This window comes from Apodemus sylvaticus, chromosome 3 (assembly GCF_947179515.1).
Source record: "Apodemus sylvaticus chromosome 3, mApoSyl1.1, whole genome shotgun sequence".
Taxonomy (NCBI): Eukaryota; Metazoa; Chordata; class Mammalia; order Rodentia; family Muridae; genus Apodemus; species Apodemus sylvaticus.
This window is the reverse complement of record NC_067474.1, coordinates 159,524,175-159,631,418: the sequence shown is the minus strand read 5'-3', so window position 1 is coordinate 159,631,418 and position 107,244 is coordinate 159,524,175. Positions and strand designations below refer to the sequence as shown.

Below are 107,244 nucleotides of genomic sequence, written 5' to 3'. Positions count from 1 at the left end.
CGGTGGAGCGGCTGGTGGTGTTTCTCGGAAGAGAGGACCTCTTCCCTCATGTTACAGCCCTTTATCACAGAATCTCCCAGACGGCAGAGTAATCCTCATACACCCTTTATTAAACTATAGGATTCAGGATAGGATTTATATACGATTTGGGGGTGCTCCCGGGTTTGGCAGCTGGTACTTCTCATTGGCTTGGATTGAGAGCTTGGGGAAACCTTGTTTACATGTGGGGAAAGCTTGGTGCTGCAACTATGTGATTGACAGCCACCTGTCTCTCCTGCAGGGGGTTGTGGGAGCTGCAACTGCCTCAGGGGCGGTGGGGGGGCGGTGGGGGGGGCGGTGGGGGGGCAGGGGGCAGTGACTGAACTTCCATCCCATGCAGGTAGAAGCTCCACCCACAAGGTCATAGGAGGAAGCCGCCCCCCACCGGGTCTCCGGGGTTCAAAGTCGTTGCTCTAACTGAAACCAGGCTGCCTATGCACAGATGACCTCCTGACAACTCCCCCTTTTTCTTTTTTTATAAGGGAGAGGTGTCATCAGGATGACTGTCTCCTATGCTAGGAACAGTTTGATCCTGAACCAAGACCTGATTGGCAGTGATTTTTGCAATGCTATTCATCTGCTGCTTTAGAAACTGAATGAGACAAGGTGCCGAGAGAAGCAAGGCTCCAATGGCGAGTATGGGGCCAAGGAGGGGAAGAACCCAGGCTACCAATGGGTTAGAGTACCAAGGGGAAGGGGTGCTGGGAGTATAGCGTGCCTGGAGGTTTCCCCGGAGTTCTTTGAGGGTTTGCATATCTTGTTCCACCAGCCCAGATTCGTTGGCATAAAAGCAATATTCCTCCCCCAGCAAAACACAAGTCCCTCCCTGGTCAGCAGTCAGTAAGTCCAGAGCTCTCCCGTTTTGGAGAGCGATTCCTGCTAAGGAGGTTATCTGGCATTGAAGAGATGCAAGACTGTCTGTAGTGGAAGCCATTGCCTGGTCAAGCGACAAGCCAGATGTTGCGCTTGAGCAAGGACTGCTTCTCCAGCAGTTCCTGCCGCGCCCAGTGAGACGGCAAGGCCTAGTCCAATGAGCAGAGCGATGAAGATCTCTCTCTTCTTTTGGCTTCCTCCCATCAGCAAGGCGAGTTCTTCAGGTTTGCAAAGATAAACATGGGGGACAATTATTATAGGGGTGCAGGGGCCTTGAAGAGGGGGGTCAATACAGGCACCTGTAGTGCCCTTGCACCAGAGGAGGGCAGGAGGGTTAACACATATTGATTTGGTGATGGTGATGTCATGGTCACATGTTAAGATGGGGTTTTGAGGAGGGCCCTACAAGGCAAAGGGGGGGTAGGCCAAAGAGAGGGATGTCTCGTGCTTTCCTCGTGGGTAGGGATCCATGGAGGTCGTGAAGGGAAATGTTAATGGGATCAGCTGCTAATAAAGGTCGGGAGAGAGAAGCACAGAAGAAGCATTGGGAGGAGTTGGAGTGGGTTGTTACGGGAAGGAGGTCAGCTGCTTATTGGATGTGTTGTAGCCAGGAGAGGGTAGCTTGTAGCTCCTTCCGAGACTGATTTTCCTGTTGGACAATATCAGTGTGGGTAAAGGCTGACTTGGGGCCAGGAACAAGCTCACAGGAGAGGAGCAGGTCAGCAAGTGGGTATCTGGCATAGCCATTAGGGTAAAGTTTACCCATGACGCCAGTCCACCAGCGTTCATTCCACGGGTCGCTGAAGGAAAACTGAAAATGGGTGTTAAGGCTGGTGAGCATGGTGGTGCCGCCACGACTGGTGGATTCCATTCTGCAGCTCCAGCGTCTGCAGCCTCCATATGTGGAGACCTGGAGACATTCACCTGTGTTTCGGTAAGGCAAGCAGAGAAAAGGGCTGGGGGAAAGTAAAGATGGAATCTGGGTGTAGAGGGATCTCAATCCTGGTTCGACATCCTTCAAGTGGGCAGTCCTGCGTCCCTATAACCTTGTTGTGTCCATTTTAAGTTTCTCCATTGGTAGGTGTTAGGAAGGCTAAGGAGGGGCTGAGCAGTAGCAGAGTTAGCATGTAGAATAACAAAAACAGCCAAGAGAATAGAGGAGAAGCGGGCTTGTGGAGGGCACATGGCTTGGGCAGCAGTCACCAGGTCATGGGTGTCCTTCCTGGAGATCTTGCTGTCCCTCTGGGTGTGGTGTTTCCTCTGTCTCCGCCTCCGATTCTCCTGTCCCTGATCTGTCAATGAGAGGCGGGCCATCTTCTTGGCCTGTGGGGTGGTGTCAGACATTTCTAGCAGGAGCCCTGATAGGCTTAGGCTAATCGTGTGGGAAGACATAAGCGAAACCCCTCCCAGTCGTAAGGAGGGGTCTGGACCCTTCCAAATTCCATCCTCGTCCATCGTACTAGGATAGGGGTGTTAATTTTGGTGTGTGCCAATGGAGGCTTCCCTAGCATAGATTCTTCATTGGTAAGTGTTGAGGAGGATGTTTGGCGTTTTTGAAGATGTTAAATATGTTTAGGGTAGCCGGAGCCATCTTTAATTGTATATTAGGGGGATAGGTGGTTGCCTTTTGTTTTAGGAGCTGGGTCTTTAGGGTTTGATGTGCTCTTTCTACTATCCCTTGGCCCTGGGGGTTGTGGGGAATTCCTGTATGATAGGCAATTTCCCAGTGTGTGCAAAAGGTTTGAACTGAGCGCTAGTAAAGGCGGGGCCATTGTCAGTTTTTATCTGTGAAGAATGCCCACGATGGCAAAGGTAGAGAGCACACGGTGAATCAGCCTTTTTGACTTTCTGCCAGTTTGGACTGTAGCCCATATGAAATGCAAGTGTGTATCTATGGTGACAAAAGCATATTTCTGTCTGCTGAATTGGGGAATATGGGTAACATCAATATGCATTGGACTCAAGGCCTCGGGGATTGATGCCCATCGTTTGCAAAGCTGGGGTGGTAATGAGGGGCGCAACAAGAGGAGCGTGTCTTTGTTATCCTCTGGAGGTCAGCAAGAGGTCATGTGAGGGAAGCGGGCATGAAGCCCCGTTAGGGCCTCTTTGTGGGGAGCCCCAGACTCGCATCATTTTGCTAATTGCCCTTGGATCTTGCAATAATCTCCATCCCCCTGAGGTCTTTTTTTTATAGCAAACACAGGGGTATTGCATGGACTGCGGAAGGGGCGGACATGTTGTAGCAACAGCTGTTCTTCTACCAGCTGTGTGAGGGCTCTAAGCGTCTCCCTTGATAGAGGCCACTGTGGGACCCAGATGACGTCGTCAGAGAGCCAATCAAGGCTGGGAATATTAAATCTGACGGTGGCCCCTGGAATTGGGAGTGATTTGGAGGGTTTTTCGGGGTCTTTTGGGGTGTTATTCTCTTTATAGGTACTGTCTTCTATTGTAATGCGGTCCCCTTTTATTTGGGTGGTGAGAACCACCTCTAAAGCTCGTAGGATAACTCTTCCTAGAAGATTGGTAACTGCTTGAGCCACCAGGGGGCAGTATAAGGCTGGTAGCCCCATTTGGGTCTTCCCACTTGTAAGCCTGTTTAGGCAAGGTATTTTTCCTTCTCTGGAGTCTCTGTTTTTGATGATGGAAGCTACTCTGATCTCTGAGGCTGGGCTATAAATATTATTATTGGCCATGCCCGGTGCTATCTGAAGAACTTCCTCCCAAAACAAGGAGGCTTGCTTTTTTACTATTATTATATCACGGTGTTTTAGTAGAGCACGAATTTCCCTGGCCTGGGGCGATTTTTTATGTGATGGTGAATTACCCATGATAGAAAAGAGGAGAAGCGTTTGTCCAGTGGGAACGTTCCCTCAGCCTATCTGGCTTGGGGGATTCCACAGAGGTCCAAAACATTGAGCCTTCCTGCAGATTTAAGAACTGGCAGCCGCCGGGTGGTTTTTAAGTGGCCGCTGCGTTACCTTTTCGTGTTTGGAAGCTACATAGAGTCTTTGCCAATGCCCCTTGCGGGCTGTCGGGATTTAGACAGAGGCCAGAAGGGCCTTCAGCCAACACCAAAGAGTAGCTCTGGCCGGAAGGCTTCAGTTGCCATTTTGGTTTGCCTAAATCCACGCGATGGGGCTGACTGAAAGCATAGTAGGGAAAAACAGTTTGGTTGTTTCCAGATGTGGGGGAGGGGCTCACCTTCCTGTAGTTTCCGTTCCGGTGTAGTCGTGAGTCTTCACGCCCCACGTTGATCACCAGCTGTGGGCCTGCATGCAGAGGCTCTGCCGGGTGCGGGTGCGAGGGTTCTGGCAGAGGGGGAGGGCAGGGGAGCTGCTTCCACCGTCTTGGCACTGCCAATGTCGCCGTCACCATCCCTGCTACCTCCTGGTTACCCGCGCTGCTCTGCACCCAGTCCGGTCTGGGTCTGACAAAGGCCGCCTAGCCAGGGAGGATTGCAGCGGAGAGGCTGGTGGTGTTTTGGGAGAGAGGACCTCTTCCCTCCTGTTACAGCTCTTTATGACAGAAACTCCTAGAGGACGGAGTAATGCTAATACACCCTGTATTAAACTATAGGATTCAGGATAGGATTTATATACGATTTGGGGGTGCGCCAGGGTTTGGCAGCAGGTGCTTCTCACTGGCTTGGATTGAGAGCTTGGGGAAACCTTATTTACATGTGGGGAAAACTTGGTGCTGCAGCTATGTGATTGACAGCCACCTGTCTCTCCTGCAGGGGGTTATGGGGGCTGCTACTGCCTCAGGGGCGGGGCCAGGGGGGCGGTGACTGAACTCCTCCCATCTCATGCAGGTGGAAGCTCCGCCCACAAGGTCGTAGATGGAAGCCGCCCCCCCCCCCCCCCCCCGGGTCTCTGGGGTTCAAAGTCGTTGCTCTACCTGAAACCAGGCTGCCTGTGCACAGATGACCTCCCAACAGACCCAGATGTGAAGCACTGCTGCTGACCCCTGTTCCCTGTGACGCCACCATCTCCTCCTTCTCTTCCCCTTTCCATTTTGGGAATTCTGTCGGTGAGGACTTAGTTACTTGTTTTGATTCATGTGCCTTGAGCACTAGAGCATAGAATTCTGGAGGAAAAAAAAATGTTTATTTCATCTTGACTTTTGTGTTTTGAGATATTTTTTATATTTTCCTGTAAATATTTTGTAATATTTTCCTTGCAGTGAATTTCCTAATTCAAAACCAGATATGTGGGGGAAATATACAATTCTGGGATTAAAGTTATTTCCCACAAGGTAAACCTCTTTGAGTGTTTCATGGACAAATAAAATGACCCATACCAAAAAAAAAAAAAAATTAAAAACACAGAGTAGGTGGCAACTCAGTCTTGGTAGCTGAGCTCAGGTATGAGACTCTCCATCCTGGCTAGCCTGGGCTAGATAGGGACACTTATGTCTAAATATAATGTAAGCATGGTAGTGGGTGTACAGCTTTCAATCCCAGCACTCCTGGGGGGAAGTAAGCAGATCTATCTTAGCTGATCTACATAGCAAGTGTCGGGCCAGACAATGCTGCTTAGTGAGACCCTATCTAAAATGACAATAATACACAAATTAAAGAAACCCAAGAGGGAAAAGACCTACAGTTAAAACTCACACTAGAGTTTCGTTAATCACACACGTCTTCACATGTATTACATGCAACATGAAGGTCCTCTTGGGGTCAGACCTCAGCCTCTCTAGCTGTTCCTAATGCTGGAGTTCGCTTTGCACCAGTACTGTTTAAAAGCTATTCTTAGTTTCAGTTCTGTTCCTGTGCTTATGCTGGACAAGATCCTTACCCCGTGGTTAGCATCACATTCTCCTCAACACCGGCATAAGACTCAGGGTATTCACGTGTCTTTCTGCAGATTCTGAAAACAAGAGTAACTACAACCAACTCACAGATTGGTCCCAGCCGGTCCCCATCAACGGAAGACAGACGGTGGGAAGGTTTCTTGGGAAAACTTTCACTTTGCTTTGAAAGTCTTTATGAAGAGACCGTTCAACATTGAAGGAGGAAGGTCCACGGTCTCCACCATTCCCACTCCCTAGTAGAGTGGGATTCAGAGCAGCAGGGTTAAGGTGGGCAGGGTAATTGTAAGACACACTCCACGTGGATGATTCATGTCCATGCTGCCTTGAGGAGCCGTGGCTGTGAGACCAGCACATAAAGGTCAAATTTGAAAATCAGCTTTCTACTAAGTGGATAGTGACCCTGACCCTGAGCTGCTCCTTGTAAAGGGAGCAGGAAAAACCATCCTAAGCTTGGTTCTGACAAGATATGCTTCTGGATGCTTCCACAAGATGGCTTTACCTGAATCCTTCAGAATGAGCTTCCGGGCTTTTCACACAATGCAACAGCTGGTGGCGCAGGGGCCCCTGAGTAATGAAGACATGACACCCTGGAACTTGCTCTGAAGACCAGGCTGGCCTAGAACTCAGAGATCCATGTCCTCCCTCCAGCTCTGGAGTGGTGGGATCAAAGTCATGTGCCATCACTTCAGCCCTGACTTAGTATCTTTTTAGTATCGTGTGTGTGTGTGTGTGTGTGTGTGTGTGTGTGTGTGTGAAATTCCCTAAGTAGAATAGCCTCCTTGAACACACAGAGATCCCCCAAGCAGCTCTGCCTCCCAACTGCTAGACTTGTAAGTATTTCACTCCACTTAGAAAAATTTAGTCACCAAAATATATAAAATGAAATGCAATTTTAAAGAGTATCTCAATCCCACATCAATAATCAAGGTCCTGGTTTCTACCCCCATCCTCAGTGCTGCCCCTCTTCGTATCTCTGTAAATGGCAGCCTCATGAACCTAATAAGTCAGGGTATGTCTTGGATTACAGTCTTGAATCTGCTTCCCTTTTACATATTCCATATTCTCAGAGAGGGAACCTTGTCAAGCCTACCACTTTTTATCCAGACAATAAGTATTCAGGCTAGCCTGGGCTACCTTGTTTCTAAAAGAAAGTAAGCATGGAGCATGGGCCTTTAGTCTCAGAGCTTAAGAAGGAGACCCAGTTCGCTGACATCATTACTATCTCTAAAATAAATAGTGCCAGGAGCCATTCTCACATAGATCTCAAAACCTCCTCCTCTCAGCCATTTCAAGCCTGCTTTTAGAAGGAAAAATACTAGCTTTCAAGATTAGCCAAGTAGCAAGGTGGTCAGTACATACAGAGCTCACCTGAGTGGGCTCGAACAAACAGAGCTCACCTGTGGTTAGGTTACCATAGCAACTCCTTTCCACTTCACCTCTTCATTATTAATTTATTGTGCCAAACTCCTGCAGCAATAGTCAGCTTTTTTCATGAGATTCTGAGAGACAATTCTGAGAAACTGTTCTTGCCCCCTGATATTGTTCCCCCAAAACAATGTCTTGCCCCCTTTACCCCTCCCTATACCTTACTTGCTTTCTTTTATATTGCAATGTGTAAAACAATAAATTTGACAGCTTGATCAGAATACTGTCTTGCTGTCCATCTCGTGCATCTCTTATCCTCACATTCTCTCCTACGTGGTTCAGGGACCCTGTTGACTGTCCTGTGTGTCAGGACAAAATAGTGTGCAGCTCCTGTTAAGGCTCTGTGGGTGGACTGTCTGTGGACAGCTGACTATAACAACAGGCCAGAGCACAAACAGAGCTGGCGGTAACAGTGGATGAAGAGTCTGCGGGGGCAAGGTGCTTCAACTCACCCACTGCTGCTTTGCCTGCCTCAGGATCCTTGCACAGTAGCTCTCTGGTCATTAGTGAACCTGAGGTCTTCCCCATGCTGCAGCGGTTTCAAGAACCTAATAAAGAGGTGGTGTTTGCAGCTCCCCCGAGTAGTCATGGGTTCATGGGGCCTGTCCAGTGCGGTTGGGGAACTTCCTCACTCCTCCTGCTGTTCTCTCCCCAATCCCAGAGCTGTGTTCCCAAGACTGTATGAGAGCAGTGGTGTGGAGAAGGACCACGAGTGTGAGTGTACACTTCCACCAGGTCACTCTGAACTGGGGTCTCAGGGATGGCATCCTAGTGTCTAAGCCTTGCAGAATGTATCCTGGACTAGAGCATTGACTGGCTTTGGTCCTGCCCTTTATAATTATCTCTCTCCAGAAGCTGCCCCTGGGAGGACATTTCTCCCTGAACTTAGGTGTGGACCCAAGACTATGGGAGGAAATTGGCTGGGGAAAAAAAGTGGCCCATCCACAGGTGGTAAGACTTGTCTAACTAGGGACAGCCCTGGAAAAAATTACCCTAGCTTAGGGAAAACCATGGTGGGGGTGGGGGATTATGGGCCTCACAGGTGTGTACTGTTACCATATCAACCCCAGCCTGTTTCTGATGAGCATGTGGATCCCAGAGGCCCTTGCAGTCTGTGTGGGACCTCCCAGGACCAGCATGTCCCTGAGAGTCTGGTGGAGCTGGTGCAAGTCAGATGAGCACTGAGATTTCTGAGGGACAGTTGCAGCTAGGGTGATATGTAGTATGTGACCCCCGTTGATTTGGGTGCTGTTCTCTCTTAAACAGGGTGAGTATTCTCCTATCCATCCTGAACCCTCCACACCTTTATCAAATTCACAGACAGAAGAACTTTGATGCATCTGTTTCTCTGCCTCTGCCTCAGGAAAGGTCCCTGCCCTTAGAGGCTAGAGGCAGCCAAGGCCAGGATCCTGACCTAGTCTTAGGAATAGAGGTTGCTCTGAGGTTATTGAATGCTACCAGGCTTTGGCTGGTGAAGTCCTCGGTCCAGGGCAGATGTGTTGCCTGTCTGCCACATGATGTCTAAGATGGGTATCTACATGAGCCCTATTCACTAAGCTCTTGGCTACCACATTCACAGCTCTCAGGAGTGCTGTTCTCCAGAGCAATGGCAGCCACTGTTTTACCTCACCCCTCACAGGACATGGAGGCAGAGGAGAGCTGATGGCAGAGATGAATTTGAACCCAGACCTTTATGTTCCTGTCATACATCCCATATCCTAGTCAAGATGAGAGTCTTTTGTTTTTGTTTTTTGTTTTTTTGAGTCGGGGTTTCTCTGTGGAGCCCTGGCTGTCCTGGAACTCACTCTGTAGACCAGGCCGGCCTCGAACTCAGAAATCCGCCTACCTCTGCCTCCTAAGTGCTGGGATTACAGGCGTGCGCCACCACGCCCGGCTTTTTTGTTTGTTTGTTTTTTGTTTCAAGATGAGAGTCAAAGGGTGCCCTGCTTAAGCCTGGTGGAGGACAAAGTAGCTGCAATTGGGAAAAGAGAAGAGGAGAAAGACCCTTTGCTTCCCCCATAAAGTGGGTAAAAAGGGACCACCGTCAGTATTGGGTTCTCAAGGGAGGCTTAGTGAAGTCATTGTAACATAGGTATTCAAAGCCAAGTCCGGCATGGAAAGGATCCCATTAATATCCATTTCCTCTCTTCCATCTTGGGGAGGGTTGTGGTGGCCAGGTCAACATGGACTGAGTTTGGGGTGATCTAGGGTAAACCAGTGGGTAGACAGAGCGCTGCCCCAGGGATTGTAGCTGCTCAGGAGGCTTTTCCATAGTTGTATAAGACAGATGCGATTAACCTTTGCCTTCCACAGCACTGTCTGCTGGGCTAGGACATCCTGGCGGTGCCAACGTCCTGAAAATGCTATTTGACAAAGTTCCAGTGCTTAAATAACCTAGACTGACCCTTCACTGCCCTTGGTGGGAATTTGCTACATATCTTTTGCTTATATTTCTCACTGTTAAAGACCCGTCTCTGAAAGCTAGAACTGGGATGACAAAAAGCTGGTGCAAACAAGAATGAAATTAAAGTTTGGGGGAGGGAGCACTTATGCAGAAAATTGAGTCTTTCTTAGAATTTATTACTTAGATATGGATTTAGATCACTAATGAATAAGTAAGCATGAGACAAAATATTTGAGAAAAGTTATTAAAGAAGAAAAAACTCAGGGAAATTCTAGAAGCTGAAAAAGTAATTAGATCACTAGGTTCCTATGTTTAGCTTCAGAAATAAGGAACTAGTATGAACAAGAAGAGATTTTGATCAGACGGTTAATGACAAACCTTGGTACCTTCCTGAAGGTAAAAGCAAGCTGTTTTAGGAATCCTGATGTTCTTTTATTCTTTATAGAACTGTAATAAAGATAGGAACCATATTGAAACAAGGGTTCATGACAGAGACACAGAGGAAAGCATTTTGGCTTAGTGAACTGCTTGTCTTCCTGAACAGACTTGTCACAGCAGAACTTTTCTGATATTATAAAGGAACAAAGAATAGACAGCCTTTCCTTAAGCAAGGGGCTGCACAGTATTTTAAAATTTAAAAAGAGATGGTGGTCTTATGCCAAAAATAGAGAAAGGAAGGGAAGGAGTCAGAGAAGCTGAACTTTTGTAGAAAGCCAAGCTTGATACAACAGGTAGTAGGAAATAACTTTTACTACATTAATTCTGTGCCAAACTGAAACAATAAAACTCAGAGTAATCCTGCCTAGACTTTAGGTAAACTGCAAGGCTTTAGAACAACGATCTTAAGGGAGAAAATACTGAGTTAAAAGAAATTCGATTTTATCACATTGTTGATGTATCTCTTCTCCTCCTGCTCTGGCTCCCAAGCCCAGGAATCCTAAAATCCCGCCTCTGTCTGTCCTCCCCAGCTATTGGCTGCTGGCCATCTTTATTTACCAATCAGAACCAAGTGGGGGCAGGTTCCCGGAAGCTACTTGCAGACTCTCAAGAGTATATACTATTTGTGGTGGTTTGAAAAAGAACCTTTTTCTGTAGACTCTGGGATGTGAATACTTGCTCTCTAAGGAGGTGTGGCCTTAGAGAAAGAATGTCGTTGAAGGGGGCTTTGAGAGCTTAAAGTCTCATTATTTTAAGTTCCTTTTCTCTGTGTCCTCTTTGGGGTTCGGGATATAACCACTCTGCTCTCAGTTTCTAGCTGCAGCTGCCCCGCTGCCCCGCTGGCCCCTTTATCATGGACTCTAACCTTCTGGAACCATAAGCCCCCCAAAAAACTTTCTGTCAGTTGCCTTGGTCATGCTGTTTTACTGTAGCAGTGGAAAAAACAACTAAGACATTGCTCTGTCAGACCTCTGACTTTGGATCACCAATATCGAGTGGTACACAGATGTCTTTAACTCCAGCTGCTAGAACCCAATATCCCTCTTGCTTCTGTAGACACTGGTGCACATGTATGCACATACACATATGTTTTTGTTTGTTTGTTTTTAAAGTTCCAGTTTCAGGCTGGAGAAAAGGCTCAGCAATTGGCATTGGCTGCTCATTGAGAGGTCCCAAGTTCAATTCCCAGCAGCCACATGGTGATTCATAACCTTCTGTAACTCTAGTTCCAGGAATTTTTTTTTTTTTTTTTTTTTTTTTGGTCTTTTCTGGCCTTCATGGGCAAAACACCCATATCTTTAAAACAAGACAAATCAAAACAAAAACACTTTTTTCTTTTCCGATGCCAGATTCATACACAAAACCACAGCAAACAGGAACTAGAACGATTCAGAGGCATTTGCTTCTTGTGTGTTCTGTTTTAGTTTTCTGAGATGAAAATAGCCTGGATCTTAGCAGGTTGGCTTCTAAGTCATAGCGATCTTCAAACCCAAGCCTCTGGGTACAAAGAAGGCAGGTATGTACCGCTTTGCTCTGCTAAGCATGCAGTTTTGGTTTTTTTGGTTTTTGTTTGTTTGTTTGTTTTTCTTTAGCTTAGAGGATTGTATTATCCTGTGACTTCTACTCATGAAGCTGGAAAAATGCTTTTCCTAACTTTCATGTCCCATGTGTTAGTCAGGGTGAGTCAGATCATGCTGCAGTAACAAGTTAATGCCCCAATTCTCTAATGGAAAGACTTATTCCACTTATTTTTAAATTTTTCTATTTGTTTATTTGTATACAATGTTGTACAGTTTCCTTAAGAAACACTTTTTTCTCACTTGGGCCTGGAAAGGTAGCTAGGCTGTTAAGAGTGCTTGCTGCTCTTAGAGGACCAGCACACACCTACATGGAGGCTCACGATCATTCATAATCCAGGTTCTGAGGAATCCAGAGCCTTCTTCAGATCCATGCACTGGCACACATACATATATACAGGTGGTAGGCCATGTACCGATGATGCACATACATACATACATGTGGTAGGCCATTTACCAGTGCACATACATACATACAGGTGGTAGGCCATGTACCAGTGCACATACATACATACAGGTGGTAGGCCATGTACCAGTGCACATACATACATACAGGTGGTAGGCCATGTACCAGTGCACATACATACATATAGGTGGTAGGCCATGTACCGATGATGCACATACATACATACAGGTGGTAGGCCATGTACCAGTGCACATACATACATACAGGTGGTAGGCCATGTACAAATACACATACATACATACAGGTGGTAGGCCATGTACCAGTGCACATGCATACATACAGGTGGTAGGCCATGTACCGGTGCACATACATACATACAGGTGGTAGGCCATGTACCAGTGCACATACATACATACAGGTGGTAGGCCATGTACCAGTGGTAGTCAGAAGACAACCCTGAGGAGTCAGTTCTCTTCTCTATGTCAGTCCTGGCATCAAACCTACTTGAACCATGTTGCCAGTACAAGAATTCTTATCCAACTTCCCTCACTTCATCTGGGGGAACTCTGTCCCTATTAAACTTACCTCCCAACGTCCATCTGCTCTTGTTTCTGGCATCCATCATTCTTTTTGCATCTATGAATTTAACTAGCCTAGGAACTTTATGTAACTGTTATCAAGCAACATCTGTCCTTCACTGACTGGCTTATTTTACTGTGTATAATGTCCTTAAGTTTCATCCACGGTGTAATATGTCAGCATTTCCTTAATAATTTTATTTTTTGGAAGAAGACATGTTTATTAAATATGCTGTCATGGGTAGTAGGCACCAATGACCATCTTTGGCATCCATCTGGTGGGTAAACTGAGGCAGGCAGGCAGTCGGGGGATCAGTGCTTAGAGCAGCTGACAGGGTGGATCCAGAGGCCTACAAAGGCAGCCAACCGTTAGAGAAGTTACTCAGCAGACTTTTCTCTGAGGGAACAAAGCTTAATTTCCTGGGGCTGGCACTCCCTGTGACTAGCAGAAAAACTAGGACCTCCTTTAGCTCCTTGTGGCTGGCAAGAAAGAGAAGGAAAGAAAAAAAATTCACATACACACACACACACACACTCACATACACATACACGCACACAGAGTGATAGAACAAAAGGCAGAGTCCAATAACTTTATATACACCAACATACATGTATACATACATACACACAAACATACATGTATATATACATACATCATATACATACATCATATACATATACATATACATACATGCATACAGACATGCATCTACACATTCACGTAGAATGATTAGAACTAAGCTCCAGCAAACAGGCTCCAAACATTTCATACATACACGTACAGACATAAATACACACAACCGGTAGCAAGCTCCAACACACCCAGACAAGCCTTACATTTATACATACATATACATAGCTGATGGATGGAAGGAACAGTGCTCCAAACCTCCACTCACACAAACCTTACGTATATACATACGGGTACATAGTTGATGGATGGAAAGAATGATGTTCCAGCCCTCCCCTCACACAAACCCTACACATACATATAGTTGATGGATGCTCCAACCCTCATAGTTTATTCTTTCTTCTATACCTTAGAAAAATCTTTCAAGCAGTATAAAATTACAATGTGATTACATTTTAGTTTTCTTCTAGTGAATGATTATGAAAAACAATGTGCTCTCCAATACCTTTACAAGAAGTAACATTATAGCCGGGTGGTGGTGGCGGCGGCTGTAGTGTGTTGCACGCCTGTAATCCCAGCACTCTGGGAGGCAGAGGCAGGCGGATTTCTGAGTTCAAGGCCAGCCTGGACTACAGAGTAAGTTCCAGGACAGCCAGGGCTACACAGAGAAACCCTGTCTCGAGAAAAACAAATCCAAAAAATCAAAAAAAACAAAAACAAAAACAAAAACAAAAAAAAAAAACCTCAGCCTAGTTTCACTAACAATTTCATTTTTCCAAATGTTTTCTAAGGGAGGTGGTTATAGCTGACAATCTACGTCTCTGAGTTCTTTCCTAGGGTGGTGACTGAATTGTTAATCTGCCAGCAACACCTGAAAGAGATCAAGCATTGTTGTTAGTGCCAGAGAGGCTGCCCATCGAGGGGCTGGACGCCCCCCCCCAAAGTTTCCATATAATTCTTAGAAGGCTATGAAGGCAGCAAGCAGAACAGAACTCCATCACAGCATGAAATCAAGATGCATGGTTCTTGGGCTGTACCACGTGGAGGCTCACCCATGTGGCTGTGGTAACACACGGCTGCATTCCATGAGTTCAAAAGCCATCCGTCGCGGCCTTCCGCAGGTAGGCTGGATAATAATAAGAGAACACCACACATTTTTCTTTCAGAATTTCTTTTGTTCTTGAAGACTGAATAATATTCCATTGTATAACTATTGCATATTTTGTTTAACCATCTTTTTCTTTCTTTTTCCTTCCTTTTTATTTGTTTGTTTAGTGAAGTCAGCATTGTCCTTGATATACCGAGCCTCCTGCTTCTACTTCTCCAGTGCAGTGGTTACCAGAGTAGGTATGTGCCACTTCATCAGATTTCTTCTAAATTTTTCTTGTTTGTTTGTTTTTCCTGTCCCTTCTGAGTTCACCATGTAGCATGAATGGCAACGTTATTTTCTTCTTCTAAAACAAGTGTTCTGTGGTGTTTTGATCTTCTAGGAATTCACATTTTGGTCCAACCCATGGTCCTCCTCTGCGTGACTCTTGGCTTGTTCTGGATATTTCAGCACCAAACAGGGAGAGCAGAGTGTGGCTTCAGAAAGGCTCTTCCCAACATTGTGACCTTGTGTATATTCTGTGACCTCCGGAGCTGGCATTTGTCAGCTATGACAATGCCTTTGAGAGCTGCAGGGGACGACAGAGCCACTGCCTGATGACCAGGAATTCAAATCGATGGCCACAGCCACACAGAGTGCTACAGACTTTACTGCTGCAGATCTACAGGGTTTGTCCTCATGATCTCATGGCTGGGACCTGAGTTGGGGCATCTGTCCAGCATCAAGAAAGACGATCTGAAACTGGATGTGATGTCACAGAGGAATGAGGATCTCTTGAGTTAGAGGCCAACCTTGTCTACAGAGCAAATGCCAGGACAGCCAGGGCTACACAAAGAAAGTAGGAAAGAAGGAAAGGAAGGGGAAGGAAGAAAGGAAGAAAGGAAGGATGGAGGGAGGAAAAGAAGGAGGGAAGGAAGGATCTGGCCATGTAGCACCAACCCCTGGAAGAGTCAAAGCAAGATCAAGGTGTGGATGATTTTATTGACTTCCTGTGAGAGCATGGTAGTCACGTGGAATGTTATAAATTGGACATCATAAGTAGGAGATGTCTGCACCCAGGGAGACATGGAGACTTTCCTCAGCTCTTCCTGACCTCCACTCTAGTATGTTCTAACATCAAGATCATCCCCAAAGGCACTGAATTCACTCTTGGTCACTCCTTCCCCAGGCCTTTCCACTTTGTCTCTCTGTGAACAGATAAGGGATACATCTTACCTCATTTGGACTCAGAGTTCTGTCTATAGAGAGGAAGAAAGGCTGTGGGTGACTAGGGATTTCCCTGTGGCCAGCACCTGAGGGCTAAAGATGGCCGCCTAGGATGGCTGCGGTGTACAGGAGAGCAGAAGGGGAAACCCAGACTAATGTGGCCAGTGAGAGTGGCCTGGGGTTGGGTCCACAGCAGCAGAGTTCCTGTGGTGGAATGGAGCCAGTCTGGCAGGAACAAGGCTACTCCTTATCTAGGAAACCTTTGCAGCAGCGAGCCAATAACCTGGAATTGACCCAGGAATCTCAAACTGGGAGCAGAAATCAGTATCACACAGTTCTGAATTGTCAGACCACGTGGCAGGAGAGACTGGATTTAAAGAGATGGGCCAGTTTAGCAGGGTGTGATGGGGCACACCTTTAATTGCAGCACTAGGAAGCAGAGGCAGGCAGATCACTGACTTTGAGGCCAGCCTGGTCTAGAGAACTAATGCTAAGACCACCAGGGTTGCAAAGGGGAAACCTGTCTAAACAAATGAACAACAACAACAACATTGATGGGCAGAAATGGGCAGCAGCACACCTTGACCAGGACTGCTTAGCTACACATACCTCTTATCTTCTGTCCAGAAGATGGACTGGGAGGGTGGGGGCTGAGGGAGACTCACTGGACTTTTTATTCTCCCCAATGTGGCCACATTGAATACATTTCCTTTTCCCCCCTACTTTTCACTGTGGTTTAAAATTGAGTGTTGAAAGGAGGCTGAATCTGGCTTATTAGGGCTGCCAGGGCCTGCACTTTGACCCCAATTACTCCTGTAAAACTTTTGGTGAGCCAGGCGATGGTGGCGCACGCCTATAATCCCAGCACTTGGGAGGCAGAGGCAGGCAGATTTCTGAGTTCAAGGCCAGCCTGGTCTACAGAGTGAGTTCCAGGACAGCCAGGGCTACACAGAGAAACCCTGTCTCGGAAAAACCAAAAGCAAAAAAGCAAAACAAAACTTTTGGTGAACCAGCCAAGAACTGAACCCGAGATCTTCAGGCTAGCACTCAAACAAACATTCCCAGCACAGCACAAATCTTTCTGACCACAGAGTATTTCAGGTCCTCTTCCCGACCCAGCAGCCCCTAAGACCACACAAACTGCTTGGTTTTCCCAGCCCCTGTTGTTGGGACAGGCACCTGCATCATATTGAGGACGTTTAGTCCTGCTTGGTAGCAGTGGGAACAAATGAAGTCTCAGCCTAGGGAGGGAGATAAGAGAATAGGATGGGAGAGGAGTGTCCAAAGATTAACATATGAAAGGCTATGGCCCTGCTTGTTTGGAAGACGTCCTGCTGTTGTCCAAGTGTCAGGAAACAAAGCTTATATGTATGTGTGTATGTATGTATCTATGCATAATGTACAAATAACCTATAAATAAAGACCCAAAGTTCCCCTCTCTTTCATCCTTGTCCTCAGAATCAGGACCCTAGCATGATCATTTGTTTCTCTCCTTTGATAAGTCATTTCCTTTCCATCTACCCATGTGTCTGTACCATTAGTGTTATCACCAACTGTTCGCATTCTGTCTAAACTCCAGCACCACAGTTACCTAGCAATAGCCAGGAATGCTCCTCCCCACGATTACCTGGCAAAAGCCAGGTAGGCCTGGCCCACTATAACAGGGGCCGCTTGCCCCTCCTCACTCTCTTGATCTCTTGCTTCTCTCTTGCTCTCCCCTTCTTCAATCCCTTCCCTTCCCCCTCTTTCCACGTGCTCATAGCCATGGCCGGCCTCTACTTCTCTATTCTCTCTCTCTGCTTTTCTCTGCCTGAACTACCCTCTTCACTCCCCTCCTCAAGTCCTGAATAAACTCTATTCTATACTATACTGTCGTGTGGCTGGTTAGGGTTAGGATGCCTCGGCATGGGCCCCCATACCTCACCACACTTCCATAGAACATATCTCCCCTTTTTTTCTCCTTATCTTTTTATGAACACATCAGCAACACTAGCTAGCTCTTCCTCCTCCTGGCAGGTTTCTGTCCACAGAGTGAGAGGCAGCAGGGCACAAGGCTCCTCCCTGTTCTCATAGGAGTCAAGGACAGCTGGGGGTAGATGCTGAACCAGGGACTCAGCAGCCACTCCCACCCTTGGGAAAGTCGGTCCAGACACTCTGAGCCTCCTGAGCCTGTTTTCTTGCCTGTCCAGTGGGGTCCAGCACTGCCTGCATGGGCTTTTTGGAGAATGGAGTGATATTATTGGTGAGACACAAGAGCTTAAGGTCCCCACCTGGCCATGTGGACTCCTGTCAGCCTTTGGATCACATCGGTCTTTTCTCTACCATCTCCTGACCCACACTGGGTGGGTTCTCCAGGTCCTCCTACCCTGCTGGGCTGGGATTCCTGAGGGTGAGGCCTCCAGATCTGGACTTTCCCCAGCCTCTGACTCTCAAAAGCTCCATGGTCACTGACATAAGAAAAGTTTACCACATTTTGAGCCCATGAAAGAGATTTAGGGGTAGCCACCTGGGACCCCAGAGTGTGACCCTGTGTGCATCCATTGCAAATGTTTTGAGATGAGATGGTCCTGTGTTAGGGATGCTCACTTCCAACCTGTCCCACTTGAGTGACAGGTGCTACAAGTGGTAGCATGTACCTATCATCTCAGCTTCTCACATTCCCTTCTGTGAATGAAAACTCCTGGAAAGCAGCTGTGTCTGCAGAGACTCATTGACTGATTAGAACTGCAGTTCTGTGGAGAGTTTAGAATATTGCCTGTCCAAAGACTATAGTGACTTCACCTTAGGGTAGCCCCGCAGAAGAGCCATTCCTTATGACCTGCCCCCATGTGGCATCATGCCACTAATAGATAAAAAGCCTTTTAGTATCTATTAACAGACAACTAGCTTCCATCAGCCCAGATGCTCAAGTAGTATGCTGGGTATATAGAACAGCTTTTCCATCTCACTGGGCCTGCCTTTCTGATGTACCCGCCAATGTATTTTAGACTTTCCTTGAATTATGACTTGCTTCATTGTTTAAATCTCTCTCTCTCTCTCTCTCTCTCTCTCTCTCTCTATATATATATATATATATATATATATATATATATATATAACTTCCTGAGGCTGGTTCCACATTGGAACACAGAATTTGGAGCAATCTAAATGTCTGTTCTCAGGCCATGGTCACTCAAAGTGGCTCTAGAATAAACTCTGTAATTCCCATTAAGACGAGAGCTGTGGGTTTTTTTTTTTTTCACACTTACATGCACCCTACCTCGTGTTCTCATATCCACACATGCCCCAGCACACGTACCTAAGCATGCACGCACACACATGCTGCAGAAGAAGCCACCTTCATCACCGTGGCCTCAGGCCTGAGTCATTTAACAGCCCGGGGGCTGCACGCCTTTCACAGAAGCCACCATCACGCTTCTCCGTAGCTGAAGCCTCAAACTCGGTTTCTCTTGGTCTCACTTTTTCATTCTGACTTTGAAGGGCTGTTTTCAATCTCTCTCGTGTGGTTTTGACAGAGCCCTGGATGGCACTCAAAACCCTAGCCTCTTCACCACCACCTGCTTTTTCTGATCAGTCCACCAGTGCTGGAAGAGGCCCCGAACCTCCCTGCTGGCCAGCGCAGCAGTTTGAGAGCTGGGAGGTAGAGAGAGAGAAGAAGGAGACAGGAAGATCAGAAGTGGTGTCATGGGGGAGGGGTGCGGGGACAGACCCAGGTGCTTAAGTATGTCATTCAAATTTCCTCATCTTGTGCTGCTGGGGGACATCCAAGAAGTACTAGCTCAGAGAATTATGATATGAGCTAGCTGGGGAGGTTGTGAAGACTGTCTGTGGTCACCAGCTGATGGCAGAGTTTCCCCAGGGTTACCGCCACCTGTACACCCCATTCATTCCCTGCTATCAGATTTGGGGGGCGGTCATCCCTGCACTTACGCACCTTTCCTGCAGCTGTGTAGGACCATGGGACCAATGCTGGCAGAGCAATCATCTGAACAGCTCTGTGGTGAGGCAAATGCCACCTGCTCAGGGACCTTTGGGACTCTAGCCCACCATGGCCCCCACCCTTCCTTCCTTCCTTCCTTCCTTCCTTCCTTCCTTCCTTCCTTCCTTCCTTCTTCCTTCCCTCTCTCTTGGTTGTGTGAAGCTGAGGATAGCACAGAAAGCCATGGATCATGGAGTACGGTAGAATGAACTGCTCTTTGTTCTTTTTCTTCTTTTAAGACAGGATTTTTATGAGACTCAGGCTAGCCCAGACTGAATGTGTAGCTGAGGTTGATCTTGAACCTCAACCCTCCCACCTCTGCCTCAAGAGTGCTGGGATTACAGGCACAGTGACTACGCCCAGCTGTTCAGTTTTCTCCCCCACCTTCTAGCTCCTCCTCCCCTAAAACCTTCTTCTCTGTTTCTCTTTTTCTTTCCTTCCAGTGCCGGGAATTGAACTCAGGGCCTCATGCTTGCTAGAAAAATATTGTACCCCTGGACTATACCCCTAGGTTTTCTTTTTTCTGATCTGACTTTGAACAAGTCACCACTATACTCAATACCTTTTTTTCTTTCCTTTTGAGACAGGTTCTCACTGTGTAACTCTGGCTAGCCTCAACCTCACAGAAGTCGTAATGACTTCATTTTGTGAATGCTGAGATTAAAACATATACAGCATGCTTCCTCAAGTCAATATCAGTGGCGGGGGTGGGGGTAGGGGGAGAGAGAATTGAGACTGATTTTTCTTTGTGTGACAGAGCCCTGGCTGTCCTGGAACTCACTCTGTAGACCAGCTGACCTGGAACTCATAAATATCTACATGCCTCTGCCTCCCAAGTTCTGGGACTAGAGGCACGGGCCACCACCACCCAGCTTGATACCTTTTTAAAAACATTTATTTTATTTTTATTTATGGATCTATATCCATGTACGTGTATGCCATGTGTGTGCCCTATGAGTCTAGCTAGACCTACAGCCACTTGTGAACTGCCCAGTGTGAGTGTTGAGAACCAGATTCAGGTCCTCTGGAAAAGCAGCAAGAGCTCTTAACTGCTGAGCCATCTCTCCAGCCCCCTCAACTCAATATCTATCAACAGAAGACTTTTTTATATTTTTTTCACAATTTCAACCCTGTGTGATATGGAGCAGAGAGGTGAGCACGGCCTGAACTGAGTCCCCATCCCCCCAACATGTGTGTCCAAGCTCTAGATTCCCCAGTACATGGCTGTCTCTGGAGGGAAAACCTTTAGGAAGGTGAGCAGGTTAAGGTGAGGCCCTAACCCAGTAAGATGGTTGTCTTTTTACACAGGGGACTTCAGCAAGGTGCAAGCACAAAGAGGCAGTGTGGGAACATGTGAGGGCATGGCTGTCTAAAGGCCAAGGAGCTAGACCTTTAGAAAAGTCAGATCACCAATGCCTGACCTTGGGCTTCAACCTCCAGAATTAGGTGCGGTTAGATTTCTGTTGGGTAAGCATCCCAGTCTCTGGTGTCTTTTCATAGCCCAGGCAGAACAATGGAAATTAGTCCAGGCCCACTGTCTCGGTCTGAGATGCTTGAAACTAGGTCTAGTTTAGATTTCAGGATTTTAAAATATTTCCATACACGAAGACATGAGGCATGAGGCACAAATTCAAACACATGATTCATGTGTGTTTTTCTACACACATTCGTGGGGGAGGGCTGCCTGACACAAGAACTAATGAGATACCATTTCAGGTACAAGTGCTTGCTGTGCAAGTCTCATGGGCTGAGTCCTGTCAGTGGAAGGGGAGAGTCAAGTCCTACAAGAGTGGTTCCCATAAACTCATACAGAAAGAAAGAAAGAAAGAAAGAAAGAAAGAAAGAAAGAAAGAAAGAAAGAAAGAAAGAAAGAAAGAAAGAAGGAAGGAAGGAAGGAAGGAAGGAAGGAAGGAAGGAAGGAAGGAAGGAAGGAATAGAAAGAAAATGAAAGAAAGTAGCTGGGCAGTGGTGGCATACCTTTTTGATCCCAGCACTTGGGAGGCAGAGGCAGGAGGATTTCTGAGTTCAAGTCCATCCTGGTCTACACAGTGAATTCCAGGACAGTCAGGGCTATACAGAGAAACCCTGTCTTGAACCCCCCCCCCCAAAAAAAAAAGAAAGGAAGGAAGGAAGGAAGGAAGGAAGGAAGGAAGGAAGAAAGAAAGAAAGAAAGATAGAAAGAAAAACAGAAAGAGAGAGGGGAGGGGGAGGAGTGGGAGAGAGGAAGGGAAGGAGAGGACGAGGTGAGGGGGAGGGAGAGACAGCAAGGAAGGAAGGAAGGAAGGAAGGAAGGAAGGAAGGAAGGAAGGAAGGAAGAAAGGAAGGAAAGGAGGGAGGGACAGAGGGAGGGACAGAGGGACGGGGGGGGGGAAGGGAGGAAGACAGGCCTGACAGAAGCAACTTAAGGAAGACTTTGTTCAGGCTCCTGGTTCCAGAGGGATACAGCCCCACCTGACCAGAAAGATGTGGTTAAAGGAGCCTGAGGTAGGTGGCTGGTTACATTGTGTCTGCAGTCCAGAACCTGAGAGAGATAGGCATTAGCACTCGGCCCACTTTCTACTTTTTATTTAGTGTAAGTCCCCAGGCCACTGGCTGGTGCTGCCCACATCCAGGGTGAATGTTCCCTCCTCTGCTGAAGCTTTAAAGAAATGTCCTCACAGACATGTCTAGCGGCATGTTTCCCAGGTGACTCTAAATTCAGTCAAGCCGGCAATAAAGACTGAGGTCACATAAGACCAGGGACAGAATTTTCCGCTGATGGCATTACTCTGGCACTTGAATTATGAATGTGGGGATGCTTTAGGACTTTGGATTTTCAGATTAGGGATGGTCCGCCCTCACTGTGACAGCTGGCACATACCAACTGCTCACTAAGGTAACACATGTCATTATTCAGGGGAAAGTCCTAAAACACAGAGATACATTTGCATCTGCCTGGCACTGGAAGGCATCCACTGGTGGGATAGATGAGACTCTGGAGTGTTTTCTCAGAGCAGAAAGATAGGCCTTCTCAGAGATTGGATAGGCTTTCTGGTTTCTCTTTTTGAGATTGGGGACTCCTATCTTGGGTGTTCGGCATCCCCAGGACCACATAGCATCCTGCAGGCTTAAGAGGGGAAATGGGACACTGGGGAGATTAAGCTAGACAAAGTGATTCTATAATTCAGAACGGATTCAAGGCCAGCCTGGTCTACAAAGGAAGCTCCAGGACAACCTCCCTCTTTTGCCCCAGAGATGAGACTGCAGCTATGCAATATAACTGGCTTGCTTAGTTTAGTTAGTTAGTTAGTTAGTTAGTTAGTTAGTTAGTTAGTTAGTTAGTTAGTTAGTTGATTGGTTGGTTAGTTAGTTAGTTAGTTAGTTAGTTAGTTAATTTAGAGATGGGGCCTCACTGTGTAGCCTTGGCTGGTCTGGAACTCTCTATGTAAACCAGATTGACCTTGAACTCATAGAGATCTGCCTTCTTCTACCTCCCCAGAGCTGGGATTAAAGATGTGTACCACCATGCCTGCCTTTTTTGATAGGATTTCTCAAGCAGCCCTGGCTGACTTCAGACTCACTGTCTTGCTGAGGTTAATCTTGAACTTCTGATCCTCCTACCTCACTTCCCTACATGCTAGGTTTCTAGGCTTAGGCTGCCACATGTGGTTTTCTGCAATGCAAGTGACCAAACTCCGGTATTCCTGCACTCTAGACAAACATTACAGTGAGCTCCTCCCACAGCCTGGACCACAAAAGCTGCCCCATCTTTTTCTCTTTTACACGCCTGGATACCTCCAATTACACAATGATTTTCTGACACAAGTTGAGCCTTTGTGTGCTGTTTCTTCTCATCAGAGTCCCAGAGAAAAACACAGGGAACAGCTGAGGCAAAGAAATGATGGCCCACTACCTGAGTCCGTGCAGTGGGCCACTCCCCACACAGGGGCCCTGCGGTCTGATCTGGTCATTTGGAGATGAGGGCCCCTCTCCTAGGTAGCACGAATGCCCAGTGAGCTTCAAGATGGGCCTGCAACAGCAAGCGTGAGATGACTCACCCAGTGCTATTTCTCACCCAACACTTCTCAGTCTGATTGGGTTGCTCACAGGCAAAGCCCTTCTCAGAGCTGAGTCAGCAGCCTGAACTGCTTTGCCCACTTACAGCCCTTTGGGGCTCATTCCCCTTGTCTTCCACACTGGGGTCCTCCAGGGCTGCTGAAAGTCCCCCTAAAGTGTCCCTTCAGGGTTTTCCAGCATCCCCTTCTGCTTCTTCCTTTATTTAGGTCTCGGGAAACATCCTCTTCAGAGAAGCCCTCCCTGGTCACAGTCCCCACAGTTACAATGGCTGTCCTCACAGTTTGCTGCTGTCTTTTAGGACAGCCACCTTCCCTGACTCTTCAGAAGCCCAGCCTGTACACACCGTCTCCCTTCTTCCTTCTTTGCACATCCGATCACCAGCCAACTATCTCAGTTCTACCCCAAACTTGGTCTAGACTGTGGATCCTTCTCTCACTGGCTCTGCCTGGTGGAAGAGACCATTTCCTTTTCATTGATGTAGTCAACAACTCCTCTCTGCCCTTCTGCCACATCTACTTTCAACATACCCATGACCTCAAGTGACCTCCTAGAGAGGCTCACAGTCTATAGTGGTCTCTCAGCAGATGTAGGACCCCACCCACCTTCTACCTTTTCTCAGTGCCCTCTCCTCTTGTATCCATCACTCTGCTAGCCTCAGTAGTAGCTCCCTCCTACCTCAGGGCCTTTGCACTTTCTCTGACTGCCAAGCTCTTCCTCCCAATTCAAGAAGCCACTTTCTCAAGGTGATCTTTCTGGTCACATAATATAAGAAATCCATGAACCCCTGGACTTCACCCAAACTAGGACATGCCCTATCTCTCATTCACACCCCTCGTGTCCTGACCACCTCATACCTCTGTGCCCCTCTGCTCCAGCACACTCCACCATTTTTTTTTTTAATTTTCTTGACTGTGGCTCCTTGGACAGATTGTCTCCATGTTAAGAGCAGAGATGCTGTATCAGGCATTTGGGTTTTACTTTGACAGTGGGATCTCATGTGTCCTGGTCTAGCCTTGAAGTCCCTTGGTAGATGAAGAGGATCTTAAACTTCTAGTCCTTCTGCCTTCCCCTGTTCCTCCCCAAAGCTGTGAGTAACTGTCCTGGGGGAAAACCCCAGGACTTCGTGCTCAGGAGGCACTCTACCCTAGTGACTGCATCCCTACTGTCTGCCTCTGGCATTTAGAATACTGGGTGTATTAGATGTGCAGTTGTTCACACAGCATCCCAGAAAGCTGCAGCCATAGCCAAATGGGCCCTAGAGTCCCTGGCACCTCTTTATGTAGTGGCGTCTGGCCTCAAGTCCTTACTCCCTGATGATGGTTCACAGGAGGCATCCATCAGATCAAGTCACAGATAAATACAAAGAGGCTACTGGTGGCCAATGGGCAATGGGATGCCATTAAATCTCAGGATCTGGGATCATGTGGAGTCATGTGGAGGAAAGATTATGGAGCAGAGCCTCCCATCTCAACTCCTTGGGGGCCCTGAAATGCCTTCTGATACTAATCTACAACACGATGAGTTATTGGGAGTTTAAGGTGACAAATGGGTTTTTCTCAGTTGTTCCTGTTACTAAACATCGCAAGCCTCAGATCCAGCTGAAGCCTGAATCAGAGTTTAAACCATATCTTGAAGATTTCATGGCTGGCAGGCTCAGGCTAGAGTAATTTTTAAAGCCACATTGGAAAGGAAAGGAGCCCTGGTTGGCATTGGCCCTACCTGGCTGCTTTTTGGTATTGACTGGGGAAACCTCTGAGGGATTTTCTGAGAGAGCCACTCATGGGTGGACAGGGTCTTTCCCTGCCAAATACCTCGTGCCTGATGTGGTGACAGCAGGGATGATGACTCTGAGGGCCAGCCTGTCTACCTCTCTCAGGGATTTGTTTTTAGCAGTGTTGACCCTTTCTGATCTTCTTAACACACCCCTGGTTGGAGCCCCAGTAGCAGATCTCACATCCTTCTATCATACTTCCTAGGGTTCTTGACCCTCGCCACCCTTAGGGCCACCCACTTACATCTACTGTCCAAAGTATGACCTACACAGGGCACACTTTCTGTTTTGAATGAGTGAATTTAAATCATGTGGGAAAAGTAATTAAAAAATAACAAGCCCAGGTGATGTAGCACATGTCTTTAATCCCATTGCTCAGGAAATCTCTGAAAATTAAAGCCAGCCTGGTCTTCATATCGAGTGTCATGAAAAGACTGTCTCAAAGAAAAAAAAAAGCCAAAGAGAATAGCAATTTATGATAAATTGATGGCAAAAGTCACTAAATCAGACTCTTGAAACAACCTGCATAAATCTACTGGGGAAGCCCCTCTGAAGCAGCCAGTGGGAATTCCCAGTAAAGAGAGTCCTGGGCAGAGTGAGGGGCCCCTGGGTGAGGCTTATGAGAAACAGGATAAATAGCAGCAGAGATATGACATAATCAACTGGGGTCTCACAATATCTAATAGAAGCCAACTGGACAAGTTGAAACAATCAGCTGAATTTTTCTTTCTTTTTTTTTTTTTTCAAGACAGGGCTTCTCTGTGTAGCTCTGGCTGTCCTGGAACTCACTCTGCAGACCAGGCTGGCCTCGAACTCAGAAATCCGCCTGCCTCTGCCTTCCAAGTGCTGGGATTAAAGGCATGCGCCACCCCACCCCCACCCCCCTCACCCCCGCCAGGCCCGGCTGAAATTTCTAATGGAGCTTTTTGTCCACAGCTAAGCCTCCACAGAGCTGACCTTCCAGCTTTTCTCTCCCTCTGCCAGCACTTTCCCATCGCTGGATGGTAACTATAGAAATGTGTTGGCAATGGCTACCCTTCTAACTCTTCTTCTCAAAGGGTTCATGGTTTCTGTCTTGGGGAGTATTTCTGTTCTCTTCCCTTCCAGTGTTAAGGAGACCAGCCCATCCCCCAAACAAAGATTCTTGGTGACACTTTCAGACAAACATGCTAGAGTCTGAAATGGTTGTGGTAATGGTGGACAATTCCACTTCTAGAGCTAACTTCTGAGTGAGATTAAATACACGTGACAATTTACTAATAAAAGCATGCAAAGGCAGACTTAGTCTTTGTCCCCGTTTCTGACCTAGTAGAAGTGAGCCTGTGGTAAAGCGGTAATACTGGGAAGGGGTGGACTAGAGAAGGTTTTTATTTGAGTCAGGTTCTTGATAGCATTTGAACAAGGCACAGTGGCACACACAGGGTGACAAAGGAAGAAAAAAACGTGTCTCAAAGTAAAAGATTTCAGGTGATATTTGAAAACTTTGTCTTAGGGCACAGCTCCATGGGCAAGGGTTATTGCCACCAAGTCTGATTCTCTAAGTTCGATTTCCCTGAACCCACAAAATAGAATGGGAGAACTGACTTCTACAAGTTGTTTTCCTGATCTCCACATGCAAGCTGTCCCACCATCCAGATAAACAAACAAAGTGAAAATAAGAAATGTTATTCAACTTCACTGAGAGCATGGTAAACCTAGCCTACTTAATTACTTACCTACTTTATTTATTTACTATTTTGTGTTCTGTCGAGACAGGATCTTGTGTAGGCCAGGCTAGCATCAAATTTTTTTTTTTTTTTAAAAACGCTTTTGTTTTTTGGTTTGTTTTTTTTTTTTTACTCTAATTTATGTGTATGAGTATTTTTGCCTGCATGCAACTATATGTACCACATGTGTGCCTGGAGCTCATAGATGTCAAAAGGGGACATCATTCCCCTAGAACTGGAGTTATAGATGGTTGTAAACTACTCTATAACATACTTGGAAGCAACCTAGGTCCTCTGACATAGAAACAAGTTTTCTTAACCGCTGAGCCATCAATCTCTATGTTTTGATCCTCCTGCTTCCATGTTTCTTCCTGTTGTTTTTAGAGACAGGATTTCTCCCTGTGGCCCTGGCTGCTCTGGAACTTCTTCTGGTGACCAGATGGGCCTCCACCTCAGGGATTTGCTTGTCCCCGCCTCCCGAGAGCCGGGATAAAAGGCTGTGTGGCACCACGCCTGCTTTTTTTCTTGTTTGTATTTTTGATCACGCTGAAGCCACGTCAGCCTGGAGTATATTGTGTAGCTCAAGCTGGCCTTAAACGATGAAGCAGTACTCCTGTCTGAGCCTTCCAACTTTAAGGAGCTTGTTGTGCCATATCCATCACTGACCTACTCAGATTGCACATGTCTGAGGAACACTCGTGTGATTCATCAGATAAAGGCACTTGTTGCAAAGCCCGATGATATGAGCTTCATTTCTGGAGCCTCCAAGAGAACATGCTCCCACCAGTTGGAAATAGCCTTGCATGCATCTGTACAGGAGACAGTTTCCTAAACAGAACACAAATGGCTCAGACTCTAAGATCAGCAATTAATAAATGGGACCTCAGGAAACTGAAAAGCTTCTGTAAAGCAAAGGACACTGTCAATAGGACAAAAGGGAAGACTTCAGATTGGGAAAGATTCTTCACCAACCCTACGTCCACCAAAGGGATAATATCCAAAATTTATAAAGAACTCAAGAAGTAGCCAGGCGGTGGTGGTGCACACCTTTAATCCCAGCACTGAGGCAGAGGCAGGTGGATTTCTGAGTTTGAAGCCTGGTCTACAGAGTGAGTTCCAGGACAGCCAGGGCTACACAGAGAAACCCTGTCTCGGGAAAAAAAAAACAAAAAACAAAAACAAACAAACAAACAAAAAAACAAAAAAAGAACTCAAGAAATTAGACACCAACAACCCAAGTAACCCAGTTTAAAAAATGGGGCAGAGAGCTAAAAAGAGACTTCTCAACAGAGGACTCGTGAATGACTGAGAAGCACTTATAGAAATGTTCAAATTCCTTAGTCATCAGAGAAATGCAAATCAAAACAACTCTGAGGTTCCATCTTATACCAGTCAAAATGGTTCAGATCAAAAACTCAAGAGACAGAACATGCTGGCGAAGATGTGGAGCAAAGGCAACATTCCTCCGTTGCTGGTGGGAGTCCAAACTTGGACAACTACTTTGGAAGTCAATTTGGTGGTTTCTCAGAAAACTGGGAATAGACCCAGTTATGCCAGTCCTGGCCATATACCCAAAAGATGATCCACCATACCACAAGGACATGTCCACCCCCAACAGCTCCAGATCTCCATTCATTCTCCTGGACCTCTGGGCCTCTCCCGTGTCTTCCTCACATCTTATCCTACTGTCCCATTCCCCATTTGTCAATTCTTGATCTTAGAGCCCCATCTATCCATCCATCCACCCACCCACCCACCCACCCACCCCCCACCCACCCACCCCCCACCCCCCACCCCCACCCCCACCCCCCACCCCCCCACACATACATACATACATCCTTCCATCCATCCATCCATACATCCATACATCCATCCTTCCATCCATACATCCATGTAAATGTATATGTCTGTCTGTCTATATGTATGTGTGTAGGTATATGTGTTGTGTATATATATATATGTAAGCATCCATGGATACTTGTAGAGTTGATTATGACAGACAGTTGGGCCCAGCCAGAGTGTGGGTGTATGAGTGTTTGGATGTATGTGTCTGTGCTTATTTTCCTATATAAAAGCATCTTAATTCTTTGCCTTTCTTTCCTCTATGGTTCACGAGTTAACCAGGGTAGCCTGAGAGGTTTCTGGCTGACTCACTAGAGAAAGGAGAAACAGCAATGAATCCTTTTACTTCATCCCCCCTTCCCTACCCCTACCCCCACCCTGATGTTTTACTTTGAGGTGCTAAATGCCAGAAAATGCAGTTTCGGGTTTCAGAGGAACTCAGACAGGTCAGCTACCACTGCAAAGTAATATAGACTTAACACAGGTAAACCCCACATAGAAAAGGAAACCCTAAATATCTCACAAGACCAAGTCTTGCCCCCACTGACACTCTTCCCCCGTCAACTACCTTCAAAAGAGAACCTGAAAGAAGAGCATCCAGGGTTGGCCACCAGCACTCAGAGACTGAGCTACCAACCAAAGAATGTCCACAGGCTGGACCGAAGCCCCTGGCTAGATGTAACAGGCATGTAGCTCAGTCTCCATTGCTGCCTTGTCTGGCCTTAGTGGGAGAAGATACATCTTATCTGGCAGGGACTTGATGCATCGGGGTGGGGAGATGCCCAGGTGGCCTTACTGCCTCAGAGGAAAAGGGTAAGGAAGATGGCGGAAGGGGCTCTGGGAGGCAGGACTGGGGGGGCGCAGTGTTTGAGATGTAAACAAACAAACTCTCACCCTTGACTTACATAAATTATCTGGGCCAAAGACTGCAAACATATATGTTCCCTCATTCTCTGGGTCTTTTGAATGTGGGATCCAGAGTACTGAAAACAGTTTAGCCACTCTTCAGATATATGCCTATCCCTCAAATGGAGACCTTGACGTTAAGGGACAAGATACGCACTTTTATGCTATTTCTGGCTATGAAACATTAGCTCCCTGGGTAACTGATAAGGATAATCGTATTCAGTTACAAAGGTACAGAGCTATTCTGGAAACTGGAAAAAATCAACCCCATTCAAGTTAAGATTTAAAAAGTGGTATAAGTAATATATGGGCTATGGAGAAGATTTGGGGAGTCTGCCCTTACGTGTCTTGGTAATGATCCTGACACGATGTTCACCATCCAGAGATCCCAGGTCACCAATAATAGCATCTGAGACATCATTGATCTCAACAAAAGGTTAAAAACCATCTCCCTGACATAGGAAGGACAAGGCCCCTGCTTATACACAGGTTCATATAAGATATTGGAGTCTCAGTACCTTCAACACTGTAACACAACAATTCACCTACAGATGTTCACTGCAGGAGTCTCCCCTTACTATTTACTACCTCCAAAAGGCATTTGGTTTGCTTGGGGGGCAGAGGCAGGCATATAGCAATTATAGTAATTTAAATTTAAAAGCCTCTTGCAAAAAGTAGACTGAAATTCAAAATGAATGTCCATTGTGGTATAAAATTAAATACACTTAAACCTTGAAATATATATATATATATTATTTATATATTTATATTGAATATATATAAAAGGAAATATAGGTATATTTATCAACTAGACATTTAGTTTCAATTTTTCAAAGAAATTTTTAAATTAAAAGATAATAATTTTATCCTTTTCGGTTGCCAAAAAAAAAAAAAAAAAAAAAAAAGCATTTTACCCTAGGAAAAATATAACCTACTAAAAAAGGAAATCTCCAGAGTTAGGATTAGGACAGGGATTTGTTTTTAACCTTTCAGAAGAATAAAATCATCCAATTAATGAATCTAGAAACCACTGAACAAATGAAACATCTGAGAAAGAGTCCTAAGAAAAAAGAGTAAATTAGCGAAGTGTCATCGGCCAACTCCATCTTGCCTCTTCTGCCCTACGCAGACATAAGTGGGAAATGGTCTTTATGTGATTTTGACTTAATCAAAAATTAAAGGCGGTTTGGGATTGAAGTGCTGCTCTCTCCTTCTCTAAACCCATGCATGCTTGTTAAAGGAAAATCCAAAATCTCTATCTCGTTACCAGAAGAGCCACTTGAGGGAAACGAAATAAGGGACTATTCTGTGGACACTAGTCTCAAACTATTTGTTATTCATTTGACTCTTTAAAACTTTTCATAGGGTACAAATATTATCTCAAAATCCATAAGATTATTAGGTAATGTAAACTTTCTGTCATGAAACTAGTAGTCATACAGAATACTAACTCATTCTAGAAATGGACTTCATCTAGTTTCCTGTATGTGTTTTCAAGTTTGAGCCTGAAGCAGGTAACTACGGAGTTTGTATACCTTGGATGTACTTAATAGATTACTACCCTCAAACCTTTCTGAGATCTGCACAATGTGGCATTTAAAATGTTTAAGTTTTTCACCATTCCTAACAGCAACCTGTTAGGTTTCCAAGACTATAAGAAGGCCCCACAATGATGAATCTACCTGCCACTAAACAAAACTTATGCTTAGTGGCAGCATTACTACAATCCAGATAGATTCATCACACAATGCAGCCCAGCTAGAAAAATAGATCCCACATACAGGCAAAAACTTTTGGGATAGCCCCACTCCAGTTGTTTTGGACCCATATAAAGACAAAGCTGCACACCTGCCCCATACGTGCAGGGAGGCTCAGGTCCAGACCATGTATGTTCTTTGGTTCCAACTTTGAGAGCCCCAGGGGTCCAGGTTAGTTGACATTGCTGGTCTTCCTGTGGAGTGCCTGTACCCTTTGAGGCCCAAAATCCTTCCTCCTATCCTTCCAGAAGAGTTCCCAAGCTCCATCCACTGTTAAGCTGTGAGTGTCTGTTTCTGAGTCAGCTGTTAGGTGGAAACTCTCAGGGGACAGCAAGCTCCTCTCTGCAAGCATAACAGAGTGTTATTAATAGTGTCAGGGATTGGTTCTTGCCCATGGGATGGGTCTCAAGTTAGGTTGGTTATTGGTTGGCCATTCCCTCTGTCTTTGCTCCATCCCTCATGCCTTTCTTGAGACAGGGTTAATTTGGGGTTGAAAGTTTTGTGGGTGGGTTGGTGTCTTTATTGCCCCACTGGGACTCCTGCCTGACTACAGGAGGTGGCTTCTTCAGGTTCCATATCCCCAATGTTGTAAGTCATAGATAAGGTCACCCCATTGATTCTTGGACACCTCCCTTATCCCAGATCTCTGTCTTCTCCTGGAGATGCTCCCCCTCACCTCCTCACCTCCATCAGTTGCAGATTTCCATTCATTTTCATGGCCACCTAGCTATCTCTCCTGTCCTTCTCCACACATGATCCTGAACCTGCCCCCCCCACACACACACACATTGCCTTCCTCATCCCACACTCCTTCTTGGGTCCCTCCCTCCATTTGTCTCTTAGAACTATTTCATTCCCTCTTCTTTTCTTTTTTCCTTTTTCCCTCTTTTTTCGAGATAGGGTTTCTCTGTGTATCCGTGGCTGTCCTGGAACTCACTCTATAGATCAGGCTGGCCTTGAACTCAGAAATCCACCTGCCTCTGCCTCCCAAGTGCTGGGATTACAGGCTTGTGCCACCACCGCCCGGCTCATTCCGTTTTCTAAGTGAGATTCAAGAACCCTCACTTGTGCCTTCATTCTTATTTAGTTAGCTTCGTTGGTAGACAAAAAGGGAGAAATGTTGCAGAATGTTTTTCACATTGTGAACCCTGAGACTATGAGCTGGAAGAACCTGTTTCTCGTTGTGGTGTTGCTCAGTCCTAGCACACACCTTTAACCCAAGAGCAGTCTGTTAATGGGACTAAGTAAAATCAACTATAGCTCAAGAGGTGGAGCAAGTATCAGCTGACAGGGAGTGAACATCAGAAAACTCAAGAAGTTGAAAGGAGTTGAAGAGTATTTAAGAGAGTGTGGTGGAGAAGGGGCTTTTCCTTCTGGGACATCAGTGGAGTAGGAAGCTGGGTGCTTTCTCTGCCTCTCTGAGCTCCTCTCTGGGCTAGCAGGCTTTCACCACAGCATCTGGTTCCTGAGTCTTGATTGGTAAAATTGAATGTTTGGGATTCTGTTTTATAAAACAGCAGGAAAATGTGACAAGGGATACTCCACATAGGGGCTTGTTTGGCTGAAGTGGGCAGCTGAGAGGTCCTTGTTGTCATACTCTAAGCTGGAAGCAGCAGTCGGGCCGTGCTTGACTCAGAATCTTTTGGCCTCATTCTCCTGAGTTCTTCTGAGAAAACAGCCCATGTGAAGCCTGACACTTGCCAATGACTTAGCAAGTGGTTTCTCCAGAAATGATTTACATATAACCGTCCTTCAGGACCCTGACCAGAAGCAGTGACTAATGGTGGCTTTTCAGAGTTGAGGGGCAGGCCAGTAGGTGGAGCCTCAATTCACCAGTCCTTCCTCCAGCTTCTGGAACACTGACCCTCACAAGAGCCAAGGGTACCAGTTTCTGGAAAATTCAAAGTAGTAAGATGCGATTTGCCTTGGGGCCCCTCAGATGCAGGCTGGTTCTTGTGAGACTCAGGCACTCGCCTAGGGGAAGATGAATGAATGACAGGAAGGTGGATTTCCTCAGAGAAGTTCCTGTACAACAGAAGGTCATGGGGATTCCATGGCAACTAGGGACGTGTGCTATGACAATGACAGTGTGTGTGTGTGTGTGTGTGTGTGTGTGTGTGTTTATGTTACCGTAACCATCCTAGACAAGGTAAGGTTCACCCTTGAGCCCCAGCTCTTGGTGAGCACTGTGGCTCCAACAGGCTGGCCAAGTCACTTCATAGAGTATCTATTTTTGCAGAGTTGAAAACAGTAGGCTCTTTGCAAGCCTACTGTGCATACTTTGTAAGCTTATGGGATTTATCTGTTCTATGCATATGTGTATCTGTGTGTATGTGTGTGCATGTGTCTCTGTGTATACGCATGTATGTGTGTGTGTGTGTGTGTATTATTGTGTGTTGCTAAGCATTCAACCCAGGAGGTCAAGCATAGTAAATGCATGCTGTACCACTGAGTGACTCTCAGGCTCACATTCCATTCATTTTTCTAAACACCCACATTTGTCAGACACGGTACAAAATAGGCAAAATCTGTGTTCTGGTAGTTTCTTTTCCTCTCAAGAAACCAGCAGACCCAGACCTTATTTCTTCCATGTCTCAGTGTAGGGGCACAACTTCCCAGAAGAGAGAAGAAAGGTCCTGTGAGAGGCAATCCTCCTTTCTAAGCTAAGATCATGCCACACACCCTTCAGGTCCAGATGCACAGGGTCCCATCACCCCCACAGGGTCACGCCCATAGAAACATTTCTGTGGGCATCTCACGATTAAACTGCCGCTACTGACTGTTGGTTCTGTTTCCTTATTATGTTCCGTGCCTCGGAGTCCATGATTAATAGTGGACCATGCTGGGTTTCCTGCAAGTCTAAATGACTCACTTCCATTCACGGTGGCTTTCGAGAGCTCAGGATGCCTAACGTTTAACAGTCATTTATTATGTGCACATGTATACATGTGTGCCTATGTCGGAGTGCATTTGTGACTGGGTTCTATCTTTCTACCATGTGAGTTCTGGGGGTCCAACTCAAGTTTTCAGACTTGGCAGCAAGCACATTCACCTTGAGTCATCTTGTCTGTCCTTCTCAGGCCTCTTCAAGGGACATTAGGATTACTGACTCCCAGCCTCCATTTTGGACACCAGGGTGGTAAGACTCAAGATAGGGAGTCATGTGACTGATGCCAACCTGGGCCCCAATAAGTCTCCAGGCCCTCCCTGGGGTCTCCTCTGCCTCTCAGACTGAAGCCTAAACTGGTTGCCAGAGGCCAAAGGAAGTATCTCTTATGAAACATGTGACCAGCAGGCTGACCGGACCAGAGGAGCAGGAAGTGGTCACCCACCTGCCAGCCCTGAGAGGTCCAGGAAAGACCATGAAGCCTGGTTCTCTCCCACGGACCCACCACAGTTCCCAGACCCCCTGTGTGTCACACCGTGATGGACAAGCAAGTATCTTGAGTCACACATCCCGCAAGACGGGGAAGTCCAGGCTCTGCTCCAGAGGGGTAAGACCTGAACCTGTGGCTTGTGTTGCCGCCTAAGGACTCAGACTTGAGAGACAAAAGAGATCAGAGCCCTTTCTATTTCTTCCCTCAAATTTGCAAAAGTGTCCTAAACCAGGTACGTATGGTACTGTAATCTTAGCACTCAGGAAGTAGGGGTGGAGGACTACGAGTAGAATCCTTGGCTATATAATGAGTTTGAGGCCACCCTCGACTATTTATTTTTATTTTGTAAATGTATTATTATTATAATTATTATTATAATATCATAATGATATTGATAATAATATATTATAATTATAATATATAATTATAATACTATAATATTATAATTATAATAATATATTATAATTATAATATATAGTTATAATATTATAATTAATATTATATAATTATATTATTTATATAATTATATTGATTGTATGATTATATATTATAATATATAATTATAATATTATAATTATTATCATTATTGTTATTATTAGTATTGTTATTATTGTTGTTTTCAAGACAAGGTTTCTCTGTGTAGCCCTGGCTGTCCTAGAACTCACTCTGTAGACCAGGCTGGCCTCAGACTCAGAGCTCCACCTGCCTCTGCCTCCCGAGTGCTGGGACTGAAGAAATATGCCAAATGCCTCTCTTCAAGTCGGCCTCAAAAAGAACCACACGCAGACACATTAAAGGCATGGTGAGCCCATAACCTATAATAGCTGTGATTGGCTGCCCAGTGCACGACCGTCCATGCTAGGCAGAGGAATAAACTAGAATCTGAATACAGTTCCCTCTACCCTGAGGAGAGTGACCTGGGTAGCAACAGAATGTTCTGGAACCTGCACTGGGAGACTTGCCAAGCTAGGTTATCAAAGACATGGTGGTCTCTGCCTTGCTTAGTTACAGTCATTTCCTTTGGAGACAGTCAAAACTCAATAGCTCTGAGGTACTGCATCCTGCCCACAGCCATGAGTGTAGCTAGGGGATCCACCCTCCAGCCCCTCTGTATCCCAAAAGGAAGGAATGTCAAACCAGAGCCACTCCCCACCACCTCCTGCCCACCCCTACCCACTCTTAGCAAGCCCCCCCACATTGCTCCCCGGCAGAAAGCGCTAGGCGTGAATGCTTCCCATAGGCTTAGGCACATAACGTGCATAACGTGGAGGCAATGGTAGCACAGACCTAGTGGTGTGCCCACAGCCATGGGATCCAAAAAACTCTCCTCCCCATGTGTTCTTTCTTTTGAGCAAAAGCCAGGACAAGAGAGGCTAAGAGGAGAAAGAGAAAGACAAGGCTTGAACCAAATCTTTGTCTCTCCCCTGTGTGGACTCGGGAAAATTACTTAGCAATTCCGAACCTTCCTTTGGTCACCTATAAAAGGAACAGCAGGTCATCCTTGGAGGTAGAGCAAGCCCAAGACCAGCCTGAGTCACATGAGACCCTGTTTGGAAACAAAACAAGGTCGTGGCGCACACCTGTGATCCTAGCACTCTGGGAGGCAGAGGCAGGCAGATTTCTGAGTTCGAGGCCAGCCTGGTCTACAGAGTGAGTTCCAGGACAGCCAGGTCTACACAGAGACCCCGTCTTGAAAAAAAAAAAAAAAAAAAAAAAAAAAAAAAAAACAACAACAAAACCAAGTCCAAAAAAAAAAAAAGAACAGAAAAAGAAAAAAAAAAAAAGAAAACAAACAAAAACCTCACAACAGGAATCCAGAGAGACAAGAGACTAAGTGAACAATTTTTTCCTGTGAGAATCGCTTCTCCAAAGACCTAAGAACGTCCGACTTGGCCCTCTCTCTTCAAGATTCCGTCAGCAGCTTCGACCCTGCCACACATGGACCTTTGGGGCACTAAATGATATCAGGCCTCGGGTTCGATGTAGCCCTGTACACGGCACAGCCGTCTGGCACTCAGCAGTGAGAAAGACCAGGTACGATCCCGTGAGGCCACCTTACGGGAAGCCCTGTTTTATCAAGGTTCTCAAGGAGCAGCACTTGTGGGATGCTGTGGCTTGCTTGGTAGACTGCCTGCCTAGCGCTCATGGAGTTTAAACTGAGACTAGGGATACAGGCACACAATCCCAGCACTGCAGAGGTGGAGGCAAGGGAGCAGAGGTTCAAGGCCACGCTTGGTCTTAGTGAATTTAAGGCCATCTTGGAGCACCGGGAGCCTATTTCAAAAGGGAAGTGGAGGGGAGTGGAGGGGAGGGGAAGAGGACAGGAGGAGAAGGGAGGGGAGGGGAGGGAGGAGAGGAGGGGGACAGGAGGAGGGGGAGAGGAGGGGAGAGGAGGGGGAGAGGATGGGAAAGGAGGGGAGGGGAGGGGGAGAGGAGAGGGGGAAGAGGAGGAGAGGGGAGGGGGAAAGGAGGGGAGGGGGAAGAGGATGGGAGAGGAGGGTAGGGTAGGGGGAGAGAAGAGGAGGGGAGAGGAGGAGAAGGGAGGGGGAGAGGAGGGGAGGGGAGGGGAGGGGAGGGAAGAGAAAAGGGGAGAGGAGGGGAGGGGAGGGGGAGGGAAGGGGAGAGGGAGAGGAGGGGGAGGAGGGAAGAGGAAGGGAGGGGAGGGGAGAGGAAGGGAGGGGAGGGGAGAGGAAAAGGGGAGAGGAGGGGAGGGGAGTGGGAGGGGAAGGGGAGGAGGGGAGAAGAAGGGAGGGGAGGGGAAAGGAGGGGGAGGGGAGGAAGAGGAGGAGGGGAGGGGAGGGAAGAGGAAAAGGGGAGAAGAGGGGAGGGGGAGGAGGGGAGAGGGGAGGAAAGGAGGGGAGGGGGAGAGGAGGGAAGGGGAAGGAGGGAAGAAGGGGAAGGGGGAGGGAAGTGAAGAGGGGAGGGGGGAGAGGAGGGAAGGGGAAGGAGGAAAGGAGGGGAAGGGAGAAGGGAGGGAAGGAGGGGAGGGGAGAGAGGAGGGAAGGGGAAGAGGGGAAGGGGGAGGGGAGGGAAGGAGGGGAGTGGAGAGGGGAGGGAAGGAGGAAAGGGAGGAGGGGAGGGGAGGGAGGAGAGGAGGGGAGGGGAGGGGAGGGGAGAGGAGGGGAAAGGAAAAAGGAAAAAAGAGAAGCTCTGGCTGCACTGAGAAGCTCAGGCCCACACTGAGGAGAAAGGTCCACACTTTTGACTCCAACTTTCAGCCGCCTACCTGCCCACTGCTGCCTTCAGCAGAAGCAATTTCTTTCTGCTGAGGGTATTTTGGGGCCATTTAGGGTTGGGGTTCCCAGCTACTGGGGAAGTCCCTGAATTTCCTGAGCCTAGTCAGGGCTGGCATCTTGTTCAGCATCCTTTAGGCAACAGGACTCCTGTTCCTTTTGAGGGTGTCCCACCATGCCCGTAGCCCTCTCCTTGCTCTGGGGAATCTGACCAACACAACATTATAAAGCTAATGACTCATACTGCTGGGATTCCAGCCTCAGGCAAGTCTGCGGCCTTGGCTTCTGCAGCAGGTCTAGGCCTCTGCAGTACCACACAGGAGCTGCTGTTCTCAAGTCAGGGACTTCCCCTCCTGGTCTTCAAAGCACTTTCACACCTGCTTAGGGGTTCGTGAACTGCCTGGTACCTACTGAAGGCATCCGGGCCTCTGCTCTGAGTCCCAGGAGCAGCCACATCCATAGAGTGCCCCCCTCTCACCCTTTGCTTAAGATCCAGCCCACGAACTCACTGCCTGCAAGATGTAGCTTTCTCTCCAGTGAGGTAGTCACTGGCACAGCCACCTGCCAGATGCTATCCTCAGTGCCCCTGAGCACTCTGTTTCTCCAAGATCCCACAGTGTCCTAGGGTAGAGGGACAGCATGTTATGACATGGTTATATCAGCTCTAGAATGAAAACATAAAACAGCAGAGATAGCCTTTTGGCCAAAAAGTAAAGGGCGCTGCAGTAGGTGACCTACAAATAGGGAGCTGTCCTAACATTGATGGCCCCAGGGTCTGAGTGTAGAGAGTGGTGGGCAGAAACAAAGGTTGGGGATCTAGAAGGAATGAGGAAACACAGGGTATGAAGCGCAGTGGAAGAGATGTTGGGTGCTTTTCTCTTGGAATGACATGAATGTGCTCAAAATTAGGATCTCCATGACATTTCTGAGAGAATTTAAGTTTCAGGTCTCTGTAAACTCTTAGCACAGTGTAAGCAGAGAAAATGAGCCTTAGTCTGTACCACCAAATCAAGAATGCAGGGCTGGCGAATGCCTTAATGTGCGGAGAGGCAGGGAGCAGTAAAGATCGCACTGAAATGGCCATTCCACAGTATAGTTAAGGGAAATGTTGAGTTATCATCATCATCATCATCATCATCATCATCATTGTAAATAGGAGAAAGAAAATGTCCAGAGACATCTGAAAGAGTCCAGAGTGGAGTTAGAGAAGTAGACTGGACATGGCCAAGGTGATCTGGGAAGGAGGGGAGCATGGTAGTGGATGGAGAAGGATATGGGTGTGACCAAATCCCATAGATTATGAGAAGGACATTAGCTGGGGGAAGGAGACTACTGTGGACTTTGAAATGAATAACAAGTACTGTGAGGAGGGACTGAGGGAGCATGGATCCCGGCATGGGCTTTGGAGCACAACCGTAGGTATAAATCCCTGGAGCCCACGTCCCTGTGCCTGAGATAAGAGATGACTCCCGTCACCTGAGTTTGATCCTCTGAGTCATGTAAAAAACCGGATGAGATGGCACACACTTGTGCTCTTAATACGTCTTCAGGAACATGGGAGGTCTTGGGCCAGCTAGCCTGAAGCGCACAGTACTGCAGCAGAGAGAGACAAGAAAGACCCTGCCTTAGAACAAGGTGGATGGGAAAGCCAACTCTGGAAAGCTGTCCCCAAACTCCACCCATTCCCTGTGTCACCTGTGCCTCCAGACTCACAAACGTGTGTGTCATCTGCACATGTATATACACTAAAATAATTAGTCAGTTTTTTAAGGGAGGAAGAGTCTCCAGGGGTGAGGCCCTTTCCCCACCCCAGCCATCAAGAACCGCTGTTAGGGTGTAAAAACAAAGGAACAAAGGCCTAGGGATACGTGTGGAGCAGAAGTTACCTGTATTGAGGGAGGATAGCAGGGAAAGACAGACTTCTATATCCACAGTATTATCATTTTGAATGGATGTGTAATAGTCCATAAAGGGGCTTGAACCTCAGTTTCTATACTCATTTCTTAGTGTGACTCAGAGTATTCCCAACACTTAAAGACATAGTCTTTTTGTTGTGGTTGTTTACTTTCAGGTTGGACTGTTGGTTTTCATTGTGTTGCCGGTGAAATTACAAAGCAATGAGTCTTAAACTTTCTCAAAATTTTGTTCTTTTGCTTTTGCTAACAAGGACTTTCTGACAGGGATGCTTTCAGAGAGAGGTTGTATCACTAGTCAGTACAGAAAAACAAGGGTCTGTTCTCTCTCGCTTTCCCCGTAACTATTATTATGAAGTCAAAACCCTACGAATGACTTAAAGGCCCAGAAGACTAACAAAGACTGCTTTCATTTGCATGCCTTTGGTTACCAGGAAATGTTGGACTTTCACAACCTGTGATTTTCATTTGGTTCAAGCTGGTGCAAGCTCTTTGGATGCTACAGTTTTATTCTCGGTGCATATCTAACCTGCACCAGTGCATTGGGAAAACCTGCTGCATTCTGGGAACGCGGGCTCCAGGTTCCTCTGCCCCTTCCCGGCTCTGTGATGATTCGAAGCTGGATCTTTCATCATCAATTGAGGGGAGGGTCCAGGGCGGCTCTATGGAAGAGGCACAGGAGGAGCAGATTTTCCAGGTAGGGTATGGACCTCAAAGAGGCCTGTGTGTGAAATGGAAAGTTTGTAGGGACTTTGGAAAATCCTGGTAGGAAGTCGCGGTTGTCACCCTGTGGGAAGCTCTACCAACACTGAAGGCTAGACTAAACCGTGGAAGCCAAAAGGTCCTTGCAACATTCTGGAATTGAGAGAAGCCAGTGTCCCATCTTTAGAGCACATAGATAGATTGCCTGTTTCTCAGTGTTGGTGACTGTGTTTGAAAACAAAACAATATCAGATGAAAGCAGTGAGCACCTCCTAGTCAGTGCCCAGCAGGGACCATGTGCTGCCAGTGCTCACAGAAGGAATCAAGAAAAGCCCCACATGGGAACGGCAGCTTGGGAAATAGAATAAGGCAGACTTGAGGTGAGGCTCCAGGGTGCCAGCCCCCTCCTCCGGGCAAAACATTCGGAGCAGGGCAGGGATACCTGTGGATTGATAAACATATGCCCTAGTCTTCTCACAGTTCTTTCACTGGTCAGTCCACCCATCCGCCTACCCACGCTCCACTTGTCCACTTGTCCACCCATCGCTTTATGCATCAGTTTCCCCTTTATCTGATATCCATTCACTCCGTCATCTCAGCAGTCCTCCCATCATCTACCCACTCATCCAGCATGCATCCACTTCCTAATCTCTCCATTCACCCCCCACCCAGGTAACCACTCACGGATATCTCTTCATCCATCCACCCATCCCTTCATTCTGGGATCCCCTCATCCATTTATCATCCATCTACTTCTCTACTCATTTGTTCTCTATCCATCCATGCATGCATCCAATCCACTTGGTCTTTTTCCACTCATCTATCGATCCATCCATCCCCTCATCCATTCATGCATTTGTTCTCTATCGACTTATCTCCCTCACCCATCTGTCCATCCATCCCCTCATCCTTCCACCTACCATTTGTTCTCTATCTACCCATTCATTCCCCATGCACGGCTGGCTTTATTTTACAGCAAATGTTACAATAAAGAAACGCTCATTTTCTCGGAACTCCTCACTCTGTCCCTTCCAAAGAATCCTGATGATGTGGGGCTTAGAGTCTCACCCTTCCTTGAGTCTGTACCTCTCAGACTCCTGAGTCCTACACCTTTAGAGCTGAACCGGCTCAACTTCCCGGTTCCTCTTCAAATCCGGGGCGGTTCATTTAAAACGCAGGGGAGCCCCCTGCGTGCGTGCGCTGTGGCTAGCCCTGAGTCATCTCTGCACGTGGTGGCCCCTTTTCTCTTAGGCTTCACAAGCAAGCAGATCGCCGCATCACAGGTGGTAAGAGGGTGGGGGAGGGAAGGATTAGGGCTGAACCCGAGGAAGGCGAGGAAGGCGCAGCCACATTAGAAGCGATTTCACCGCGGAGAGTCAGGGTGCCGGCAGGTGGCCAGGCGCTGGAGACTCGGGAAGCCAAGATGAGCGCCCTCCGCACGGCAGTGGGGTTGCTGATCCTGGGGATGCTCCAAGCTTTCCCAACGGTAAGGGAATGACAGTAGCCCTCCCGGACAGTGTGTGAGAGCAGTGGCTAGAGCAAGGGAGGACAGGGCAACCTCTCAAACTAGTGTGAGGGGACGCAGGAGGCAACTGAAATATGCAAGTATTCACAGGTGGGTGGATAACTGAAGGTAAAGTTAGAGCGCCTCTCTTCACAGCCGCAGGTAGTAGATAGTTGGGAGTAGTTCGTTCCTTCATTGACCATGAGTTGAACCCAGAACAAGAGAAAGCTGTTCCCGTTCCCTTACTGCTGGCCCAGATGGGTCCTGGATAGAGCAACCTGTGTGTGCCGTTGTTTGCCGGAGGATGATATCGGGTTGTTTGTGTGTCCATCCATCAATAGGCTGGAAGAGCTCAGGAAAGGGAGGAGGTGGTGGGTGAGAGCAAAGGTAAGGGTCTGTCCAGCCGGTGGTGTGGACTGGGTTCCCCGGAGCGAGCACATGGTGGCCATTTGTCCCTGGAGCAAGTCAGTGCTGCCTCTGGTTCTGTAGTCGGAAGTCCCAGAAATGAATCTGGTCAATGAGTTAGGAACACTGAGCAGTTCCTAGGGGCCAATGCCACACTAGGCATTAGGATGTGGGAAGGGAGACAGGACTTTGAAGAGCCACTCAGACAAGCTGCTTGATGGAACGTAGGGTCGCCATGGAGTTGAGGGAGGCACATGGCTGAATGGAAGCTGGGGGACGGGAGGCAAGGGACATCAGCAGCCTTGTGTAGACATGAGGTGTCTCTGCTAGAGAGGTATGAAGACAAGGGAGAAGAGAGGGCAGAGGGGGCTGGCAGGATGGTAGGAAGGCGTCCCTCCATCTCCGGTGGGCAGTACGACACCTGCCCTGCAGAGGGCAGCAGTGAGCAGAGGACCCGCTCTACCCTATTTAACCTCCATACCCCAAGCCCTCATCTGGGGAAGGTAAGAGTTTGAAGCAACAAGGACCTGGGAGATGAAGGGGAAAGTGGGATGTGAAAGTGGGGAGGCTTGGCTTCTTTTCTGCTACAAAGTGGAAACATTTTTTTGATCAGAGCAAGGCACATTTTTATGTGAGTATGTAGGCTGAAGGGCAACTTTGGGAGTTGGCTCTCTCCTTTGACCCTGTGGGTTCCAGGAATAGAACTCAATGCATCAGGTTTGGCAGCTAGCACCTTTACCCAGAGAACCATCTCACAGGCCTGAGAAGACATTTTTTAACAATTAAAGCAGTGCACTTACTTCTACCTAGAATGTGTGAAAATGCCCCAAACAAAAGTATAAATGCTGTGATAGAGTTGTTTTACACCAATATCTTCTAAGCCATAACCATGTTCTTGCTTTACTGCTTTATTTACAGGTGTCTAAAAAGCATATATATATTTGGATCACTTTTATAGAAATATATAGGGGTTCCTCTTTTATATTTTTATTTATTTTAATTAATTAAAAAAAATTTTTTTGAGACAAGGTTTTTCTGTGTAGCCCTGGCTGTCCTGGGACTCACTCTGTAGACCAGGGTGGCCTTGAACTCACAGAGGTTGGCCTGCCTGCCTCAGTTTTTTTTTTCTTTTGACAAGGTCTCCTGTAGCTCAGGCTGGCCTCAAGTTTGCTATACTGCTAAGGATGACCTTGAACTGGTCCTTCTCCCTCTGGTTCCTGGTTGCTTAGATTGCAGGCATGCACTACCATGTTCCATGTATGTAGTGTATGAGATTGAGCTCAGGGCTCAATGCACCTAGCTCAGGTGCACTAGGCAAGCACTCTACCCACTGGTCCACACCCTCAGTGGGTCTGTGTTTTGTTTGGAGATAGGGTCTGTGTAACTCAGGCTGGTCTTGAACTCACCGTGTAATCAGGGATGTCTGCAAACACCTAATCTTCCTGCTGGTGAGTGCTCAGTGTATAACAGGCATGCGCCATCACACCCAATTTTGCAATGTTTTTATTCGGCTTTGACAGTGTCTACAGTAGGTCTTGGAGATCACATCTGCTCATTCACCACGGCTGTGAATGAGCAGTGAGATCCCCACCAGTGTCTTTTGGTTTGTTTTTATGAGCTAGGGTCTGACTGTCTAGTCCCAGTTAGCCTGGAACTCGTTGTGTAGGCCAGTCTGGCCTTGAACTGACATCTCTGCTAGCTTCTGCCTCCCAAATGCTGAGAGTAAAGGCATGTGCCACCACGTGGCCCCAACATTGTCTTTTTGTGTTTGTTTGCTGTCTGGGGAGTAAGAGTGGTTCTTTCGTAGCGAAGAGATAAGAGGATACTGGTGGTTGACCGAACAGATGTGCACTGGAATGAAATGGCAGGCCTTCCAGTGTGCAAGGCAATGTCTTTTCTCACAACAGTGTAAGACAGTAGCAGCTTCCCACATCCTAACCGACGCTCCATCTTATCAATCTCTATTTTGTGGTCTTGAATGGGCTGTATCCTTCTTATGTTAATTTGCATTTCCCAATGACTGTAGGCTGAACATCAAACCTCAAGTCTGTAAGCCTTTCAAGACAGAACTTGGGGTGTCTGTAGGGGAAGAGCTGCCTTCCCAGCAAAGTCCTTTCCATTCCAGTTAAGGTTTGAAAAATTACTCAAAACAGAACAGAATAAAATAATGATAACAAAAAAACTTTTTTAAAAAGCTGGATAGAGTGGTACATAGCTTTAATTCCAGCAGCACTCTCAGCAGGCAGTGGGCAGTGGATCTCTGTGAGGTCAGGGCCAATTTGGTCCAGGACTATGTAGAGAGACCCTGTCTCCAAAGGAAAAACAAAAACAAAGATCAGCCAAGCAAACACAACCCCCCACCCCTGCGCCAATAACAAAGCAAAAACCATATCTTGAAAAAGCTGGTTACTACGCGCCTGGAATCCCAGCATTTGGGAGACTCAGGCAAGGAAAGTCAGATGTCTAAAAGTAGGGCCAACTAGATGGCTCAGCAGGCAAAGGCACTTGCCACCAAGTCTGACATCCTGAGTTTGATCCCCACGACTCACACGATGGAAGAAAAGAACTAACTCTTGGGTTGTTCTCTGATCTCCACATGCAGGAGGTAACTCAGACATGAGAATGTACACCTGTGTGCACATGCAATCAAAATACATGGAATATAATTTTTCAAAAAAGTTACAAGGTAGTCTGAACTACATTGAAAGTTTCTGTCTTTAAAAAAAAATTGGTTTTTTTTTGGTCTGGGAATTCAAATTCTTCTTTTCAGCTTCATCTGCTTTTTTCTCAGCTTTTGTCACTTTGCTTTATTACTTTTTTTGGTTTTTTTTCCAAGGTTTTTGTTTTGTTTTGTTTTCAAGACAGGGTTTCTCTGTGTAGTTCTGGCTGTCCTGGAACTCACTCTATAGACCAGGCTGGCCTCGAACTCAGAAATCTGCCTGCCTCTACCTCCCAAAGGCTGCAATTAAAGGTGTGTGCCCCCATTGCCTGGCCTTTTTTTTTTTTTAAAAAAAAAAAAGATTATTTATTTATTTATTACATGTGAGTACACTGTAGCTGTCTTCAGACACTCCAGAAGAGGGCATCAGATCATTATGGATGGTTGTGAGCCACCATGTGGTTGCTGGGATTTAAACTCAGGACCTTCGTTAGAGTAGTCAGTCAGTGCTCTTAACCACTGAGCCATCTCTCCAGCCCCCCTTCTGTCACTTTGTGACAAGCACATTTTCAGGTGGTGCAAGTCCAGAGAGACAGAGTTTCCTCTGGTTCCATTTTTTTTTCCTCTTCCTGGCTCCCTGGGATGGTATAAGGCCATGCCTTCCGGTGAATTCCACGGTTTCAGAATTCCCCAAATGTCTTCCCAGGCGTCCTGCCCGCAGCTCCAGTCTGATTTTCCACCCCCAGCTTTGGCCTAACATTTTAAGGTTCCGACAGGGGAATTCTCATAAATGAGTCTTTGCAGCACGTGGTTCTGCTGATGGGCTCTCACTGATGAAGCTCACCCAGGCATCTTGCACAGTAGGGGTAACCGTGCTGGTCCTAGTATTCAACAGAGAGCTTTCTTGGATTCCTAGAAAAGTGACTTTCAGAACCATTCAACTCCTGCCTGGCTCGAGAATTCCATAGGATGCCCCAGAAGTTCAGGAGGGAACCAAGATGGGAAGGGGTGGACAGAAGGAGACTCTAGCTTCTCTTAATTGAAGGCTGCCTTCCTTGACTGAGGTTCAGTAGCAGCAAGGGCTCCAAGGCCAAGGCAGGACAGGGACTTACTCAGCTCGAGAACAGTTCTGTTGAGACTAGGACAGTCCTTACTGGAACTTTCTGTGGCATCCACTCATATCTGACCAGAGCACTTCTTGAGTAGAGGTGATTCATTTCTAGGTCTGCACTGGCATCTGATGCATCTCAGGACAGAAGGAAAGTGGGGACTCCTGAGGCTGGGAGGTCCTTGCGCAGGCAGCTTAGCCCAGGTTGGACCTGTGCGGTTTCTGTTGAGCTGTGTCCTGACTTGGGGGCGGCTTATCTAAGATCTCGGTCTGTAGTTATCCAAGTAGTAGCGGCCAGCTAGGCCTGCGGACCAGACAGCATCTCAGAGAACACACCAGCTCTGTCTAAGGGAGGGATCTGTCTAAGAGAAATTAGCAGAAGAGTCTGGCTCAAGAAGCGGTGACAAGAAGAAGATGGCATGTATGGTTAGCCCAGAATGGGCGAGGGAGGAGCACTGTAGGGAGGAGGTATGGGAGCTGTCCAGTTGTATAGACCTCAGTGCCCTGCTCATGGCCCTGCCCTCACTGGGTAACCTAGTCAGATGTCACATCTGCCTTAATAACAGGAGCCAGTGATTGTAGCTGTCAAGGGAGAGGCAAGCAGTGGTGGGGTTGTGGGGGGTTCTAGCTGTATCTGGGGTTAGGCCCCCCTGGCTGAATGGTGGGAAAAGCCTGAGAAGACAAAATAAGTGTTTGGGAGGAGCATAAATGTTCTATTTTACCCAAGTGCAGGTCTCAAATGGGGTATTCAAGTATGGATGCTTCAAGAGGGTTCAGCTTCTGATGCAGGTTTCTAGTACCAGAGGCGCCTGCAGAACTGATGCTGCATTCTGGACCAGCAATGAGGGGCCTCAACTCTTATTACTCAATCTGCTTACAATAGCCTATAAGACTCCACATATCTTGATACCTTTCATCCAATTGATATTTTCCAGCCCAGGGGTAAGATCTTTCTTTCTTCCTATTTCTCTTTGATACAGATTTTATTTATTTTCATTTCATGTGTATTAGCATTTTGCCTGCCCCGAACATCTGTGTGAGGGTGTCAGAATCCCTGGAACTGGAGTTTCAGACAGTTGTGAGCTGTCATGTAGGTGCTGAGAATCGAACTTGGGTTCTCTGGAAGAGCAGCTGGTGCTGTTTTAAGTGCTGAGCCATCTCTTCAGCCTGAGTAGGATCTTTCATTCAGCCAGGTGAATTATTAGTTCCCTCTCACTGCCGTAATGAACTAGAACAAATGTGGTGGCCAAGAGCACCACAGGTGTGTTATTTGGTGCCTCTGGGGGGTAGAAGGGAGCTGAAAGGAGCTCACAGAACTGTGCTTCTGCTAAGCTCCAGGGACTCCTTATCCTCCCCAGTTGCCTCCTGCATCCTCAGCATCCCCAGGACTCTGGCCCACCTGGCTGCGTGGTCTGAAGACTGCAATTGCATTGGGAATCATAGAAGCGAGCCAAACTTACCAGGTTCCGTGAGAATTACATTGATCTCTTCTAATACCCGACAACTTCCCACCAGGTTCCTCCTCCCCTCCATGCCCCCTCCTTCCTCCCTACTGATAGTCTGGCCTTGAACTCCAAAGCCTCCTCCTTCCTCCTCCCAAGTACTAGGATCGCAGGCATGTGTCACTATCCCAACGATCTCTTTAGTGTTACATATGTGCGTATGTCTGTGCGAACAGGCATGCCGTGATGTGCATTATGCACGTGGAGGTCAGAGGTCAAGCAGGAGTTGGTTCTCTCTTCCACCGTGTGAGTCCTGGGGCTCGAAGCCTTCAAGCTTGGAGGCGAGCCGCTTTAGCTACTGAGGATGTATCGTGCAAACCCTGAAGTGGGAAATCCCTGGGATTTGGGAGGGTCAGCTGTCTGACATCACAAGTTCTTCCAGCAAAGAGCTTAGAGAGGATTCAGAAGAAGGGATGTGTGTGATGATTTGGGCCCCCATTGCTGGCATTACAGATGGAAGACATGGCCTAGTGTTCTGTGCTTGCTATTGCAAAAAATACATGAGGCCGAGAGCTTCATAGAGGTCTTATTTGGGGCTGATGAGATGGTTGTGTGGGTGAAAGTGTTTATTGCACAGGCCTGATGCCCTGGAGTTTGATCCCCTGGACTCATGTAAAAAAGCCAATGTAGAAGCAGCATTCGTCTGTAATTCCAGATGAGAAGGAGGTGGGGATAGGTAACTATGTAGCAGAAACAATGAGAGACTCTGCTTCAAGAAAGGTGAAAGCAGAGAACTGATACCTGGATATTGTATTCTGACCTCCACAGAGTGCGCTGTGGCATGTGTGTGACACACAGAGACAGCATACAGAAGCACCATCATCATCACCACCATCATCGACAACAACAATAACCACAGTATTTTAAATTTTTAGAAAAGAGGTTTATTTGACTCCTGATCGTGGGGCTTGGGGAGCCTAGACAGTGTGGTGCCCAGTGTCCTGTGGCACAGGAACTCAGACCTGTGGTTTCAAAGATCCCCACATAGGGGATGGAGAGGTGTTTCCGTGGTTAGCAGTGCCTGTTGCTCTTTTAGAGGACCATGATTCGATTCCCAGCACCCACATGGTGGTTCATAACCACTCACAACTCAAATTCTAGGGATTCAATGCCCTCTTGGGCACCAAGCACTCATGTGGTGCACATGCTACATACAGGCAAACCACTCACACATAAAATAAAATGAACATATCTAAAGAAGAAAAAAAAAAGCTTCTGGTGGTAGCCAGATCTAGTAGTACAGGCCTGTAATTCCAGCTACTCAAGAGACTTGAGGCAGGAGGATCATAACTTGCCCAGAACTTTCAGTGAGATCTTCTAAATAAAAATAGAGGATAAACCCGGGGGAGGGGGGCAGGGGGGGAAGGGAGGGACAACTGGGGCACCTGAGGCACCTGAGGCACCTGAGGCACCTGAGGCACCTGAGGCAGAGTGCTTGTCTGACATGCATCAGGGAGTTGGTTCTTCTCAAGGACCACAGAACACAAAGCCAATAGAACAAGGACCTTTCAGATCTAGAGAGATGGATCTGTTGTTAAAAGGCTTGACTCACAACCCAAAACAAAGACCTTTCTGATGTCTGTACTGTGAATGGGATGTGGGGCCAGGCTTAGTATGAGGGTACCCTGAGAGAACAGGAAGGTGAGGGAGAGCTGGTGGATTCGGGGAATGAAACTACAGTTTAGACAGAGGCAGCAACAGGTGGCTTAGTCCCTTTGTGGGACTAGGAAAGCTAAGGCCTTCCCTCCCCCTAACCCCAACCTCTTGGGGCTCTCTCCGTGGGACTCTGACTGACAGGCTCCCATGGCTACCCTGGGCGTCCAGAAAGCAGCGCACCCTACTGGCAGGTTGTGAACTTAGACAGAATTTTAGGAAAGAACTCCCAGTTATTCTGGTGCCTTGGTTCTCTGTATCCAGGTATGGTGCAACCCCTTTAAATCCCAGCTCCTCAGAAGGCTAGGGCCTGAGAAACATTTTGTAGCCAGACTTGACTACATAGCATGACCCAGTGTCAACAAAGCAAAGCTAACAGCCTGCATTCTGATTTACCAGTCATTTAGATATTATTCATTAGAGGGATCGCCCTCACATTCCTTAGCCACCTATAATTAAGATACTGAAGTTTGTTTGCTTGTTTGTTTAAGGGCGTTGGGTCTTAAACCCAGGGCCTTGTTCTAGGCAGGCGAACTACCACTGAACTATATCCCCAATCCCCCACTTGTCTCCCAACTCTCCAAGTTCTTTTGAGGTAAACCCTTACCTTATTTCTACCTTATCAACCAGGTTCCCAGGTAGCCTACAATGGCCTTATATTTGATAAACAGTTGAGGGAGTCTTTGACCCCTTAATCCTACAGCCTCAGCCTCCTGAGAGATGGGTTACACATATGTGCCAGGATGATTGGCTCTGAAGCGACATTTTTATTATTATTTATGTGAGGCGACTGACATGGGTGCTGGTGTTTTAAAGCTCTGGTTCTCCCTCATCTTAGAGCAGTAGTCACTCTTGATTGCTGAGCCATCTCTTCATTTTCTGTACCGACATTTAAAAATGGGTAAACTGGAGAAAGTCCCTTAATTTTGGCTCATGATTTGATATGGGGTATGGGGTGACGTGTTGTCCTTTCCAGTACACTGGACTTTTTAAAGATTACCTGTGGCTGAGATGGAGGGTGGGGGTGGGGAGGAATGGAGACGTGATATAGTTCAAATCTCCAATTTGCATTTGGTTGCTGTGTGAGTTTAGGCAGACAGCTGTGCCTCTCTGGACTTCAGTTTCCTTATCTATAATGCAGGAGTTGGCTGAAAGCAGGCTGGATTTGGAGGAGTGATGCAGGGTACCAGATAACCTCACCAGCCCAGGATGGGACAGCAGGGATGTCAACAGACTCTCTCAGGTGGTTCAGGGCTAGCCCCGGCAGTGCTACCTCAGGCTTTTTAGGTGTCAGTGAGATGGTGGGGCAGGCCAGGAGGGAAAACCCAGGGCAAGGACATAAAATTTTCCCGTACTCTGAAGGCCCCACAGGGCTGAGTCCTCACAGCCTCAGTTAGCTCTACCTCGGGTTTCTGTAAGCACGCAGGGAGGGGCCCACCAGAGAGCTGCAGCTTGTGCTGCCTGGAGCGTCCTAGGAGCCCCCTACCCCCACCCCTGTGACTTAAGAAGGAAAAGCTTCTTGAAAGGACCTGCAAGAGAGAGAGAGAGAGAGAGAGAGAGAGAGAGAGAGAGAACAGAGGCAGCCTGTGTCTCCCGACTGTACTGTGTGAACATCTCAGTGTTTTTAGCTGCCGTAGTCAGAACCAGGTTTCATACACACACTCTACCACTCAGCTACAATCCAGCCCTAAACCGTAGGTTATATTTATCATTTCAAGTTAGCATGGTGACATGATTTCAGAAGTGTCAAAAGAAAAAAAAGGTATAATTAGCACCCACACACCCACCTTCCAGCACCACTAAGTTGCCACAAATGCAACACCCAGCCCCACCCTACCCCATTCACACCCCAGGCTGGCCTTGAATTCGTATGTAGCCAAGGCTGGTGTGATGACGGATCTTGGTTGTATCCTTGACATATCTAGGGAGAAGGAAACTCAGTGGAGGATTTGTCTTCCATTAGTTTGGCCCCATGGGCATGTGGCTGGGGCATTTTCCCATTGGCTAGTTGATGCAGGAAGGCTCGCTTTGAAGGTGCCATCCCTGAGCAAGTGGGTCTTGTCTGTGTAAAGAAAGAAGCAACCACTGTGAGTCTGGGGGAAAGCCAGTAAGCAGTGCCTCCTCCAGGGTCGATGTGTTAGTTCCTACCCTGACTGTCCCCAATGATGGGCTTGTCTCCCCGAGGTGATTCTAGGTCCTGTCAAGTTGAAAATCAATGTCAACTGTGACAAAGCCCATCTCCTGGTGGGGCTTACAGTTCAAAGAACTCTAGAAAGCTGCAGGAGTTTATTCCCAGTCATAAGTGATGCAGGCATTACTCATGAGAGACGTGCAAAGAAACCATACCGCGAGCTATCGCTGCACCCCACCCCCACTAAAGCTATTGCATCTTTCCAAAGCAGCACTGACAACTGACAAACATTGGTAACTGGCATGCATCATTTAGTGCCAGCAAGAATGCAGGATAGATGGCAGCCTCCCTCACACACTGTAGCTAAATGACCAGTGCAGGGGCTTAAGAAAAGGAAAAACAAAAACAAAACAAAACACTGGGTGGAGAACAAGGCTTGGAGTGTGGCTCAGTAGGTAGAGCACTTGCCTATCGTGCCTGGAGCCCTGGGTTCTAGCTTAAAACTGGGTATAGTGGCATATGCCCAGAATCCCAGCACTTGGGAGGTAGGGGCAGAGAACCAGGAGTTCAAGTTTATCCTTGGCTAATAGTGATTTTGATGCCAAAATGACCTACATGAAAGTCTGTCTAGAAAAGAAAGGGGAGAGGAAAGAAAGAAAGGAAATTAGATGATGGTCTATCAGAACTGGCACTGAATCCACGGTAGCTGTGTTTAGAAATAAGTGCACAGTCTAGCACATACTTTTAATCCTAGCACTCAGGAGGCAGAGCGGGTGAATTTCCATGAGTTTGAGGCCAGCCTGATCTACATACAAGTTCTTGTTTTTGTTTTGTTTGTTTTTCTTTTTTAGAGACAGAGTTTCTCTGTGTAGCCCTGGCTGTCCTGGAACTCGCTCTGTAGACCAGACTGGCCAAGAACTCAGAGATCCACCTGCCTCTGCCTCCCACGTGCTGGGATTAAAGGCGTGCGCCACCACCGCCTGGGTATATACAAGTTCTAAGATAGTCAGGGCTACATATAGACAGCTTGTCTAAAATAATAAAAATAAGATTAAGGCAGTATTAGCACGGTAACTAATAGACAGGAACAACCAAGAGTAAAGCGGACATATACACTGGCCGTACTTCAAGGCCATGGGCATTGTTGTCTATCCAAAAAGGTGAATGATTCTTAAAGCTTAATACTGAATTAAAGAGCCTGATTGTAGGGAGAGTGGAGACAGCTCAGTGGGTAAAAACATGTGCTACACAAGCGTAAGAGTCTGGGTTCAGATCCCTGGAACCCACTTTAAAAGCTGAGTGTGGTCACCAATGCCTGTAACCCTCCAAAGTTGTGGGGGAAGAAACCAGATTGCTGAGACCTGCCAGACGCTGACCTAGCTTCGGGCTCAGTGAGAGACCCGTTCTCAAGGGAATAATGTGGAAAGTGATAGAACAGGACACCGGATGTCCTTCTCTGGCTTATAGGGACATGCATTCACACATTCATCAACTTCCACCAGAGAGAGAGAGAGAGAGAGAGAGAGAGAGAGAGAGAGAGAGAGAGAGAGAGAGAGAGAGAGAGAAGCTGGCTGTAATCAACCAAAGAGTACACAAGGAGCTACCCATGGCTCCAGACATGTAGGCAGAAGAGGTCTTGTTAGATACCAAAGGGAGGAGAGGCCCTCGATCCTGGAAAGACTTGATGCTGTAGTGCAGATGAATACCAGGACAGGGAAGTGGGGGAGGGTTGATTGGGGAAGGGGAGATGGCTTATGGGATTTTTGGGGGAGGAGGGAACCAGGAAAGGGGACAATCATTGAAATGTAAATAAAGAATATATCTAATTTAAAAAAGGAGAAGCTGGCTATAGAAATGAATGCAAGCAAAGGACAGTGGTGTAAACATGCTTGCATAGTAAAACACATTATTATTATTTTTATTTGTTTTGAAACAGGCTCTCAAGAAGTAGCCCTGGCTGCCCCAGCCTTGGACTCACAAAAATCAGCCTGTCTCTGCCTTCCAAGTGCTGAGAGTAAAGTGTGTGCCACAATGCCCCCTTCCCCGCTCCAAAAAATAAAACCTTTTTTTAAAAAAAAAGAAATCTGCAAAGCAACAGACTGAGCAGTTTGACCTATGTCAAATTCAAGAGCAGACAGAATTAATGAATAGACATAGCAGCGGGTTCACGGTTTGTTTTCAGGTGGGGAATCTGAGTATACTGGCGCTGGCAGGGTCCCGCCTGTGGCTTGGCATCTGGGCACTTTTCCATCTGTGTATGCAGGATCTCAGCTCATATACAACTTTACCAGATGTTTTTCTTGCTGCAGTTGTCCCAGAGAGGGAGGCCTGTCAGTCCCCTGGGGGAGTACATGAGTGGGACCAGCTGCTGCTGTGGCTGATCGATTGTTTGAAGGTGGCTGGGGGATGGGGGTGGGGTGGGGTGGGGCTCGCAGGGGAGAACTGTGAGCAGAGGAGGGTATGGGAACCCCTGGGTGTTATGTTTGCATCTAAGCTGCCATTAACTCTGTGAGGAGATGTGGAGTCAGGAATCTCTTCTGATCTCTGGGACAGTAGGTATTCAGCCTTGACAGTGAGTGGACACCAAGCTGGGACTAGAGGGTGGAATTAGGGATGGAAGTCTGTCCTGGTCTCACCAGCTTCTCTGACCCTCTAGGATCGACTCAAGACCCCCTGTCCCGGAGACCTCCGCTACAACCCCGGGGCAGCTGACAAGAACTGCTGTTACCAGTGCCCCTCAGGTGAGTGGGATACTGAAGGTGGGAGGTAGACTGTTTTAGTGGATGATATTCATGGGGGAACTGGAGAAAAACCGGGGTTGAGGAGGGATGGATAGAAGATAGCAAACACGATCATGGTCATGGTTAGCTATAGGCTTCCAATGGCCATCTCTAATGTCACAGGGTCTGGCGGGAAGGGCCAGGCTGCCTGCTGGGCAGGCTAGGTCTGCTGCTGTCACAAGGATGCAAGACCTTCTTACCCTCTTCCTCCCCCATTTTATGAGCATCTTGCCTGGATTTATGTACTGTACTACATGCATGCAAAGTCTTGCACAGATTAAAAGAGGGTGTCAGATGCCCTGGAACTAGAGTTGCAGGTGGTTGTGAGCTGCCATCTGAGTGCTGGGACTTGAATCTGGGTTCTCTTTCCAGGGCAGCAGTGAACTTGCTGTCCTATCTCAGCATCAATAGAGCTGGGACTGCAAGAATATACTACCACACCCTGACCTTTACAGTTCTTGCCTGCTCCAAGCCAGCGCATGTGTTCGTACCAGGCTGCTCTGGGCTGCAACTTTCTGGGGAACAGAGCTTGCCTGACCACTGCTGGCTTCCTAGAAGGCTCCTCTACCCTGGTACAAAGTGAGTTCTAGAAGAAGTTTAGGAAATCCGTCCAGAACGAACATCTTCAGGCCTGAAGATTAGAAAAGGGTTATGAGCCATTTCGATCCCCCGTGACACTGATCAAAAACCTCAAGCACATGTGGCGGTCATCAGTGGCTGGGGTATGAGGTGTAGCTGTGGCGCTGTCTCTCAGATCCGGGAATAGATGTCTACTTGAAAGACACATTAGTTATGACGGTTGAGGGTGGGAGGAAGTCTCTGTCACTGGCTCTGTAGCTGCCCCCTGCTTTTAGGACAGCAAGGCATTGGAGGTAGGTCACCGTGTCTGGAGGGCTTCCTGTGGGTGAGAAGTGGTAGGCCCACATACCCAATATTAATGCTTCCCAGGCACATTGTCTGGAGGTGGGTGCAGGCAGTACCATACAAGGTCATTGCAGATGTGGCTAGAGCTAAGTGAGATTCTTGGACAGCTGCTCTTAGCCCTGCGTCCTCTGATGGAGCAGCCTTGCACAGGCTACCCGATGAAGTATCCCAGGAAGAATTTAATAATGGCTATTCCCAAACACAACTTGAAAACATTTCTGCAGGGCTGGAGAGAGGGCTCGGTGGTTAACGGCACTTGCTGCTCTTCCAGAGGACCCAGGTTCAGTTCCCAGCAACTTCATTAGGCAGCTCACAACTGCCTGTGAACTTCATCTCCACGGGATCTGACACCTCGGAGGGCACCCACACGTACAACATGAACTCGTAAACACACATATTCGTAAAGAACGCTATTTGAGCTGGCTGGTGGTGGTGCAAGCCTTTAATCCCAGCCAGAGCCAAGCAGATCTCTGTGAGTTCAAAGCCAGCCTGGTCTACAGAGTGAGTTCCAGGACAGTCAGAGAAACCCTGTCCCAACAACAACAACAACAACAACAACAACAACAACAACAACACACACACACACAAAAGCCAAACAAGAACAAAATTAAATGTTTTTATGATGAGTCTTTGATGAAAGAACCCATGTTGTCTAAGCTGCTCTTGAACTTAGTGTGCAGTGGGGCTGACCTTGAACTCCTGATCCTCTTGTTTCTCCCCCTCCCCCACTGCTGGGATTAATTACAGGCCTGTGCCACCATACTCAGGTGCTCCTGGGTTCCTTTCCTCCCTTCTACTTGTCTCCCTAATCCAGCCGTTCTCCTCCCTAATCCTCTTTGGGGCCCTGCAAACCATTGCTTTCCCCTAGTTAGAAACTGGAGGACCTAAGGACAAGGCTCTGGCCTAATTAGGTTTCTGGCGTAAGTCCAACCTGTCCACCTTCCTGTGGTGTGTGCAACTCTTTCCACAGAGACCCGCCCATCCCAGGGGTTTAGGGCTTCTGGCGGGCTCCTTTATCCGTAGTGAACTCCTAAACCTATGTCTATCCAAACTGAAGTTAAGGGTTTCATTAGGAGAGTGGTGTGTGTGTGTGTGTGTGTGTGTGTGTGTGTGTGTGTGTGAGCAATTCTAGTCCATGGTGGTCTCCTCTCCCCTCCCCATCTTCTCATCCATTCCCCTTCCTCGGGGGAATGGATAGGTCATTTCTTCCAGCTCCCTCTCCTGTATTTCAGGCCTCTAGTCCTTCAGTTCTGCCCATCCCTTTACCCCTGGGTGTCCCTTCCTGCTATGTCGATCCTATTGCAGCTCTGAGACACTACGTCTGAGAGCCTTCCCTTGCTGCAAGCGACTGGCTCCCCACATATCTGTTCTCAGCATTTTCTCCCTTCTGCCCACAGAGAGGTGTGGCCACCGTGCTGTGACATTCAGTAGCCCCAGTTCCAGTCACAGAGAGAAAGACACTTGTGAGCCTGACCCCTAGGTCTTAGGCTTGCTCCAATTAACAGCTGGGACTTACAGAGAGGGGCTGCTCCCTCCTCTCACTTCCTCTAAGTGGCTGAACACCTCGGGCCTTCGTGGTGGGCGGGGCGTTTTGCTGGAGTTTTATTGACCCCGTGCTTCCGGACAAGCCACAGAGGAAAACCAAAAAACCCCCTTCTTCCGTGTTTTGGGGAAATTTCTGACATTTTGCCTGCCCTCTCAAATCAGCGCTCAGCTATGTGGCAGGGTTTGCATGTGCGTGGGCTGGTGGAGGAAGTTGGGAGACCTTTGAATTTGAGAGGCCGAGAGGTCTTCTTATGTCTATGTCTGTCCTCACCGAGGAGGGGAGCCTTGCCACCTTCTGATTACCACTTTCCAGTTCTCTACTTACACACCTGCGGTGACAAGCTCACTGCCTGCATTATAAAATGACCAAGAACACTTATGGTACAGGCCACTATAATGGAGGCCTGGCTCTTTACCCACAGTAGTGCATGAACCCCACAGGAACCCAGAGAAGGAACTTGAACATGATCCACAATCGCCTGCTGGTAAGCTCAGCCTGAGCTCAACCCTAAGCCCCTTCCGCCTCCCTTGGTGTTCAGGACCCCAGGCCTTGTTCAGGGTGGGGATGGTAAAGGCCCTAGTGTCTCTCCAGCTTCTATGTATGAGTCTGAAGAACATGGGCTCACCAAATATGATCCAGGGCCTGCAACAGGACACTCAGTGGTTGCTGGAAACAGAGACAACCATCCTGGAGAGTGTGGAAGTATTTCAAGCAATTTACATACTGAAATTTAATTCCCAGTTGTGATTAAAGGAATAATGCCACCGAGCCAGATTTAACCAATTTTAACCAGAAATTCAGTAGTAAAAGCCGGGGGTATCCATCTTGAAAACTGTCAAGCGATGGCGTTTATTGGTTGATAGAGTCTGAGAGTCATGTGCTCATGTTGAGCCAATCACAATGGTGAGAACAATAGCACGCTCTGCTTGGTCTGTTTGGAGTCACATGCCTATTCTGAGGCAATGATGGAAAAAAATGAAATATTCTGATTAGCCCACCTGGGTCATGTGCTCAGTCCTTGGCGAAGCTGTGGGAAACATACCTGACCCGAACAAACACGGCAGGCTCTGACAGAGCAGACAGAACCTGGCAGATGTCACATATCCCTTGCCTCAGTTCATCATCCTGCATCTCCTGTCCTCAAAGAATGGGAGGAAGATTGCTGGGTGATTCCAGGGCCTCTCAGTCAGCTTGAGTCGATATCTTCATGGTCTTAACTCCCCATTGTCCCCTCAGTTCCCTCAGAGAATCATGACCTCTGTTGAGAGTGACAGCCAGCGCTCAGCCTGGACTTGGTGATCTTCACTGACCCTTGTCCACTCTAGGAGAAACAGATCATATTGTTAGTGTGAGTGAGGTCGTTGCAATTGTTCAAGGTCACAGATTGTCAGGTGACAGCCCAGGAACACCAGAGTTTCCCCATATCTGGGCTGCCCTTTTGTTCCCAGTGATCTCCATCGAGGTCCATACCTTCCATCTCTAACACAAGCATCATGTGATGCAACCACGGTTTAAAGCAGAGATGAATGGGGTTTAGATATGAGAAACAGAGGTTGGAAAGCCAGCCTGTTACCAAGGTAACCCAGCCTAGAACGTCTCTGCTGCTTTTCCCAGGGTTGTCTCCAACGCAGCCATGCCCACAGAGCCCTGCCCACTGCAGGAAACAGTGTGCTCCTGACTACTACATCAATGAATATGGGAAGTGCACCGCCTGTGTGACCTGTTTGTCAGGTGAGAACCCAGTCTCTCTCCCCAGAACGTGTCTCAGAGGGGAATCTGAGAGGCAGGAAGTTTCGGGAACTGATCCCCTGGTGCCTCAGTTTACCTCTCTGGATTTGAAGGTTGATATGAGCAGCCATCTTTTGCATCCATACTTTGCAGAAGGACGGAGTGTGCTCCCTGGAGGGAGAAGGCATCATTGCAATGATGATTTCCGTGAAGGACCCTTTTCTTAACCCCTTTCTATAGTGAAGACTATAGTGAAGATTCATAATGAGAAGGGCCTTCTTGGAGCAGTCTGAGCTGTGCCCTGTCATCAAGAACTGCATTCTTTCTCAACAATGAAGGTGCTGCTTCCAGGAGAGTTCTTGAAATAGGTCCTTCTAATATCAATTGCTTGTGTTCGGTGATAGGGTCTGGGCATTTTCTTTTGGTTTTGTGGGGATGGTTAGTTTAAAAGATGTGTTGAGACTTTTCTCTCAAAACCTAACAATCACATATTTTTTAAAAGCTTTCAGTGTCTTTTTTAAAAAAATGTTTTGTTTATTGCATACAAAGATTTTTCTAAAGATTGTATTTTCTTCCTAATTGTGTGTGTGTGTGTGTGTGTCTGTCTGTCTGTCTCTGTGTGTGTCCTTCTGTCTCCATGTCCTGAGGACTGGGAGCACAGGTGTGCACTGCCATGCCTAGTTTATGCAATGCTGAAGATGGTACCCAGGACTTCCATCATGCTAGCAGGCAGTACTCTTAGCCGCTGAGCCATCTCTCCAACCCCTCACTCCCATCTTTTTAAACATGGGTTCTGGAGATGAAACTCAAGTCCTAAGCTTTCATGGAAAGTGGTTTACCCCACAGCCATCTCCCTCCGAGGAAACCTTTTAATTGTCAGACTCCAGCACAGGGGATGAGGATATGTACTGCCAAGTTCATTCCTCACCCTGATTCACCTGGGATGCACATGGTGTGGGATTTGGCCATGCACGGTGGGTCTGTGCCCAGAGCATACAGTGCACTCCCTAAAACTCCCCATGCTTCTGTAGTTTTATCTCTCCATCCTCTTCACCATGGCAACCACTGATGGCTCTCCTACCTCTACAGTTAAAACCTCATTTTTTTGCTGGAGGTCCATGAAATTACAGTGTAAAGTCTTTTCAGAATGGCTTGTCACACAGTGGCACGTACTTCAGTTCCTTCCATATCCTAGGAATATATATATATATATATATATATTTATATAATCTATATTATATATAATCTATTTATATTTATATATAATCTAAACTATATATATACATGTTTATATATGCACATATGCATGCTGTATGTATATGTGGAGGCCAGAGGCTGATGTCCGGAGTCTTCCTCAGTCATTCTACAACTTCCTTCTTGAGGCAGAGACTCTCACAGAACCTGGACCTCACTGATTCAGCTACATTGGCTGGCTAGCCAGCCCTAGGAGTCTTCCCATTTGTGCAAAAGCCATTTGGGGTCCTCTAAGTTCAGTTTTTCACATGGGTCCTGGGGATATGAACTCAGGACCTTCTGCTCGAAGAACAACTGCTTTTACCCACTAAGCCATCTCCCCAGCCCCACTTTTATTTGTCTGTAATCTGTGTAGTAGTGTGCAGGTATATGGGCTTGAGGTAAAGGTCACCCTCACGCTGCCCTTTCATAAACACCGGGAGAACTGAGGAGAGGCACAGAGCGCCAGTTGGCCAGTTTGACGGAGGGTCATGTGACATCTTGTCTTCATCCTGGATGGTCCTTGTGTACACTGAATCCCCACCCTTCCCCCTTCCCTTCCATGACCCTCTCTGTGTCCCTCAGGCCTTGTGGAGAAGGCTCCGTGTTCTAGGAACTCCCCTCGAGTCTGTGAGTGTCAGCCTGGTATGTACTGCAGCACGCCAGCTGTCAATTCCTGCGCCCGCTGTGAACTTCAGGGTCCTGAGGCGAAGGGTGTCAAGTTCCCAGGTGAGTGTCGCTACCCACAGCTCCTTAGCAGCTACTATTGTACCTGCCACAGGCCCCCTCATCCTCCCACCACTGTAAGACAGACAGGTAGAAGCTTCTCTCCCCATGCTGTGGTGCGTCCAGTATCCAGGGTTTCTGCTGCTCATTTCTCACATCTGCGTCTCGTCAGAGATGCCCTGCTGGCGGAGGCCCAGGCCTGGTTAAAGGAGGCTGTGGGCCCATTTGAAGCTTGGGATCAGGGGCGATTCTCTGGTGGTCCACAAGTTAAGTAGGAAGCTTCAAGTCTCTGCCCTGGGAGTTTTCTGACAAATTGGGCATTTTAGATAGGAGAGTGAGGAGCTGAGACATTGGACAACAGATTCAAGGCAGAGAAATTGTTTTGTTTTGTGTTTTTCCCAGTTTGCCTTGCCACGGCCTTACCGTCTGCAAGCTTCTAGTTTTTTGACAACACAGGGGAGGGGTTCATGGTCAGAGTAAGGGATAAGAATCAGGAATCCTCACTGATTGCTATTAAAAGTGGTGTTTAGGAGGCTAGGCTGATTACATAGGGAGACTCTGATCTCAGAAAAGGGGGTGGTAGTGTGCTTTCTAGAAGGGAGACCTAGAGGTTGGGGTGCAAAAAGGACACCGCAATCAGCCGGGCGGTGGTGGCACATGTCTTTAATCCCAGCACTTGGGAGGCAGAGGCAGGTGGATTTCTGAGTTTCAGGCCAGCCTGGTCTACAGAGTGAGTTCCAGGACAGCCAGGGCTGCACAGAGAAACCCTGTCTCAAAAAAACAAAACAAAACAAACAAACAAACAAACAAACAAACACACCGCAATCGCATAAACTCCTGGTGGGACAAGTGGGGGGGGGGTGAGGGATGAAAATCCGCAGACTCCTTTCTCTAATCAGTGTCCTTGGCATTTCTGGATCCTGGTAGCGTCCTGGGTTTTTTCCGAATTCCCGCATCACAGAATGCTCTGTGCTGTGTGAACTTCCCGTCTGCAATCAGCAAGGTAGCTGAGGGCTGAGCTGAAGCAAAGCTTCCCACCTGTGGATGAGGCCGGTTCCTTTAACTCTTTCTCTCTGCTGTAACCTTAGAGGCTTTCATCTTAGTTTGTCAGATCCTCAGCCTTTCAGCCAGCAGGGACAGGCTGTCTGGCTGGAGTTCCCAAGACTGCCACAAGGGGGCAACAGGGGCCTGTCTCTGAAGTCCTGCCATTGACACGAGTCCAAAAAATGCTTACAATGTGGCAGGTCTAAGTGTTCTGTGTATAATGCTCAGTAAGTTTCAAAGACCTAACAGGTAAGTGAGAATACAATGTATCTTGTTATATTTATACTGATTACCAACTGACATAGATCATTATGTTGTTAGATTATGACTTTTTGAGACCTGCATTCATATTGTAACCCAGGATGTCTCATAAGTCACTATATGGCAAGACTGGCTTCAAAACCACAGTAATCCCCCTGCCTCATCCTCCCAAGTATGGGTATTACATGTGTGAGCTGTACTTGTATGTGTGCATGCATGTATGTGTGCGTGTGTGCGTGTATGTGTGCGTGTGTGTGTGTGTGTGTGTGTGTGTGTGTGTGTGTATAGGCACACAAGTGTGTGTGCATATGTGTGTGTATGTGTGTGTGTATTGGGGACTGAACCCAAGGTCTTGCATGTTTTACAAGAACTATACCAATAAGCAATACTCCTAGCACAAATTAAGACATTATTAAAATTAATTTTTTTATTTCTTTATCTTTCGAGACAGAGTCATTCTGTTACCCAGGTTGGATTTGCACTTCTGATCTTGCTTTCTCAGACTCCTGACTGCTGGGATTACAGGCATGTGCCACTACACCCAGATTTTTTTTTAATTTTTAGATTTATTTATTTTATGTATATAAGTGTTTTGCCTGCATGTACGTCTGTGTACCACACGCATGCCTAGTGCCCATTGAGACAAGAAGAGGGTATTCGATTTCTTAGAATTGGAATTATAGAAGGTCGTGAGCCACCAAGTAGGAACTGAGGATTGAACCCCATCCTCTGAAAAAGTATCCAGTGCTCTTAACTACTAAGACATCTCAAGATACACAGCCCTCCGTTTATTGAGACAGAGTCTCATTATGTACCTTTTGGCTGGCCTGAACCTCACTACGTAGACCAGGCTGGCCTGAACCTCACTATATAGACCAGGCTAGCCTGAACCTCACTATGGAGACCAGGCTGGCCTGAACCTCACTATGTAGACCAGGCTAGCCTGAAACTCACAGAACTGCTTACTTCTCAAGTAAGGTGTTAAAGGTGTGCACTACTGGCATAGTGACACAGCACATTCTGTCAGTGACCCTGCCGTAGCCACCTGACCCCGTTCATCTCCAGAGCCCCTGTGGACTCTCCCAGAAGGCAGCTCTGGGGGATGCAGGATTTCCAGTTGTGAAAGTTGTGTAACTTCTGTTTCAGCACAGCTCACTGATAACCGACAGCTCGAAGCTATTATAGACTTTCTGTGCAAGGATCGAGCGTTTGCAGGGCAGATTCCATCAGCCCCTTTCTGTGGGTGGGGAGGTTGACACCAGAGGTGGCAGCTGAGTAGTCCAAGAACACAGAGAACATCCTTTTCCAGCCAGGACTGGGTGCTCAGCTGAGCCTTGTCAACTTCATCACACTGCTGACCTTGCTGTATCACCTCCACTGAAGCCGTTGGGGCATCTTCCAACTCATGTGCGTCACTCCCTCGGTGATGAGATGGCCGCTGAGGTGTGGTTGAGCAGTTACTGTTTATTAGCTAGTGTGACAGACTCATTTTCGTGTGGTTGTTAATATAAACAGCAGCCCAAAGAAGACTGTTACGATCACTTGACTGTCTGGAATAATAAGGATGTGGTAGAGGTGGAGGGCAAACCCAGGGGTATCTGATGGTGTGTGTGTGTGTGTCAGAGTGTGTGTGTGTGTGTTAGTGTGTACTTATTTGTGTATGTTTGTGTTTGTGTCTGTGTGTGCCTCTCTATGGGTCTCTATATATGTGTGTGTCTGTATCTGTGTCTGAGTTTGTGTCTGAGTCTGTGTGTGTGTCTGTGTGCATTTATTTATATATGTTTGTGCTGTGTCTGTGTGTGTTTCTCTATGTGTATGTGTCTCTGTGTATGTTTGTGTGTGTATTTGTGTCTGTGTGTGCCTGCCTGTGTGTCTGTTTGTGTGTGCCTGTGTGTCTGTGTGTGTGTGTCTCTGTGTGTGTTTTGTGTATGTGTGCTTGAGTGTGTATGTATCTGTGTCTATTTGTGCCTATCTTGTATGTCTGTGTGTCTGTGTATGTGTCTCTCTCCATGGGTGTGACTGTGTGTTTCTGTGTGTGTGTCTATGTGCATGTGTGTCTCTCTCTCTCTGTATGTCTCTATGTATATCTCTATATATGTATCTCTGGGAGCATTGCATGTGTCTGTCTGTGTGTGTCTGTGCGTGTGTTTCTGTAGGTCAGTGTATACGTCAGTGAGCGTCACTGACCAAGCCAAGTGAAGGGATAGCTCCTCCTCACTCCAGAGTGAGCAGATGCTGGGAATAGCTACTGTGTTCTCCTAGTACCTCATCCATGATTCTACATGTGGTGGGGACCGTTCTGCTCCTGGGGACTCTGGGTTTCTCAGTGTCTGTTCTGAAGCCATTGCTGTCTCCTTTGCAGGCACAGCGGAGAAGGTCACCATCTATGAGCTGCCTTCCCTAGGATCTGGCCCCAATTGCTCCAGTCCAGATGACTGCAAGAGACTTACGAGGTGACTCCTGTCCGTCCTCTTTTCTGTTCCTCTCCAGGTGATCTCTGGATGGGCTACTCTGTCTCCATGACACACAGGGTGCATGGGTTGGATCAGCCCAGGCAGGCAGGACCCTAGGGTGGCTCTCTGGCAAGATCACCAGTCATCTGAGTCCCTGCTGTGTGTCTAGCCCTGCCCGGGACCCATGAGAGACCCAGGTCTAAGGAACTTGGCTCCTGCTCTCAGTTCATAGCAGGGTACATAGGGGCTGAGGCAGGAGACTTTCTCCATAGACATTAATCCACAAACCCAGACCTCCCTGGTTTGTGAGTTCATCAGACTTATATCTGGCTTCTTCTCCAGCCATGCTACTCCTCGGGCCACGCCTACTCTAGAATCCCCAACCAATGACACTGTGAGGAGCTTGTTGCCAAAGGGGGTCACCAGCCTTGTGCAGGAAGATGCTATGGAGCTGGTGAAGGTTCTAGAGTCTTCCTCTTCCAAGGCAAGGGAGCCCAATCCAGATCCAGGTACTGCTTACATGAAGCTGGGGCACTCTCCCCGGGAGGTGCTGTCTGATAAGGGAACCTAGGTATGCAGAGGCCCTTGAGCTGTATAGTCTTGCCCAACAGGAACAGAAGAGCATCTCTAGGATGCATGCAGTTCCTGAGGTTGAGGCTCAAGGGCCAAAGGTCCTGAAAGGGCTACTTTGTTCCTAAAATTTCTGAATGCATTGCATGCCGGGGGCAGGTGCTGTGTGCTTATGACAGAACAGGCGGGTTCGGGCCATGGCTCCTGTGGCCCCTAAAGGTCCTCATGGTCCCATAGCTGAGGCCCCAGCTGCTGTTTCACCCCTCTGAGACAGCAAACAGCCTGTGCTATGCAGGTTCCCTGTGCTTGGCTTGTCTAAGCAGCTCTTGGGGGGCTTGGGGGGTTTATAACTCATGACTTGGAAATACTAGTGAATAATAAATGTGTGTGTGTGTCTGTGTGTATGTGTCTCTGTGTGTGTCTCTGTGTCTCTCTGTGTGTCTCTGTATGTATGTGTGTGTGTCTCTGTGATTCTGTGTGTGTCTCTGTATGTATGTGTGTGTCTGTGTTTGTGTCTGTGTGTGTCTCTGTGTGTGTGTATCTGTGTGTATGTCTGTGTGTGTTTCTGTGTGTGTGTGTCTGTGTGTGTCTCTGTATGTATGTGTGTCTGTGTGTGTGTCTGTGTGTGTCTTGTGTGTGTCTGTGTGTGTCTGTGTGTGTCTCTGTATGTATGTGTGTGTCTGTGTTTGTGTCTGTGTGTGTCTCTCTGTGTGTGTGTCTGTGTGTATGTCTGTGCGTGTTTCTGTGTGTGTGTGTGTGTGTCTCTGTATGTATGTGTGTCTGTGTGTGTGTCTGTGTGTGTCTTGTGTGTGTCTGTGTGTGTCTGTGTGTGTCTGTGTGTGTCTCTGTGTGTGTGTCTCTGTGTCTCGGTGTGTGTCTCTGTGTGTGTCTGTGTGTGTCTATGTGTGTCTGTGTGTGTCTGTGTGTCTGTGTGTATGTCTGTATGTGTGTCTCTGTGTCTCTGTGTGTATGTGTCTCTCTGTGTGTGTCTGTGTGTGTCTGTGTATGTCTGTGTGTCTGTGTGTCTGTGTATGTCTGTGTGTGTCTGTGTGTGTCTCTGTGTGTCTCTGTGTGTCTGTGTGTGTGTGTGTCTGTGTCTGTGTGTGTGTGTGTATTGTGTGTGTCTGTGTATCTATGTATGTATACCTCTGTGTATCTATGTATGTGACCTCATGGAGGTCAAAGGTCAACCTTGGGAGTCTGTAGGAGCCATCCACCTTGTTTTTTGTTCCTTCCAGGATTCAGTGATTAAGCTAGGCTGGCTGGCCAATGAGCCCCTGGGCCTCCACTTGTCTTCTCCCTAGCACGGGGGCTACAGGTGTGCTCCACCACGCTTGCCTGTGTATCTGGCTGCAGGCCTTGAACTCGGGTTCTCAGACTTGTGCAGTAAGCACCTTGCAGATGGAACTGGCTCCCAGTCTGAACTCGAATGTGATACTTGCGTACTTCCTGACTTTGTTTAACCATGAGGGCTTGGGATTCTGGCTTCAAGCCCTTCCTCTGTGCTTGTTCTCCTCACGATTTCTACCAAGGCCTTTGGGGGACATGTTAATTCTTAGTCTACCTTTGTTGGTGGTAGTTTTATTTTTTGTTCTGTCTTTGGTTTTGTTGTTGCTGTTGTTTTTCATTTTATGTTTATTTGTTTGTTTTCAGGGGGTTGTTTTTGTTTTGTTTTGTTTTGTTAGAGAGCCAGTCTTGCTACATAGCACTATATAGCACTAGCTGACTCAGAATTCATTATGTAACTTAGATATCTTGGTTAGTTTTTGTTTCTACCTGATACAAGCCATAGTCATTTGAAAAGAGGGAATGTCAATTTTGAAAATGCCCCTACCTGATTGGCCTGTGGGCAAGCAATCCCATGGGGGGCATTTTTTTTTCTCTTTTGTTAAAAGTGTACCCTTCCCACCCACCATGCCTGGCTGATTTTTTTTTTAAGGTTAGAAATTCTAAAACACAAACCAAATGAAAGCTGTAACTTTACTAGGTCTGATGATGCACACCTTTAGTCCCAGTACTCAGGAGGTAAAGGGAGGTGGATCTCTGTGAGTTTGAGGTGAGCCTGATCTATGGAGAGTTTCAGGCCCAAGACTACATAGTGACAGCCGGGACTATCCCATCTCAACCACCCACCCACCCAACCAACCAAACACACACAAACAACAGCTGTAACTTCATACGGCCAGTGCAGAAAGTCAGTTGGTTTTTTAAGTGTGACCCTCTTAATGGGCTTTCCCTCTCTGTGACAGGAACAACGTCTCTAATCAACTTTACAGGGGGAAAGGGCTCTTTTTAGTTCTCAGTTGGGGAGATTTTTTTGTCTATAGCTGCTTGCTTCTGAGGCAGCTCATCTCCACAGAAAGAAGTTGCTCACCTCATGGTGACCAGGACGCACAGAGAGGAAAAGGGTCTCTTTCACGGACATACACCTGATGACCTTTCTCCCTTCCTCTGGGATCCAGGTTCGGGAGGTCCACTGCCTCCCAGTCGCATGATGGACAGCTGGGATATTGACCAAAGTTCCTTTTCTTCCTTTGACCTGTGTTCGTGTGTGTGTGTGTGTGTGTGTGTGTGTGTGTGTGTGTGTGTGTATCAATTAATTGGTTCTCTCCTTCCACTGTGTGGGTCCCAGGGATCCAACTAAGGTCATCACTTTAGTCACCTAAGATCTCTTTCCCTGCTGAGCCCATCTTGCTGACCTTTAAGCTTCTTTTAAATAAAAGGAGAAGCTGCTTTTGGTACCCGTGGTACCACAGCCTCTCTGGTTTGATGTTTTAGAGCACAATCCTGATGGCCTTTGTCACCTGCAGCCAGGAGCTGTGTGTCACAGAAGACCCTCACTCACCACTTCCCACTGCCTCCCACGGCAGACTGGATGTTCACACTCTCTGCACTGATTCTAATATGTCACCATCCCTATAGGTAATGCAGAGACGAATATGACCTTGGAGCGTCCTCCTCCAGGGACACTCCCTGGCATCAGCACCTCAGAAAACAGCGGGGAGCCTGCCAGGTGACTCCTGGTCCCACCTCACCTCCATGAAAAGAACAGAATCGCCTCTTGTATTCTCAGGCAATGCCCGGGGACGTCAGGGCTAGCCATGCAGGGCATCAGACCTAGAGGCCTTTGGTGGGTGGGGTTGGGAGGAACACGGCTGTGTGTCTGTCTCAGTGATGACAGGGTTGTAAAGCCAGAAGGGCCTAAGCTTAATCAAAGGCTCACGATGCCTGACAAGAGTGTGCAGATCTTTTGGGTTCCCAGGCTTTGTCTTTACCTCTCTAGAAAAGGAATCATCCTTCCTTAGATACACCCTTTTTATGTGGCAATTGTGACCATCACCCTTGTCCTCCGTTTCCTCTGGTATAGTACCACTTCCACCCTAAGCCTTTTCGTAGACTCCGGGACCACCGACAGGATGCCGCCCACCTCTCCCTTGTCCACAGGAACACCATTTCTGGATCCAGGTATTGATCATTCACTGTCTAAAGCAAGGGGCCGGCAGGGTTTCCTTCCAGGCCTTTGGCCTCGGGTGGATGTAGAAATAAAGATCAATCTCAACTTCCTGGCTTCTCGAACTGAGCCCGTGGCTCTGCCATTTCCTAATACTATTTGGTTCTTGGGACAGAACTTTTCTTTTTTTTTATGACTTTATTCTGATGACCTGTAATTGCTACCCGAAGTTCAGTTGTGAGGCGAGGGGGGTGGCTCTGTTGACTGAATATTTACCCAGAATGCCGAACACCTCTGGTTTTGATTCCTACCAGGGTATCCACGGGGCTTGGTACTGTATGTCTATAATCCCAGGGCTGAGAGGTAGCCATGGGAAAAGTCCAGGGTTAGATCAGAGAGGTGGCTCACTTACCACTTGCCCTGCCTAAGGAAGCAAGCCCAATGACCTCGGTTTGATCCATGTAGAGGTGGAAGGACAGAATGGATTCTACAGAGTTGTCCTCTGACCATAACACACACACACACACACACACACACGTGAAAAATTCTTTCAAACAAAGCAAAAAATCTCTAGCACATGCTTTCAATTCTAGAATTCAGGCAGAGCTTTGTAAGTTCAGAGACAGCTTGGTCTACATGTCATGTTCCGGGTCAGTCAAGGCTACATAGTGAGACCCTGTCTCATGGTTGTTAAAGGTTACATTCTGCTATATAACAAGTTGAAGGTTAGCCTGGGCTACATGAGACCCTATTTGGAAAAAAGCTGATGTGGGGGGGAGGTGGTATATATCTTTAATCCCAGAATTTGGGAGGCAGCAGGTGGATCTCTGTGAGTCTGAGGCCAGCTTGGTCCACAGAGTGAACTCTAGGACAGCCGGGACTACACAGAGAAAGCCTGTCTTAAAAATCCAAAAAGGAAAATCCAAGAAGGAAGAAAGAAATCGAATAAGTTACTGAAAGACTAGGAAGCTTAATTCCCTTCCTCTTCAGTTTCCTCGGATATAAAATGGATAGCAAATCAGCACCCAAGATTGTCAGCATATAGCACAAGTATGGTCTTCACTTTACCAGAGTAAAGACAGTTGCTGTTGATGCTAATGAGGTAACAAAACACCAGGCAGTTTTAGGACCAGCAGTACTAGTTTTGGACACACGGTGGCAGTAGTTCTCAAGATAACAGTTCTCAGCATGCCACAGAAAACTCTCAAGGGTTGTGGCCACCACTTAGTTAACAAGAGTGCTTGCCTAGTGCACCGAAGAGCCTGGGTTCCATTCCCAGAGCCACATAAACCGGCGTGGTAGGACATGCCTGTGATACAAGCACAGAGGAGGTGGAGATGGGTAATCCTGAAAACGCAGTCATCATTGGCTACACAGCAAGTTTGAAGCAACCCTGAATTTTTGTCCCAATAATAACAAACAAAACATTCTTGAACAATAACACCTGAGACATGTACCCAAATAGCAATTAAATAATGAAAATAATCAGAGTAGGCTGTGTATGGGCAGGTCGTGTAAATGCATGGGCTCAGGCTAGGCTAGGTTAAATATACATTAAGTTTAGTATGCATTAGGTCCTGTGTTTGATTCATGTTACTCTGTGTGTGTGTGTGTGTGTGTATGTGCTTATGTGTGTCTATGCATGTATGTGTGCACACACATTTGTGTGTTTGTGTGTGTGTGCTTGTGTGCCTATGCGTGTTTGTGCGCATGCATACACACGTGTGTCTCTCTCTGTGTGTGTGTGTGTGTGTGTGTGTGTGTGTGTGTGTGTGTGCAAAGAACGTGGGATCTGAAGTCACCTGGCCTGGGTGGTGGACTCTTGGGGTGACTTTGGACAAGCTTCAGTCTTCCTCCTTTGACTTTAAAAAATATTCATTCATTCCTATGTGTATGGTGTTAGTGCGTGCATGCAGTGGTGCATGTGTGGATGTTAGAGGGCAGCTTCTGTGGGCGTCTTTCCTTCCAGCTTTCTGAGGGGTCTGGATGTTCAACTCAGGTCATCAGGCTTGCAGCAAGAGCTTTACCCACTGAGACATCCCGCTGACCTTGTGCCTGCCCTTGGGAGCTGATGGTCTCAGTGTCTCTAACCAGTCTTAGCGCTCCCCATCCCAACTAGCCCCAGCAGTCAAACCTCTAGAGGTCTGGTTTTTGTTTTCTTATATGAGGTCTCACTGTGAACCCCTGCTAGCCTGAAGCTAGGTATGTAGATCAGGCTAACTGATCTACCTCCACCTCCCTAGTGCTGAGATTACTATACCCAACCCATTCTGGCTCTTTTTTTTTTTTTCTTGAGATAGGGTTTCTCTGTGTAGCCCTGACTGTCTTGGCATTCACTCTGTAGACCAGGCTGGCCTCCAACTCAGAAATCTGCCTGCCTCTGCCTCCAAGTGCTGGGATTAAAGGCGTGTGCCACCACCACCACCACCACCACCACCACCACCACCACCACCACCATTAGGTCCTGTGTTTGATTCATGTTACTCTGTGTGTGTGTGTGTGTGTGTGTGTGTGTGTGTGTGTATGTGCTTATGTGTGTCTATGCATGTGTCTATGCATGCATGCGCGCGCACACACACACACGTGCATGCATGTGTGTGTTTGTGTGTGTATGCTTGTGTGCCTATGCGTGTGTGTGCTTCTTTTGTTTTTAATATATGAGTATACTGTGGTTGTCTTCAGATACACAGCAGAAGTGTGCATCAGATTCCATTACAGATGGTTGTGAGCCACCATGTGGTTGCTGGGAATTGAACCCAGGACCTCTGGAAGAGCCGTCAGTGCTCTGAAGCACTGAGCTGTCTCTCCACCCCCCCCCCCCCATTCTGATTCTTGATGTCTCAATTTCTCATGTTCTCTGGTTTCTTTTTATTACTTTCTGTGCTGCCAAATATCTTCCTGGAGCCAGGTGAGAGAGGTAAGGTCAGGGTTGAATCAGGGGGGTCCCAGCTTCAGGAAATGTCCAGGAGCTGCTTGTCTCAGTGGGATCCACGTCCCAGGAGCAGTAGGAAGTGGGCGGTACCTAGAACTGTCCTATGTGGTCCAGGGAAGGACCCTGGCTCCTAGCTGTGCACGGAGTACAGCATGACACTGTGTTTCAGGGCCCATGCTCCTCTGGGTGGCCATGGTGGTGCTACTGGTTGGCTCCGGTTCCTTCCTCCTGTGTTACTGGAAGGCCTGCAGGAGGCAGATCCAACAGAGTAAGTGCATGTGTCTTGGGGTCCTGGGGAAGATGACTGCACTAAGCTGGCCTGGCCTGCGGCTTGCCCTGTCTGTCCCTTCCCTACCGGCTGCTCACTCCCTAAGTCCCAATCCTTCTGTCTTTGCAGAGTTTCACCTGAACTACCTAGTGCACACCTTCCAGCCCAAGATGGAGCAGGCAGGTGAGTATCCGGCCATACGAAGGGGCTGTCCGGGCCAGGACGGATAAGTACATGACCAGTGTAGGGCCTGGGGCCTGGGCCAACTCATACGAAAATTAACATTGTCCAGCAAGGGGTGTTTTGAGTTTGAGAAGTTTCATAAGTATGCGCTCGTACCTCCTAAGCGCACCCCAGGCAAGGGGGTTTTTGTGTTTTGATGGTTTCAAGCTTGTTTCCATGAGCTGTCGGGCAGGGCGCATTGAAACCACTGATTGCTTTCTTGACATTTTTCTAGTATTAGAGTTTCCATTGGCGTCAGTTAATTTTTTTGTTTCTCTCCAAATGCTCGTGAGAACAGTCTTGAGAGAGAGAGAGAGACAGACAAACAGACAGAGAGAGAGATACTGAGAGACAGACAGAGAGACAGAGAGACAGAGAGTATCTAAAGTCTAGGCTTTGAGACTGGCCTCAGTATTGTGTCTGAGGCTAGTTTGGGACCTCTAGCTTCCCCTGGCCACCACGATGTTTGAGTTTCCAGGGCCGACTGAGAAGTGCTCACCTGGATGAGGATACAGGGCCCAGATAACTATATTCTAGGCAAGGTGGACATGGCCTGGCCAGTGTGGTGGGCCTGAGCAAGGTAGACATGGCCTGAGCAGGGTAGGCATAGACTGGGCAAGGTTGGCATAGCTTGGATGGAGTGGGTACGGTCTGGGCATGGTGGGTATAGCCTGGGCAGAATGATCTTGAGCAGGATAGGCATGGCCTGGGGAGTGTTGGCATAGCCTGGGCAGGGTGGAAATGGTCTGAATAAAGTGGATATGGCACGGGCAGGGTGGGTATGGTCTGGGCAGAATGGTCTGGAGAATGGCTTGGGCGTGGCTTAGGCAGGTGGGCCTGAGCAGTGTGGGAATGGCCTGGGCAGTGGGTCTGTTCTGGAACAGTGGGTGGTAACAGAGCATTTATTTACTTCCTTGCTGTCCTCATAAACACATCTCCAGCACAGGCTTTGTCTGGGCACAGGCGGTCCTAGATCTTTCAAACTTCTAGGCGAGGCGGTAAGAGCAGGCAGCCATATGTGTTTCGGCCCCACTCACTTCTCTAAAGTGAAGACTCTTGTTCCGCTAGTGACCTGTGAGCAGGGACTTACGGTCTGTGCAGGTTAATGAGATGTCTACCACCCATCACCCGAACTGGCCCGACATTACCGCAAGAGTCCTTGGTACCTTTACAAAGCAGGGACATCATCTCATGTTATCCTGGAGTGGCCTTTTTGGCACCTACCACTCTCTTCATTTCCCAGATGAGTGTGTGAGGCACAGGAAGATGAGGTCAGCTGGCAAAGGCCATGTGCTGAGCAGACAGTGGGATGGGGACTTGTTGTTACTGTCACTGGAGTTTCCATGAACAGCGCATGCCTCATCCTCAGCACCATTGAGATTCGTCAGCAGACAGCTTGAGCTGGGCATTGTAAGATGTTTAGCAACCTGCCAGATACCAGGGTGCACACCTCCTCAGCTGTGACAGAGCCCAGAATGTCCCCAGGCATTCAGCCCGTAATTTTATTCTATGTTTAGTTAATTACCTTTGATATAGGCTGGCCTCAAACTTGCTACGCTGTTGAAGATGACCATGAACTTCCAATCCTCCTGCCTTCAGTTTTTATGTGCTGAGATTACAGACAGATGTTGTACTGCCATGGCCAGTTTACGCGTGGCTGGAGAGCAAACCTGTCAGTTCCTATACGCTGGCTTCATACACGCTTGTCAAGCGCTCTTCAACGAGCTACGTTCCCAGCCTTGGGCCTTCCCCCATCAGCCCTTCATTTTAATATACACACGGAAACCTTGGCTTGTTTCTACAATTATTTTCAGTGATATGTATGTGGGGACAGGTATGGGTGTGTGGGTGTGTGAATGTGAATGGGGGTCACAGGTGGTTGTGAGTGACTTGATATGGGTGCTAGGACCCGAGCTAAAGTCCTCTTGAAGAATAGTATATGGTTTTTGAATTGTTGTTGTTGTTTGTTTTGTTGTTTTTTGTTCTGTTTTGGTTTGGATTTTTGCTTTTTGTTCTGTTCTATTCTGTTCTGTTTCGTTTTGTTTTTGGAGGCAGAGTTTCTCTGTGTAGCCCTTGCTGTCCTGGGGACTCACTTCGTAGACCAGGTTGGCCTTGAACTCACAGAGATCCACCTGCCTCTGCCTCCCAAGTGCTGGGATTAAAGGTGTGTGCCACCAGTGCCTGACTAAGTGTAGCAGCCCCTACCTTGCTGTCATGGCAGGATGACGGAGGCTGAAAGGGATAGCTTTGCTCTGATACAATTTCAGATTTCCAAAAGTTGCAAACAGTACAAAAACTCATTTTTTCCAAAAGAGTTTTTGGAGTAACTTGCCAGACTTGATTTCTTATCACCCTGGAGTACCTCCCTGTGTATTTCATAATAACCAAGGCACTGGAAGAAGACCATCAGCATCAAAGAATTCAGCCCGTTCTATCCCCACCAATCAGTGCCCAGACTAGATTGGTTTGGTTTTTCCTCTTCTCCTCTTCTCTTTTTCTCCTCCCCTCCCCTCCCTTCCCCTCCTCATCTCCTCTTCTTTTCTCTTCACTGTCCCTTCCCTTCCCTTCTCCTTCCTTCCCCCTTCCTTCTGTTTTGGATCTTTTGAGACAGGATTTCTCTGTGTAGCTCTGGCTGTCCTGAAATTCACTCTGTAGACCAGACCTCCCTCAAACACACAGACCCATCTGCCTCTACCTCCTGAGTGCTGGAACTCGACGCACCGTCATAGCTGGCCAGACTGGGTTTTTTTGTTTTGTTTTTGTTTTGTTTTGTTTTTGTTTTTTATGTGTCCCAATAACACTTTTGGCTTGGACCCCATGCTCCCATTGGTCACCAGGTCTGTGATTCCCCTCTCATCGGTGTCAGTTCCCAGGGTCTTCCTTGAGTATCAAAGCCTTCATCACCCTGGGGAGAGTCATGAGCTGATCTGGCCTGTGGTCCTGATCTTGGGTTCTGACCCTTGTGGTATAGACTACAAGAATGGGCTTGGACCACCAGTCTTCGATGCTGGGAGCTTTGGGGAGCTTGCTGCCATGCTTCCGGCTGTCACTTTGGAGCACTCTTGCAAATCTGTCAGCCAGGCCACACCTTGGTAACGCCTTGGTAATGACTGGTAAAGGAGCGTTTAGAGACTTGTCAGTATGCATATCTGTGTGCATTCATAGGTTTCTTTCTTTCTTTTTTTTGGTTTTTGGTTTTTTTTTTTTGGTTTTTTGAGACAGGGTTTTTCTGTGTAGCCCTGGCTGTCCTGGAACTCACTCTGTAGACCAGGCTGGCCTTGAACTCAGAAATCTGCCTGCCTCTGCCTCCCAAATGCTGGGATTACAGGCTTTTGCCACCACATTCTTTCATTATTTTATAGAAGTTGCCACCATTTTAACAGATTCTTCATCACTGTCCCAGAGCTGGGTCTCAGGGATCCCTCAGGACATGTCCTTTCCTGTTGCAGATACCTTTTAGGTTTTGTCTTTCAATTTTTGAGACAGGGTCTCATATAGCCCAGATGTCCTCAAATATGTCCTGTAGCTGAGACTAGCCTTGAACTTCTTGTGTGTGTGTGTGTGTGGTGGGCTGTTGTTGTTTTGTTTTGTGTGTTTTGGGGGTTTTTTTGGTTTTTTGGATTATGGTTTTTTCAAGACAGGGTTTCTCTGTATAGCCCTGGCTGTCCTGGAATTCACTCTGTAGACCAGGCTGGCCTCGAACTCAGAAACCCGCCTGCCTCTGCCTCCCAGAGTGCTGGGATTATAGGCATGCAGCACCACCGTCCGGCTTTGTTTTGTGGGGATTTTTGTTTTTGTTTTTTTGCTTTTGTTTTTTTATTGAGACATGTTCTCACTTTGTAACCCTGGCTGGCACAAATACACAGAGATCCACCTGCCTCTGCTTCAGGGGTAGAGGGAACGGGGCTTTAAATCTCTGACACTCAGGACTCTCCAAGCTTGGCCTTTGGAGCAGCTCAGCGAGCATCCAACAGAGCCTGGGGCCAGTGCTGTACAGTCTGTCCTGGACTTGGGCCCTGGAGTGTGGGATAGATTTACAAGAAGATTGTGATTGTTCTAAAAAGCAAGGAAACCAACAAATGAGGACAAGCAGGCTAACGCAATGGTTTTAGGGGAAGAGCCTTGGGCAATCTGAACTCTGCCCTTGGCAAACTCTACTTTGAGTCTGTCTCAGAGAATTCACAGGCCGTAATAGGGCAGGCTGTTGGCCGATGATGGAGCCCTCTAGATTCTGCCTTCTACTTTTTTAAAATTTAATGACTTTACTTTTTGGCCTTTCAAGACAGGGTTTGTCTGTGTAGCCCTCCATGTCCTGGAACTTGATTTTTAGACCAGACTGACCTTGAACTCAAGGATCAGCCTGCCTGTGCCTCCCTCTGCAGTGCTGGGATCGAAGGTGCGTGTCACCACTGTTCAGCTTTAGATTCTGCTTTTTTTTTCATGTTCAAAATGTTTTTATTCTTATTGGAGTTACTTTATTCTGTGACACTGTATGTCATTACTTTACTGTATCTTCACATGCATATTTCAGAAAAAAACTGATGTATTAGTCAGGGCTCTCTAGAGTCACAGAACGTATGGGCAGTCTCTATATAGTAAGGGAACTTGTCGATGACTTATAGTCTGTCGTCCAACTCCCCAACAATGGTCAGCAGCAGCTGTGAATACAAGTCCAAAGATCTAGCAGTCGATCAGTACCCCCAAGGCAAGCAGGCAAAGAGAATGTAAATCTTCCTTCTTCCAATGTCCTTTTGTAGGTCTCCAGCAGAAGGCGTGGCCCAGGTTAAAGGCGTATGCCACTAACCAAAGCTTTGTCCGAGACGACCTTGAACCCAGAGATCTTAATCTTCTGGGATTCATAGCCTCTATGCTTCATGATCTCCATGCCAAGATCCAGGTCACAGGGCTTCACTCTCAGTCATCCCCCTGTCTCACACTCTTTGCACTCGGTCTTCCCCCTGCCTCACATCCACAGGCAGGAGGTGAGAGGATGCTCCCACGCACACACAGAGATGCAGGACAGTCAGTGGAAGAGACAGCTGACAGGGAAGGCTGTGCAGGCAATGCAGGATCTAGGGGTCAGGGACACAACTTTCACTTTGATGCTAGCACACGTTGTTTCTGAGAGTTAGAACCTCTACTTTCTTTCTCCTGTCATAGAATGAGCTGTGTTAGCAAACCTGGGGCTTCTTACAGGGGGGGGGGGTCCTCAGCCCTTTGGTAATAATTTAGCTTGGAAAAAAATCCTAGTGAGACTTCACTTTTTTAGAAGAATTTTAGGATACAAGGAATCTGTTCCTTCCATCTCTGACACTGTGCAGCCAGTCCTATCACTGAGCTGCAAGAGGCAGGACAGCCCCCAAGGTAGAAGTTTGCAGTTGGAGACCTAACAGATTTAATCAACAGGCTCCCTAGGTGGAGAGATGGCCCAGAAAGGCTCCAGAAGAGAGGACAATCATCAGTACCTTAAAATAGCATAGAGGTAGGCTGGGCAGTGGTGTTGCACTCCTTTAATCCCAGCACTTGAGAGGCAGAGGCAGGCGGATTTCTGAGTTCGAGGCCAGCCTGGTCTACAGAGTGAGTTCCAGGACAGCCAGGCTATGCAAAGAAACCCTGTCTTGAAAAACCAAATATGTATATAAATAGCGTAGCGGTACATGCCTGGAATGCCAGCTCATGGGAGACAGAAGGGTGCTATGTGCCTTTATTCCCAGCAGAGGCAAGTAGGTCTCTGTGTCTTCACAGCAGCCAGGGCTACATAGTGAGACCCTGTTTCAAAACCAGCTGTGATGGTGCCATCTGCACTTGCAAGGTGAGAGAGAGAGAGATCAGGAGTCCAGGGTCATCCCCCGACAAGTTCCTGGCCAATGATTTTTCACTTCTTTCCTCAAACTGAGAAAATAATGGAATTCCAATGTGGGCATGCCCAAATGATTTTGTTACTGACTTCTTATAGTGGGGTTTATATTACCACAGTTAAGTAAATAGTTAATGAACCATTTTTTTTTAATTTATTTATTTATTTTATGTATGTGAGTACACTATATAGCTGTCTTCAGACACACCAGAAGAGGGCATCGGATCCCATTACAGATGGTTGTGAGCCACCATATGGTTGCTGGGATTTTAACTCAGGACCTCTGGAAGAGCAGTCAGTGCTCTAAACCACTGAGCCATCTCTCCAGCCCCTAATGAACCATTTTAATTATTAACTTTTTAAAGTGTCTATGAGCATTTGCTTGCATGTATGTAACTGTACCACAAACACCATGCCCACTGAGACCAGAAGAGGGCACTGGATCCCTTGACATTGGAGTGACAGAGGTTGTGATGCAGATGCTGGGAACCAAATCCAGATCCTCCTGAAGAGTGGCCAGCGCTCTTGACCCCTCAGCCCCCTCCCCAGCCTCAATATATTGAGATTAAACAACAAGAGACACACTATTTCTTTACTGGCTTTTCTCAAGGTGCTGGGGACCCTTTCTTATATTCAGTTTATATATTCAGATATATATTCTTATATCTCCTTAAGCTCCCCTGTGACAGCTTCTTAGACTTTTGATCTAAATGGCGTTTGAAAACACTGGTCAGACATTCTGCAGGCCTTCACCTGTTAGGATTTACCTAAAATTCTTTTGTACAAAGAGAATAGGGTTCTGGATTTGGGGGAGGCAAACCTCAACGCACAGAAAACTCATCACATCCTGTTCTCTAGATGGTTTATCACAGGAATCCTACTGTGTGTGTGTGTGTGTGTGTGTGTGTGTGTGTGTGTGTGTGTGTGAGAGAGAGAGAGAGAGAGAGAGAGAGAGAGAGAGAGAGAGAGAGAGAGAGAACACACATGGACATGTTCATGTTGTGAATAGTGTCCTGGCCTTCACACATGAGAGACAACTGGTCTACCACTAATGCCTCCCTGACCCTCACCTTCTGCCCCGCCTGCTATTTTGAGATCTCTATTTTCATAAACCCCTCCATGGTTAGCCAGGTTTGTCCCATTTCCCAGATAAAAAGGCTGACTCTTAGAGGAAGTAGAACTAGTTTCCCTCCAATGAAGTATTATGATGGATGGTTCAGTAACGCTATTATTTGGCACTTGGCATCTTTCCAATTTTGAATTATAAACACTCCTGCGTTTGTCTTCGTTTGTGTGACTTCCTGAGGGTGTGGTCCATATGGGGCGGCGAGGGGCCCTGATTCAAAGGTCGCAAGTGTTTTAACCAAAAGGCCCTGTAAAGAGATGGTGCCTTCTTACAGTATTTCAGCCTCTAGCCCACCTGATTCTTTTTCAAGACAGAGTTTATTCTTTTGCTTCTTTGGCACACACTTTTTTGTCCTCTCCAGGATCCCATAATGTCTCATAATGTCTTGGCACCACATGTCAGTTGGCTGATTGCAAAACTCGAGGTTGTTTCCAAAGGACAAAGATTGAGTTTCACTGATAGCACTTTTAAAATGACCACTTAAACCCTGTCTCACAAGACAAAAATTCAACAAACGAAATGAACAAATCATGGGCTGAAGAGATGGCTCAGTGCCGAGGAGCATTGGCTGCTCTTCTCGAGGACTTGGGTTCGAGACCTAGCACCCAAATGGAGACTCACAGTTTTCTGTTACTCTCGTTCCAGGGTATCCAACACCATCTTTCGGCTTCTGTGGGTACCAGATATGCATGTGATGCACAAACACACATGCAGGCAAAACAGTCATACATAGAACATAATAAAACATGTATACAACACACATATACAGTGTGTGTGTGTGTGTGTGTGTGTGTGTGTGTGTGTGTGTACCCATCAAACAAATCTCTCTGTGGTGTCAAGTCAGAGAGTACCTGAGTGTCAATGGCTTGGTCTTGGTGGTTAGTGGTCACCTAAGGAGAACAAGCCATGACTTCCTGAAGTAATGCCTCTGCTGGGGACAGTGGTTGCCAGGTTCTGAAAACAATGCAACAATGCATGTTTGCTAATCTGAGACTGAGCACCACTCTAGCCCACTTCCCTGCCAGCCCTCTAAGACTTCATCCCAAGCGGCAGAGTGGTTGAATCACGTTTTGGTTTGTTCATTGTTGGTTAATCTGCCGTGCATACATCAATTAGGATGCAGGGTCAAGCGGCTAAGCCAGAAAGCATGTTCTAGAAGCAGCTCAGCAGGCATGCTGGCCTTTACCGGATTTGATACCATGTGGCCACCTCCTCCTTTCTCAGAGAGCTGGGTACCTGGTCTCTATTTAAGATGGAAGGATACCGGGGTGAATGGCTGGGGCTGAGGTGGGCAGAGAAGGATTGTGTTCTGAGAACTATAACCAGGGCATCTCCAGAGCCTTGAGATTGGTGGTACAAAGAGAAATGAGGCAGACAGCACAGGAGTATCCTGAAGAAGGGTTGCAGTCCAGACATGTGGAAAGGAGGCCCCCAACTCACTCCTGCCTCAGAGGCTGGCTTCAGGCATTCGAGTGGCTAATCCTGAAATTGTCTACTGCCAGCTGAGGGCTTGAGCCCTGGAGAGGGCAAGGCTCAGGGTGCCATCTGTCAACAGACGGGAAGTGGGGAAGGGATGTCAGACTGTCTTTGGTTGGCATTACTACTTTTTTTCTTTCTTTTTTTTTTTTTTAACAGATTCCTGTCCAACTGAAAAGCTAACCGTAAGTGCCATCTCCGACACCCGCCTCAGACTCTGTCCTTTTGTTTGACTACTTTTCTTACACATCTGTGGATTCAGGGCTGCTAGGGCCATAGAAGGACCACAGAGCTATCTGCTTCCCTAGCCCCCAGGTTTCTGGTCAAGGAGCCAGGTGTCCTAGGTGTTGGCCTGGGGCCCCGTGGTATGGTTCAACCAGAGAGAGAGCTCCACCCCACAGCAACCTCCAGGTCCTGGCTCAACACCAGGGGCTTTCCAGCAGGGATTGCAGACAGCAGCTTGGTTTGGGTTACTCTGAGGTACCAAGTCTAGTCGGGAGGGAGGCTCTCTTCTTTCCTCCGGGAGTCTTGTCAGCCAAGCTGGTAGCATTTACCATCTGTTAGTCACCCATGCTCCCTCCTCTGCCTCGTCTCTTCTGGCTTTTACTGCGCAGCCCGTGCTGACCTTGAAATCCAAGTGTGAGCCACTACTTCCGGCTTGCTAAACACCTTTCTTTATGCTTTCTAGATGTTGCCCCCCCAAGAGTCCTCGGGACTCCCAGGAGTTGCTACTCTTGTCACATTTGGTAAAAGAGGAAGTGGCAATCCAGCAAGTCAGGGTTTACCCAGTTGGTGGCTCCATTAGAATCTCAGCCTGCTTTGTGGGAGTTCAGAGCTGGTGCTGAGCCCTGGGCCTCTAGCTGCCTCCTGGGGGGCAGGGGTGCGAGCGCATACCATGCGTCTCTTACAGACGGCTTCCTGCAGCCCGGTACAGGGCTTTGGGGAGGCTCCCGCTGAGTCCTCTTTAGACTTGTGCTGGAGACCTGCCCTGTGTCCAGTTTCCCAGGGGACTGATGATGGGGCCCGAACTGAGGGGAGGGAGTGCAGCTTCAGGATGAGGCACCTGCCTGTGTGCTTGGTACTTCCGGCTCACACACATTTTTTCCCCATTGAGCAAGTTGCTTTTCACTTCTCTCTGTCTGTCTCTGTCTCTCTTTCTGTCTCTCTTTCTGTCTCTGTCTCTCTCTGTCTCTGTCTCTCTCTGTCTCTCTGTCATTCTGTCTCTGTCTCTGTCACTCTCTGTCTCTGTCTCTCTCTCCTCTCTCTGTCATGTTTGCTTGCTTTCACAACAGCTACTGTTTTCTCGATTTACTCCTTTTTGTTGTTGTTTTTTAATTTCATGTGTGTGGGTGATTTCTTGCATGTATGTCTGTGCACCACCTACATGCCTGGTACCTGTAGGAAGAAGAAAAAGGTATCAAATCCCCTGGAACTGGATTGGTTGTGAGCTACTGTGAGTGCTGGGAAGCAAATCCTGGTTCTCCAGAGGAGCAGCCTGCACCCTCAGCCACAGAGTCATTTTTTCCAGCCCCATATTTTTACTTATTCTTTGAGACAAGATCTCATGTAGCCCAGGTTGGCTATAAACTCATATGTAGCTGAGGATGACAGTTAGCAAGAGTTAGGATTAGAGGCTTGTACCATGCCTGGCTAAAATTAGTGGAGGGGAGGTAGGCGCAGAGGAGGGTCCTATTGTGCAAATCAAGTAGGAGTGCTAGGAAAACGTTACAGTCCTGAGCTATATCCCCAGCCCTGGCCTTCAAATTATTGTAAAAACCAATAATCAAAATTCTATAGATCTGTTCTCTGGCTCTCTCCCCCTGGGTCCTTCTGAAGACTGCAGGTGAATGCCACACACCAGGCATTTCCTTTCCCTTTGTACTAACTCATAAACGTGAGAAACCAAACTAACACATTTCTAAAGATGTGGTTCTTTTTTTGTTTTCAATGTATTAGGGTAGGGTCAAAGACTTCTCTCCCAGAAGCTGGATATGGAGAAGCACCAGGAGTTGGTGAGGCTGGAGGAGAAGCAAGCATGTAGATCCTTGGCTAGAAACATACTAACTGTACACATACATGACCCTGGCCCAGTTACTCTGCTCCTCCAGGCCTCCGTTTCCCCATACATACGCAAGATGTGTGGGTGCTAAGATTACCACCATGCAGTTTGGTTCTGAGGATGGCACAGCACACTTAGGACTAGCCTGGATGCAGCAAGAGTGTGTGAAGGACTGACTGTTGCTTAGCAACAGAGCGAAGGCAACATGAGTTGAGGGTGTGGCTCAGAGAGTGGAGTGCTTGCCTATTAGGCAGAAATCCCTGTGCTGGAACCCCAGCCATGCAGACCCAGGGTGTGGTCGCACCATGATCTCAGTGTTGGGGGGATGAAAGCAGGAGGATTTGGGGTTCAAGGTCATCCTCAGGTACATATCAAGTTTGAGGTTAGCCTGGGCTATAGAGACTGTCACAAAGACGAAACAAATGTGTGTTGGGTGCACACCTTTAATACCAGCACCCGAGAAGTAGAAACAGGTGGATCTCTGTGAGTTCCAGGGCCACCCAAGTTTATATATTAAGTTCTAGATCAGCCAAGGCTGTATGGTGAGATATTATCTCAATTAACAAACCAAGCAAACAAAAGCACAAAATGAAACCTTGATATTCTTGGGTATGCTACACAAGTACCTTATGCTGTCAGGTAGCTTGTGATAGCTTTAAGGAATTTTAAAAGCTTTTCATTGGCTTCCCAAGCCCCTGCCTCAACCCTGACTCCTGTTCACAGCAGCTGCAAAGAAGTGGATCAGTGACAGATCTCAGCTCTGGAAACAAGGTGAGCCCGGTGAGCCCAGTGAGCCGTCCAGCCGTCGAGACTTGTGCCAACATTGGGGCTGCCTGCCTGGAGAGCCTGCCATTGCTGGATGACAGCACAGCTGGGGGTCCTTTTTCTCCCAGGGAACCTCCAGAGCCCCGGGTATCTACAGAACACACCAACAACAGGATTGGTGAGTCCTGCAGGGACATCCTGGTCTAATCAAGTGGGTAGAAGGGAGATGGGTGCTGAGCTCTGGATGGGGCTGGGGAAGGCATGCATTCCTTGCCACTGTTCAGTCTGCCCCAGATCAAGCTTCTGGCCAGGAAGAAGCCCAGGGTGTCACTTCACGGGGAGTACCGGGGACACTAAGAGGGCTCATCACTCGGTGTTTGTCATTCTTAAAGAGAAAGAGAACCTTCCCCCACTGGCCTAATACAGAGCCAGAAGGTTCGGAAGGAAGGAAGGCCGGTGACGTCAGACGCCTAACTAGCGACATCTCTTGACATCTGTCATAACTTCTGGGAATAATGACTTTACCCTCTTTCATGGCTGGGGAAACTGAGGCTTGGGGTAGCAGGCATGGAGTGGGTTTTCTTCTTGAATTGCTGAGTCCCAGCCCCACATCTGCTGGGTCCCGGAATATTGATTTTTGTTCATCGCACTCACGGGTCTCAGCGGAAGCCTAGAGGTCAGCCCTGACCCTCCAGCATTCTGTTCCTCCTCTCTGCTGCCCTCCAGCCAGGAAAACATCTGCTATGGCTCCTCTGAGCCCCGCCTCCCTCCTCACTTCGCACTACCCCAAGACGTACACATCAGCGGTTCTGAACCTGTGGGCTGAGTGTCCTTTGGCAAAACCTCAATCTCCAAAAGCATTTACATTGCGATTCATAACAGTAGCAAAATTACCCTTTAGAAGTAGCAGTGGAAATAATGTTAGGTTGGGGGTCACCACAGCATGAGGAACTGTATTAAAGGGTCACGGCATTAGGAAGGCTGAGGACCACTAATGCATACTGTCCCCTTCACTCTCAGGATGGGGCGCTAGGTTCTTACTCTGCCGTTCAAGGATGGTCTCAGCCAGCTGTCCCATCACATCTGAGTCATCTGTTCTCCCTCTGAATTTTCATCTCCTTCTCCCTCCTCCTATCTCTTCCCCCGTTCTCCCCAAGCTGTTCTGCAGGGTTATTTCCTCACCTATAGCAGGCCTTTTGAGCCTGGTTACCCCCTCATGTCCTGGAGGTAGCATTCTCACACTGAAAGACTCCTGAATCCTGGGAAATCCTCACTCAAGCCTTGGGATAGGATGACGCCCAAAAAAATTCACGAGAGACTGTTCTTGATGCAAACACATGAGGTTTAATTCTCCAGTGTACTGGGGCCCCTCTCATGTCCTGCACAGGGACAAAGGAGTTTGACCCCTGTGCAGCTGCTGCTGTTGTTTTTAAAGAAGAAGACTATAAAGAAAAAGGGGAGGGGACGCTCAGGCAGTGATCTATGTCATAAGGAATGGGAAGAGCAGCGGTAATTTATGGCTCAGCAGAAGGTTATAGGTTATCTTGGGCAAACACAGTTACTTTGAGAGGGGATGGGTCACTAGTCCTTGAAGCCCAGGTACCAGTCCTTGAAGCCCAGGGAAGTGCTAGGCTTTGAAGTCGGGGTGGGGAGTGCTATCTTAAGGTTGAAGGTTTTCTAAGTTGCACTATGTAAAAATCTCGAGTTGGTGTCTCTCAGCACCGTCTACTCTGAACAAGTCAATGCTCTCTGGCTGAACTTCTCCACCCTAGTGTCACAGTCCCCAGCTCTCCAGGGGCCGGTGCTCCCTAGAGTGTTGCTGGCTCCGTCCTGATGCTAGAAGGGCACTGGTGACGATTCTTCTCATTTCCCTGTCAGTCTGTGGAGATGAGAGAGCTCTGGAGCTGTCTTTGTCTCAAAGAAATGTTTGCAGTTACAGCTTTCAGTTAAATTCTATTTAAAAAGAATGTGTTTGGGAAAACACTGCCTAAGGCTCCTTCAGTTTTCCAAGGAGTTCTAACGGGCGGGCGTTTGAATCCAAGATGACTAAAGGGCTTGGAACTTGGAAACAGGGCCAGAGCCTGTTCAGGGAGGGAGGTGGCAAGGGCCAGGGATGGGGAAGGGCTGCTGAGGGAAGGCTGTAAGAGGTCCTCTGGGACGCTGGAACTCAGGTGACTCATTTGTTCTCTTAGTGGCACACCAGAAGAGCAGCCTCCCTGTCTAGTTTCCTACAAGGACAAGTGGGTCTAAGCTTCCTCCTTCTCTGATTGTGTCCCCCTTGCCTCTCCTTCCCTTAACTTGACTAGGGCATTTCCCCTGGAGCTGGGGGAGACAGCCTGTGATGGTAAAGCCAGAGGATCAGGGCCCATAGGCATGACAGAGCAGGAGCCTGTCTCTGGCCTTGGCTTCTTGTGTCCTCACACCTCCTACCACGCAGACACATTATCCTCCAATAACTCCTCTCTCTCTCTCTCTCTCTCTCTCTCTCTCTCTCTCTCTCTCTCTCTCTCTTTCTCATTTATTTATTATTTATTTTGGGAGGGGCATGGTCACGTGCACATGGAGAGCTCAGAGGACCACTTGTCAGTGGTCTCCTTCCACCATGTGGGTCCCAGGGATCAAACTCAGACCTTTGGGTTTGGCAAACGAATACCTTTACTTTCTGAGCCATCTTGAGATACTTTCATCTCGTATATTTATTTTGCGCGTATGCCACTGCATGAGTGTGGAAATCAGAGGACGACTTGTGGGAGTCAGTTCTCTCCTTCAACCACGAGAGACCTTCTCATAGCTAAAATGAAGTATTTTGGCGAGCCCATAGGAAAGACACACAACCCAGGTATCTTATTTACAAGCCATAAGCCTAGACTGGGCAGATTTGGAACTATTCTAACTTATTTTCCGGCCATACGTCCCGTGTTACTTGCTGGTTTTCCTGGCCATGTGCTCACAGGTCATGTCTTCTCATGGTGGCCTCCCCTGGTCTCTGTGTCCTTTCTTCTTTCTTCTTTCTGCCTGCAAACCCCGACCAGGTACCTGAAAACCCGCCTACTCCTATCTATTGCCCAATCACAGGCCTTAGCTTTTTACTGACCAACTAACTTGGGAAGCAAGATTACATAGCACCATTTGGTATATATAAGTATTGCTTTCCTCATCCCTGAGGATCTCCTTGCACGCACTCGCATATGAGTGTGTGTGTGTGTCTGTGTGTGTGTGTGTGTGTGTGTGTGTGTATGTGTGTGGCAACAAGGCAACCAGATTGTGAGAGCCACTATTTAGCATTTGAATACAAGCAGCATCAGACCAACCTCCTACAGTGACCTCTTCTTAGGTGACCCCAGTACCTGACCTCTGGTCCCATCTGTCCTTTTTAGTACCAGGGATTGGACATGCTAGGGGAGTGTTCTACTACTTAGCTATATCCCACCTGCCTTTGTTTGTTTTAAAGTTTTAATTTTCAAAATTAAAAATTGCAATGTGTGTGTGTGTGTGTGTGTGTGTGTGTGTGTGTGTGTGCACGCATGCATGCAAACAGAAGCCAGAGGTTGACTTGGTTATTCTGATTACAGTCCACCTTATATCTTGCAAGGTCTCTCGCTTGAACCCAGAGCTCACGGATGCAATTAATCCAGCTAGCTAGCTTGCTCAGGTATCTCCTGTTTCTGCTTCCCACATGCTGGGGATTCAAGCTGCTGCCACACCTACCCAGTACGGAACTCTGGTCTTCACACTTGTATAACCAACACTTTTCCTACTAGGTTATCTCCCCAGCCTTTGTTCTAGTTTCTGGATTGATTGTTTTTTGTTTTGTTTTATTTGTTTGTTCGATTTTTTTTAAGACGAGGGGGTGTGGGGGGCGTCTCCTTTAGCCCAGGCTAGCCTTGAGCTTGCTTTGCAGCCAAGGATGACCTTGAACTTCTGACCCTCAGGTCTCGAAGCTTTTTGATATTACAAGCTTGCAATTGTGCACGTAGCCCCAGCTCCCTTTTTTACTTTTTTCTTTCAATCAGATTTTTACCGAAGCTGGCTTGAACTCACTCACTTTGTAGCCCAGGCTAGCCTTGAACTTGCCATCTTTTTTGCCTTAGCTTCTCCAGACTTATAGGTTTGTGCTCCCAGGCTCAGCCTGGCTTTCATCTTTCGTTAGCCCCTCAGATAAAAGTCCCAGCAAGCCTTGATGGAGGCTGTGGGGTGGGGCCTGAGACCTGCTCTCAGCCAGGGAGCCCATGGGACACACAGTTCATCTTTTTCTCTTGCCCTTCCCTCCTGTTTCTTACACTTCTCTCTTTCCTGGGTGTGTGGGAAACCAAAATAGAAGAGTAGGCATGGTGCAATGCACTCGGGCATGCCGGGGCACTTGAGAACCTTCTGGGCTTCCTGAATCTGAGGGTGTAACCCAAAGGCAGGGATCCATGTGCCCCCTGCGTCTACCCACCCCCACTCCTAAGTTCCCTTTTGAGCTTCCCCATTCCATCTGCAGAGTCCATGGCAGGCTCAGCCAGGGTGGTACAGCGCCCAGCCTGAGGCCATCGGTGCCGTGCCCAGTGAGTAGTGAGTAGAGCCAATTATTCTGGTGAATTTAGGCTTCGGCATCCTGGTTGCAAGATGACTTTGTTTCCCTAAGACTCCCTGACTCCAAGCCAAGAAGCAGTGGTGGCACATGCCTTTAATCCCAGCACTTAGAAGACAGAGGCAGGTGGATTTCTGAGGTCAAGGCCAGCCTGGTCTACAGAGTGAGTTCCCGGACAACCAGGGCTACACAGAGAAACCCTGTCTCAAAGCAAAACAAAAACAAAAACAACAACCACAACAAAAAACCTTCCCTGCCTCCCTGCATAGAAAGACCATTCCAGCAACTCCCAGCACCAGCCTGTGTTGAGAACTGTAGCATGTACTAGTGCTAGGTGCCTGGATTTTCCATTCACTTGACACTCATGATCCCCTTTGCTGGAAGTAGCATGTTGAGGTAGGTTCAGGGGCTGGGCACATAGAACCATGGAGCCCCTGGCTGCTGCTGCAGAGCATCAGGACCCAGGTTTCTAAAGAACATGGCCAAAATGCCAAGTTTGCCTGGACTGACGAAGCTCCTGGGACCTGGGACCTGGGACCTGGGACCCATCTGTCCCAGGCAGGTAGGGGCACATTGGTCACCTAGGGTGTTTGTCTTAGGCATGTGCATGCAAGGGTGTTTCTTTGGAGGTGTCTCCTAACCTTACCTGCTGACCTCAGGTTCTTGGCTGTGCAGAGGATTAGATTCGTGATGGTGAGGGGCTATTCGTGGGAGCGCTGGGCCTCACTTGCAAAGAGCGGGGGCATGTGTGGCTCTGCTCTGCCGGCCCCCCCCCCCCGTGTTCTTAACTATCCTGTTTCTTCTCTTTACCTGCTATTTCCTGCACTGACTGCTTTCTGTCCATCTCTGATGACATGCCTAAGAAATCATGGACAGCCCCATCAATACCTCTCTGTGTAACAGAGTGGTTGTGGTATCTGTCCAAAGTCACCCAGCAGCTGAGGTGGATGTGGGCGGAGGTCCTGGTCTCTCCCCGCTCACCCGTCCTTTTGCCTTATAGAGAAAATCTACATCATGAAGGCCGACACAGTGATCGTGGGCTCTGTAAAAACGGAGGTCCCTGAGGGCCGGGCTCCAGCAGGGTCTACAGAGTCTGACTTGGAAGCTGAGCTAGAAGTGGACCACGCCCCCCATTACCCGGAGCAAGAGACAGAACCACCCCTGGGCAGCTGCACGGAGGTCATGTTCTCAGTGGAGGAAGGAGGAAAAGAGGACCACGGACCCACGACTGTCTCTGAGAAGTGACACCCAGTGTTAGCTTGGGGCTGGAGAGTAGCTGAGTATACCCTTGAGCTCAGGTTAGCACCTGGAAAGCTACCACAGTGTGAACTGAAGCCCCAGCATCCAAGGTAGCCCAGAATGAAGCCTTCAGCTGCTGTCGAGAGCACTGGCCCCTGGGCCCCATCCGTGGGCTCTCCCCATCAGGCTGGTGTCTATTGGGGCAGAAGCCACAGGCTGGTTCTGAGCCTCCTTGCCCGCACGTCTGTGCCCCCCTGCCTTCTCTCCTTGGGTCTCGAGCGATGGCTTTGCTGGCATGCTGCTAACCTCTCACTGTACACATGGCTTCCCTAGAACAGAACCAGCACCCATTGCTTCTACTCCTGAGGCAGAGGGAAGTGAAAGAATGAATGTTCATCATCACTGGCACAATGATAGCCTGCACCCATCACACAGGGAGGGCAAAGGACCTCCTCAGCAACTGGAGTGACCCCACCCACCCAGCGCTGCTCAAGACTTTGCTTTGCCCAGGGACTTCCCGTCACACGGAAATGGGAGAACTCTAGTGCTGGAGGTCCTTAATACTTTGTGCCACTATCTGTTCCACCCTGGAAACAGAGAAGCACGGTCCCTAATCCACCAGGATCAGGTGTGAGGACTAGCAGGTTGGAGCCTGTCTTCGAAGGCACCCTGTTGTTTACACTGCTTATCCCAGCCCCACTGTGAGGAGGCAGTGCTGGTGAACATACCTGAAGATCTGCTTTTAATGTTTTGTTTTGTTTTGTTTTCCTTTTGAGGTACTGAGAATTGAACCCATGGCCGTGTGCATGCCAGGCAAATGTCACTGGGCTGATGAACCCCAGGCCAGCATTTCATACTAAGCACTAAAAGCTGCTGTCACTCCCAGCCTGGCTCACCCCCTGGTACCTGCATACTCTCATGACAAACACGGAGCCAACTGGATGACACATCTGCTCTGTGGCAGCCTGGGGACTCTGGACTTACCCTTGGGTCAGGCAGGGAGAATTCTGTTTACTCACTAGCTGGTAGCTGTCTGGAGGAAGTTGGGACCCTGTTGAGAATCACGAGGGGAGTTTCTGAAACCGCCTGCATCTATGGGGGAAAAGTTGGAGTGGCTGAGTACCACCAGAGGCATTGTACCACAGTCTGGATACTGACCAGAGGGATGTGTGTGGGCTGGAGAGTTGCCCATTGTCTTGTGCAAGGACACCGTGGATATGTGAGCATTCACAGTTGACCCCAAAGCCATGTCATGATGATCACATGGATGCCACTGGAAGATACTGCCCAACTTTTTCTTTTTTTCTTTTTCTTTTTTTTTCTAAGATGGGATCTACTTCTGTATCCTAGGATAGATTTAAACTTGGTATGGAGCTCAAGCTGACCTTGAACCTGTAACCCTCTTATCTTAACTTCCTGAGGAATGACCGTCTAGAGCCACTATGCTGCCAAACTGCCAGACATTTCAACAAAGTGACATACTCCCTTGCAAAGTGGCCCTTTCACACAATTTTTGACTGTCTAAAAATCCCTAAGGGCCTGTAAAAAAAAAAAGGATTTATGAGGCTGAAGGCTGATCACAGAGATGAGTCGTTGGAGGCCCTGAGCACAAAAGCTGGCAGGGGTCTGGCCTGTCCTCCCCCCAGATGGGGCTTTTCTCTGTGTGCGTGGCACTCACAGCCGAGGGCAGGAGCCCATGACCAGCGGTGTGCTGTTTACATCTCTCCTTGTCCATCCGGGCAGTCTCTTCCCTGTTCAAGTCCTGTCCTCTAAGGACGCTGGGAATAAAGGGTCTCTGCTCACAAGGCTGCCTTTGGTATTTATAGGATGGATCCTGGGCCTCTCCAGGGCTTTCTTCCCACAAGCAGGTCTGGGCCATGCAACTTCGGAAAAGAGGAAACGCCGTGCATGCGACTGGAGCAGCCTGGGGGCTGTGGAAACCAGGCCTTCTATGGCTGAGCAGGAGAGGTTCCTCCACCCTGCACCCAGAGCAGGGCAGAGCTTCAGCTACATGCAGCCAGTTCAGAGTCCCCGCTCTCTGTCACTCGTACACTCCATTCCGCCGCAGCATAGCCCACACCTGCACCTCGCCTTCAGCCTGCGGCTGAACCTGCTGCTTGTGGGCCAAGCAGACAGGCCAGGAGCAGGAGCTCTCCTGATGGGGAACTTCTTAGTTAACTGTTCTGATGTTTAGAATGGTGAAGAATCAGGCCCCTGTTCTCAAGGGGGCAAGCCCTGAGTGGTGAGGGACCCTGCCCTGCCCCCATCACTTCCTGAACAGTTATCTGCAGTTGGTGTCTAGTTCTTTTTTGTTTTTGTTTTTGTTTTTGTTTTTGTTTTTCAAGACAGGGTTTCTCTGTGTAGCCCTGGCTGTCCTGGAACTCACTCTGTAGACCAAGCTGGCCTCGAACTCAGAAATTCACCTTCCTATGCCTCCCAAGTACTGGGATTAAAGGCGTGTGCCATCACTGCCTGGCTTGGCGTCTAGTTCTTTGATGCTGTTGCTTTCCAAGGCAGTTGGAGAGAATCTCCAGGACCTGACAGTCTCTTCCATGGGACAAGAGGGCTGTCCTGCAAGCTGTCCCCTCTCTCTCTTGACTCCCTTCCCAACAGTGCATCTGCAAGGACTGTGTCTTGGCCATCTTTACTTGGGCAGCGTTGCACTGAGCTGAGTGTACAGGGATAAGGGAAGCCCCCAGCCTCAGTTCTCTGCATATCTCCTCTTGCACCTGGGGAACTGGTGCTCAGTCAGGGTCAAAGCCCAGTTCTCCCAGAGTCCAACTAGGGAGCTTGCTTGAGAAAGTGAAGGCCATCGCCATCTGTGGCTATGACACAATGCTTGAGGCTGGGAAATTTATTAAGAAAGGTTGTTCTGGCTCACGGACCTGGCAGATAGGAAATTCACAACTGAGCAGCCTCATCTAAAGAGGCTCATTGACTCTCTGTGCTGGGGAAATGGGGCAAGTAGGTAAAGTGTGAGGCCAAACTGTTCTCGCAGTAACTTTCAGTCCTCAGACAGAGCGGACTGCACTCCTGATGGGCCCATGGAGTTTTGCAGACTACGAGCACCCTTAGTGACCAAACCCTTCTGTGGTCCTCACCTCCTACTAGTGCTGAGTCAGTCAGAGCTCAGCATGACCTTCAATGAGCCTTACCATACTCACCTCAGGGCTCTATTTTCTCATCTGTGAAATGGGTGTTGGTCTCAACTTGAGAAGGCCGTGGGCTTCCCAGAGATGCCACTTCCATCCCAGTGGTCACTTGTTCAGAGTGACCCTTTCCTCTTGCATATAAGAGGGTTCCCTCAGAGAGGCCACAAGATAGTCCACATAGATTTCAGGAAAAAAAATTCTCAGTCATGGTTGGTTCTAAGGCTAGTCCTCCAAAACCTACTTTTAGACTAGCCTGATACTTTGCCTCTCTTGGAGCTCCCACAATGGGCAGCTTGCTTCTTGCTGACTGAGGTACCCTGGAAACTCTTCATTTCAGTCAGAAGTCTAGCTGTGTTTTAGATATATAAAATGCTAGGATTGGCGGTCCCTCCTGGTTCTAGTGCCTTCCAGAACACATGACATTCTGTTCAAGATCTTTTCTTCATAGCACCCCTTTTCCAAAAACACACACTCTGAGCCATGACCAGCTAGGAAAGAATTCCTGCCACACAGCCTTCCTCCCAGGGGTCCTTTGTCCGGCAGGTGTGACAGTGGCTCAAGATCCAGTGCATGATGTGGTGGCACACACGCTAGTAAGGCAGAGACAGGCAGGCACATCTCTGTGAGTTCTAGTCCAGCCTAGTCTACATAGTCAGTCAGCTCCTGGGTCATCACAGGGCTACATATAGAGACCATGCCTCAAAGCCCAGTCTGTGAATTAGGCTTATCTGGGCCCCAGGACAGAGTGTCTGCAATGATGAGGTTGGGGACAGCTTCCCAAAATACCCTAGCTCCACCTTTGTGAGGTTAAGCCAGTAAGGCTCAGAAGGCAAGACTAGCCAGTGCAAAGACCCTGAGGTGAAAAAGCTCCTGGCTCGAGATCCAGGAAGAATACAGCTATGCAGGAAGCCCAGTGTGTGGGGAGAAGCTTGGTCAGTGAGGCCTGCTGAGCCATTACAGAGTACTTAGGGTGTGTCAAAAGAACACTGTTCCATGCTTAGTTTTATGGTCTTGCAAGTACAATAAACGTTTCAGACGGGGTGACAAAAGCCAAACCGCAGGGGCATCAAAAGTCCCAAGAGCAGATTTCACAGGGAACTTAGGGAAGCTGGAACAGGAAGCGGCTGAGCAGGCAGCCAAAAACATTCCCAGGTCCTGCCAGGGAGCTGCAGGAGGAGGGATCCCGGCTTCTCTGTCTTCTGGGGTCTTCTAAGCCTGGATGGAGAAGTCCCGGGAAGGCTCGGAGACCCCAGGGCATGGGTTCTCCTGTCATCTGAGCACCACAGGATGTATCAGTAGCCCTGACAAAGCATGGGGCCACTTTGTCATGGGAGATAGTGGAGGTTATGGCTACTACAGGAGAGGCAGGCCTCCAGGGTTCAGCTGGAGTTCAGCCAGTTCCCAGCCACAGTTTCACACTCCTGCAACTTGTTTCCTGACTGACAACATGGACTGAATTCTCACCTGGCAAGAGGCTGGGAAGTGATGGGGATAAAGCATCTAGCCCAGCTAGCAGTTCTCATGGTCACTATTAGCTGCCTTTTAAAAGCATTTGACTTCACCAAGCCCTTCTCCAGTCTGTGTCTGCACCCAGGGCCAGTCTTAGGTCCTAGACGCAGGTCCTCAAAGCTTATCTGGGCTCTGGGTGAAGGTTCACTGCCCCACACTTGAATGTTTTAAGTGCTGGAGTCCATCCTCTCAACTCTGACTCCAGTTCCCTTCCTGGATTCAGATGGCCTGGCTGTCTCTGTGGTGAGAAGTAAGGTCATTGCTGTCGCCGTTATAATGCACTTTGAGGCAAGTTTCAGCCGGAGTCACCACCTCTATGTGATGTGAACAGACACCACCACACACTCCCTGCCTCGATGGACTGGACCTTGAAGGACCAGGAACCAAATTTCATCTTTCCTTCCTTGTATGACTTCAGTTCGATAGTGCTCACAGTGATGTGGGAATTAAGAAGGAGGTGGGGTTGAGGTATGAGTGCTGCACATGGAGATGTGCGGTGCCCTTCTGTGTCTCTCTTTTTAACCTTACCCCCTTGAGACAGGGACTCTCACTGAATCTGGAACTAGGCTGGCAACTAGCAAGCCCCAGTGATCCTCCTGTCTCCACCCTTCATAGATCTGGCTTATAGGTGTCTGTAGCCACATCCTGCTTGCTGCATAGGTGCTGGAGATTTGAACCCAACCCACTTTTTACACTTGTTTTTTAAGTATTCTGTCTTTGTTAAGGTTTCTATGGATGCTATGAAACACCATGACCAAAAAGCCAGTAGGGAGGAAAGGGGTTATTTGCCATATACTTCCACAGTATAATCCATCACTGAAGGAAGCTAGGGCAGGAACTCAAATAGAGCAGGAACCTGGAGGCAGGAGCTGATGCAGAGGCCATGGATGAGTGCTGCTTACTGGCTTGCTCCTTGTGACTTGCTCAGACTGTTTCCTTCTAGGACCCAGAACCACCAGCCCAGAGATGGTACCACCCACAAAGGGCTGGGCCCTCCCCCATCAACTACTAATTAAGAAAATGCCCTACTTGCTTGATTGCAGCCTGATCTTCTGGAGGCATTTTCTAATTAAGGTTTCCTCCTCTCTGGTGACTTTAGCTTCTGTCAAGTTGATGTAGACAACATATTCCTACACACTCAGCCATCACCTTGTGTTTTGTGCATGCTAGACGGGGATTTTGCCAAAAGGGCTGCATGTCCAGACCCTTCTGTGATATTCTGTCCCCTCTGATTATAGGGATACCTTGGATCTCATAGATCCAGAGAGATGGGTCAGAGACTAAAGGTGTTTGCTTCCAAGCCTGGTAACTTCAATTCAATACCTAGAAGCCATATGATAGAGGAGAACTAATTCCTCTTACACACACACACACACACACACACACACACACACACACATACACACACCATTCAAAATAAATAAATGTAAACACATATATTTATCATTCTTACCAGCTACTTTTCTTTCTTTTTAAGATAAGGTAGTATAATGCTGCTCAGGTTAGTGTTGAACTCCTAGACTCAAGTGTCAGTGTTGGAATCACAAGTCCTGTGGCCTTTAAACGTGGCATGCATTGTGTTTGCCTTATCACTAACAAATAGATCCAGAGACTGGACTCTAGGGGTACAGGAAGATTTTTGAGAACATCCTGTGTATCAGGCCTATTCATGTAACATTTTCCTTAACTATTTTTAGGCTTTCATATATATGTATGCTGTATGTATTTGTGTGTGTGTGTGTCCACATGTGAGCTCTTGAATTCCTCAGGTTGAAGAATCATTCTCTGTTGTTTTTCCCCCTTTATTCTCTGAGGCAAGGTCTCTCAGTCAAGCCCAGATCTCACTGATGTGGCTAATCTTGCTAGCCAGCTTGCTCTCAGGATTCCCTGCCTCTGCATTTCAAGGCTGAAATTACAGGTGGGTTTTTACTTTCCCCAAGCTTTGCCCAGCATTTATTTGGGTTTCTGGAGATCTGTACTGCAGTCCCCTCACTGTGTGGCAAGTGCTCTAACCACTAAGCCAGATCTCCAGCTCTGGATTCGAGTCTTTCTGTCTGAAGCATGTATTCCGTAGTCCTCAGGGATGGCTTGAGCATCCGAGGGCCGATGCACACACGAGGGCAGGGATGAGCTTCATACTCCCTTGTCTGCCTCAAGAACATTGGTGGCTCCATTAAGTTTTTCTTTTCAGAGGGAGACACTGAGGCTCTCAGAGCTCCTGCCTGGGCGCCTGAGCAGGGGACAGGCTCTGGCACTTCCTAGGGTTGGATGGACCCTGTCTCCTGCAAAGCCTGGCTGGTCAAACGGCAAAGAGCCTGGTCAGGAAGTCAGAGCTGCAGACAGATTACTCAAGAGCAGGATGTCACAGGTTGTGGTTTTTTTATTTGCTAGCTTGGGAAATGCCAGGAGCTTCAACATACATCAAGGAAGGCCCCACCCTGGACAGAGACCCTCAGCAAATTCTGGACTTTTGCAAGATGAACCATTGACCTTGGGACCAAGGCCAGTCATCAGATTTCCCTGAATGCCACTTGTCCTTTCTGGGTCAGATAAAGGGCCCTTATCCCTGCCCTCCAGCAGCCCATACATGTTAGGAGGAGAGATAGAACCAACCCCCTCTGAGGCTTCTTATGCTCTCTCCCATAAACCTCCTCACAGGATGCTCAGAAGTGGTGGCTACAGATACTCCTGTGCTGCTGGTGAGGAAACTGATGCTCAGAATAGAAGTTAAGTCACTTAATACACAGCTACCAAATGATGCACATAGGATTCGAACCCAGGTCATCTGGAGAGGACTCCAGGTCCCAGCCACTTGTCTGTGATCAACTGTAGCTCCGGCAGGGCTCCTTTCTGAGTTCTTTCAGTGGCTGCTTTATAATATTCGGCACTTTTACTGGTGTTGTAGAATTGGCTACAGGAATCATGTGCTACACTGCCTGGTTTGCCTGGTCAATGCTAAGCCCTGGGGAAGATATTCTGGCATCCAGGGGCTCAGAAAATACCCAGACAATGATTGCCTCCTGGTTTCCACTTCCTTTCCAAAGCCAAGGGCTGGCCAAGTGCATGGAACCTTCAGTGGCTCCCTAGGGCCACAGTCTACTAGTCTGGCCCTCTTCAAACATGCCTGAGAGTTTCCATAGCTCTGTCTTAACCGTGTCTGAGGCCCAACTGCACCTCTAGAGTCACTGGCATGGAGGATTCCGCCCCCACCACCACCACCACCATGAAGTGGCTGCTTAGTGCTGGCATTCTGAACTTCTTATGCTCACGTATTCGTTCCCCTTCCTGGAGCCCTTCCGGGTCATACAGCTCCCGTGCACTGAAGGCTTGAGGAATGGAGGTCAAGTCTCAGAAACCCAGGGGGGAAAAAAAAAAGATCTGTGTCTGAGAAGAAGGATTTATTCTTAGTTGCTGTTCTATTGCCGTGGAGAGACACCATGACTAAGGTAACTCCTTGCCTTCCTAAACTAGGGGCTTGGTTACAATTTCAGAGGGTTAGTCCATCACCATCACGGCAGGAAGTGTGGCGGCAGGCAGGCAGGCAGGCATGGTGCTGGAGCAGTAGCCGAGAGCTTTACATCTTGATCCATGGGCAACACAAAGACAGAGACACTGGGCATGGAACCTTAAAGCCCACTCCCAGTGACACAGCTCCTCCAATAGGACCATGCCTTCTAATCTCTCCAAAATGCTCATCAGCTGGGGACAAAGCATGCAAATATGTGAGTTTATGGGGAAGCGCATTCTCACTCAAACCACTATTCATTCGCTCATTCAGTTGCTTGAGCTACAGGCATGCGTAGAACACCTATCACATATCAGGCAGGGAGCACTATGAGGCAGAGTACTGGGTGCTGAGTAGCACTGTAAGGGTAGGGTCTGGGTATGCAAAACAATTCTTTCAGTGTCAAAGCCCACCTGGGAAGGGAAGCCTGCAGTTGACCTTTGACCTTAAGGGGCTTGGAGCTTTATAGTCAAGTAGATGACACCCGGGGGAGGCTTGGGCTCCACTCCCTCCTCTGTAGAGTGCTTCTAATAGGCCTGCCCATACCAGGCAGGGTGCAGTAAGGGTGGACCTATGTAACTTTGTTAAATAAATATTTATCAAGATCAAACTGCAGGGTCATGATGTTGAGGGCCCTGGTGCAACTGATAGATAAAGTGTGTGGTGTGGGGGATTGGGGGAGGGGGGAACCTCAGGGTGAGTCAGGGTCACAGTAGGACTTGAGGATGTGGCCCAAACTATGGGGACATATTGTAGTTACGTTTCTCATTGCTGTGACCCGACACTTGACCAAGCACCTCAAGGAAGGAGGGCTTTACGTTGGCTCACAATGAGGAAGGCATCGAGCTAGGCGTGTGAGGACGCTGCCCCTGTGGAATCTGCAGCTGAGAACCAGATGGTTTGCTGATGCTCTCCTTACCTTCGCCTTTGTATTGAGTCTGGGACTCCAGCCCTTGGAATGGATCCGCCCACATGTAGGGGGTGTTCCCTACCTCACCAACCCAATCTAGAAACTCCTCACAGGCTCTCTCAGAGGTGTGCCTTCCAGATGATCCTAGATCCTGCCTAGCCGATGGTCACTAGGAACCATCACAGGAGGTTAATCGGAAGAAGGGGATGATAGAGTGGCAGGCGGGATAGAATGAACGGTTGGCAGAAGGACAAAGAATGGGCAGTTTGTGAGTCTGGCGTGCACACTGCCCCACTGTCTGTGCTTGTCCTGGTTGCTGAAGGGAAAGGGAGGAGAGGATGTCTTCCATGCTCCAGGAAGAGAGGCAGAGGTGCTGTGTGGGCAGTCAGCCGGAAGTTGGCCTAGCCTTAGGAGGGGCTGGAGATGCTGGCACCAGGGGGGTTTCCTTCAAGACTGCAGGGGAAAAGCACAGCTGGCCTTTCTTCAGGAAACCCTTCCCTAAACCTTCATGTTCTGAGTCTGCATTTGCCGGGGATGGGGGGGGTGGGGGGTGGGGAGGGTGTGGGGGGGTGGGGGGTGGGGAGGGTGGGGGGGTGAGGGGGGTGGGGGAGTGGGGGGGTGGTGGTGGGGGGGGGGGCGGCGGCGGCGGCGGCGAACGCCTTTAATCCCAGCACTTGGGAGGCAGAGGCAGGCGGATTTCTGAGTTGGAGGCCAGCCTGGTCTACAGAGTGAGTTCCAGGACAGCCAGGGCTATACAGAGAAACCCGGTCTAGAAACAAACCTGGGATGACACACTTTTGATCCGGATCTTGAGGCATGGTGGCTTAGATGTCAGGAGCCATCATAGGACAAGCTAATATGTCCTAGTATCATCTGATAAGCTGGTGATCTTCCTGAGATGACTTCATATTAGACTAACTAATTTATCACCAAGATTCAGTAGGCAAGGTCCAGGATAAAAATCATTTTAGGAGCCAGGTGATGGTGGTGCACGCCTGTAATCCCAGCACTCTGGGAGGCAGAGGCAGGCAGATTTCAGAGTTTGAGGCCAGCCTGGTCTACAGAGTGAGTTCCAGGACAGCCAGGGCTACACAGAGAAACCCTGTCTCGAAAAAGCCAAAAACAAAAAACAAACAAACAAAAAAAATGAGTTTGCATTTATTTACTGCATCCTAGGCAAGGACTCTGCTTACTGAGACACACCCCCAGCCTTTCTGAGTCTGCATTTGCCTAGCGCCCAGAGGCCTGCCGCCTCTGTTTGGCAGTTGAGGGAAGCAGGGTGGGGCTGAGGAAGATAAAGAGATCTGCCAATGGTTAAAGTCACATACCAGTAATGGCCTGAGTTAGGGCTCGAGCCCAGGTCTAGGTTCTGTCTCAATTGTTAGTCCCACTGCCTAAAATAGTTTGCTCCCATAATTTAATTTTTTTATTTTAGTTAGTGCACGAAATATTGAGTTTCATTATATTTTCACGCATGTATGCCACCATATCTCCTAAAATCGGCTCATCAGGAAACTTCTTGGCAACTGAAATACATCGTTCTAGAAACTAAAGGTTCCTGGGCTCTCTTTTGGGGCACAGGGCTGTACTTCAACTGAAAGAGGATAAAGGGACACAGCTATTCTGCCTGGTTTGCAATCAGTGCTCATATGTTGAGTCCTCAGGGCAGGAAGAACAGGTGTGGGGATCAGGAATGGAGATGCCGAAGACAGACTTCTCCCTGGGGACAAATTAGAGATGGCGTAGTCACTGTGCCCTTGAGAAGCCAGAATCACTCTTGTTCCTTCCTTGGGCTGTCTGCAAGGAGCCAGGTCCACACTGAGTCACTGTACTGCCCTCTAGCCGAGGTTGCTGCAAGGTACGGACTCATAAACATCTGACCGAGTGTAGATTGAGAAACTCAACCCAGGGAAAACCATTTCTTTCTTTTCTGTTCTAAATAAAGGAAGGGAGAAGTGCTTGGGGAAATTGCAGTCCGGGACATGGAGGCCATGGGCTTACCTAGCTCCTTCCTGAGGAGCACAGACTCTGACTCATTCTCAGGAGCCAAGCCTCTCAGAACAGGGAGGAGGGAAGCTGATGGTTACCTCCTGAAATGGAACTAGACCTATCCAGTGTCCAGCCTGGCAGGGAACTGAGCCCATGCCCATCACCCCTGCCCCCCTCCCCTTCATCTTCTGTCAACTCTAGCTCTAAGGTGAAGAAGGCTTTTCAACTTAGAAATGCAGATACTCTACGCTGGCTCTTGGGCTGGTAGTGGCCCAGGGAGAGGCAGTGTGGTGATAGAGCCTGGAGGGGGCGGAGCAAGGAGGGCTGAGCTGAGCTACACAAGGGCTTCCTAACTCCGAGGCCCAGCAACTCTTCCTTCCCAGACTGCAGATTGGGAAGTGGAGGCCCTGGGAAGAGTGAGGCATGCTGAGGTTGATTAAAACAAACAAACAAACAAACAAACAAACAACCAGTGGCCACAGAACCAGACGGTCTGTCACTCAACCTCTCCCAAGTCATTGTTCCGGGAAGGTGCCATATATTGTTTTGAGAATTTCTTCCCACAAGGAAACAGAAAGAATGCCTACCCGCTCCTTATAAGGTCCTCAGGACAAACGGAAGTACGATTTTACCGGAGTTCACGTTGGAGAGCCACTGTGTTTATTGGACGTCCTTACTGGCATGAATGAGGAGCTGTTTACAGGAGCCTGGATGACCACAAGGCGTCTGCCCTGGAAACGTCATGCCACATGGATGGTGGCTTCTCCGTAAGCCACAGATAGAGCCCCTCTTAATTAGCATTCTCCGGTCCGTGTGCTCCAGCATCTCCCGAGACCACAGGCACATGAAGCTGTGGCAGATTTCAGTGGCTGGAAACTCAAATAAGGTCCAATGATCCCTCTCACTTCCTCTGTCTCTGAAGGGATGTCCATAGTCAACAAGACGGATCATTAATTTGATGAAGATGGCAGCTATTTTGCTCTGATGTCTGCGTTCCACATCTCACATGTTCTATATCCCATGAGGTCAGGCATCCTGAAGAACCTTAAGTTCTCTGCCTGTGAACTAGAGCCTCTTTGGAGTGCCTGGTGTAACATAACAAGCAGCCACTACCTGGCAAACTATACTTCACAAACTTGGGATTATAATGATATTTTCTCTGTATCAGGTGCCCACGCTCTACTGTCTGTGAGGACTTGTGGGAGTTGATTAAAATAAAAGATGAGATTAGGAAGTCCTGCCACTTGCCTGGTCTGGAGTTGCTGCTGCAGATATTACCTGGGAACCTGGATGTGAAAGGATTTGTCAGGGTAGGTGTGATTATTTGGCCCCAGTCGCATCCAAATGGCCAGAGAGAAAGGAAAACCGTGGGAAGATGTCAAGGGTGATCTGTGCTCATGGATGGAATAAATCTGTTCTCCCCCAAAAGTCAACTGTCAGTTGTTGAGTGAAATCTTCATTTAGATACCCTACATTTATTCTCTCTCTCTCTCTCTCTCTCTCTCTCTCTCTCTCTCTCTCTCTGTGTGTGTGTGTGTGTGTGTGTGTGTCTACACAAGCAGACATGCCTCAGTGCTTCTGTGTGGAAGTCAGAGGACATCTTTATAGAGCTGGTTTATAGAACTACTCGTCTCGGCTCTCGACAGCACTAGGGTTACCGGAATGTATGACCAAACCTGTTTTCTTACGTGGGTGCTGGGGACTTGAACTCAAATCTTCATGCTTGTGCAGCAAGCACTCTTACCCAGTAAGCCCTCTCATCAGTCACCATGATGATGATGATGATAATGATGATGATGATGGTGATAGTGATGGTGGTGGTGGTGATGATGGGGGAGCAATCTTCCCTTAAGCCAATTATGAAAAAGAGTAGCAAATGAAGAGAATTCAACCTGTCTACTAAATATTCTTCAAGGATCTACCAACAACAATGTGCAGCAGGTCTAGAAGTAACAAGACTGAGAGAGGAAACAAGCTGTTCTAGCAACTGACCCACCTACCTACAATAAATGATGGAAGAATGGAATGTTTGTTTGGTAGTATAAGAAAGTCAGGCAGACAGAAATAAAGTTGGGTCTTTATATCATAGATAATACATATAGTCCAGATCTTTGATTGGCCCAATTGTGATAGCTAAGATTATTAAGCCAACAAAAGGAAAAGATAAAAGCATCTCCATGACTTCCAGGTAAAGACAGTCCTTTCAACTATGATCTAATGGAGAATACTGATGGATTTTTGTTACAGTAAAATTAAGGATTTTTTTGTGGGGGCGGGAGCTGGCCACGGTGGTGCAAGCTTTTAATCCGAACACTCAGGAGTCAGAGGCAGGGAACTCTCTGGATTGGAGGCCAGCCAGGTCCACAGAGTGAGTTCTAGGATAGCCAAGGCTACACAAGGAAACTGTGTCTCAAAAAGTAAAACAAAAAACAACCCACAAAATAAAACACATACACACACACACCAAACAAAGGGCTTTTTAAATAGACCTCTAAAAAATATTTTTAAAAATTACATGTATGTATGTTATGTATGTATGTAGATTGGAGTGTGTGTTGGGGGTGGGGTGAGAAACAAGAACATGAACAACTTTCAGGAATTAGTTTTTTCCCACCCTGTGACTCCTGGAGATCCAATTCAGGCTGTCAGGCTTAACAGAACAAATCTTTTACTTCTTGAGCCTATCAGCCGCACAATTAAGGAATGTTTAAACAACGAAGGGAAAACCCGAATCAAGACAGCAAGCACAAACCAGAATGGAGGAGGTCTTTTATGATATCTGAAAAATGACGAAGGATAAATATCTAGAAGATACGAAGAATTAGAGCAGATCTACAAGAAGACAGGAAATAATAACGATCCGATGAAAGGATGTTGAAAGGCAGTTCAGAGAAGGGGAAACCCGGATGACTCAGCAGCAGCCAAGAGGTGCTGAGACCCACGAACTTCAGAGAAATGCAAATGAGGTACCAGCGGGTTCCACTCCACACCCACCAAACTGGCCCGAGTCAGAAAGCTGGCTAATGGGGACTTCAGGGGAAAACGTGCCAAAATAGGAACTCTCTGGCCTTGCTGGTAGGGTGCGACTGCGTGGGCGGCACAGAAGAATCAGTGTTAGGGCAGTGTTGGGGAAATAGATACACTTGTACCCGGTAGCCTGTGGTCCACAGCCTACCCCTGAGACACTCCAACACCCATAAGCCACACCAGATTTATTTACAAGAATGGATAGATTGCAGCAGTAAGGATCCTAGCTGGGGTGGGATGGGGAACAGGGTCTCAGAGAAAACAGATTTGGGGGAAGTGCATATTTAACGTATTTACCATAGCTCAGTGGAAGAGTGCATATTTAACATGCAGGAGACTGGAGCTCAGGTTAAACACACACAGAAAAAAAGAGAGGCAGAGACAGAGGCAGAGACAGAGAGAGGGGAAAGAGACTGGGGTGAACAATGTGTAGCAAGATCCAAATAATACAGTTCACTCAACCCTCTAGACCGAGAGCCAATGAGCAAGGGAGCAAGAGAATATGAAAGAAATTGTGCTCAGACTTAGAAAACACAGCAGAGGGCAGAGGGGCCATTTATAGAGCGAGACAGGGAAACAGGCCAGAATTGACAGTGTATATAAGGGTGGGGGCAGCCATTGCTTGTCTTAAAGTCTGTACCTAGAAACCTGTGGACCAGCATCTCCCTGTGTCTCTCAGAGACAGAGGGAGAGACAAGCAAGATGTGGAGGGGCAGAGGACGTAGGTGGTTGTAGAGAGACAGAGAAGATGGGGGGAAGAAGTGGGTGTGGAATTAGAGTGAGGGCAGGAGGACTGGTCCTGGGAAATGCTCTCTCAGACTTCAGGTGAGAGGGGTCAGGCAGTGGACTGGTTGTTGGGGTTTTGTCTAAGCTCCACCCCACACCTACCTGGCAATAGCCAGGTATGCCCCGCCCCAGAGATCTGGCCCACTATAAGAGGGGCTACTTGCTCCTCCTCTCCCTTTTTGCTCTCTGCTCTCCCACTCTCTCACCTCTCTGCCCCTGGGGCTCTTCCCCCCCCCACATGGTCATGGCCGGCCTCCACTCTCTCTATTCTCCCTCTCTCTCTCTCTCTCTCTCTCCTACTAACTCCCAATAAACTCTATTCTATACCATGTCTGTGTGTGTGTGGTCCCTCAGGGGCAGAGGTGCCCAGGCAAGGGCCTGCCTGGACACCTTCCCCCACGCCGCCTAGCCACACTCACCTAACCCCCTGTACCCCCCCTTTTAAGCCCCTTCATCTTGCTGCCGAAAGTCCTTCACGGGTGCCGCTGAGTGATGCAGAATTGAGAGCATTCTGGAGTGATGCAGAATTGCTAAAGGGGGCAGACTGGAGGTGTGACTCGGGTCCTTTCCTAGAGTTTACAGAGCCTGGGTCTAATCCAAGCACCAGGAAACAGATAAACAAACAAACAAACGAATGAATGAATGAATGAATGAATGAATGAATAAATAAAAGGGGACTGGAGATATGATACAATTGATAGCATGCTTGCCAGCACTCATAAAGCCCTGGGCCCCATCCCTAACATGGCATGGATGGACACCTGGTAAACACCTATAATCCCAGCACCGAGGAGTGGAGGCAGGAGGATGGGAGTTCAGGGTCATCCTTAGCTACACAATAAGCTTCAGGCCAGCCTGGGCTGCATAAGACACTGTCCCAAAAAGAAAGCTTAAGGGCTGGAGAAATGGCTCAGAGGTTAAGAGTGCTAGCTGCTCTTCCAGAGGTCCTGAGTTCAAGTCGTTAATTCTCAGCATCCGCATGGCGGCTCACAACTGTCTGTAACTCTAGTTCCAGGGGATCCTACACCCTCACACAGATATAAATCCAGGCAAAACATGAACGAATATGAAATAAAGATAAATAATACATTTTTAAAAAAGATTTATTTATTATTATATGTAAGTACATTGTAGCTATCTTCAGACACACTAGAAGAGGGTGTCAGATCTCATTATGGATGGTTATGAGCCACCATGTAGTTGCTGGGAATTGAACTCAGGACCTCTGGAAGAACAGTCAGTGCTCTTAACTGCTGAGCCATCTCACCAGCCCTAAATAATACATTTTAAAAACAAAATTTTTTAAAAATTTAAAAGAGAAAGGGGAAAGGAGAAAAGATTAGTTCTATTAAAGAAAATACGGAAATGGAACGACACTGCAGATGTGGTCCTGGGCATCTAGAGTTCGCTGTACAGGACCCAGTGGAAATGAAAATGTGCACCAGCTCCCTCCAGCAGCCCTGCTCTCTAGGTTTACCACCTAGGGAAACTGTCTTCTGTGCCTTTGATGAGACTGTGTTTGGCAGTACAAGAGATGGTGCTTTGCATATCCCCAAAAGTCCACAAAAGGGGTACAGGGGAAGATAGGGATAGACCTTGGGGCAAGTACACAAGTCTGCACAGCTAGTGAAAGAGAAGTAAGTTGGAAGCGAACTCAGCAGCCAACGTGTGGATGGATGTTCCCATCTCAGAGACAGTGCTGTCTACAGGCAGACCATGCTCCTGCTGTTCAGGTTTTTATGGGCGAATATGCATGCATCTGAAACATAGCCCCCCCCTGCAGCAGCACCTGGAAGCAGCTCCTGGAGCCCCTTCCTACAGATACTCAAGCCCACGGATGCTCCCATTCAGAATCCCTGCTTTTCAGAATACTTAAACCATGCATGCTCTAGTACCTTAGGTAAAAGAGTGTAATGCTTTTGGGAAACACACGCATTTGCTTATAGACCTTGAGCCATCTTTATAAGGTATGTCTGATACCTTTATGAGTTTAGAAAACAAACAATAATGTCGAGAAAAAAGGTCTGTATCTGTTCAATATGCATACTCAAGGTTTTTTCTTGTTTGCTTGTAGCCGCCCGCAGCCACATGTAAACTGGGTTACCTGTTGAGAGAATTTTGGGGTCATAGGGAAGAGTGGCGAAAAGAAAGTACGGCTAAGTCAATGTTCACTGATCAAAGCCGTAAACTTTAATGGCGCCGGACCTTTTAACAGTTCGGGCAAACCCTTCCCCCCAGACTCCAGGCTGAGTTCCGGTGGAAGTTGTCTAGCTTCTCTTGGAGGTCTTCGTCTTGACTGCTCCGGCAGCTGGGTGGGTCACCTGTTTAATTCAGGAATCCCTATACCAGGAAGAACAATGAACTTAACCTTTACTACGTGCACTCCACCCTAGGTGGAGCAGGATCCTGGCTAACTGGGAGAAGTTAACCTTGACCAAAGTCAAACTCTGACCAAGTGCAAGACTGCCCCAATATGGCTCTGTACATGTCCTCCCTTTTTTTATTAATTTGAACACGAGGAGGTAGAAAACAAGTGGATAAATATCCTTCATAAGAAGGCGGGCCTTAACCAGGAGGGGAAGCATTGACCGTAATTCCTCTTAAATATTGTATAACGTCTTTTTCAGAGGAGGGGTAATAGGCTCCCTTATTATTTTAAGGACAGCCTCTCGACGTTAACCCCTATGCAATTAGGTGTACTTCCTGGGGACTCAGAAGCAGAAATTCACCTCCCCATGCAGTGCTTTGCCTCGCACGTCTCGCTGGTACCCATGTTTGTTCATAAACAAACACACATAGATCTGAGTTCTATGTGGCTCCCTCTTTGGAGATCCACTTGTGTAAGTTTTGAAGCCAGGGGGGTCTGCAAGTGTCTTTAACAGACATGTAATCTCTCCATCCAGGTGAGCCTGGGTGGAGACAGCCAGTCTGCTTAACAGACAAGGTCAAGAGTTAAAGGTGGAATAGGATTAACTTGTCCCAGAAGTATCCAATTCAGTTGTAAATTAACAACTTTGAGGACCCAAGGCTTGGCCTCTGAGGTGGGAGAGGTAGCCTTGTGAATCAAGAATTAAGCTGTTACTTCTCAGGAAAAGTGGAGACTATATGTTAAATTAACACAGCTGGCTGAAGATTGTTAGCCATCTTCAAAATTGGAATCTTCAAAATTGGAATTATTTCTAGACCAGTCTATGGTTGAGTCAGCTGAGCACAATAAGGAGAAGGGTCATTTTAACTCTTCTAATTAATTTTTCCTAAGCTAGCATAACAGTCTCCATGTTCTGCCCCACAAAGTCTAAAAGCTTGAAGCTAGGCAATTTATCTAACCTGGGACATTTAACAATTGAGGTAAGTCAAGAACATATATCCAATATAGCTCTTATGTTACCATGGTCTGGGCATTCAGCAAGCACACAGTCAGCATATCTT

The 107,244-nt window shown here is 47.9% G+C and overlaps 1 protein-coding gene and 1 long non-coding RNA gene across 5 annotated transcripts in view; both read left to right on the top strand.

Moving 5' to 3' along the window:
• The window catches only part of LOC127680186 (uncharacterized), a 4,980-nt gene extending 3,857 nt beyond the window's left edge, over positions 1 to 1,123 (top strand). Inside the window, exon 4 of the long non-coding RNA XR_007976941.1 lies at positions 522 to 1,123. This is a non-coding gene — a long non-coding RNA (uncharacterized LOC127680186). The remainder of the gene's footprint in view (positions 1 to 521) is intronic.
• Positions 1,124 to 41,975: 40,852 nt separating this feature from the next.
• Tnfrsf8 (TNF receptor superfamily member 8) lies at positions 41,976 to 91,414 on the top strand. Of its 4 annotated transcripts, XR_007977139.1 has the most exons (14): positions 41,976 to 42,228; positions 54,361 to 54,445; positions 58,569 to 58,685; positions 60,501 to 60,644; positions 64,309 to 64,399; positions 64,742 to 64,908; positions 67,892 to 67,982; positions 68,337 to 68,434; positions 71,522 to 71,620; positions 71,750 to 71,803; positions 80,461 to 80,486; positions 83,084 to 83,303; positions 88,699 to 88,996; positions 89,714 to 91,414. XR_007977139.1 is itself a non-coding variant. In XM_052177997.1 (13 exons), the coding sequence occupies exons 1-13, from the start codon at positions 42,166 to 42,168 to the stop codon at positions 88,941 to 88,943; spliced, it is 1,500 nt and encodes a 499-aa protein (XP_052033957.1). In that variant the 5' UTR covers positions 41,976 to 42,165; the 3' UTR covers positions 88,944 to 91,414. The 4 variants fall into 4 exon arrangements, 3 of the variants coding, with proteins under 3 accessions (XP_052033957.1, XP_052033959.1, XP_052033958.1); XM_052177997.1 differs by having other exon boundaries at positions 88,699 to 91,414; XM_052177998.1 differs by lacking the exon at positions 41,976 to 42,228 and adding an exon at positions 54,178 to 54,256 and having other exon boundaries at positions 88,699 to 91,414.
• The last annotated feature ends 15,830 nt before the right edge of the window (positions 91,415 to 107,244 follow it).

What these genes read in the sequence shown, in the direction of transcription:
- Tnfrsf8 (XM_052177997.1), top strand. Translation starts at nt 42,166, where the DNA reads ATGAGCGCCCTCCGCACGGCAGTGGGGTTGCTGATCCTGGGGATGCTC. An exon ending in TGCTCCAAGCTTTCCCAACG is followed by an intron (nt 42,229 to 54,360) that starts GTAAGGGAATGA and finishes CTGACCCTCTAG; the next exon opens with GATCGACTCAAGACCCCCTG. An exon ending in CTGTTACCAGTGCCCCTCAG is followed by an intron (nt 54,446 to 58,568) that starts GTGAGTGGGATA and finishes TGCTTTTCCCAG; the next exon opens with GGTTGTCTCCAACGCAGCCA.